Source organism: Nilaparvata lugens, chromosome 4 (assembly GCF_014356525.2).
Source record: "Nilaparvata lugens isolate BPH chromosome 4, ASM1435652v1, whole genome shotgun sequence".
NCBI lineage: Eukaryota > Metazoa > Arthropoda > Insecta > Hemiptera > Delphacidae > Nilaparvata > Nilaparvata lugens.
Window position 1 is genome coordinate 23818008 of NC_052507.1, and position 144179 is coordinate 23962186.

The following is a 144179-nucleotide window of genomic DNA, read 5'->3' on the forward strand; positions in this document are numbered from 1 at the left end:
TAGGAACTAGAGAAGGAATAAAGCTCTCAGTGAATTATTGGAGTCTATTTGTAGTGAAGAAGACAAGATGTGATTACTTATCTTGATGAATGATAGGGGTTTTCTAATACTTCTCTTACTCATTTTTCTAAACGTTTTATGAATATTCGAGATAATGTTCTATTACCAGTCGTTCTCAAGTACTGCCAGTAAACTGATTTCAAGTAATCACATAACATGATTATTTCATATTAGTTCAGTTTACATCGTGTTTCGTTATATTGATGTGATTGAGTGATTGAGATTGAGTATTAGCAGTGAATATTGATGGAGTATCGAGTGTCAAGTGAATTATTGTAAGTGATACAATATGGACAAGTTTGTATTTAAAAAAGCGCGTGTTGATGAGATCGCAAAACCACTCCCAGCACTGGAATCATCTGTAGTGGTACCTGGAACATCTGCCAGTCCCAGTAATAGTGACAGTAGATTTGAACAGCAATAAAAAGGTAATCGGTAAGGGAAGATCCTTTCAGAAGTCATGGGTATCTAAATATTCTTCGTTAGAATATGAAAATGAAACTGACAAAGCATTTTGTAAAGTTTGCAAAGATGCAGAAGCGAAAGGCCTTATTAAGTTTACTCTAAAGAGAGAAGATGCTTTTACTTCTGTCGGCTTTTCAAACTGGAAAAGGGCCTTGGAAAAGTTTCGTACTCATGAAACTACCAATGTTCACAAGGAGAGTATTCTTAAATTGTCAACTGTTTCAAACTCAAGTGTAGCTGCCCAGTTAAATGAGCAAATAGATAATGACATGAAAAAAGCCCGGTTAGCGCTAACTGCTATTTTCACAACTATGAAATTCCAGCAATTCTTTATCTCAGAATTCTGTTATTTAGGCTACAATAATTTCATTCAATACTACTTAAATTATTTTTTAAAGAGGTTGGCTGTGTTTTAAATACAAATACAAAAACACACATACATTTAAAATACAAGAACTTAATTTTTGATTGAAACTTATGTAACCTTTACCTAAAATAAATAGAATATTTTTGATTGAAACTTATGTAACCTTTACCTAAAATAAATAGCTTTTTCGCCACACTTGGATGTAATGAGCTGGTTTACGTGCGTCATATGGTGGCCGAAAGTGATTGTTTTCCGACCAGGCCGGTGTCGTATGCGGAGATCGCCCACTATGTACAGAACGCCCATGAATGACGTCACGCGTAAATGACGTCACACCTATCCTATCGTAACTATGACGTCATTGAGGGGTATTTCTCTCCCCACAACTCCGCTCCCTCCGCTTACTCGATACCCTTTTTCTCTCTCGACACCATGCTCAAACCTCACTCTCACTCATTCTCTCTCATAGAAGACTTTGCTCTGTCAAAGTTTCTTCCTCTCAATCATATACATTCCCTCTTTCTCACACACGTGCTCCCCTCCCACCGCTCGCTCAGTACAATCGTTCTCTCTCGACATTCACTCTCACTCGTTCTCTCTCATAGAACACCATACACAATAGTAATATTATAAGGAAAAAATAATAATTCCGCGCGCGCGTACCTGATGCTCTGTAAATGTAATGTATCAATCCTATACATTCCTTCTTTCTCACACAAGCACACACGTCTATACAGTACTTCTCTCTCACACTCTTGTTCACCTACTCTCCCTTACTATTCACTTGACATAAATAAATCTTTTTTTTTATAGAACAACTTTCATTATAGAACAAGAGCTTATATTTATTATGTATTCCAACGCTGGTGAACAGTGAGTAAATACCGATTATTCAGATATAATCGATTATATCTGGCTAATTAGGAATGTTATTGAATAATGACTATCATGTCGTTATTACATCTGTATTGATATACTGTATTGGAAATTGAAATTTCAGTACCTACATAAATCAAATTCTTTTTATTCTTCTCTCTACAAATCTACGCTTTGCGATTCTTCTAGAATAGTAATTAAACAATATTATTTTTATATATTATTATACTATTTAATAATAATTAAACAATATTATAAGCTACAACAGTTATTTTATTTACTCACTGTTCACCAGCGTTGGAATACATAATAAATATAATCCAAAATAATCTAAAATGATAGAATATAAATTTTTGTTTTCGAATGGATTTCAGTTTTTTTGTGCCATATACAGAAGCCCAGTTTATTATCATCAATAAACCTTGAATAATTATGCTGCTTGAACTAGACTCATAGAATAATTATAATCATAAATATAAATAGTACCAGCAGTTAAACCATACTCCGCAAGGGTATTTTTAAAGCACTGAATAGTGGTTTAGATTGAATTTAGGTTTTGATATTGAACATATTCAATTGTAAATATTGACAATCAATAATAAAACGATTCGATTGGCTCTTTCATCCCACATATACATTGTATCACAGAATAAATAAATTTGTTTTCATTACTCATTAATTAACAAACATGATGTAGGTAGGCATAAAATATAATCTTTCTCAGTAAATCAAGAATCATCGTACAAAATTTCAAGTGAATCAGTTGAGTAGTTCTCACGCGATGATGCCTCATTCGCGAATTTCCATCCCATATGTGTGTAAGCCAATTCTATACTTTATAATATTATAGAATATTACTATTACTATATCTTTCTTAATGAATTAATTTCTACTATATGTTATGATATTTTTTAACTAGAAATAAATTCATTCATTTATTTATCGTCTATTTTCTGTTTATCATTGTTCTATATGCAGTTTTAAACATCATTCTAGAATGATATTATCATGCTTTATATTGAATATATTGATGCTAAAAAATAACACCAAAGGTACAGGCTTCCTAACGCTCTGTGAACTTGTAGTGCACAGGTGTCGAAATATTTTAGAAAAATTGAAAAGAAACTTCAAACTTCACGTTGTCAGAATATGTTGTGAAGCTCTAACTTTGTACAAGCATAGTTTTTTCAATAAAACGCATTCAAAAATGCGTCCAAAATTTGGAAAAATGTTATTATAGACTATGAATTTTGTATAGCACAGTTTTCACGGGATTCTGATTGTATTAACTTTACAAGATCTTCAATTTGAAAAATTTATTTGGTAAAAACTGAGCTTGTAGGAAATTCATTAGAGATCAATACATATTTTCAGTATATTATGAACAAACTATCACCAGGATTCCAATGCATCTGGGTTATGTAAGGGAATTCCCATCAAAATACTTTCTCCCATATTGTAGTTGAAAATGGTTAACTTATTCCTGAAAACTGATCATTCATTAGTGTTCAGTGCTTGTCACTATTTCTACGTTTTCTAAGCTTTTTTCGAAAATCAATAAGCAGAAAATTTTGAAATTTAGTAGTACTGTGTATAGGTTGACTGAGGACTAGACAGTTTTGGGAAACAGATAATCAAACTTTTATTATAATAACCACCATTATGAATAATGGTAATAAGACAGATAAAACGTTTACTACTGTACTCATCACCATTATCTAATATCATGAATAATCCACATTAAGCTCCTTTTTCAATGCACCAGCCATTTTAATTCGTACCCAAAACCACTAACCGTACACACTGGTTTATTATAACTGAATATCTATACTTGGCTGTGAATCAATAATATCAATTATAATATTTTAGTATGCAGTACAAATTATTCAGGGCTCAAATCGCCAGAAAAATCTGATATTAAAAAAAGTCTCCAGAACAGTCGTCCTGTACGATATTATCCACGCCTAAGCTTCTGAGTTTTCAGTCTTTGTAACATAAAAATAAAAATTTTTTTATTGTAAAAATAAAGCAATATAAATTCAAGTTTCTGTGAAATAATTGCAACAGTTGAAAACGATCAAATTCTATTTTTTCTTTATCTTTACTCTTATTGTCAGTTGAGGGTTGAAGACATAGCCAGGATTTATGTATTGCTGTGGGAGGGGCCAGAAGTGAAATATTAAATATTCAATAATTAGGCTAATGATTACCTACATAGGTTTGGTATTCACCAAATACAATTTATATCAAAAACACAGTCACGTAAGAACAATATGGACCTTATTTGTGAATCAGATTTTATAATTCATGGCTATATTATATTAAGGTGAGCTACATCATACATATATCAGTTTATCTCAGGTATGCAGCATAAGTTATTCTTGACAGGGGAACATTCAAGAGTGAGAACTGTTCATTGTGAAGGTGCGTACAGGCTTATGCGCCACGAACACGCGTATTTCTCTTTTCATCAGCTAATATTATGCCTATTATATCTGTATTTTACTGTTTCTGTACAAATGCAGAAGATATAGAGCTGATGAAAAGCGAAATACGCGTGATTGTGGCGCGTAAGTCTGTACGCACCTATAGAAAGAGGGGTTGTAGATTTTTGAAACCTGGTTAAGTTATACACTTATCAATTTATAAACTTTATAAAAACCCAAGATTTGAAACCTAACTTCTAGGCTGGTCACATATTGCGACGACACGCGTCGTGACATGATGTAACCCCAGTCTGCTATATGAGTTAACATCATATTATAAAGTAATGTTCATCATTTTATAATGAAGCTTTGTCTCATATTTGATTTATAATGAACCTCTGTCTCATTGTGAAAATTACAATATTATGATCATAAAAATAATATTATCTCATCTAGCAGACTCGTGTCCCGCCGCGTCGCGTATCAATTGGGACTAGCCCTATTGGTAATTGCAATCCAATATGTTTGGAGAATCCATTAATTTTTCTACAAATACAATTTATTACACTATGCTCACATTATGGCATCATGATATATTTGGAAGTATTGAAAAAATAAATATTGCTTGTTTAAAGAAAGAGGTATGACACACAAAAAGAGTCGGCTCGCTTCACTCGCCTCCATTTACATTCCACATTCTCCCTTCAAATATTTAATAGATTATAGAGACTTTCAAGTCCAACGCAATTAGTAGCTTAGAGTTGCAAATATCTTTGTCTATTCTAATGAAGATTATTAAAAATATTAATTCCCATGTAGAGACATAGTACGTTATACGAAAACGTAACATATACATTATACGATACTTTAAAAGGATTTTTGTATTTCAGTCTAGTACTTTGAAATTTGACATAGAATAAATGATAAGTAGAGAAGTAGTTTCAAAACATTAATTCCATCCAACTTCTTTGAGTTCCAATGTACTTGAAAATCTAGAAAAATGCAATGAAATACTGGGGAAAAAACCCTTCAATACAGCACTTAAGCTGAACCCGTGTATCGATTTTAAACTTTTTCAAGTTCAGTAGTTACTGAAAAACTAGGAAAAGCTCATTCCAAATGCTTAGGAAATAGGCGTATCATCAAGCAGCAGCTAAGGAAACACAGAAGAAGGCTGGAAAACCGCTGAAACCCTTATTTTCGGGCGTAGGCCTATCTCTAATGAAATTTCGAATCCTTTCAAAGACAAAGTTGATCTGCCCTAACTGTACTTTTATATTAATTTTAAACATCTGTATCCTCGAAAACGCTGATAAAACGCAAAATCTGCTTAACATTTTTGAAAGATTCAAAACATCTTTATTTTTTGAAATTTAATGAAAATATGAATTTCGGGAGGTGGGTCCAGACCAAGATCCCCTCGCAACGTCCTTGCGAAGGGGGAGAATGGAGTGTGACAAAGTTGTAGAAGAATTTGAGGATGCATATCACATTTTAATGACTATCTTTATTTTAACGATATTTATAATAAATTGATTACTTTCAACTCGGTTTTCATTATCTCGGATAAGGTTACGCAAAACTTATATTCATTCAACTTTCTAAAGACTGTCGATTCTCTGATCACTTATTATTTTCTAGAGAATCCTAATGCAAGACAACAATAATTGTTTCTGAATAATCAGACAATCGATATTGATCTCGGAAAACACCTGTTACTATATCGGCGTATCTTTGGCGAACAAAATTCTTCAACCTCAGCTAACCTGTGTACTGAATTTTTTTTAATATATTTCTATCAATTATTGAAAAAGGTGAGGAAAAGCAGAAAAGCTGAGAAAACTCTAATTTTAGGCGTATCTTTGGCGTTATTACTTAATACCATCCTGACAAAATTTTTAATTTAGTTACCAGAACAACTGTGTTCGAAGAGGTACTCTCTCTAGATTATAGTTCTGTATTAACATATGGTATGGACATTTCAATTATAATTTTAAGATATTGGAATAACAAGAATATACTTGCTAAAAGACGAACTTTGAACCCTTAAAAACCACCCTTAGAGTTGAAATATCGCCAAAAGATTTCTTAGTGCGCCTCTAAAGGGCCAACTGAATTCATGTACGTCGCCACTATAATTTTCAAGTTCAATGAACATGTTTCATTATGGCCTGATTGACGCAGGGGCGGATCCAGCAGCGGATTCTGGGGGGGGGGGAAATTCCTTAGGTACTTTAAAATACTAAAAATATATGACTATATATAGTCATTTTCCACTATATATTTTACCACATATTTATATTCATATATAATGACTATCTCCGGTATTTCCTGATTTGTGACATGATAACAAACAATAATTAACTAATAATAAATTACAACAGAATTTCACAATTCAATTTCGTTATGGACATTATGTAACAGGAGAAAAGAAGACAAAAATATATGCAAAATTTTATTAATTCAACGGAATCAGTAGGCTACTATAACAAACTCTTCTTTCAAAATCAAAATAAAAAAACATAGTATTCATGATAGGCTAGGACAATTCATTTGTGATATATGTTATTATTTGACAAAACGCAAGCCGATTACCTGAATTAAATTACAAGCTTTGATAGTGAGTCTTCAATCTAGGAACTTAGAAGCGGAAATAGGATTATTATTCAAACAGGAACATTAAGTTTTGCAGACTTGCTTTAGTCAAGCAGCAGATAGTATATGCATCTATTAAATGGGCTATTATTTACAATAGGTATACAGTAATTATAATTTTACAATATATATAATCAGTTCTAGTTCAATGACATTCTATGAACTATTTCGTTTAAAAATCTAGATGCATGTAGGAAATTCAATTCAGGCTTATATTGCGAAGAAATTAATCCAATTTTTCCAGTGAAGGTAGGATTATTAGTACTATTCAATAATGAAGGAACTATTATCCGATACTACCTTGTCAATTCACAATACAATATAAATTATAGCATAACATTCTTATAAAAACAATGCATTTTTATACGCTATTTGAATATTTAGACATAACATATGGCATAGTGATTACTTAATTTCAATATTATTCTTTCATTCAATAAGCATTCTGAAGGTTAAATTTTTTTTACAAAAGTCTATTAAAGAATTATATAAATATTGAAAATTCATAAACACATAAAATTCATTATTGCATAATCATGCTATATGACGACGTTAAACATAATTATTATAATATATTCCTACACTATTATCAATAATAATATAATTAAAGTGAATACTGTTCTCTTGAAGACAATCTCTAGGACTATATACAGTACCATACTTGTGATGCTGCGAAAGGTTTAATACTGCCATCATATTTACAATAATTCTCTTCATTTGAATGAAAATTGATTGTTCTATGTGAATTTCTATTTACAGATTGTAATTTAATAGAAGCAATCATTTCTAATAATAATTATTAGGCCTATAATAGAAAAAAAATCAATAATCAGGACTAAACTGTAGGCTAATGATAACAACTGTTATTATTTATGTAATTGTGATAAGGAAAGCAATCAGTAATATAATAAAATAATTCTTGACTACCGTAGCAAAGTTTCTATTAATTGTTTATTTACAAGGATAGGCAAAATTATAAAATTATTCTATGGGTCCCTGATTTGGCAAACCTCTCAACAATTTTTTCAGGATCTATAACTATATCCGGGTGAATGTAAAGTAGGGCCAATCCTACTAGACGGTTCTCCGACATTGTACTCCTCAACCAAGTTTTTAAGAGTCGCAGAGTTGAGAAAGATCTTTCTGAGCTTGCGTTACTTACAGGTAAAGTACACAAAACTCTCAATAGAAAATGGATCGTTGGGTAGATGTCTTTTTCGCATTCTCTCAAGACATTCAAAGCGTTTGTTGGTAATGGCAACCCTTCCTTATTATATCTCTGCCATTTGTTTCTCCAATGAGCCATTTCTGCATTAAGCTTCAGGGAAGACAGGTCACGATTATCTTTCATTATTGAACGCTTTGATCTCTATATCCAGTAGAAAGATCCAAAAATGATAAAATTTAAGATATTTGAATTTTTCAAAATTCCATGATACTCTACTCACTGTGCTGAGATTGGATCATCTTGATTTTTTCTTCTATCATCGAATTTGAGCTTTCTATGGATTATTTAGTTTCTAATGTAATAGAGCTTTGTTTTTCTGGTTCTAGTTTCAAAGATGTGTGACGATTTCAATGAGATTCTTACTAACTAAAAAAAAGAGCATCACAAGTGTGTGGACAAGAATTGCTGACCTAGCAGCCTGACGTCAGCCTAGACTATTATCATCTTTGATGAATTGTCTTAAAAAAACTATAGAAACAATACTCATGCACTTCAAACAAGAGTTTATTGATGTATTCATAGTCAGAGAGTATTGAATAGGAATATTTATATTTTATATTGAATATATTCAATTCTCTCTACAGGTTGAATATGAAAGAATATGATTTTTCAGTTTTAGTGTACAGATATTTATATTCACTCAAATGGTTGAAAATCAATTCTATATAGTGCTTAAGCAGAAATTTTGGGGGGAAACATTCTCCAACAGCCTTATGACAGTTCCTCATATAATATTTTATTCTAATTCAAATTACTAGAATATTATTGAATTATACGGAATACGAATTGATTTGTACAAGAAGTATTCATCCAGTTAGGTGTATACTCAATGACAAAAATATACAAGAGTATACAAAATGAATGATAATTACTCAAGAACTTTATCATATAAGATTATATCATATAAGATGTAATAATCTTTCATGTATCATATCAGATACCTGATTGTGTTAATAGGTATGAAGAAACTCGTCAAAAATATGAAATATGATCACAAGCTCAGAAAAGCTAAAATATAATTTATAATCTTTTTTTTTAACATAAATGAAATGAGAACTCAAAAATTAGTTAAATGTCCAGGTCGGAAAGTTGGTTATTATTACAATTTTGATTATAAACTAACAACAAATTGGACAAGTTCTTATGACTTTGTTAGTTTTGAAAGATTGATTTGAAACTTCATGGGTGTGTTAATAGTATAAAGGGAATCGTTCATGATTTTTTGTAGAATTTTCCTACGTACCATCCTCACTCCTAAACCGAAAACATTATGGTAGTTCTGATGGTATATGAGAGAGGATTCAAAAGTCGCGCTTCTGAGCAGACCAATAGTGTTGTTCCGCGGGCGATTTAATCCAATCCTGTTCCTTGCCGCGAAGCAAAGAGGAAGCTCAGAATAGCGCGACTTTTGAATTTTCTCGCATGTAGCATCAGAACTACCATGTTTTTTTGGTTTGGGACGAAGGGAACGTAGGGAAATTCTACAAAAAATCATGAACGTTTCCCTTCATACAATTAACACACCCATGGAGTTTCAAATCAATCTATTCAAAACTAACTTAGTTATAAGAATTTCACCAATTTTATGTTAGATCATAATCAGAATTGAATAATATCCAACCTTCTGACCTGGACATTAAACTGATTTTCAAGTTTTCATTCTATTTTTCTTAAAAAATGATTATTCAATGATATTTTAGCTTTTCAGAACTTGGTACTGTATCATATTTTTGAAGAGTTTCTTCATACCTTCATACCTAGTTTTACATTTTTTTGAAAAACACCTTCCCTGAAGGGGCGGCAAGTGACCTGGTTACCTACAACCCTTCCACCCCGCTGACGGCGTGATTATTGAGCCTAAAATTGAAAGTGGTATCACATGATAGCTGAAGTTTTGTTCCATCGATTTCTATTAAATTTTTCTGGAATACCCTTTCCCTGGGGGCGGCAAGTGACCTGGTTACCTACAACCTTCCCCACCGATCTGGTGTTATGCGCAAAAAAGCTCTCAGTTTGGTCGTGCTAGTGGGGGTATGTTACTAGGTATTAATAAAACCTCAGATTTCAGAGATAAGTTGAATTTTAAAAATATTGATAATATATGAAAGCGATTGTTATAAAATTAGATAATTCTGTTTTCCTAAATGTATTGCCTGTATATCAACTGTAATAACTGGGAAAGAGATTTTCAAGAGATGAACAATGTATTGCTGCAAAACTCAGATGAGGGATTTCTAGTGATAGGAGATAAAAACGTTCGAATCGGTAAAGAACAGAAAATGTCTAGTTATGTAGGTCGGACTGTGTATAGTGGGTTAAGTAGTGGAAGAAATTCAAAAGATACTATAGTTAACAGTAGGGGGCGTAGATACTTACTTAGATATGTGTACAGAATTGGGATTTATTATATTAAATGGAAGAATGGAGGGCGATCTAGAAGGAGAAATGACGTTTGTTGGAGCAATGGGCAATTCTGTAAATGATATTGCAGCTATTAATTTAGATTATTTAAATTATGTAGCTGATTTTAAAGTAGTTCCTCAGGCTTTTTCTGACCATTTGCCTATCGAAGTTGTATTGAATGTAGGTAAGAAAACAGTTGATAAGTATCAATGTTTACCGTTACTGCCGAAATTGGCTTGGAATAAAGTTATCGGAGAAAAATATAAAGATAAGATAGCTAGTAGAGTTAATAATGTAGTATTAAGTGATGATGTCGATCAGGCAAGCCAAACTCTCACAGAATGTATTCGAGAAGTGGGTCTTGCTCTAGGAAACGGTCAAAGTTCAATTAGTTTTGAACGAAAGCAAGCTTGGTTTGATAATGAGTGTTGGAAAGCCAGAAGCAAGGTTTTATCTCTTTTAAATTTGTATCACCGTATCGATAATGATTGCACTAGAAAATTGTACTTATATGAGAGAAATAAATTTAAAAAAATATGTTACGAGAAACGTAAAAGCTATGAGAAGACTCTAATAAATTCAATTTCTGCCGCACAAAACTCTAGGGACTTTTGGCAAGCACTGAATAAATTTAAATTAAGGAATAATATTGTAAATAACGCCATAACTCCTCAAGACTGGGTAAACTATTTCCAACACATCTTGAGTCCCGAAATGTTAGCTTTACCTCATTTCTATGCTGATCCTTACATAGTTGACAACAGATTAGATAGAGATTTTAGTAGGGAAGAGCTGAGTAGAGTTTTAAAATTAGTAAAAAATAATAAAGCGCCTGGTGAAGATCAGATCCCATTCGAGTATTATAAAAATGCACCTGATAACTTTCTAAACAATTGCTGAATGTCTACAATTCTATATTTACATCAGGTAGAGTCCCACATAGCTTTAAGTCGTCAATATTTTTTCCCCTTTTCAAGAAGGGTGAGTGCGATGTAGTAGCTAATTTCAGAGGCATTAGTTTTTATCAACATTTTTCAAAATATTTGCAGGGTTAATTCTTAATAGACTCAACTGCTGGGTGGAGGAAGATAAAATCTTGAACGAGTTTCAGGCTGGCTTTCGTAAGGGGTACTCGACCATTGATAATATATTCGCCCTAACATCCATCATTAGTCTGCGGCTGGCTGAAAAAAAGGGGTAGGACTATATTGCTTTTTTGTGGATTACTCTGCCGCGTTCGACTCAATTGATAGGAATGCACTATTTTATAAGCTTAGTCTCTTAGGTCTCTCAACAAGGACATTGAATATTTTGAGGGCATTGAATGAAGGCACAACTTCTAGTGTATGGTGTACTGCCAATGGGGGTCTCTCCCAACGTTTTGAAACGAAGTCAGGCTTGAGGCAAGGTTGTTTGTTGAGCCCGTTGCTTTTTCCCTATTTATGAATGACTTACATGATGAATTAGGGGGAGGATAATAATAGGTGGTAAGAGGATTAGGGTTTTATTGTATGCCGATGACATAGCTTTGATTTCGGACTCGCCAGTGGGACTCCAGTACATGATAAACAATTTAGAGCGTTACTGTGGAAGGTGTAATTTAAGAGCTAATTTAGATAAGTCAAAAGTAATGGTTTTCAGGAACGGGGGAAAAATGGCTAGGAGCGAGAAATGGACATATAAAAATGAGCAGATAGAGTGTGTCAACAGGTATAAATATCTGGGGGTAGTTCTAACTCCAACCTTGAATTTTGAAGCTCAAGTGAGTGATAAATTAGACAAGGCAAAATTAGCATTGAATGTGGCATGGAAAGGTATTTTAAATAGTAGTAGTGTAGATTTTTCAGCCAAATGTAAGTTGTTCAAAGCTTGTGCAAGGGCGATCTTGTGTTACGGAGCACAGGTGTGGGGTTTTAGACAATATGATAGTGTAGAAAAGTTGCAGCGCCTTTTCATCAAGAAGATTTTTGCACTTCCAATAAATACACCGAATTATATGTTGTTTATTGAAACTCAACTAACACCTCTATTCGAATATTGCCTTAGACTCCATTACAATTATATTCTAAGAGTTATGAAAATGAAAGATGAAAGGCTCCCTAAATTCCTGGCTCAACAAGTTATTCAAAAGAAATGTTTCTGGTTCAAAGAGTGGAAGAAATTAAGTAATCAAATTGGTATAAATTGTGAGTACGAAGTTAATTGGGATGACTCATTTAAAAGAATAATCACAGGTTTGAACAAGATGCATAGGGAAATTTTTTTGCGGGATGCTCAAGATGGGCGTTTCCACACATGGTACAAAACTCTCAATTTGGAACTGGGTGACAAAAATTATAATTATGAAATGTGGGTCATGAGGTGGATACTTAAAGCAAGGGGTGAACTGATCCATTTAAACTACAAGCCATGGGTTGCTGATGGGAATTATGTTTGCTCCATGTGTAATCTGAAAGAAATTGAGGATATTTATCATTTCATAGCTCGATGTCCTTGTTTAAGAGAATGGAGAAGAAAATGGTTTGGAATTGGGGAGCTATCAAGGGATGATTTCGTTTCTTTTATGAATGGAAGAGATTGGGTAGGGTTGGCCTCCTAAAAACTGTAGAGATGCCTGGCGTTATAGGCGATTACTTACACAGGAGTTCAACTGGTAACTTAGTATAATAAATTGAAACTTATTTATTGAATCTGAGTTGGGTAGAAGTATCGTGTTATAATATAATACAATATAGGTTATTCGAATATTCTCAGGAGGACATCATAGGAAGACGAAATGAAAGGGAATATTAATTCTATGTTATGATTTCCCAACTGCTGACAGTTATTATCATAATATAAAAAGTATAGCTTTCTTTTTATGAAATTAATGGATTTTGTTTAGAATGTAGGTTACTATTAAAACTAATTTATGGAATATTCACTTTATTGAATTCAACATTACTGATTTATTTTGTTTCTAAGGTTGTTTTTTCTGTTTTTGTTTCACTATTTAAAAGAACATTCTGCATAGCTTTGATTTATGTAATAATAGTATTATTGGGTTTTACCGACTTTCCGGCTGACGATTGTTTAATCAAGCCGTATAAATGTGTGTTTTCTCATTCATTGTATGTTGCAAATTTGAAGATTAAAGCATTATTTCTATTCTATTCTATTATAACTTGTGTGCTGAAAGAAAAAGATCTGGGAGGAATGAGAAAATGAGAATAATAATAATAAAAATTAGTTTTATGAAACGGTGGCTGTTGAGAGGGGAGGGTACATCACAAGATGTTTGTACTCATTTCAACTGGTTTTATTTCAGTAAAAATCAGCTGGAAGTTTCAAGTGAGAATGCTATAGTGAGGTCCACGTTATAATGGCAGTGTAGGAAGATAGGAGAAAAGGGTTGCCAGATCTCAGCCTTGCCACCCAAACAGCTGATACAGGTTTATCTGATGAATTTAACTGTTCATTATTGTTGAAAATAGTTAATCATATTTTATTTGTAATAAAGAGAGTGTTGATAGCAACACCATTGCAAATCACACACTGCCATTAAAACGTGGACCTCACTATAGTGCGTGAATGCTGATTGCATTTGTGAGAATGCGCGCGCAACAGTCTAGAATGAGAGAGATTGATGAGAAGGGAGTCGACTGTGCGTGTGACGTATGACACTCATCGATGGTCCATCTCCGCATAGACTATCTCTCTCTTCACTAGCTGCACTGTGCTAACTCATGCTTTCGCCTATGGTACATCTGTACATAGAGGGCGATCTGCGCATACTACACCGGTAAAACTTTACGGCCCTAGGGCTGTAAAATGACCTTGAATAACAGCTGATTCTGATTTGATATGAACGGGTTTACAAAATAGTTTTTGAAACAGAATCAGTTTATGCTTCTAGAATTGAATAAAGTATTTTGCAATAAGATACTATCATTTCATTTGGATGAATGAAATACAAATAAGATATTATAAACTACTCAAATTCAATTTTCAGAGTATAATAGAATCTAACCTCAAACCTCATAGTACTGCGTTTATCACAAAACCTGGTGGATAGTTTTGGAACTACTTGGGCAATATCCATGGTGCTGAACGTTTTAACAAATAGTTTATGAAACAGAATCAGTTTATGCTTCTAGAATTGAATAAAGTATTCTGCAGTAATATACTATCATTTTATTTGGATGAATGAAATAGAGGTAAGATATCTTCTTCTTCTATATAATAAGAGAGAGTGGGGTTGTGTTTGTTCGCATCAAAACATGTCAACTTGTGGATTGCATACCGGAAAAACGGGAATGATTTAGATCTCCAAATTTTGAACATAGATTCTAAAAATATCAATCTCGTGCACCTGGAAGCCCAATTTCTATTTTCCTTCTAGATTTTTCAGAATATTAATGTTCAAATTCATCTATGCTACCGTAGGCTAATTGAAGTTCCATAGCCCAAAGTGTGTATTTTTATCAGCAGGTTATAAGACTACCATTTACCAACGTCTAAGTAGCGCAGCGGTAAGAAGCTTGCTTACGGAGCGATGGTACCTCGGTTCAAATCCCCCGATGCTTCCCATTTTTTTGTTCTTAATTTTTTCCCTCGAAACGTATTATTATCAATTATTTTTTGAAGGAATTTGTTTTCATTACTATTGAACTTGGATTTTATCAAATAATTATTTTCAATGTAAAATTTTGCCACCAGTACAAATGAATTGGACATAGTCTTCATGCTGTAGGCCTATAATTTATTGAATTTCATAAGAAAAACATGAATAGATCACAATAAAATGAGTAATAATTTTTATTCTTCAGTTATAATGTAGGCTACTATCAGACACGAATTCCCAGTGAAACGAGTATTTTAGGTATTTTTTTTGGAATTGGGAAAACAAGAGGCTGCCTGATTCAAATTGAGGAGGATCCTAATAGAACTAAAATTTATTGATGTATTGGAAAAATCAATATGATTCTGTGAGGTTTCCAAGTATTATGTATTCTTCAGTTTTCTATACTTTAATAACTAGATACTAATAACTATACTAATAGCTAGAGCTATGACCTTCCACTTTTGTTTTCGGAACTGCTTAATAAACAATTATTCTCATATATATTGTTTATTTCTCTGTGTGGCGAAAAATAGCGTTCGCACCACGGGCAAAAATGTTTTTCCGGCTCTCAATCTTTTCTAGTCCTCGGCCTACGGCCTCGGACTTGAAAACCGATTTCGAGCCGGAAAAGTCTCATTTTCGGCCTAGGTGCGAAATATACTATTTCCTACAGTTACGTTGAAAAGTGGCCATTGCTGCACTGATTACAGAACGCAAAGAATCACTTTTCCGCTCTAGTGCGGGAAAAATTTTTCTGCACTCCAGATTTGCAACATGGCAATGCAAAATACTTAGTAGGTTATATGGAGCAACAGTGCAGCAAAATCAAAATGAAGTTGGTAACAGTGACTGCTGTGGCTGCTATAGTGAGCAGAGGTGCAACGAAGCACAACGCGCTATTTATTATTCTTTATATATTATAACCAAGGACAACGAGGACTTTAGGATTTTAGGATTAAGGTTTTTATCAATAATAAAATTACACAGAAAAACATTTGATGCATTTCAGGCAATTTTACCCATAATTATACACTTTTCATATTCAATGGTAACTGTAGGAAAAACTTAATGTGAAATACGTGCGCAAAGTTCCTCTGCTGCACTCAAGAAACCATTCCGCCCTCGCCTACGGCTTGGGCGTAAACGTTTCTTTCGGTGCAGCAAACTGTCACTTTGCGCACTAGTTGCACAAATAACTATTGAACCTCTTAGTAACAGTCAGTTTTGTTACCTATTTTTTCATCCATACTTGATTTTCTAACTTTGAATTCTAAGCAAATTATCCTATTAAAGAGCTAAGTTGAGAACAAAATTTTTCAATAGGCCTAGGTTTCATAACAGGCGATGGACCTATTTATTAAAACTTATACATGAAGTTGATTGGTTTACTGTTAATTACACTTTTAATGTTGTTATAAAAGAACAAAAACAATGAACAATCTTCACTTAAAAAGTTGAAAAAATACTTCAAACAAATTTTATATGCTCAATAAAAAGCATTTTTTATTTTATTTTAGTCAAAACTTGATTGTTACTCATCATCCAAACAAATTGTATTGTGTTTTGAGGTTTTTTTCCCTGGTTTATTATACTTTGTAAGTAAAAAGATAGCCTAAAAATGCTTCTGAGCACCTTAAAATTTCAAAAATTTCCGGGGGAGTACCCCCGGACCCCCCTGTTCCTGGGGGGTATTCCATACCCCCCAGACCCCCGGTGCAATTGAGCCCACCCAAAGTTTTTGATAAGTCGGCGCCCATGGTTACAAACAAGTTTGATATTTTTCATTTATTTACTTCATCCAGGAAGCATCATGTCTTTTTACTGAATCAGCCCTCATGTTTTTCTACGTTTCATTTTCACATTGACAGGATGGAGACTAAATTACAAATTTAGCTTACTGAAGTGGTGTACTATTGTAGGAATGATCCAAAGTTCTCACAACCTAATTGTATCAGCTTTAATAGTTTTAAACATCACTATCCGTACAATAATAGTATTCAAAATTGAATTTCGAACAAGTGTTTTTGTGGCCACATTTTGAATGTAAGCTCGCTCATATCATAAGTGTTGATGAGAAGCAGCGATGGAAAAGATTCTCATATCGAGAGCCAGTTGATAAATATCCCCGTAATCCGTAATCACGAGGTGACTTGAAATTGGTCTTCATTAGAATTCAACTATCCCTCCCTCTACAAATCAAGGCATACACACACGGCTCCTAACATATGAGCTTTTACACACACTGTAACGTGTACCTACTCTTTTCCCACTCTATTATTTGAATACGTATAGTTTTTTATTTGGATATCTCTCTCATCAGTCTTTTCGAGGTCGTCGATCGCATCTCCCAGCCCCGAGGCGCTTCTCTCTCTCTATCTCTCTCTCTCTCCACAACAGCCATACTGCTTGAATTTATAATGACTAAAACTTCAAATAGTGTTTATTGTCCATGACAGAGGTATTCTCACCTTACCAGTTATGAGAGACATTCTCATATAGTGTGAATCATAAATACATTGTACTAGTATTCTATAATTATCCGTGAAAATCTCCATCCTATCCTATCTTCACACTCACATTTCGGAGAAAAATGCAAATTGTTTTCATAAGTTAATGCTCGAAGATCATTGGTTACGGTTGTAGGTTTTGGATAGGCCTAGTGAATGTTAGCATTCCGAAATTAATACATAATTGAGCTTGTACTGGAAAACTTTTCCAACTCTAAAGTCATAATCAGTTTATTGGATGAGTTTTACAAACATTCAAAGTTACACATTGTTTTCACTTTTATATACTTCAATTTATGAATTTTCAATAAAGAAGGGAAGAAATCAGGGAAATTATAGACTAGGAGTAGAGTTTCGACGCGGTCAATATCGATCACAATAATGTTGCGTTATAGAGTTCGTATTGAAATCGGGAAAAATTTCCATCAATATTGAATTGAGCTGCAAGTAGTTATTCACTTAGGGAAGTAGAAGTAGATATTGTGAGTTATTTACTTTTGCTGCCGAAACTTTCATTCTGATATTGAAGGGCCTCAATATTACATTACGACTTGTTTGGACCCTGCGAACGCCCCAAATTGGATGAGACATATTGAGTATATGGAGATGCGATATCATGACATGAAGAATTAGCCTTGTATAAAGTAGGAAACAAAAATAACATTATAAATTGATGTTCATTAGTCCACTAGTAAATGCAAGTTCTCCCTTCCTTCAGTAAGGTCCCATCCAATAAGGCCCTTAATACCATAAACACACAAATCTTCAATGATATTATCGTATAATAAATATTAGAAACAGCCTTATCAGGATCAAGAATTCAGTTAACAATAAAATTAATTCCCTATTTCTCACCTCCAGATAGGAAGGAATAATGAGACGACAGTTCTAAGCTGCCTTCCCAGATGCATCGTCATCGTACAAAAATTGAAGTAGGCTCTGTTCAAAACTATTACTACCTCGGACCAGATTCTTATCAGATTCTCTGTGCAGCGGCATCACGTCGTATGATACGTGAGAAGACAAAACATTGTTACCTGTTGCCGTTGGTTGGAGAGAGATCATCAGTTGTTACACATCCCCAATCTCCTTCTATCTCTTTCTCGTCTTTCACCTCATTCTGCCTTCGCATCATTTACGTTTCCGTTTTTATAACTCAGTCCCTAACAAGCTGCTCTCCTGCTCTCCACTGCTGTTAACAGGGTAGGCCTACACTACCACAATACCTGTTCGCTATCAACAACACATCTTATTGAGCTCACCTTCTCCTAAACAAATGAAAACAAATTGAACAGCTGAGACTCACAAAAATATGTCACGTACCTGCATTCAGTCATACTCACAAATGTGGAGAGTGTTTGGGTAAAACAGCTTTTTCAAGAAATACATTTTTTTCAAATACAGCATCTACTGTAACATAGTAACTCTTACTACTAACAGATTGCTGTAATGCAGTATTCTATGACTTTTTAACGGCCACTGTACAAACAGTACAAATGATTGCACACAATCTGGGTAATGGGTATTAGATAGTTACTTTTCCATGAAGCTTAAGAGCTTTGAAATAATTTCTCAAGAAATAAACCCACATCGCTCGATAAATTGAGGAACCTTTCCCATAATATTCAATTGATATTTTGTGTTTGTATTGAACACACACCTACATCTTAGACAATTCCCGGTCAAAACTAGGTCAAATGTGATGCGTTGTAAGAAAGTTGAGGATGCCACTCTGAAAGGATAAATCTCCTACTTGGATAGGGAAGTTATACAATGTAGAGATTTCTTCAATCAATTAAGTATGTTTATTTTTTAAGTGAAATGACTACATTTCTATTCCACCGTCACAAATATTTGATTTTCTCGGTACGAACTGCAGAATTGATGATTTCGATGTCATAATCATTGTTCATTCAGGATCATAAGTGTGTCTTTCATTCAGCATAACAGGCAGTTGTGTACAATGAACGTGGCTATAAAAACTGCACTTGGAATAATAGATCGTTTACTGGCATGCTGTGTTTTTGCAGGTGGTGGATGGTCCATGGACGTTTGACGACAACGTAAAACCGGGAGCAGAGCAAAGAATTTCCTAACGGAGGTCTTCCTATAACCTCTAACAAGAAATTGCTCTTTGACACGGCAGTTGAGGCTAATTGGCAACAGAGAGAGAATGGACAGCGATTATCTCATCAGGCCAAGTGTACAATGAGTCTCAATAAAGAACTCAGCACTGAACAATGAATGATGCTGGATTGCCGGCGACAGGAATGAAGAGAGAGGATGATTGACTACAGTAAGAGAGTGAGGAAGAGACCACACAAAAGAGAGAGAAAGAGTAACAGTGAGGAAAGAAGTAAGTAAAAGCGGGAGAGCATGAGGAGGAAATTTAAGAACAGTGGAGAAGAGGTTATGGAATGAATGAGAAGAACGAAAGAGGGGCTGCTAAAGGAATGATATAGAGAACATGAATGAGTGAAGAAGTGAATCGTGAATAGCTCACTTGAGACAGCAACAAAGTGACAACTGGGACTATTCTGCTCCATTGAACGACAACATCAACAACTCTACCTTTCGTTTGAGATGAATGTTAACACTAGTGACTGGAAAAGAGAATGTTTAGTGTCCAAACAAACTCAACTTGCATCTTCACGAGCATTATGATCAGAGCATAATATAGTGTAGTGGAGGATGTAAAGTCATCAGTGAATCCACTCTGCAACATTCGTCTTTTATAACTGGAATAGCAGTATAATATAATGTACGGTATTAGGTTCATTAAGTATTGAGTTGTTGATTAAATTCTACTTTTCTTCAGAATTACAAGACACTGTAGTTTTCCAGCTCTAAAGTTTGTGTACTAGAAACCGAGCGGAGAATAAAATGCTCATCAACTCTGATAAATTTGAAGTACGAAGAGTGGATAACCTGTTTTGCTCAACCTCCTTTAGAACTTCAAACGATGGAAATCCTAGTGCTCTTTTAGGTAGAATTTTCTTTTGATATATTTAGCTTTTCGCTCTCTTTCCTCAGAATCTCACAATAGTTTTCTCCCTAACAGAGGAATCAAGGTACCTTGCTCAAATCTTGCCAATCAAATTCATAGATAAATAATCTCTTTGGAATCAATCTGGAGCTGCACTATGATTTTCCATACTTGATGTTCGGCTAGTGTTAAATTGAACTCTGTTCATGCAGTCCAATCCCATCCTTGTCTGAATCCCAAGCTGAGTCTGAGTTTCTCAATCAATACTAAACTTCAAGTTTAAGTTTTCAAACATAAAAAATACTTTTGATTGTCTACAAAAAGCACTCTATAATCTCTATGGATCTAATTTCTGTGAATGTGTTTCTATGTATGTATATATTCATTTAAAAGTGACTTTAGAAGGTAGTGGCAGCTGATAGACTTGGTAATTCATGATGTGATGCGAATTCACTGAAATGAAAGTAGGCTCAAACAACTTTACACCTTATCTTCCTACTGCATCTGTCTATATTGTTGATCCACATAATAATACCAGTAATAATATATAGAACAATCCAAATAGGAGTTGTTGAGGGGGATAGCAAGAAGCTGAGAGGAGGCGGCATCCCACAGGGCTGAAGCCCGAAGCAAACCCACGTCACTCCTCCGCGGCCTGCGTGTCCGTTACGGCCTCCGCGGCGCGGACGACGGCAGTTCAGCTCGCGACAAGAGGATGCACGCACGCGGTCAGTGGCGACTGCTGCGGTCAAAGTGCCTCGAGTTGACAGAGTTGGTGACGTCACACTGTCAAGCACGTGCTCTGTGTGCTCGACAACCTGTTCGTTTGTTTATGTCCTTCAAAAATCACATCGACTCCGTATCACGGACATGAATGGTATCCAGGAGAAGTGTTGTCATCGTTAGTGCATCGTTTGTTTATGTTATACTATAGTGATTTGTGGTGCTTTGTTATCATTAAGAAATTTATCATGAAATATATATATCACAAAAAAGTTCGGTTCTAGTGAAGTTCTCATGGATATATTGCGGTGATAGTATGAAAAGTATATCTTGCTTAATATCGTTATCATAATGAAGTTCGGTTTTAGTGGAAATCTCATGGATATATTGCAGTAATAGTATAATAAGTGTATCATGATTTATATCGTTATCATATAGAAGTTCAGTTTTAATGAAATTTTCATGGATATATTGCAGTGATAGTGAAATGTCTCTCGAGTAAAGCGAAATTTGCATGATTCTCAATTCGGGCATCACAGTTCAAGGTGATATCATTTGATGCTGCTCCAAATCCTCATAACCATATATGATGATGTTGATCACTGTTGCTCTCTAGTTCATTTATTATATGTTTAGGGCTGGAATAGTGTCATTAAGATGAGCGGAGACTTTGTCTGTCAGGCTTAGATTATTCAAGTGATAGTGGTAAGTGGTGTGAAGTGAGAAGTGGTTGAATCATCTAAGTGATTGTTGATTCAGAGGGGAAATATGACTGAGCAAATCGGGAGTCGCACTTGGAATCCTGGTGTGAGTATCAACTTCCAATTTCTCTTTTGTAGAAATTATATATTCTAGAATAATCATGCTTTGGAAATATTCATTTTTTGAATCTTCATAGAAATCCATGCTTGATATTCAAATTAATGAAGACTTCTTGTTCTTGCAATGTCTAGTACACCTCATATAGTAGCATAACTATGTTTTCCTCATAATAATAATGTTGTATGATACATCATAGAAATTGTGTATAAATTTTATCTAAATTTTCGATCTAGATATGAAATATGGAATCAGATCAATATAAATTTACAATGAGAAAATATTTTGAAATCTGTGGAGCTACTGCCTTGATTTCTTTAATTTTTAATTGCCTAATACAATGTACTACATGTACCAAAACAGTACAGGTTCACCGAAAATTAGTGGTTTAGCGTTCAATGAAACATGCCTGTCTTTGATTGATCAATAACAGCTACGAGAGATGAATAGGTCAATACAGATTGACACACATCATAAAGCTACGATAATTAGAGAGCTACGAAAGGGATGCTGGTAATAATATGGACCCATGGAGGTATTTTCACTACTATAATGAGCTTGCTCCGAAGTTTGACTGTATGATGGGAGAGAGAGTTATGTGTCCGAATGGAACGTCTCTATTCGAAGCCAGGCGCCGTTAATGCAATGTCTCTCCCGGCCACAAATTTGATTACTGATATTAATGAGTGGGGCTAATATCGTCAACCACACCCTTCGAAATTGTTCGTTGTTTGAAATGTGCCTGGAATCGTTTTTTAAATCACTATTATCTGTCAAATTACACATCTTGACTGATGTTGCTATTCGTCTTCAACGATTCTTAATGTCTTCATTATACCAAATGCTTCATTGGTCTGTGCTGGGATTAGTGGCGACTTCTCATGCCCTCTGAAGGTAATAATGGTTCTAAAATATTCGATTATCTCTCGAGCAGGTCTAGTGGAATATTCGTGGAGGTCTGGTTTGTCAGACGACTTACAAGGGCCCAAGTTGAACAGAACAATCCTTACTTTGGTGTCCTCACTTCTAAGACTAAAAATGTATAATTCAATTATAGTAAGAATTCTACGTTGTATGAGTATATACTGTTAGTTGATAACATACTTATTACTTATTTGCAAAGAATCAACGGGCTTTGTCGGTACAAAGCTATCGGAGAGCTTTCAAAAAGATCAAGCTCATAGAGGAAGAAGAAAACCAAAACTACAATTGGAAGTATGAATTGAAAGTATCTACAGAAGAGAAGACCATGAACTTTTCAAATATGATAAGAATTGAAGAGATAAGAGAAAAAACTGCTCAAATTATTGAGAGTCATGCAATGATACACTGAAAAAAAATACTGTACAGCATTCATGTTATCTAACGAATGTCATGAAAACATGACAAAACGTATTCTATGGTTGAATGATGAAAACTGATTTCATAATCCCGAAAAAATTATGAATCTCGCACATTTAGGAGGCCAGTGTAATCAGGTGTAAACAACTGGAGCGATTAATGAATGGATTGAATGATCTGAAATCTTCATGACTTCATGACTGATCCTCATTGCATCTTGATCTCATGGAATGTTGTAAAAGAGGTTCACATAAGAAGTAAGAGAAGAAGAGTGTAACATGCATGAAACAACATAATAAATAGAGATCATGATTAAAATAAAAAATAAACTCTGACATCTATTGGACGAAAAAACAGATTTATTTTGTAGTAAGCACATTTCAGTTATATCACGATATTCTATGAGTTACAGATAAGTATGAGTTGTTATGGAGAATTTACAATTCTTGGACGAAATGATAACCAGTCAGGTTGGAGCAAAGATTTTGTCCATCCACGTGAAGTTGATTCTTTTCGATGAAACCTATCAATCCTTCTTTGTCGAACTTCTCCCTATTTGAGTTACTGACTGATCGTTTCTCGAAACAACTCGTAAAATCACAATTCCAACAAAATATTATATACTCGGTCCACTTGGCTCTTGGTATCCATGTTGCATCGATAGATATGAGGGAAAGATTGCTTCAAGATCCCTAGAAATCTGATGTTACAATAATCATGTTCCGATGTATTTTATTGCTATTCAAGCTCTCAACATATTTTGCGCTAGGTTCTGCTCACTACTAACTACTTGGAAATAGCATAAATTATTTTGTAAAACATAGAATTAAGAGAACTGATAAATTTGATCACATGTGGCCTACACCGCTTTTGAATTGCACCACCTACACCGTACATTCAATTAGCCTCCACTTCACTGTGGTAATGCAGAGTACAATTATTGTTTGCCAATAGCAGCAGAGCGAAGGCCTTTGTTTACCCTGAGATATGAATTGTTACCTACTCTGTCTGCCCACCAGCAATTGATCTAATTGATAATAATTTCTTTGTGCCAGCTAAAATAATGCTACTCTCCATTTGCGGTAGCCTACCAGCTAAGGCTAACCAAACAATAATTGGGACATCAAAAACTGTGAAGCAACAATTAAAATCTAGTTGAATGTGCGCTCGCAAGACCTTCTGGATCATCCCACGTGGTATCGCCGTTTACGGAGAGATATAATAGATGACAAGATGGCCGATTCGTGATCTGAGCCCTTTCTCATCCTGTCTTTCTCTGTGTATTATTCTCTCTCATTTTTCGCAAACGCCCTCAAGTGTCGATTCATGTTGTAGTGAATGGATTCAATCCCTTCTACAAATTCTGGCTGGCCAATCAGAAACCAGGTTGACTTTCGTTTCTTTTCTAACGTATTCAAGCATTCATTACGAATTAAGTATATTCTTGCCTGTCAGCTCATGAAGATGTGGAAGTGGGTCGAGGTGTTGTCACGCTGTCTAATATATGTTACTGGCTTCTGTGACACCTTGAGTTTCGATTCTGTGTAACCAATTTTGAAAACATCATTTTTTGGGAATTTACAATTATTTGTCTTGAAAATATTATCGCATCTCTAACAACATGATTTTTCCAATAATTCTCTACCATATATATTTGCACATGTTTTGTCCTGTTGTTCCATTCATCATTCTACTATACATGAATTAATTCTCAAGATGCGAACAGAACAATTAAATCGCGGTGAAGATCGATGCCACTGAACGGCTATGCAATGATTAAAACATTTTGTTGCCATTGATATAGATATAATAGATATAGAAGAACACTAGCGAGGTGAACCCCATTCATCTCTTCCACCTACTAGTCTATGCGTCCCTGTCTTCTTTCCAACCACATTTTTCATCAATTGAAACTTGAAAATTCTATCTCTAGTAGGTTGGAACACTTGGAAAGTGTCCTATTAAGAATCATCTCTATTGAAATAATATTGTGCAATTGTGATTGGAAAAGTATATATTTTTGTGAAATCTCGTGATTTTATCGTGATATTTACGATCATCAAAAAATCACAGTAAAAACTTTCAGCACGAGAAACTGCTCATTGATAGTTTGAAATGAACAATTGTGTAATCATATTACAGCGATTTGCTGTTGAAGTGTTTCAATTCAAATGAATGTCCTCTCAATGAATCACATAATTCCAGTTCATAACTCCCCTTAACAACCGAATTATAATTTCTGTGATTGCCAGTGAATTGCAACCAGAGGAGTTTATTGACAAAACATATGCATAATTATCATATTATACATACAAAAGTTGCTAATACTAAACTTATTCCTAATATTATGATACTCCACTATAATAATATGTGTCGGAGGAATACATAACAACTCGATAGAAATCCCTATAGTCATTGAAATAAATATTTAACACTGTATTCAGGGATGTAAAATTATGTTATGGAAATGAAAATTATTGAACCAAATATACACCTTACGTAATAAATTACTATTAATAACGATTACCAATATAAGTAGGCTGAATATGAGATGAAAACCTATTCTTATCATTCATCCAATAAACAATCAAATTTGCTGAACAGATTCATGAGCTTGCTATGGAGGGAAACTCTTGGCGAGAAAAATATTATAACATATTTCGCTGATTGCTTATGCATCATTGTTGTTGATGTTGTGTAATCCCTGTTATTTAATCACAACAGACCCATATTCGTAGGCAATGGACTGGCGATCATCGTTGAATTGGTATGAATAAGGGTAGAAATTATCCTCTTTCCAGAAGAATCAATTAATATGCTCCAATAACCATGTTATCCAACAGTGGATTTAAGCAGCATTATTATCAGAGTTACAGATTCCAGTTCCATCACCAGACTCGCAGACTGGTCTGTCTACCTATTATCAGATATTCATTCAATTTGCGATACTATTATAACCCTTTCATATTGGGCTCTATACAATGCATCAAAAGTGGAACATAAAGGAGTGGCGCTGCCAATTATAAATTATAGGATATTCTTGTAACTCATTTTAAATTATTTTTGAATTATTGCCAATAATAAATAATTGCGATTTATCGCAATGATGGACCACAATGAAATTACTAAAATCTACAAGTTTGCTTCAGTAGAGTAAATGCAAATTTTGCCACCATCGCTCTCATTCGAAGTTGCTGTTTCACGAAGTACATGCATTATAATTATTGTGTGTTGAAGCTCTTGTATTCTGGAATTGGAATGATAAATAAACCTGTAGCATTGAAGTGTAGCTTGTAGTCAGCAATGAACCGCTGCAAACATGCAAACAAATTCGATCCACTAATGAACGAGCAGCTTTTCCCATGTTCAAGGTCTGGAAACGTTGTGAATTAGGCTATAATGCATTTTTACGAAACTGTGCGTACTGCTGAGGGAGGACGTAGTAACATGAGCTTATTCAATACCAAACTTGGTGCATTGCCTTTTACAGTAGCCTATCACTGTTCTGCTGTAAAGCAGAGCATTACTTATAATGAGCCGTTTAATGTTCAGCCAATGGACAGGCTCGATGTACGATAGCCTGCTTTACTCACGTTGATGCTTTATTCCTACAACCTTCTCCATTTAAGTAGCTGCACAGTATTATCTGACTCTCCTTTAGTATTCTGAGCTTCATTCTCTCAATAACCTATGCTGATTTCTCTCTTTTTCCAATTTATCTTCAATCGAAACCCTTGTGTGCATCAATTCACTTTCTCCCAGTTATTCTTATTAGCTTACCAGAGAAAATCTTGAATCTTGCATTGAAATAAACGAATAAATGAGATGCAGGTCAGAGAACTCGAAAGACGGGTGCGGCAGTTTGAGGAGCAGACTGCAGTGTTTTTCGTGGGTTCTTAGTTCACAAAACATGAATGCGTTGAGGATCTTCGAAAGGAAAATTCTGAGAAGGATACATGGTCCAATATATGAAGAAGGAGAATGGAGAATGAGGAACAATGCAGAAGTCAATACCATTTTGCAAGGGAAAGATATAGTAAGGCATATAAAGACTAGAAGGATTAGTTGGCTGAGTCATGTACTACGAATGGACCAAAACAGAACACAGAAACAGATGCTTGTTGGACGAATGTAAGGAACCAGGATAAGAGGTCGCCACAAAACCCGCTGGCTTCAAGATGTGGAGAAAGATCTGACGTTTTTTTCTTATTGCCCATAAAAACAAAATACAAAATAAAAAATTACAAAAGAAATATTCTAGATTATAATATTATGCTATTTTACAAATGAATTAAAATTACATGGCACCACCCAGCAAGGGCAAAACCCTGACCGCTGAGTGAGAGTATCAGCTGTTTAGACAATATAAAAATTTATTTACTAATAATCAAAGCTACAAAAAATCGAAGTTCAACAATAAATTACTAGTAATTGTAATATCTGACTGATGTCGAAGAAAGATTTTTGTATCACCCACTTACTTATCTGTTCCATCCTCTGTCTACCCCTACTAGAAAGAGATTCCGACAATGCATTTAGCATGATATTTATTATTTTTGAGCTAAGATACCCCAATTGTCTTCGCACTATTGTCAAATCTGAATAGTTAATATTATAAATGTTATGAGATGTAACTCTCAGGTTATACATAGAAACGTTATTATTCACTGTAAATTCATCCTTCCTCATACATGCATAGTAGAGAAGTTTCTTTATATAAATTTGACGTACTGTCATCACTTTAAATTCGGCAAATGTTTCACTACTAGAAAAAGCCCTTGGCTTATTAAGAATTGCTTTTATTAACATTTTTTGAAATGTAAAAATGTTATTCATGAAAACATCATACGCTCCTCCCCATACCACTAACCCATATTGCAGCACCGAATAAAAAAAAATAAAAATAAATAAATACCGATTGAACATAGGCAAAGTAAAGGACCCTAAGTAATGTAATGTCTAATATTTTAAGGACTTTATAAAAGATAAAGGAAATAAATTTTAAGCGTTTACAAATATATTCTATATGAGGCTCCCACTTAAGGTTACAATCAACCATGATGCCCAGATACTTTATAGATTTTTCATTTTTTAGTTGAGGGCATGCACAATCCTTCCATTTCTCAAAATCACAATTTATATGTATTTTCAAATTCATAGCATCATTTGGTTGACCAACTATTGTAGGAGAAAATGTAATATATTTAGTTTTTGATGTATTTATACTCAATGTATTAATAACAAGCCATTGTTCTTTCCTTTTGAACTATTCTATAATTCATTCTAATCTCAAAAATTATAATACAGTGGATTTAAATATCAGTTTTATTCCTTCTAAATTCTTCATTCATCGTTAATTAGAATGAAAGGCTGTAATAAAATTGAGTGTGATCCTTTTTCCAAGATTTCAATGTCTAATATAATTGCGCTTTGGGCTCTCAAATATGAGTGATCTGTTTTGGAACTATTTCAATCCAGCGTATTCCACCTGAAACGTAAAAAAAAACAAAAACAAACACAAACTATCTAAGTCTAGAGAAATTCAAGGAGTATATGTATAGAATGATACTATACTAGTGCTTTATCTGATTTTTCATTTGCCCTCTATTCATTTATACTGTATATGAATTGTGTGTGTGTGTGTGTGTGTGTGTGTGTGTGTGTGTGTGTGTGTGTGTGTGTGTGTGTGTGTGTGTGTGTGTGTGTGTGTGTGTGTGTGTGTATCATGGAAATGTAGTCTTTAAATTCATCGGTTGTTGGTATGAATTTGGGTGCATAAGAGAAGTCCAGAACCAATTTCTTCATGCAAGATTTCCTTGTGCTAGATACAAGATAGCCCAAAAACCTCGTATTTTCGGCTCATTTTCCAGTTTTCAGCTATTTCTGCCAAACCTCTCCCAGATTATATAATTCTGAAAAAAATGAGATCACTCGGAACTCTCTATCTCCAATGAGTACTTTGTTATAATTTTTCAAAAATGGGTAAAATTTGAAGAATAAATCAATTTTGATGAATTTTAGTTTTTAATCAACAATATCTTCCGATTGTTACAATTTGGATGTATATTTCAAAATCCCTCTAGGCGTATTTTTGTGCTATACAATCTGATATCAGGTAGAGCGAGCGATCTATCTCATATTCCAGGTACACCTGACAACAATGCTCCTTGTATTGTGGAAAACACCTAATTTTCAGCTTCAAGCATCATCACCAACTACATTGTCCTCACATTGATATTTCGCACAACGACATAAGTTCTTGAGATTATGTTCTATGAGAATCACCCGTAAGATACACTCCATTTCAGTATTTCCCAGTGGAGAGGCGCGCTTAAGGACACCTCAAGGATCAAAATTTCAAACACTTATAATTTACTTTTGACACAATGCTCAGATTTCATCGTACTTCATTCTTCTCGGCTCGCCAAGGCGGTTCAAAATCATGCATCAACAGTCAAATTCGGTCAAAAATAGAAAATTATTGTTGAGTGTAGGTACTTATTCATATTCAATACATAAGAAATGGCCAATTTCTATATTCAAAGCTATGTATCTCGGTAACCCCTTATTATAAAAATTATTACATGATCTTGAAATTTACAATAGAATTTTTTATTTCATCTGCTATAAACAGTTCATGTAAAAATATGTTCGTAAAGTGAGATTTGATTGTTGAAAAAAATCCGGAAATTGTAGATATTTTTCTCATATTAACGGTTTTGGCAGTTCTATGATAGCGAGAAGTGATTCAAGATGGATTTTAGGCAACTGAGCTCGTAGAGGATGAATTTATCTACAATTTGTAATCAATCGTAAGTTTCTATGATGTATCAGACTCGTTTTAGAAACTCTTGATCAACAGTAAAATTACGAAAAAAATGTAAAAACTGAAATCGCCATTATTAAAATTTTAACTTCCAAATTGTTTTGGAATCGAAAGTATTATTTATTGGATTGGGTAGAGGGGGACAATTTCCACATTCTCACAAGATTTGGAAATTTTATCAGAAGTATTTCACAAGACATGCAACTTTGAATATAGGAATTGGTCATTTCCTGTGTATTGGAATATGGGCTTAAGTACACTCAACAATAAATTTCCCATTTTTCGACCGAATTTGACTTATGATACATGATTTTGAACCGCCGTGACGAACCGAGAAGGATAAAGTGTAGTACGATGAAATCTGAGCATTGTGTCAAAAGTAAATTATAAGTGTTTGAAATTTTGATCCTTGAGTTGTCTTTAAGCGCGCCTCTCCACTAGGAAATACTGAAATGAAGTGTATCTTACGGGTGATTCTCATAGAACATCAAGAACTTATGTCGTTGTGCGAAATATCAATGTGAGGACAATGTAGTTGGTGATGATGCTTGAAGCTGGAAATTAGGTGTTTTTCACAATACAAGGAGCATTGTCGTCAGGTGTACCTGGAATATGAAGATAGATATATGAGATAGATCGCTATACCTGATCTCAGATTGTAGAGCACAAAAAGAGCTTCTAAAGTGACTACAATTTTATCTGGAGCTATTGTTCCAATATTTCAACAGTTACTAACTGGAATCACAGCAATTTTGGACTTGTGGTATTCAAGTAACAGTCTTTCGAATAATTGAAGTCAGGTTGTGACTAGCTAGAAAGATACATCAACTCTAGTTCACAAGATTTGTCATCTTCATGGTTTAGTCTGAAACCTCTCGGGATATCCTTGAGGATTCGGTCTTGAAATTTAACCCTCAGCTAATTTTAGTAATCATTGATGCTCATATCGTATTCATTCAATACCTGATAGATTTTTTAGGAAATTAAAATGGATTAAGTTTTTTTATATGGATATCTTCACTCCTTACAATACGAGGACCTCTTTTTCAGAGCTAGATTAATTAGTGTTAAACACATGTTGGGGAAATAATTGTAGTAAGAAAAAACTCTTTCTTCCTATGAAACGAAGAATCCGACCTCTTATTCAATTCTAAATAACTAACTATCTAACCTTGACACGGGCCACAGAAGTAATGTAAATCTTCAAGAGTATCCAACAGTCTCACATAAAAATACAGAGAGCCTGATTGAAAAATAAAAATAGCAATCTGCAGGAAATCAAAACTTATGCGAGATCTTCCACAAGAGTGATCTATATTCACAAAAAAAACTAAACAGAATACTACACTAAATATGATAGAGATAATGATTGTAATTCTGTTACTATTGCTTATTGCTCTCAAGATAATCCTCTTCAAACAAAAAAATAAAAAAAAAACTTGTATCAAATTAAAAACTTAGAATTGTGTTTACTTTTTAGTTGGGAAAACATCGGATGACCGATGTCTAGGTAAAACCATCGATAAGTGAAAAACATCGAACAGTAAACATCGATGTTTGATGTTGTAACATCGATTTTTTTAAACATCGATGTATCGATACCCATCCCTACTCAAAATTCATGTTGTTTAGAAAACGTTGCTTACAGCTTTCGTCCATAAAGAAGCGGAGAAAGAAACGGCGGACTGGAGTCTGTGGTCCATCTATAAAGAAAGAATCCAGTGGCACGCGCTGCGCTGAGCAAGGGGATCATTGCTGGGCGGGGCACGGCCCTAATTGAAAGGGGCATCTCGGGACCCTCATTGTGTCCAGGCGCGACGTTTCACAGCGACAGGCGGCGAATAAATTCAAATCAAAACCAGTTGTGGCAAACGAACCGGGACAGCCGGCTCCTCTCAAACTCTCTCCCTCTTTTTTCCTTATGCTCTCCATCCCTTTCTGAACGCTACTGGTGGACCACAACACACTGAGAAATAAATCGTCACCGACACTAACCTAAATGACTGCTGGACCCTATTTGTGCGACAGGTCCGACATTTGATAACCTTTGTACGCCTTACCATCTCCACAACCTTTTATATACACTTCCCTAGTATCACAATCTTATATTTATTCATAGAACCAACCACTCCAACTGAACCTGACTTCAAACTCACCGGGAATCACGGTTGTTAATCTTTCCACTTTTGTTCATGGCGAACTGCTGTTAATGTCTATGAGCACCGCTAAATAAAAGCTTCTCCATTAAATATGAATTCCTGGATGGAACAGCATTAATAAAAGCTGCTTTACCACCATGAATACCTGAATAAGCCACATATTACGTTCTAATGTAATAGAGGAAGCTGAACAGCACCTCATTCTTCCAAGATGATATTATTTTTGTAATTTATGTGTGCGGCGGCACCGGCACCATGTTGGGAGTTGGGAAGCTGTTTATTGGTTTATTGCTGTTGTGACATTTATGCAACTAGTAACGCGCTTTCAGCTTCACCAGATTCGGATAGTACGTTGCAGAAGATAGTAAGTGGGGGAATAGGATAGCAAGAGTAGAAGAATGCAACCAAGGAAAAGAATGAGAAATGAATGATTGCAATTGAGAGCAATTATAATATAATACTTCCGAGATTTCTCTATTCTTACTTATCTGTCCGTAAACAGATTACTATAACGTAGTAAACTTTTCAATTCTAGTCATCGAGTTGAATCCACAGTAATTCAACTCTCCTTGAAACTAATCCGTATGGAAAAGTCGTAATTTTGCATACTTGATAGATCCAGTATTTACAGCATGATCTTCGCTTTACCAAGCGCATGACTCTTATACGAGAATTAAACTTGTCTCATATCTATGAATCTCGTATGCAAAGTTCAGTTTTTGTTTCTTCACTGCCGGCAATATTTGGAAAGTATATAAATAAAGTATATGAAGTAGGCCTTTCAAGTAACAGCCTCTTTAACATTCCTCTGAATCTTCGTAAGTCCGCCATGTCTCTAATATCCTGAGGTAATCTATTATATATTTTTGGGCCCATATATTGCGGAGATTTTTCAAACATGGCGGTTCTATGAGCAGCCACTGATACCTATGTACAGGCTGAGTGCCTTGTATTGTAACTGTGGATTTCATTATTGCGGGTGAAGTTTGGTAGGTTTTTGTGAACGTATGAACAGATCTCCAAGATATACAGTGACGGCAGTGTAAGTATCCTGCTACTCAGGAATAGTTCTCGACAGGGATATTGGGGGGCTTACCAAAATAACTCTTAATGCTTTTTCTGAGATCTAAATACTTGGATGAAGAATTTTGATCTTCCCCAAAGGGTTATGCCATACTGAGGAAAGGAAAAAGATAACCGTAATATACAACCATTAGGACTTTGAAGCTCAATGTGTTTTTGAGCACTCGCAGAGAGAAAATAGCCGAGTTAACCCTGGAGCATATTTTTTGAGTATGTACTGACCAGTCCAATCTACTATCTAGTGTTACTCCTAGAAGATCAACAGCAACGCTCTGCTGGGGTACACTCAAATCGGCCAACTCATTAAAGTTTCTGGATGCAAAATGGGGGGGTTGGAAGGTAATGAACTTGGTCTTACTTGAGTTCATAGACAGACCATTTGCAGCAAACCATTTCTTGATATTCAGTAGCTCTTCCTGTGTTTGGGTGACTACAGCTCTCAAACTTGAATTAGTGATAATAGATTATGTGTCATCGGCATACTGAATAAGTGGCTTAGTAGAGCAAGATGACAGATCATTTACATATATAATAAATAATGTGGGACCAAGAATGGAGCCCTGTGGTACACCAGCATTGATTACAGCCATTTTGATTGATAATTTTTATTGTCATGGTTTATTAGGGTGGCCTGCATCCTCTCTTTCAAAAACGAATTGAACCACCACAGCTCCCTTCCCCGAATGCCATATTTTCTCAACTTTTCAACAAGAATATCATGATTTACACAATCGAATGCTTTTGACAGATCGCATAGCACTCCACATACCTGCTGGGAGGCGTCTAAACTTGCCGACACAGTATTGAAAATTTTATTAGAGCTGCTTCTGTATCAAGTCCCCTTAAGAAGCCAAATTGTGTTTTTGAGACTATATTATTCACTCTCATAAAATGAAGAATTTGTTCATTAGCTGCCTTCTCAAAAAGTTTGGAATAGGCTGTGAGGATGGCAATGGGTCTGTAATTGTTCAAGTCCTCTTTGTCATCTTTCTTGAAAATAGGTCTTAGCAGTGCATACTTCATTTTATGAGGGAACTCGCCAACAGTAAAAGACTGGTTGAGGATCCTGGACAAGGGTTCAGACAATATATCAGCAACCATCCTGAAAACTTTCACTGGAATTTCATCCCATCCAGCTGAATTTTTATTTTCAAGCGATTTAATGAGCACCTCCACTTGCTTGGGACTAAGAAGTTTAAATCTCATCCTAGAGCTGCAGTTACCTACCACGTTCTTGTTGAAGCAAGCAGATTGTGAGTACTTCTAACACGGTTTGGAACATCGATGAAAAAACTGTTAAAATCCTCTGCTACTGAACTAGGATTGATTCTTGCTCTGGATGGGATTATACTTGCTTTATTCTTGTGCTTACCTAGCTCAAATTTCACTATGTCCCATGCGGCCTTTACTTTGTTGTTGGCTATCTCTAAGTACTTTTCATGATATTTCCTTTTGGCAAGTTTAATGACACTTTTGAATATTCTATTATACGATCTGTAATAATTTTTAAAGTTTTGATCCTGTGTTTCCATGTACAGTTTATGTAATTCTCTTTTTCAGAGCTAGATTAATTAGTGTTAAACACATGTTGGGGAAATAATTGTAGTAAGAAAAAACTCTTTCTTCCTATGAAACGAAGAATCCGACCTCTTATTCAATTCTAAATAACTAACTATCTAACCTTGACACGGGCCACAGAAGTAATGTAAATCTTCAAGAGTATCCAACAGTCTCACATAAAAATACAGAGAGCCTGATTGAAAAATAAAAATAGCAATCTGCAGGAAATCAAAACTTATGCGAGATCTTCCACAAGAGTGATCTATATTCACAAAAAAAACTAAACAGAATACTACACTAAATATGATAGAGATAATGATTGTAATTCTGTTACTATTGCTTATTGCTCTCAAGATAATCCTCTTCAAACAAAAAAATAAAAAAAAAACTTGTATCAAATTAAAAACTTAGAATTGTGTTTACTTTTTAGTTGGGAAAACATCGGATGACCGATGTCTAGGTAAAACCATCGATAAGTGAAAAACATCGAACAGTAAACATCGATGTTTGATGTTGTAACATCGATTTTTTTAAACATCGATGTATCGATACCCATCCCTACTCAAAATTCATGTTGTTTAGAAAACGTTGCTTACAGCTTTCGTCCATAAAGAAGCGGAGAAAGAAACGGCGGACTGGAGTCTGTGGTCCATCTATAAAGAAAGAATCCAGTGGCACGCGCTGCGCTGAGCAAGGGGATCATTGCTGGGCGGGGCACGGCCCTAATTGAAAGGGGCATCTCGGGACCCTCATTGTGTCCAGGCGCGACGTTTCACAGCGACAGGCGGCGAATAAATTCAAATCAAAACCAGTTGTGGCAAACGAACCGGGACAGCCGGCTCCTCTCAAACTCTCTCCCTCTTTTTTCCTTATGCTCTCCATCCCTTTCTGAACGCTACTGGTGGACCACAACACACTGAGAAAATAAATCGTCACCGACACTAACCTAAATGACTGCTGGACCCTATTTGTGCGACAGGTCCGACATTTGATAACCTTTGTACGCCTTACCATCTCCACAACCTTTTATATACACTTCCCTAGTATCACAATCTTATATTTATTCATAGAACCAACCACTCCAACTGAACCTGACTTCAAACTCACCGGGAATCACGGTTGTTAATCTTTCCACTTTTGTTCATGGCGAACTGCTGTTAATGTCTATGAGCACCGCTAAATAAAAGCTTCTCCATTAAATATGAATTCCTGGATGGAACAGCATTAATAAAAGCTGCTTTACCACCATGAATACCTGAATAAGCCACATATTACGTTCTAATGTTAATAGAGGAAGCTGAACAGCACCTCATTCTTCCAAGATGATATTATTTTTGTAATTTATGTGTGCGGCGGCACCGGCACCATGTTGGGAGTTGGGAAGCTGTTTATTGGTTTATTGCTGTTGTGACATTTATGCAACTAGTGACGCGCTTTCAGCTTCACCAGATTCGGATAGTACGTTGCAGAAGATAGTAAGTGGGGGAATAGGATAGCAAGAGTAGAAGAATGCAACCAAGGAAAAGAATGAGAAATGAATGATTGCAATTGAGAGCAATTATAATATAATACTTCCGAGATTTCTCTATTCTTACTTATCTGTCCGTAAACAGATTACTATAACGTAGTAAACTTTTCAATTCTAATCATCGAGTTGAATCCACAGTAATTCAACTCTTCTTGAAACTAATCCGTATGAAAAAGTCGTAATTTTGCATACTTGATAGATCCAGTATTTTTAGCATGATCTTCGCTTTACCAAGCGCATGACTCTTATACGAGAATTAAACTTGTCTCATATCTATGAATCTCATATGCAAAATTCAGTTTTTGTTACTTCACTGCCTGCAATTGGAAAGTATATAAATGTAACAAAGTGGAATAAGATGCACTGCTAGTCAGCTCTCAACTGTCAGACTTCTGAATCGTTCCCTCAGGAGACTTACACAATTCCAATAACATTTAATCAAAGTGAAACAAATGCTATTGAGCAATATTCAAACAACACTTGAACATTTTTCTGCACAAATATCATTTATGAGCTCAAGTGAGCATCATCCTCAGGAAAAAACAAAAATGGGCTCGAATGTTCACGTAATCATGCTTTTTTTAGCTGTTCACGTAACGCTAGTCTATTGGATACTAGAACATGAAAATAAATTACATTCTCTAGTTTTGCGGATGCATTTCGATCAGTTTTGAATTTGAGACTACACTTTCAGGTTTGTTTTCTCGATTCTCCATTCTCCCAATCAATTTGATAAAGTTGGAGATTTTATTAGTTTAAAATATGAAATTTTGGCAAAACATTGTGATATCAAAAATGAAAATTTGATTCTTGAGTATTCTAGCCTTAGAAACTGATTATCATTTGTTCAATTAAATTCATTTATTTGTCATAGTAAACATACCAGATTGTCATACATAACAAACAATATAAATACAAACCATACTGGATATTAATATGCTACATAGGCTTGCTCGAAATCGAGTACCAAACTCTACCTTCTACACAAGATAATTCTACAAAAGTACTAATCACTTCGAACATTCTTGAAGAATGTTTAGCTTCCTTAGCCCTTTCTCTCTATCAAATATCTAGATTAATCAACCTTCGAACAGGCTTTGATGACTTTAGAGGCATCTCGCTAGCAACCAGTCTTTCAACTCAGTTCTGAATAATTCAAGTGACATCGGACTTTTTTCAGTCTATTTAGGATGAAGCTTACAAAAGTAGTATGTTCTATGCTGTTCAGGTCGAATTACATTTTAGTGCTTTGTGTTTTGCTGGTGGATGTCAGCCGCTGAATCAACCCATTCTCCTCCAATTTATAGGAATGAACAGTCACATGATAAGCGTCAAAACCTGGTTGGTACTGTGAGTAGTCTTTAGGCCTACCGTACAAGACAAGCGTAGAAGCATTTTTGTTGGAAGTTGAGTGATTGAGCATTTGGATTCAACAAGTTAAATTCATTTGGATAATTTTTGAACTCATTGGGCCCCCAATCTGTTGCAAGAATCTCTGCGGTTTCTTCTTATTACGATCAATAACGGTTCATTTAACAAATGATCAATTATTATCAATTTCACATACAGTCAAATTATCATTACTTCATGGAGCTGAAGAACAATCTGTGTTCTCCAAGATACATCAAGTTTATGATATAATACCATGTCAGAGAGCGTTTCAGAATGTAGAGACAAAAGCTGGTGAAAAAAGTGGCGTCCAATGAATTGATGAGGACATCCATTGGATGGTGCGGCTTGACTTCGTGACAAGAAAGCGGAATCCGGTGCTCAGAAGCTGGCGGCATGCCTTTCAACACCATCAACTATATCTATATTTCCTAATATACAGATATAGAACGAAACAAGACATAGCTCACGGAAACGGCGATTGTGTAGACACTCAAGTAGCCGCTAATTGCCTTATAAACTGATGCAACTTCTGGACTTGAAACAAGAGCCATGAAGAAGTGATGGCTCAATTTATTTTATTGGTCAGCTTGGAAAATCGATTATTCTCACCTTAATCATTCACTTCAGTTCTCAGATTATGATTATCGTTGCGATCAATCAGAGGAACTTTACTGTATCAAGAAGTGATATGATTATTTATTAACATGAATATTGGGGAAGGAAGAAGCCATTTTAGCTTGCAATTAAATTTTCATACTATTCTGTACGATGTTTGATGTCGACGAGTTTTAGCCCTAAAGAGAAACACTGGGGTGTTTCACACCCCAGGAATTTTTTTTCAAATGACTTTTATCAAAGATTTCACTTATATTACAAAGATTCACTTGTATTGTCACTACGAATGTGTTATGGGATGATGGATCAGATTGGAATAAATGCTATGATTCCCTACAACTTGAGATTCAAAACAATAAAATGAAGAGACGTGAGTTTTTGATGAAGTTGTCATTGGCAATGATCAAGACATTCGTTCAAACCGTATTAGGAGCTCCAACACTTAGGCGGAACATACGTACTTCTAAAATTAGTATAAAAAATATTGATAAGCAGTGCTTTACTCTTGATTTCTGTATGCACTTGGAACAAAAATGATTAAGAAATAATGAAGTATGGTCTAAGTACTTGTTTTTTTCATATTTTTCAAAGAAAAATGCAAAATTAAATTGGGGTGTTCAACACCCCAGTGTGTCTACTGTGTTAGCATAAAGTAAGTGTGTCTCTGTAGGGTTAAATCAAATGACAGTTGTATCAGCAGGATGGACTGACGTGAACCTATTACTACTACTTGTTTCAATTAGGGTCTCAATCAGACCATTTTTCCGTTAATCAGATTGTTGTTAAACAATAGAAGCTTCCTGACAAATGTATGTTTCCTCTTGCGATAACTTCAAATACATCAAACTTTTAAATATCAGCTTTATTGTAGCTTCGAACTTATATAAATACTAATTTTAGTTCCATATAGGTTGGAGCCATAATAATATGTGAGTACACCAAAAGCTATACATAATTATTCATCATGAACAGACGCTTTTCATTCAAATTATGCTAAATGGAATCACCTTTCTTTTTTTCTGTAATGCTTCCTGGGCGGGGTGCATGTATTTCTGTTTTGTTTCAATGTAAATCCGTCTTTCAATGTACGGGGCATGAGATTATCAATATTATACGGGTCCAATATGAGGATCAGATATGCACATTAACTGATTATTATTCATTATACTTCACTAAATAGGTTTCCATTGTCTTTGAAAGTATTTTCAAGCATTAAAGTGATGGAACAACGCGGTCAAGTATTGTTGAATGAATAAGCACTCACTGTTATTGTTAATTGTTCAAAGTCCCTTCAATAGTCAGAGTAGAGAATGCATAATATAGATCGGATGAATTTCTAAAAATATACTTATCAAAAACCCATTTTGAAATTCTTAATCTTGAGTTCTCTTATTTCTAAATTTGATTATAATCCTGTAAGTTTGAAGTAGTATGGTTTGATTTGTGTATTACATTACATGATTATGCAAATTTTTATAGATCTTTCAACTTTGTACATTACATCAGTATTATTGTATTTTGCACTTGATAAACTTGAGTTTTTCTATAACATAGGTCCAATATTTTCGATTAGTATCAAATATAAGCACAATGTGAGTGAGGGTTTGATTATTGATGAATAATAATTTTCTTGGAGTTTTTAAGGATTGTAATCCTTATTGTAATCCATTATTGAGATATAATTTATCTTCCACCAGTAGCCAACCAAGTTTCTCTAAAAATAAAGTATTTTGAAAAGTGAATGATTCTACCATATTTTACTTGAAACATGGAGACAACAGTGAACTAGAACTATCATGAATCTCATGATCGTAAGCCTACCATTCTTCAAGATTACGAGATTCTCATCAAGGATTCTATTAGAAGTCATCTATGCAGCGCATGATCTAGAATCGCCTGCATTGGAAACTCGTAGAATGTGAAGATAAATTTTTCTCGTATAAAATTGAAAGCAAAGAAAAAACAATAAATTATGAAAAAGTGGAAGTGTACAATTATAGCAGTCGCACTCATATCTGTATAACAAGGCTAGCAATGAGGAAGTGCTAGTCTGTGGTCACCCAAATCGCGCTCATTTCTTCAGTTCAGTCTCCGATTGTTTACACATCAAGTGTTGTGGATTATCGGATGGCTAAGAGTGAGAGCTGTTTATCAATGTTGTGATCACAGACAATTGGATCATCAATATGTTATCGCAACACATTAAGGTTAGTTCATCATTCAAGCTTTTTGTGAGTGTTCCGTTGAAGCAAGTGTTTGACAGTTTCATCCTTTGTATCTTTGTACACTGTTATATTCACACATATTTATACTACTATATTCTATACACTATCAAGGAAAGTAACTATACACTTTTCATACGAGAAGTGCAAATTATTTTGTGCATAATCGAAGGTTTAAAAATAGTATAATTATAATATTTACCCTACTGATATGTGAAAAAAGTGTTATTTCAAGCCTAATCTTTATTGATTCATAGTTCAAAGCGATCTAGCCCTATTGTAAACGAAATAATACTCATAATTGGATTTGAAAATATAGGCATAATTGAATTTTTATATTGATAACTGAGGAGTTAACTTCTTTTTCTATCTTACTTCCGTCATTGTTTTCATAAGACGAAGAACGTTTTTCTTGTATTGACAACTTCTTCGACTCTATAATAATGGTTTTTTCCGAATAAATTCCTGATGAACTATAAAAATAATTAAATAAATTTCATCATCATTTTCCAGTTGTTTTGTTAAGAAATGTAGACGATTTCTAACTGATAATATGGAGTTGTCTTAGCTGTGCATAGCTCAATTACACTGGAGGCAGAACGGAATTCATTCGGGATTTTTTTTAAATTTTCCTTGAAATTCTCAATTCGAGTAGAAAATTGAATTTCGTGTATCTTTATACCAGGAAAATTGAATTCAGTGTGCCTTCATAACAGGCAGGATCTATTCCGGGAAACGGAGAGCTCCCTGTTTGAGGGAATATGTAGCAAAGAATGTCAAGAATGGTGAATTCTTCATTGAAGGATGGTGAGGCAGTTGGATATTATTCTCAGCATACTTCAAGAGAGAGATTTCCTATGCGGAAAAGTGTATTCAAACTTATTTGTATTGGGCAAAAAATGAAAATTGGAATGCGAGGAGTTGCAAATCCTATACCCTTTTCCTTGGATGGTGATATTTTCAATGATGTATTCGAAGCCTATAAATAGATCTGTCTGCTTGAGATCAATGTGCTCGCGGATATGAGCGATACGAGAATACCTTGAAAGAATTCAGAGCATCCTTTGTTGTTAACTCAGAATATTTCACATGATTTGATACAAATATCCATCTCTCTGTCTTCTGGTATTTACGAACACGTCTATCTCTATAAACATTTAATTTTTGTATTCCCAATGAATGAAATTTGTACTATAGAGGCTGTTTGTACAATCAATAATCAAATTTATGAATTCAGATGTAATGAATGAGGCCAACTAAGATATCATATAGGTGAGGAGAACAGATAGTTGTCATTATCTGTTTTTCTTTTATTGGATAGTGACAAAAATATGCTCAATAAAGTCAAGTACACATCTTTTCACATGGGACATTCAACAAAATAACGTAGATAGAATGTGATAATCGATTCGATCATTTGAAAGATTGCCAAGTATCATTAATGATAACACTGTAACAATTTGACCATGCAAGTTACAGTGATTACAAAAATCCATTCACCGCCACTGATCTTATTTTTATACTGAAACTTCATGCATCCCTGTAACAAGCATTTTGTAGATGGTTTGTTTCTTACTCCTCACCAAGCATTTTTGACTGAAACTGAAAGAACAGCATGATGCTTGCAGAGTCTTAGACAGATGTAGAGTTCAAATAAATATTACGGACCCGCAATAACTTGCTGTTGTATCAATGCATGGAACATCAAAAAAATTTTCAACAATACACAAACTGAAATTTTATTTACTTCATTTCACATAATGATTTCTCCATTATCCACTTTACATCAATCTTTCATGCGTATGGTAGTCCTATCCAAGTTTGGGGGGTACCAGAAACACCAGCAGAAGGTGCTGATGAACATTGTGGATACTCCTTGGTATGCCAGGAACAGCGATATTCATAGAGACTTGCTCGTTGACCTGGTGTCCACCGAGATCCAGAGGCATGTGGAGAGACATGAGGGGTGACCACCATCCACCAACACGACAACGTCGAGGCTATCCAGCTGCTAGAGCAGCTGCAATAGAGGGTTGACTTGATGTGCAGGCTAAAAAGGAGGAAACCGTTTCAACTAGTGTAGTGTTTGGTTCAAATAGTGTCCAGTGAAAGAGCAGAGCGGTGATTGAGTGGAATCTAGCTTTTAGTGCAGTAAGTATACAAATCAATATTTAACTAGCAGTTCTGTGAACAGTAGACCTCGCGCTCAGTAAGCTACATTGACCTGTTGTTATGTTTTCTCAAAAATCAATGAATAATTTATCAATTTAAGATGTCTAGAAAAAATCCTAAATAAACATAGAGCTTTCTGTCCTATCGTGCTGTGACGTGACGTCCCGGAATGTGAGTGTTAGCGCTGTTATCAGGTCTGGCTGCAACTGTCTACAACATTGATGGAAAGATACAATTTTCAAGATGTTCGATGTTTTTGAACGGGTAGTATTATATTCAACTGTCTACTAACGTTGATGTTCCATGATTTCAAGATGTTCAATGTTTTTGAACGGGTAGCATTATAGTCCACTAGACAGCTGATTTATGATGAATAATTCTATAGTCTGATTTTTACGGTAATATTGGCGTATGAAGGAGGCTTCTTTTTCCTTTCATATTATCCTTGAAATGCAAAATTTCCAAAAACCTTGCATATACATCGACGCGCAATTCAAAAAGGAGCATACCTGTCAAATTTCATGGAAATCTATTACCGCGTTTCGCCGTAATGGCGCAACATATAAACATATAAACATTTAAACATTAAGAGAAATGCCAAACCGTCGACTTGAATCTTAGACCTCACTTCGCTCGGACAACAATAGCAGTAAGAGTTTCTCATGAGAATTCGCTGTTTCATTTTTCAAGTAGTAGGATGGAAAAAATTAGTTCATTAGTCTAGATATCTACAGTATTGACAAAAAAATCAATCTTTCATATCCATCAACCAACGAGTAATTATTGTCTATCAATATATATTTCAACATCGCGAAGTTCACTCTTCCACTCTTTGAGGTACAAAAAGCGAGTTAAGGATAATCTCTCACAGCTCACCAAACATTGTAAATCAAAGTGAATCGACATGAGCCTGCTCGCTGATGATGGGTTATAAATCGATCGAAACAATTTGATGGGTAACAACTAAGGTGTCGTCGGTGAATACTTTGAGGACTGAAGATTTACGTAGCGGGTGATCGCCCGGGGTGTGCTGAGAGGTGTGAGAATGTTGAAGGGTGAAGGGGTGGTCATCGATGAGCGATGGAGGGGGGGTGACAGGATCGTGACCAGAGTTGGATTCTATTAGCAGGGCCGGCGGCTGAGTTGGGCTCAGCACTAATGACAGACCAAACTCTGATCCTCGCCGCTTCACTTGCAACTTTCAATTTCTCAAATCGGAAATTGAGTGGTGCAGCGTGAAATATGGGAGCGTGCCTCGGGTCTCTCTCTCTTTCTTGCAGTGCTCACCAAGTTCCTGCAAACTAGCCAACAACACAGGTGGCTCAACCATTATTTTCATCCTCATTCATTTTCTCACTCTCTACTTTATCTTCTGTTCAGTTTCTCATCTTTACCTCTTTCTTTCTTTCCCCATATTACCATTTACAATAAATTTCCCGGTTTCTTCGTTTCCACCCTCCCCTTTTTCGCCATTTCATTTTTTCTTCTTTACGTTCTCTATCTTGATCCTTCATCCATTATCTTTCTCTCCCTATTTACTATCTCTTACTCCTTTCATGTTCACTTTGTCTTATCATCATTATCTCACATCTACCCCGGTTTTTCAGCTTCTATCTTCTGATTCATCATTAGTGACTTTCCAGTAATTATTTTGATAGTAATGTATATTTTGCCTATCCATCGCTTTATTTAACTTTGTGTAACTTCCGTCCACTTCTCCTACATTGTGTAAGACTGTGCCCTGTCTTCACTTTTTCTTCGACATTTTAGTTTTTTCTATTATTTCTATAGAAATAATAATTTTCCAATTATTTCTATATAGTTTCCAAGTATTCTATCTACCACTCTCGATAATTATTATTTTTGTCAGCTTCGCCATGCCCACATTTTCTTTTCTTCTTCTCATTTCCTTATCTCTCTTCCCTTTCTCCTTCCCTTGTCTCTTCTTCCCAGATCTGGAAATTTATTATGTGTTCTTCATCTTTTCCATCCTCCTTCTTCATCAAATTCCAGCTATTACATCTTCATTTTGCTTTTAATATCTTATCCATACCTAGCGGAATATGCCTGAAGTGATGAATTCAATAATATTACACACGAGGACTAAATAATTTCCTAACTTGGTTCTACACCGAGCCTACACTAGAATTACTTGACGCAATCTGTCTTGGTATACTGCACAGAACTTGATTTGATTCGTCAAGCAGCAAGTTTCCTTAAAGCAATGCTTGATTATTACATGGAAGCTTCCACATTGAGATAAGTCTATTGTGAATATGGGATATGAAATTGTAGAGATTGAAAGGTTAGATGAAAAGATTAAATCTTGAAATGTATAATTTGGGATTTTAAAGCTTGAATCGATCACTCTGTATTTTATGTATTCTATGTAGACTATTTGAATGTATTTCCAATCCACTATTGATTAGACTAAAGTTTGAAATAGAAGTTCACGTTTATGATGAAATATTATTCAGTTGTGGAATCTACATAACTATCATTGAGACACATTTTGTATGCGGAGTTGTAACTGCAGAACCTAATAGACCAATATACTCTTAAAAAAACAGTAGAAATAGTCCATTATTCGAATTCAAACTGTTTCTGTTTCGAAATATATTTCCATATTCCACTCATCCTTGATTATTATCCTCTTGGTAATGGTAATCATTGCATTCTGCTAGTTTCTGATTGGTTGATCCATTTATTGAACAGCAATCACGTGAATCCAATAATGTAGTTCAAAGTCCATATTATGACAAATTGTTCATGTTCGAGCACATATATTCCAATGCCAACTAGAAGTTCTGTTCCTGAATCAAATTAGTAGGGCAATTTATGTAATCAGTGCATCGTATGTTTTCAATGTGTCACATTACCCTGTTACACCATAAGTTACATGCATAGCTCCATCATTGGAATACGCTTAGAATGGTAACAAGTGTGCAATGTGAGGCCGATGCGTATAATGCATTCAGCAGCAGACAAACCAGAATTGTTCATATTCAGCGGCGATGATGATAGCGCAAGGAATAAAGTGCAACACTGGCCTGATAAAGGAAGGACAGTATGCACCGCGACCCAAAAGTGGCAGCACTGCTGCATAATGAGGGACGAAAGGCCTCCTTACTTCTCGCAGGTGTGTCATGCCCGCAAACAAACAATCGTTGTCGGCTTGATTTAACGCAGTCACCATCAATTTGTTGGCAAATCTGCCTGCGCCTAATTGTCATTATTTATGTCTCCAGTGCCTGCCTGCGTCCATTGTTCCACACTTTGGCCAGACATTTGAAAATATAATTCTTTGCTTGAGTCAGGTGCTAACAAACGCCAATTGAATAATATATATGCTGTTGGGTCTCGCTAAACAAACACAGCACCTGTTTGTGGCTGTGCCCTGCGGCTCAAACACGTTAATCAAATTTAAGGATGCTCGCGCGTTCTTGTAAGTTACTTGTGTGCAAAGCTTGGAACTGACAAAGTCTGCTCACACTGATTCAATACCATGGAAAAGAGTATGGATTACGACTGGTGAATAAAGCTGGCCTGTATCACTTGATCAATGCTACCGGCATTTCAAGCGCTTTTTCACTCATAATTGGAGAATTGGGAATCTTGTTCATGATTAATGAGCCAAAAACAGAATTATCTATCAAGCTATGGACAGTCTGCAATCAATAATAAAAATATTCCTCAGCTGCATATTCTCAAGAGAATAATTTTTAATCGAAAATTTCACAGATTATGCTATATCTCGCATGCAATATATTATAATTTGAAATTGTATTGCATTTCATTGTATCGCTCTCACTGCTGGCAAACAAGTTTCACTTATGTCAGTAGTGCCTCTCTATATGAATTTGATAATGATGTATTAGAAAATATTAAATGATCCTATAAGAAATTATTGCAGGATTTGAGGGAATTCAACTTCACAAAATTGACTGTTCAAGTAACCTAAGAAAGGATGGAAAATATTGAAAATCATCTCAGTGTGATGCTAAATGCTGTCGTACTATTTTGAAAAGTTATCACAAATGTAAATCGTTTCATCCACTATTTTGAAATTTTTGGTTCTACCATGCGATATTTTTCGTATTTTTATTGTCTTTTGCCCATGAGATTATCATTCAAATTTGTAGTGCTGTGAATGGTCGAGGAATTCTTTCTCAGCTAGAAATTGGCTCACTGGATCTTGCTTACTATCACTCACTATTACCTTAATATCGTCTATGATACGGCTCTGATCTTGAAGTTAATACAAAATTGAAAAAAAAATAAGCTCTCTCTTCCATTTGAAATGAATGTCATAGAGGAATAGTACTCAAATGGAATCAGCAATAACAACATTGCAGATTGGAGATGATTCAAGTACCGTAATGTTGCGGGTTTTTACACTAATAAAACACTTAAGGCGATTTATACTGATTTGATTTATTACTTATAACACTATAGCACACGGAGGTAAACTAGAAACAACTATAACCTAATAAATTACACAAAATTATCACAAGCGTATGTTAACTAGTTTAAATAACTGTCACCAAGAATAATAACTGTATAAACAACTACAAAAGTCTATTATCACTTTATCACCAATCTGTCACGATTAGAAGAAGCGAACACTCCACTGTAAACTCAACTGCCGACTGAGATGCGCCGTTAATATAAGGAGGTGTGGTGAAACGTCCGACCAATCACAGTGCATGGAAACGGCCAGAAGGTTCGAGAACGCGCTTGCCATTGGTCGATGGTTCCCTGCACCAAAACTGGAACACACTGGAATGATCAAGAAACCCCCCTGCCTTCCGGAAACCCCTCGCCTCTGTCATCCCTCTAAAGGGCTCATCCATAACACTATCGATCTTAATAGAGTTTTATGGATGATTTTTCTGCTCATATAGCATTGGCAAGAGAAGAAGAGTGTCTGCAATTATTTTGGGATACAAATTTTCAAAAAACTGAGATAGAACAGTTAAACAATCCGTACTTAAAACCACCCACAATTGCGATAAACTGGATTTAAACTTATACTTCATTTTTAGACATTACGCTTGAATCTATTTTCAACTTCATCAGCTTGCCAAGTTCCCAACTTACTTGGCACGGATTACTTTGACGTTTCAATTTCATCGCTTTTGGCAGAAAAGATCACTCGTCATCGTTGAAGTATTTATGGTGCAATTCTCACACCGGCACTACGCAGAAATTGAACTGATGACAATTCTACGAGATGTTCAGGTTTCAACAGATTCACATACAAATGAGAAATGAGAATCACCCAGCGATATCTCTTTCGAATATAAATTCAACTGTTTTGGTTGAACACGTTTTTTCGAGCTATGGAATAAAACATTCAAAATAATAGAAACAAATTGGTCTATAAAGAATTGATTACTGGAAGTCTTTTCACGTCGGTACATCATCTAACAAAATAAGAGAACAAGAAATTTAATGATTGAAAGTCAATAGCAATGCATATAATACTTATACATTTATGCATACACAAGTAGCATAGACACTTTGAAAATTGCATTTGTGCTCGAAACTAGTCCTGTTAATATGAAACAGTATGAGGAGGGTACTAGTAGTTTCTTTAATAATTAATCATATTATAGGCTAAAATATAAAAGAAAGTAATATTCCAGTGATAGTTTACTCTTGAATAAAATATCTCCTCCCACTCCTCTCCTACATGTGTCACAAGCTCACAACCTTGCAATTGCTAATTTACCTTCTTCAAAATAATTCCGATTGATTTTCATGTCATTACTGTTAGAGTCATTACTCCTGAAGTCTTTTATAATATTGTCATATCTCTCAGTAAAAGAGGGACTGTCAGGGGGTCAATAAGTACCTACCGTATGAAAAGTATAGTGTTTGAATTCTTCGTAAAACATCTTCACCAGTAAATTTATGGTAATAGATTAGGTGACTGACAGGGATAAAGTTGTAAATATAGCTAAATCACAAATCTTGTTCATTGATTTGAAGCTTCCATCCCCTGGAGTAACTCTGTAGAAATTGCCCTTGGTGAAAGAGGTTACAAGTGACCCCTTATCACTTCATCATCCAAAGATATTTGAATATGAGAAAAATGAGGAATTCGTCATGTCGTAGAGGCATGGTTTCCAAACTTGGCTCCATGTTATTTTCAATGTGCTATTTCGAATCTATTTTATGTTGATTACTATGAACTTTCTCACCTCAAGAACGACCTCACCTCAAGAGTGCAATGAGCCACCTCACCTCAAGAACCACCTCACCTCAAGAGTGCAATGAGCCACCTCACCTGAAGAACCACCTCACCTCAAGAACGACCTCACCTCAAGAGTGCAATGAGCCACCTCACCTCAAGAACCACCTCACCTCAAGAGTGCAATGAGCCACCTCACCTGAAGAACAATATTTGTGACGTCATAGTTTCACAGTGACATCAACCGATGTCGATTTCTGCATGAAAATCCTGGGGTGTTAAATGCTTGAATTGAAGATAATTGGAAAAATATTTGAAATATTTTTATTTTCATCAGCCTTTCTAATAAAAGTAAGTCTCACTTATTGTTAGTCGGTGTTCACATCTGTTATGAAAACTCTACAATGATTTGTAAGAAATTTAGGGGAATGACAGTAAACAGTGATTCAGTTTTCAATGTTTTCCTCATATGTGTAGTACACTAGTGTTGGTTTCGAAAATGAATGTAGGGCTACAGCACATGACAATTCGTCATTCTAGAGTTAGGTTATTCTTCATACGTATTATATACATAATGAAGTTAACTTCTGCGCTTACTCTTAGGAATACTGTACATCAATATTTCATCCAATTGGTATATTAATGAGAAGATCCAAATTTTGACCAGATGGTATATTTGAATCATGAATCAAACATTGAAAGCCATTTCCTCATAGACATGCATTCATGAATAAGTTAACACGTATGAAAATGTTTTTGGGACTGATCTATTGAGAGTGGAGTGCCTCGGTCTCGGCCAACATCGGACCGACATCCGGAGCTAGGTAGTGCCATAAATCTGGCAAGCCTCCATCATTGCTGCTAGTGCTATTATAATAGAACGCTATTTCCGTATATGTAGAGGAATCGTGGGCAGAATGCGTGGATGACGCCCAGGTCGCTGCTTCTCCCCTTACCTCGTCCATCGACGTCATCCAACTAGGAGGGGATATTCAAACCTCTTTGATTTCCAACTTTTTCTATTTCACTACATCTCTCCTCCACCCGAGATGGCCTGTTAGCAGGAGCTACTTTTAACCAAAATCTCCCCACCCATCCTCTCAAATTCGTAAGAACGATTTTTGGCGTATCAAAATAACAACGACGCTGAAATAGATGTTAGCCGCTTTGTCTTCGATCTAAATTTGAAATTCGACGTCGTCGGCGTATTTTTGTACGAGCAAACGTCACAAACTAACTGCCATTGAACGGTGACGTACGATTGTCTGTGCTTTTTCTGAACATGAAGCATCTTCAAGTTCTAAATTTGCACCCGACAAAGATCACAGTCCTCTACTGTAGTAAACAGTTTGAATGTTGTCGGGAGTATTTTTAGTGTTAGAAGACGGATGATTCATCGACTTTGATAAATTTACCCAAACTATTCGAACGAACAGTTCATAAACAAATAAAAACTATTAGTTTCCCATTATTTCTCGAACCATCAGTAAACACTTTCCTCCAATACCGTATTGCAAACTTCCAAGGAAATTGAGAATAATATTCATATTCTGATCCCATGAATCGTATCCATGATATATTACAACCTTTGATGATAATAATTCTAAACTCTAGCTGTTCTAGCACATTCAGCTGAATACCTTGCGTTGGTTGCTACGTTCACAAGAATAATATTATTGAGTGAATGAATATTTTAGCAGACATAAAAATCCATAGTAATAAACATCTGAAAAGATGCAATACCTACAAAACAGAGATCAATATGCCACTCTTGAACCAGAGCATCCTCTCTTGTTCAGAGACATTTTTGTGTCTTATAAAACGATTACTTATCGGAAATTGGATAATTCAGGGCTCATTATGGGAATCTAATGATGCACGTCTGGAAGTTAGCTAGTGTCTTCTGAAGAGTTTGTCGATGGATGGTAGTATTGAATTGTCAACCTTTGAAGGCGCAGTAGTGTTCTCTCCATCCGAATATGCTTTTATGTGGTAATTGATTCTGTATATAGGAAGCACGTAATCAAACATAATTAAAAGTGAATTAATAAAGTCAAGTAACAATTAATTTACCTCAATGATCTGAATGATCTCTCTCACATTTCTCTTCTATATAATTCAATCAAATTCAAATGTATTATGTTGTTGCGATTATACTATAGTCATTGCAGATTGCAGAAGCAAAAATCCAAAGGAAAATTATGAACATTTCAATTTTTTAATCATTCCGTATAGTCATAATTTAATTTTATTGGCTAATCCATTTACATTTTTAATACACGTGGAACTTTATTTCATTTCCGCTGAAGTAGTTCAATAAATCAATCACCTCATTCAGAACATATGCCTACATAAATCTGTATTCACAATCACAAATCGAAATCACTCCTACATACTCATTCGATAAATTTCATTCTGCTTACTTCATAATAAACAGTTAATCCTTGATTCGCCAATTAATTATTAAATTCGATTCATGATAAAATGAGGGGAAGTATCGACAAGAGGGAACATGAATTAGAATTTCTATTGGTAGATGAGTTGGGGAGGAGAGAGTTAGAGGGATGTGAAGTGCCTGATAAGGTAGGGCACCTGGCTTTCGCTAGAGGTGTGTATCCGCGAGGAAGGAGGGTGTATGGCGAATGGCCTTACATGGAAAGTGTTATCACTGGTAGTCCGTGGGTAGACGAGCGGCGTGGGGTAGATGTGACGTCACGTGACGCCGTCGCTGTGACGTCACGAGACGGGACCACGCATTTTGGCGCCCACCGGCTTTGGCTGCTGTGAGAGAATCTACCGGCGCGGCGCGCTCCATTGAGAAACGAAACACGCGTCGCCCAGCATTTCATTTGATTCGCGACCGGCACTGCGAATTGATGCTGACTATGTTGACGCGAGTGCGGCAAGTGCGTTAGTGGGTGAAGTGAGTGAGTGTGTGTGAAATGGAAATGGTGCGGTTGGAAGGCGGAAGCAATGGTTCGCGCGTTGTGCGTAGCGGTCATGAAACGGGAACAGGATGAGTCGCCGGAGGACGCCCGTCGTAGCCGGGCCGATGACGAGTTCGTCGACATAGTCACCGTGCAGAGTTTGTTGCACGACGAAGCAACCACTGCAAGTGCAAGTGCAAGTGCCACCAGACACCACACCGACGCCACCGCCGCCGCTGATTGGCTCTCACTCTGGACCAGCCACTCGCATCATCACCATCTTCATCATCATCCAGGTAAACAGTGACAGCAGGCAACACCAGCAACACAATATAAACAATTGTCACCTTACAAGAAATGATCTTGTTGTGATGACTTGGAGAGCTAATCTGTTGATAAATTGAAAAAATGTTATTGTTTTCCTGAGTCAAGCCTAACCTAACCTAACCTAACCTCACCATAGCTCTAAGCATAGAGTAAGTAAACAGATCTGTGTTGGATCTGTGCTAAAAGATGAAAGCATGTTTTGATAATGCATGTGTGAGGAGTGATGAGCGTGTGTGGATGCTAGTTGAATGAACTTATCGTTTTCCAATATGAGAGTATGTTGAGAAGTTAGTTTATTTTTCGATAAGGTACCTTCTTCTTTCAATCTGACAACTTTCAAGATACCGAACGTAGATTCATTTAGTGCGACTGAGGCTTGAGACTAGAAATGAAACATGTCCCGAGTTAAATATTGTAAGCCTCAGCTTGTCATTCCTGAAGGAAATGAGAATTGGAAAATGATTGATAGTAGATTGTATCAACTAACTCTAATTACAGCCTGATAGTATAATTGTTCAGTGCTTCACTGATATGAAACCAATCTGAAAATACAATCAAACATGATATGTAATGGATAAATACCTACTATACCTACTATTTCGTCCCTAATCTGATAATTATCTTCCTATATTTAATTTCATCTCCAACCTTGAATTACATTGTATTCTTTTAAATATCAAATCAACTCTGAAATCCATCTGATACCAAACTTTAATAACAAGTTCAGTAGAGTTAAAAGATTTGACATGATGTTATGGTTTAAAATTGATAAATTTGAAAAAGTAGATGAGAGAACTCTGATCATATTTTGTATTCAATTCTTGAAATAGTTGCCAGATTGAAAATGAATGAAACCTAACCTGGAAAATGTTAAACATTTGAGCTTGACCTGTATTATTAGTATATTTACAACTACCATGTGTGATTGTGATTGCCATACCATGTTTTGAGCACATGTTTGACGTGGAAGCTTCCCCTCACATTCATGCCCTTCATAATCAATGTCGATTCTCCCTGGCAGATGATCTGGAATCATAATATGATTATACTTCTATTTATACAGTTTAAACCAAGGTACCTAGAATACATTCTAGGTACATTGGTTTAAACTTTCAAGTGGAATACATAGTGTAACGATTCGATTACCCTGCTTGAGTCTAGGAACTCGATGGAAATATCACTATTCGAATATAGTGATTCACGATAGAGTTTATTTATACGAATTCAAGTTCAAGTCAGACTGTGAGACTAGATGATAGCCCGACAATGACCAGCTCACTCTGCTTGAAATTATAATGTTAGTCTTGAAATATCTGATGCCTGCTTCATCACAAAATCGTTGAAACTTTCTAATTGGTCAGTGAAGACTTTGGCTCGTAGCTGGCGTCCGCTTCACAAGTAGTGTCTGTCTGCGCTGCATGCAACAGGTGCATGCAACCTGGAGCAACAGGCAGATACGTGTCTAGACCTAACTTGCTGGTAGCCTACTCACAGTCGGTCAGGCGCAATTTCCGCATTACTGATGCTCATTTCCAATAATAATAACCAACTTCTCTCAATGCATTTCAAGGAAGTCGTATTCTTCAAAAGCTTTGAAAAATATATTATGATCAATTGAACAGAGAACAGAGCACAAAAATATATCATGACATATTGATATAAATAATAGTCTTCTTTAGTGATAAAAATGTTGTTCTCTTGTAATTTCTAGTCTTGTAAAAGTCTAGTCCCGCTATTTTTATTTGAAGAATAAATGTGATTCAATGAACAATATAAAAAATAATAATTGACATCCCTAATCAATATTTTTAATGGATGAACTAGTCCTGTTATACAATCAAAAAGAATTGTTAATATGTAGGATATTTTAGATTGGAGTTCTTCATTTCTGTATGTTACAGTATTTACCGGCTTATACACCAATTAACATTAAATGTCAGTAATGCTAATTATTCAACGAATTTCACAAAGTATGATAAATTAATTAATTAGAAGAAAGATTGAATGCAATGTTCGAATAACGATAATATAATATTGTGCTCTAACTTTATAAATCGTTGGTGTTTCAACAAATAAATGACGATTCTCTGAAAAGTATATGAAATAATATCCTTCCCATCAACAAACGACCAGCACCAGGATATTTGAGATAAACAATTGATGTATCTCAATTCAATCACAAGCTTAAAGCACTACTCTCTAGAGAAATTTGGGAATAGAATAAAACACGCATTCCATTTTAGCTGACAGTATTCTCCATTCTAGAGAAACAAGTTTTATTTCAGCTTCCAAGAAATGAAACTCGACTGTTATCCATTGTCAAATGTTGAATCAGGGAGAATGTAGTGAGCCATATTGGTGAAATGCTTCTTTATGTCTTCATAAACGTTTATCGACAACACTCCATCCACATCCAAAAATAAGCTGTAGCTTGAAAGGAATGTTGCAACTATTTTTGCTCGTCTGAGGTATACAACATTTTAAAAATAGTCTAGGTTCAACTTTACTTATTGGAAATGAAGAATGCAAAACAAGCGCATTCTTTTAGAAGCGATGAAGACTTGAAAGTTTATTCGGTAGCTTTTATGAGTGTTTCTTCATTGATGACCTCATTTCAACTCTTTTAGCAAGTCAGTTTTAACGTTACGAGTAATTCTGGTTGGTTGATGTTAGGCATTTGATTGGAATGTTTCACATTACCGGTTCCATTGGTTGGGCTGACAAACAATGATTAGAATTTCTATGGATATTTGTATTCACTTAAAATACATTTATGTTCGAAAGTTCATCATGAGATTATCAATTAATTAATCTTGTTGATTATTCCTGTTATCCTGTATAGTAGGCCCACTGAAAGAGCATCATTTTAAAGAAACTCGTATATCTAAGGATTTAATGTAATTGATTTATTCATGAGCTTTTATAAGAGTATGAGGATGAAGCTCTTGCGCTTATGCTCCCAACTTGATTTGAAAATAATCAAATAAAATAATATGGGAGAAATTCCTCAATAAAATAAAAATATTATCACAGTAATACGGAATAATAATGCAAACTGAAATAAGAATTCATAATAATAGACGAACATAGGGGGGAAGCAAACACAGTTATTAATTTAATGGTATCAAGAGCTAGGGGTAGTTTTGTAGTTCGCTTTCATGATTTTCATTGGCAGAGAATCTTTTCCTCAATAAATGGTAAAACATTGAGATGCATATCATGCATATCATACACCTCTAGTATATCATTTACTGCAATCCAGGTAATCAACAGTATATAGGCCAATAGTATTATAGCCAATAGAATTTTTTGACAACGATACAAATTTCAGGAGAATTATTCTCTGAGAATTTCTAGTACTTGCTATGTGAGCTAGATTAGCCTGTCTCAGGCCCGGCTTCTAGCACACTTATTCTATTTAATGGACCATCGAACCCATAGATTTAATATCGATTGAATGATCTATCAGATTCAATAAGTGTATTGGAAACTAGGCCTAAGTCACAATAATATTTATGAATATTGAATATTAAAACCGTGGTAATTTCATCTATTTGACACTTTGCTAGTTGTCACATCTTCGCGAGAAATGATGTACTTCTCATAATGGAGGTTTTCTATGTGGTCTTCTAAGAACACATAATAAAATTAATGAAATGATGATGAAATCATCATAATTATTCGATACGCATCATTGTCGTTCACCATGAAAGTATATCAAGCGCGAAGCGCCGCTTACATTATTCAAATTAGCCACCCATCTCTCAAACGGATTGGGAACTGTATCTCTAATCACTCAAGTTCAAAGTTTGAGATAAAGTTGCGAGATAGCACCACCATTCATTGAACGAGCGTTAGCCAGTTCCTACTTGTTGACTCAATGCCAAGTCGTTGTTCGTCTCTGTGTATGTTCGGCAGTAACTTTTGAAAGATTTGATCACTCAGCTAAGGTTATTTGAGAGCTATCATACAGACAGTAAATCAGTGACAGTCAGATTTGTGCGCTGACACATGTTTTGAGCTGGTAATATACAACTTATTTACAACTTTTACATCTACACACTGAAACGGTTTGAGATATCAATGTGCGGTTTTCGCTATTAATTTTCTCTTGGAACTCTGTATCGAAATCATGTATCACATGACCACCTTCTCATTTCATAAAAATGAATTTGGATTGATATGAGGGACAAAGATGTTGAAGCGACTGGGTAATTTTTCATTTCAAATAGGATCACCAATGGAACCTACTTTCAAATTCTTGTAAAATAAATATTCAGATGTTTCCATAATTTTCACCAACTCTGTTTAATTGAAAGTTGCAGGTTTCAAAGATAACAATACAAAAGTTCATGAGTCTCCAACCCAGGGGGTCACCAGTTATGAATTATTCTATAATTTCGATCCTACAAAGGTAGGTTTTCCGAATACAAAAAGAGGTGCAGGCCTGCACGTTAGGAATGCTAACAACTGTAAACTATCCCAATATTGAGGCTTCACAAGATGTCAGAGGGGGATATGGTATGCAAAAATCTTTCAAAGTTAATATAAGGAATGACAAAATACGATATTTGTATTGGGTAGAGATATACCCCCTGAGTACTTGACTATCAACTTCAATCACACCTACTACTGATCACTGAGCATAAATTTTGTACTAATATTATGATTCAAATTCTGTCACTTGACTTTTAGAAAAACCAACTTTTGAAACCACACCCTTTCAAAACTTAATTTAAACAAATAAATATTAACTGCATCTCTAAAACAGTTGCAAGTAGGTTAAAGACCGGATATCAGCTGCGGCGTATTATTACAAAATGGGGAGATTTGCATCTGAGTTCGTGGATGCGTAGGCAGCCAGTTATCAATGAACGAAAACTGGTTATCAGCATTCATTCATTCATTCGCGCATTCATTCATTCATTGAGAGGACCGTCGCCCGCCCTTCCATTCATTCAATTCTTTGCGGCCTTGATTAGGCCTACGCTAGCTATCTCTCCAGAAGAGATACTACTCATTGTATGGGAGAAAGAGAAAGAGTGAGATAGTTGACTGGGGGAAGGTGTCTCAGTAAACATAATCTCTTGCTCAAGATCGAGAGGAATAAATCGTCTAGCGTCTCTCCTCAATCTCGATGCCCACACAAATTGTCATATGGCAGTCCGCACAGCCAACATTGCACCTGGGTTAGTTATTGAGTGCTCTCAAACATATGTTCCAGGTAAACTATGTCAACGCATTACAATCAATACTATTTACTTTAATTAATAATCCGACAACTTGCAAGTGGATCAATTTTCCAACACGTCCCAAGTGTGGGCGTTTATTAGAAACCCCATTACGCTAATTGGGCTTGGAACCACAAAGGTAGATTTTGGTTCAATTGTACAATAGATACAATTTTTCTAACACTTCGGTGAATTAAAGTCTATTCAAAAAGTTTAAGACAAACGCTTTTCTTGATTGTGAAATCTGAAGTGTATTCGAATTCAGTTTTCTTAGTGAATTGTCACTGGTATTCCATAAAAATTGCTATATAAACTATATGATATAGTTTCTCTATGTTATTGTATATTATATGAATTTCAGTACATTCGTAGATGCTCAATAATCAATAATATTACTCTGTAAAGAGAATTAAAAAGGGGCTTTGAAAAACTTCTTTGATAGTATTAAACACTATCGTAGCCCCTTTGATCAAGAAACACTAAAAGTGTTTTAAATTTCCTGAGCAGCTCAAAATTTCCTGAGCAGCACCCAAATATTCGATGGGTGTTACAATAATTGATTCGACTGTTGCAAAGTATCTTACTCTTTGTCATAGTAGTTCTTTTCTGAAGCTTCCCACTCATTTTGTAACTCTATAGATAGAAATCTAGATGTAGAACAACACAGTTTCCAAAAAGCCTCATTACCTAGTTCTTTGAGGAACTTTGGTGGACTTTTTGGTGCTTTAGGCAATTTATTTGGGTTTTCCAAAGGCCTACGACTTGCCAGGCTATTCTAGCACAACAACCCTATTGCATAACCTACCTGCTTCTTTCGAGGCAAGGTATGAAATGACGAGGCGACAAGCACTGACTGGTCAAGCTCTTCAGGTCAAGGCTGTGTGTAAACTTTCCATTCATTCATAAAGTTTATTTGGCGCCGGAAATCTCATTCATGAATGATGTCAGACCTAGTGATTGAGTAGATTCGTACAGGATTACAATACCGTGAAATTCCAATCCTCACCTGTTATGTGATTCAGAGCTTTAGCCGCTACATAACCAATAAATCACAGTTAATTGAATCAACCTCAACCTCTGAACATTATTTCTACACAAATTTCATGAGTCAACATTGTGAGAATCAACTCTTTCCACTCTAGTCACTAGTAGTTGAGTTCACAACATATTCATCAAACTGGAATATTTTATTGCTTCAAGGTTTCTTCTCAGCAGTTCTCTTTCATTCGCAGCTCCTGTATTTGATTGACAGAGTCTTGACAGAAAAGTAATACGGAATTCAAATTTTCACTAATCCATTCCTCTCATTTTCCAATTCATGAAAAAATTTGGGAGATAAAATCAATATTGATAGATATTCTCATAACCTTGATACCTATTAGAAATAGCATTTCTCATAGATTGATCTTTGTATTCTTAAGTAATCTTTTTGGATGCATAAGTTCATTAGCTTGTTGTGTGTATTGAATCGAATTTTGAGTTTTTCCAGCTCAGTTTTCACTCTTTACCAATTTGCTAATGAATCCTGCAGCAGAGACACTGAATCGGGTGGAGAAGAAGGTTGCGAAATGCCTCGTGTTTCAAGTGCTAATTGCCCAGCATTTCCAAATTGAATGCTCATGTCTCACGAGAATAGCCTCTCTTACAGTCCAATCCCTATATCTCCAATATTCTATCAACAATGCTGGGGAAAACGTGGAAAAATAACAATTTTTCCGAGATTTTGGACAGGTCCAAGAAATTAACTGACCTGTTCGTTACTTGAATCCAATGGGCTGTGAATCCAATCAGTTTGTTTATAAGCCAACTGGAAAAATAACAATCGACTGATTTGTTTTTGTTTGTATTTGTGTCCTTTCCTTCCTTTCCCCAGAGGCTGTTGCCTGAGATACAGATTTCCTTTTAGGCTAGCTGACGATATTGGTGGGGTAGAAACGGTAAGGAGATGTCGGGGGGGGGGAGGGTTTGAACTGAGGACTGGTCTGAACCGTGACGTTGCAGTGTGCGTTGGCTGAGTCTGCAATAGTGTTTGACTATATAAGGCTGGGGATGTACCTTTGTGGGCGACCAACTTTTTCTTCTCCTTATTTTTCTTCTTCTTCTCCATCCTCTGATTCTTCTACTTTGCAACATTATACTTCTTCTCCGGCCATTTTGTTTTTCCAGGGTGCTTCAGTGTGACGAGAAAACCAGTTTAATGGAAACTTCTATTAGATCGTATGATATTCTAACGTATCATTCAAAATATCATCAAGTATCCATTTAACATTTCCATGATGAAGTGGGATTTTGTATTTCTGGTTGACCGAGCGAAGTGAGGTCTAAGATTCAAGTCGACGGTTTGGCATTTCTCTTAATGTTTAAATGTTTATATATTTTTAATTGTTGCGCATTTACGGCGAAACGCGGTAATAGATTTTCATGAAATTTGACAGGTATGTTCCTTTTTAAATTGCGCGTCGACGTATATACAAGTTTTTTGGCATTTCAAGGATAATATAAAAAGAAAAAGGAGGCTCCTTCATACGCCAATATTAGAGTAAAAATCAGACTATAGAATTATTCATCATAAATCAGCTGACAAGTGATTATACAGATGTGTGGAGAAGCCAGTCTATTACTGTATTTGTATAAGGTCTATAGTTTCAATCAAAGACATTAAAGAGGTATGCATCTTTAAGCTATGTTTACACCAAAGTTATTAACAAAATGGTTATAACTTAATCCTTATAGATTCTATTAGATTGAACGGAAGTTGACAAACACATATGTTCATGATGTGTATGATAAGTTATGTTCAATCTAATATAATCTAAAAGGATTGAGTTTATACCATTCAGACCATACATTTATTGAACCAAAATTCACAATGTCGGTACTGTTTCACCACTGTACTGTATCACCTGTACTGATCCTGATATCAATTTTATTCTCGGAAATTGAATGTCGTTGAAACGCTAGTTTCAATAATTGTGATTAGTTCTTCTATTGAATTAAATCTCTCATAAATTCACAGTTCTTCAATCATTGTACACTCTATCACAGCTGAGAAAAGGTGAATGCTATCCTTGTCTTTGAAAAACAAACATTGGTGAGTTATAACAATGTATGATAATGCGATTATGAAAAAATGTTATAGTAATCTTCATTTTCAAATTGAAAAATAAACTTTTGTCATCGTTTGGCAACCAATTATCGATAGAAATTCCCTTCTGATTCTGAATAAACTCAGAGAGTTTGAATAATTAAAGTTTGAAATGAATAATTTTTATCCAATCGAATCTGGGAAATAGAGGTCAAATATTCTATTTCACGAATGGACAACGAGTAACGATAATCTGATCCAAGTAAGCTTTGTTATTCTTCTGAAAATATGATCAATAATAGAACATTTTTGTGTCCCAAATAAATTACAAGAAATACTATGTAAACAGAGCTCTGACATTCCGCTCAACACAGTTTATAATCACATCCTTTTTTTTGTACATAAGCTCTACAATATTATTGGTTGCATTATCATAACGGAAACGTTCTTCCGATAGGTCACGATAAACAGACTTCCTCTGGATTTACTCGTTCAAAACATACTACATAGTTAGAGGCCTGAAAAAATATGAACCATCAAATATTCATTCTGCTCTTAGTGTCCCAATACCAACTCTGCGATTTATGATCGAGTGTTAGTTATTTCAATCTCTTCCTGAAAAATAAAAAAACTTAATTGCAATTTCAAATGATAATTCCAATGCTTATTTTATTCATTTGATCAAATCAAGTTATACATATCTAAGTCAAGATAGGAAGATATCAAGAAAGTTCATTGAAATACAATTCAATTCAACCATTCACCATTCCCATTCAACATACTGTTGTTGATCTTGTTAGAAATAACAGTGATTTCAAGATTATATAAATTCAATTGTATCTCATTTGATGAATTAATTATCCTGTATGAGAACTAAAACGAGTCTTGATGGATTAATTCCATTATCACTGTAGCACACATGGGATGGATTCAAAAACCAATTTGATTTTTTGAATGCTTATGATCCAGGATAAAAACACAGTGCTTCAGCAAGAGGAAAATCCGTATTTTTGTTTCTCATTTAAAGAAGCATACTTTTACTCACAAGTACAACATTTTAAGACCGATTTGCTGGAAAATGTAAATCAAAAAATCTTACAGCTCGATGTGAGCTTCAGTCTCCCAAACAAGAGCCCTCCACAGTCCACACATCACGGTCACATACCTTTGTCTCCATGCTATTATCCCCATCTTCCGGAGATCATACTCCACTTGATCGCTCCATCGGTTGCGTGTTCTCCCCTGTCATCTTCTGCCCTCCATACTGGCCTTATAATCGCTTTTGGCATCCGATGTTCTGCCATTCTCCCAACATGACCAGCCCAGCGCAATCTTTTTGACGGACCACATCCTCACTTCCATAAATTTCATTATCCAATCTTCTTCTCCACACTCCTCTGACTTTGACGCCCTATATATTAGCCTGATATTTTTTTTTAATTCTCAGTTTAGAGGCATCAAAAGCAGTGACATTCCATGTTTCTGAGCTCAAACCTGTAGCCAGAAATAATTTTGGAGTGGGATGCTCCTGAACAAAGTTACCATTAAGACGATAACTGAACCCCTGTTATGAGAGATTAACGGGCGATTTTGAGGTGTAGCGCTTCTCCCGCCCTTCATAAGACGGCTTTGCTCTTGCTCAACTTTCAAGGTGAAATCAGTATCTCAAGTTCATGAGTGGTTTGAATGGCTTTGAAGTGCCTGTTAGTCCAATCTGATTGATTGGACAACTTATCGCTGAGGGATTACTCCTATTGCTAGGGATGAGAAACATCTATTTCTGTTATCTATTGTGTACGATACACATGGTGTGTACACTATACTTTTTTACATGATAATTAGTTTGCAGCTATTTTATTATTCATGTGTCATTTTGAGAGCAAATACTTCGAGCTTGTTCATTCAATTTAGACTTTAAACTTAACCCTTTTACATTTCTCTAGGATAATTTGCAAATGAAAGTGACTAATCTTCAACAGATACAAACATTTCTCTAGTATTTGGGAGGTAGATTAATTTGTGTGTGGTTTTGTGACAACTAATTTCATTTGTCGTTATTGTTTATATGTCAATTAACGTTCAGTGGCACACTCTAGGAAGGGTTGTGGCAACCACCACCTCACCCCACACACCATGATGTCAAGTTCTAGGAAAAGCGGCAGTGCTGATCGATAGTGGCTGGGTGAGAATCATGAATGAACTGTGACGTCACGACTCCTCGGTCAGCTGCTGCTGTTTCTAGTGTCCCGGGCCTACGCTCGCTCCCCCCCCCCCCAACCACGGACCCCTCTACCACCGGCTCCCCGCGACCCCACCCAACAGAACCTATCTGAAACCACTTTTCAACAGACAAAATCTCCAGCTTTCATCTGAGTAGCGCGTGTTCTGCTGCTGCTGCATCTTATAGACCCACGCCGATTTGGATTGTCTTCTTGAGCAAGTCGCTCTCTTCAGATTTCGTCACGAAATGTGTCTTGACCAAACCCACCACTTATGCAACGTTGCCAATTATGTTAATACAAGCGAGTTGCTGTTTATTTCCAGCTCGCTTGATAAGATACAGGTATCCCAAGTATCAAGTATTCTAGTATTTCATACTCAGTTTGTAACAATGTATTTGAATTCTAGGACGAAAGAAAACACAAGAGTCAGTGATTCTCGGAAGAATCAACGTCATTCTATCATCTTGGAATCCAACAAGAAAGTTCATTTCCATCTACGTGAGATCATAATATTATAATAGACAATGTGACGCAAAGATAAATTAACCAATATTATAGATGGGTTCTACAGTCACATAAACCTCTCAAAAATATTGAACAGTAATAATTATTCAAGTTTTGAAAAATTACATCTCAGTCAGGATGTAGAAAAAATGAGATAGTGAGGTGAAACATATGTTCTTATATTTTCCCGATATACGAAGAAGATAAATTTTTGGTTTCTGAAATAGATGATTCGTGGAAAAAATCAAAAGTAGAAATAAATGATTTCAGAGTTAGTGTAGTTCCCATTACTGATTGGGGAAGGAATTCTTGAAGTCTTTCCACTTTTACAGTAGTAACGAATTCAACTCACTCTTCTGAAAGTAGCATAACAAATCACAAATAGACTAAGTAAAGAGAAAACATGGATGAATACATTGTTGAATGATATAATCATGAATACATGCTCGGTTTAGCGATGAGATAGTTAACTAGTTGAATTTGTTCAACTACTTCAAGAGAACAAACTCTCTAGAGGAATTATTATTCGAAATAGTTTTGAGGTAAACTGCGATGAACAACACAGGGTTCAGCGCTCGATGAAAATGAATAGTGTCAGAAAGAGAGAGTGATGTGGGGTGGTGAATGGATGGTAGAGAAGTAGGCTATCAATGATAGAAGGGCCAAAATACACATCACAGCGTAGAGCAGTTGAATCGTGATGTTTACGACGGAGTTTGGAGCGGAGGCGAGTGAACGTGTGACGTCACGGCTTGTGTACCGTTCATTCATAAGCCTGAATTGCCTACGCCCAGCTCCAACTCAACTTAACGATTGCCTTGACACCTCTGACCACAATATTCCCTCTCCTTTTTCTACAATCCACTCATATATTTAACGGCATATCCTATGAAGGTAACACACACACATAAAACAAGGGATTACCACTAATGCCAAGCTTTTGTTGGGTTAGAGTGCCTCACTTCAAATCATAATGCCTGATTTTATTACCTGAATTATAGTCCCACAATGGGAAAATAATAGCATCATGAAACGTTTTAACGAGTACAACGTCGCGGGCTCTCACGATTGATGTGGAAAGGAACACAAATCTGAATGAAATGATTGTTATGGGATGAGGCAACAAGGTCTCTTGTTGTAGCCTCAAAGTATATCTAAGATCATTCTATGAATTACTTTTTCCAGTATTTGTCTGGAGTTAAAGAATGCTCCACATTCAATCTGGAAGACGATAATTTGAATAGTGAGTTATTATTCAAATAATTATGTTTTACAGAACCAATCAAGAATATCTCTATTTGTCCATCAATTTTAATGGAGTATAGAACTGAAATAGGATACTTTCGATTAATATAAGTGAAATATAGGAATGAGAATGCTCATGACGTTTTAAAGAATAACCTTCCAAAACATGTAATTTCAGACAATATAATTCGAAAGTTTTGAGTTTGGAAGTTACCATATTTCGGTCAAGGATGTGGTTCCTCTCCCAATCGTTGTTGTGATATGTGATTTGTGTGCTTATCTCAGAAGAATAAATAATGAATGGGAACATAGCTTTGGTGTCTAGTATGTTTCATTTTCAGAAGTATTGCTTTTCATGTGATTATTGATGAATTATATCTTTGTGGTACGTAATCTTATTTGAAATATAATTATATGAATTTTATGGGTTGTTAGTAGAAGTCTCAACAAGCAGACAATCAGAATCCATCCAATGTCTGCTAATAATTTTCAAGCCAGTCACACACACATCGTACGATATCTGGCTGCCCTTATCACACTAAACGGAACTTGACAAACTTCATCTGTTTAATCTAATAGAATTCATAAGGACGGCAAAATATCGTACGAGCTAAAATCGATGTGTCAACAAAGCGGATAGCGCTATCTCTTCCTCGCTTTGCTCTGTTGCCAGATCGTCTTTCAACAATGTAGAATTAATAATTAACAAAATATTTCATTTAAATTTTGAAAATAATTTATTATGAAATTATTGAAAAATATAATTGATTATTTTGAACGAGAATGAACAGTTGATATTACATCAATGAGCCTGTATCAGCTACCGTTTAGAAGGCATCAACAAGACAGAGGTTCGGCAACGTTGTTCCCTATCTTTCTCCACTGTCATTATAACGTGGACCTTTCTATAGATGTTAAAGGCACTATAGGAAGAGGGGAAGACCTAGGAATAAAACATAAAAGTGTATTACCCAACATCTTGAAGAGAAGGGTCTAACTCTAACACCTAACGAAGCTAGGGACCGAGACTCCTGGGAGCGGCTGGCCCGAAACGCCGACCCCACCTCAGTGGCAAAAGGCTGAGAAAAAGAAGTGGAAGGAGAAAAGGTGATAATAATATAAGGATAATATGGACACAGCTACAAACAATGGATATTGTAGTTCTCCTCAATGTATCAAGTCTGGAGGACTTAGCAATTGAATCAAATAAATCAAAACAGTCGTTGAATCATGTGAGAGGCCATGAATGATCAGGTACGACCTTAGCCAGCCCATACCAGGTCACACGCCATTATTATTATCACAGTAATTAATGATCCACAACCCACAAACTGATAATGAGATTTAAATACTTTTCAATTTTCCATGTGAAATTATTATTAGAAATTCAGACGTCATAGAACTCGAGAAACCACATTATAAAGAATTATTATACTCGTATATATTATGTAATAGGGAATAAAAAGTTATTCAAACTGGATACTTCAACTTCTCCGTTGATCTTCGACCTTGAACTAATCAGAACGTGAAACTACACAGATATTTCCCGAGAGGTAAGCGGCTAAATCCTTTCACAATTATCTGCAAAAATAGAATATTTCCATTTCGTGCTCGAGTCAACACGATTGTATTTTTTTTGCTGAAAAGCTATATGAGCTTCGCCGTTAATATGCATGCTGTGCAATTTGAGGGGTTGGGTGGTTGACGTCATCATAAAGGAGCGTGTGGAGTAGGGCAGCCAATTTCAGGGAAGGTGCCCTAAAGGGTGGGGGGTGCTGTGACGTAAGAGTAGCAGAGCAATCGATCCCCGGCTTCTCAAGGCCATAACCGTGTGCGCTCCTTCCTTTACCCGGTCGATTTCCTCTCGCTTTTCCCTTTCACCCTCTCCAGCACTTTCCTTCTCGCACCCTGTTGTTTTGCTGGAAAGCCTGTTGCGACTGGCTTGCCAGCTGGGAAAACCGGCCGGCCGGCGTTTTCAACAGTCCTTCACGTAACCAGCACACCAACCACGCACTGTCGGCCCCGTTTGTTTACAACAAACAAGGTGTTATGAAATCTGTTCCACTGTACCAAATGCTGCAAACTATCTCTTTTTATTTTCCTGGAGATTTCATGATTGTTTCTGTAGGACTGAAATGGGAACTTTTATAATATAGATAATTTGATAATGCAATGTTTGATGAGGTATTGACCTGGTTGCACATGAGGATTAATTATGAAATGAAATTTGAATTGGACTTTATCATTTAACATCATGCACCTGCCTGGACACTCCAAAATTTCTTGCACCGTAATTTTATTAGAATAGTAGGTTTCGAAAATTGTTCTACACTAGCAATACTAACACCTCTTCATTATCTAGGAAAGATGGAAATAAATTGGAAGTTGCATTTGTTCAAATGCTAATTAATGAATAATTATTATTTAACGAAAATTCCAATCAAATGCTGTAAATCACACCGGAGACTTCTGCTACTGCAAATATTGACAACAGGGTAAACAGCTAGATGGAAATTCGATGAGCGCTACTATACAACATTTTACAGCATTTAATTGAGATTTTCGTTTAATAATAATTAATCTAGAAAAGAGTTGAATCATATTTATTTTGGAAGCGAGTCTAATGTAGAGAGCAATAATTGTAGTGAAGTTGAGGTATTGTAGAGCTTGACTTTATACTCTTAAATATTAATAATTCGAATGTGACATTCGGTTTTTGCTCTAAAGCCCAGATTCAAAAATATTCACATGAATATGGATAAGTCTGATGTGCTGTGGAATAGAATAAAAATCTTTGGAAGTGATTTCGTATGAATTGAATGGAAATAGCTTGAAAAGTAAGAATATCACCCCTGCCTTATGGTTATTGACTTTGTATGTGTACTGAGGTCCGTGGGAATGTGAACTATTCAATAATTTCCAACTATAGTTCAAGAAGAACAATCTTCAATAACATTCAGAAGAAATCTCTCCCTGAGGAGCGAACGAAAAACCATGAAGTCTAGAATATGAATCCCTGACCGCACACATAACAAGAGAATAAAAATCAACTCAACAAACAAAAGAAAAGTGTGGAATTCAGTAGCTAGAAGCTAGCTCTTCCTTTCTTGAACAAACCAGTAGCTGTACTAAGCTTTTAGCACCTAGGCAGCTACCGTACTGCATTGTGTACTTTAGCTCTTTTAATTCCTTTTTTGGATGATCTTTTCTCTCATTTGAGTCAACAACCCAACAGAAAATATCTTGCCACTTGAAAAAAGAAGGAGAATATCACTGAACTTGACACGGCTTTGGTTAGTCGGCAGTCAGGCTATTACACCTGTATCTACAAACATTTCTTCAGAATTTGTTCTTTCTTGTTTACAGTTTGGAAATATGAAGCCGAGTCTCGAGGCAGAGAATATTTAAAAATGTATGGGCTTTTCTCATGAATTAGGAGTACTGCGATATATATCAGTTCCTCATTATTACAGTGGTCAATATTTGATAGAACATATTATTCAACCGCAAGATTTATTCCAATCCCAATAATTGTTTTTTTTTCTAATTGATCTATCAGCTCTAGACAATCTCATCATGTACCAGTTGCTTTTCCTAGAGGTAGTTGAGATTTGTAATAAACTGAATTCTTCAAAAATATTCTAGGACTATGTCATTTTGGAAGCAAGAGTGTCCTACAAGTCCTCTTATGAATTATCATTAGTACTAAAATTGAAATTACTATTATTTGATCATTTCAGTCGTACGTTGAATATTATCATTTTCAGATTCATGTTATTATTTTAAGATCCCTATGATGATCGAAGGCTGTTTCCCTAACTCATTTAGATTATGCAAATTGTAGCGAACAATGTGAAGACTTAAGTAAATGAGTACAGTAGTACTGTTTGTGGTACAGTATGACAGTAAGGTAAGACCTGATACAGCCGAATGTTTCAGCGAAAACATACAGAGATCAGTCCAAATAATTCTCCCATTTCAGTGATCACTAGAATACTTGGAATACAATAGCTTGATTGCAACTTCTATTTGTAATTTAGAAAACATAAATTGAGTTCTGAAGTGATTCCAATGCGAAGTTCGCGAGAATAATTTCTTTCATATTCATTCATTCTCTGCAATCACTTTTCCTTGAAGAATCTTTCATTATTAGAATATCACTACCAATGAAGTTTCACTACTTGGGTAATAATTAGTATTCACTATTGAAGTAATAATTACATGATGGAAATTGATTCTTTGGTGAAGTGTGACTACCTATATAGAGTTGGATGATCGCCTAATAAGCTCAAACCTAACCCTCTGTACAACAAGAAGGTAGAGCCAGAAACAGCATAATACAAATCGACTGTTTGTAAGATGTAATAAGAGTACCTCAGATAGAATTATTGAATTAATAGCTGGTTGAAAAAAAATTACAAATATTTTATATTACCGTCATTGTCTCGTTTTATAACCCAACCGTTCTTTTCAATATCTAATCCCAAGTTAGTATAGTTATTTCCCAAGTATTATAATAGACACAATGATTATCGAAATTGGCGGATTAGTTCAATTAAGCTCAAATGGAACAATGTGGTAAGAGTGAGGGGGGAGGGTGGCAGTCTATAAATAGCAGCACTATTTCCATGCCGCTCATAACATTTGCTGGAAACGCGTCATGTTTTCTACCTTCTGACGTCACTCTTTTCAAAACTGTGCCGCAGAGACTCTATCAAATTGGTGCGATCAATGCTGGGCCATCAAAACACTATTCTTTCATTCCGATGTCATTCCCTGGAGGAACAGCTCCAAAGGATAAGACAATGGACAGAAAGCATTCAATGTTTACTCATGACGTTATGGCAAGCTGAGTGGGGTCTTGGACATCTGCTAATGGACATTGTGATGGAAAATAATTTAGAAACTATTCCCTCTCTCGAGAATATGTTAACTGTAGTTTATACTGTGAATAGGAGTGCTTATCAATATGGTGTTTGAGAATCAATCTTCTACATACATTTGCGTAAATTACAGTGAGGCTCTCTTTGGAAAAATATTTTTTTCTCTGTTAAGTATTCTATTTTCCACGGGTTGCTTGGTAATTGGATTATTCTATTATAATTTTATGCTAATAGAATGCATTTTTTATTGCTGTAATAGATATGACTATTTTACCATTTCAGATAGATGAAAAAAATTCAGTATGGAATTGGGAGGAATGCATCTCCTCGAATTCTATGACTATTTTGCTGAATCTTATTGCAGTTTCATTATCAATCGATTCTGCTATAGATGATTAGCGAATCGTTCTAATTCTTGAGGAAGAATCCTGGTCGCGGCTTCGAATCCCGCCGAATCTCATCGAATAGGGCATGGTTTGATCATCTCATAATTCACTCTCGCACAAGCAAAGAGCTCATGAGATCATCATCTGCAATAAAAAAGAGAAAATTAACATTATGAAATTGAACCATTAATTTGACAGAATAGAAAATCTTTATCAATGAAAATTATTATTGTTCAAAATTTGATCAATACCAGTTATAACTCTCACATTATATTCTAGTCATTGAAATATAGTGATATAATTTGAATTAAAATCAATAGTTTAGGCCTATTTCATGACTGGATATGCACTACTCACGTATGATTTTGTGTAACTGCTAGTAGTGAGATCAGAAGTATAAACTACTCCTGAATTCAATAGCATTTTAAGCTTCATAATAATTATATTACTGTATTATCATTTTACAGTTTGTATTTCAGAACTGTTGTAAATTTATTCTTTTCCTTTATTCTTTTTTTTCCTGTTATATTAACTCATTCCGATTCTAGTGTCTATTCATGATCAAAGATAAGATAAGGGATTACGTTTCTAGGACTGTAATTAAGATTGTTTGAAATAGGAGTATTTTGTGAGCTTTTTATGATGATAATTGATGTAGGTCAGTGGTTCATTTCAGTGTTGTTCCGAGGTTATCGCTGAACTATACTTTCGCATATAGGAATATCAGGGAAGAGAGAAAGAGTAGGAAAAGAGTGTAAATGAGAGAGAATGATTGAGAAGTGAAAGTGATTTCGATGAATAAATTAAAAATGCCAAACATTGTATTTACTTGCGACACTTTAAGCGAAATTGCGCAAAAGTTTACAGTTCATTATTTATTAGTTTATGAAACTAGAATTTAAATTGCCAAGATATTCAAACCTTTCACCGCCTGATTGCTGTACGGAAGTTGCTTTTTTGGATAAAGTTCAACAATTCAGTTGCAATTCTATCGTCATTGTACTTTCTAATCGATGATTTAAACGTGTTTACTTAGTCCAAAATTTTGTTGACTTAACATTTTGAAGTTATTTTTTGTTCTCAAGTTTCATTTGATGAGTGTTCAAATTGTTATTGGAATCGTGTGCTCAATTATAGGAGGATTATTGTGCTACTTCAATGATGTCTCCAGAAAATGTGAGTGATTTGTAGCCATTATTGTGAAACTCTCTATTCATTTATTATCTGTGAGTTTTATTGAAACTTCGTGTCAAAATTATTATGATCATCTTATAATAACCAATTTTCTTCTTCGGCACACACACAATTTAGGTGATACACCTGATCTACCAGATATATCTACTATTGTCAATATTTTTGTGTCTCATTCAGACAAATAATGTGAATTTTTGCTACATTATTTCCATCGAAATCAGAACTAGAATTTGTGCAATGTGAACTCAAGTGAAGGATTATTCATTGGCTAATCACTTGAGACTATGAATTTCAGTACAGCACATATACAAAACAAATAATTCTATGATCCAAGAATTTTTGTCATTTGTGGTGTGATGATTCAACCCTCGCAACTTATCTTTAATTCTTTGACACTCAATTTGTTCTTAATTTGTTTCTTGAATCTTTGTTTTGAAGAGATCGGTTGTTTGATACACCTCATCCAGTCTAGAGATCTGTAGAATTTAAATTTCTTCAATCAGATTTGTATTACAGTCCTGACTCAGTCTATAGACGTGAAAGATTTAGCGATATCGAAGTCAGGTATGCACGATATTTGAGAATCATAATTAATTGAACAGCAAGGATACAGAGATGAGTATTAATGAATAACAGAATATTGAAAAATGGAGACCGAATTTCGTAATTGAATGTAAGTGTTATACTATGATACTCGACTATTCTACAATAATTTACTATGCCACAATACTTCAATATGCTACTGTTTTCGGATTTGCTTCAGTTCTCTACTATGCAACATATATCAATCTTTAATAATATCTTCACTAGGGTACAATACTCTAGCACATGTGTGCAATACTGACGTTCATAGAAAACTAAATCATACACTTACTCCATGATTCTGCTGTATTATACTACAATGTTGAATATCTATCGGATTTTTCACAATTCTATCACTCGTTCATAATACGGTACCTGACTCCTGTCATTTTACCATACTATACTCCTCAATGTACTATACTATACTCCTCATTGGCTAACTACTATCAAAATTCGGAAAGGAAACAGTTTTGAACTAGGCCAATTGGTCCTTTTCTAATCATGTATTTGATTTGTGCATTGGTAAATGAATATAAATACTCCACTGTGCTACACTTATATAGAAGGCCTATAGAACTTACAATTTAATTTTTCCTATTTTCACTTGAAATAGAGTATCAATCGAGTAGACCCATCAGACCTTTGGTACGATTTTTCTCGTACGAAGGAGATAGTATGACAATGACGGTAAGGTGAAGTGGCAGAGAATTGACAAAACACAAACATCGCGTTTGGGTTCCGCGACCCATGCCCCCCCTATCCCTTTCCGCCCCACGGGGCTATATCTAACCGCCCCCACCCTCGGCTTTCGGTAGCGTGTTACTCAGGCGTCTATTTCGGGCCAACAACGGAATGTGGCGCTGCCTCAGTAAGACTGTCAGCATTTTTTGGATCTCAAGCATTGATGATTTCATATAAGAAATGGTGACGGTTGTAGGTGAATCTCAGCATAGATGTTTGGTTGGCCCTCTAAGGCTGCGGCCCACGGAATCCACACTGCGCTCCTATTTCTGGACGACGCCAATCCCGAATTAGCGCCGCGGCGCCGTTACGTAACTCGGCGTCACCACAAGCGGCCAACGGCTGACTCACGGCACGCAAGCAGCTGATCCCTTCGACGAGGAAGCTCCACGATACGACTGTCAACTAGCCCCACAAAAATAACGGTCGAGAACACACATTATTTGGCGTTTTCAAATCAAATATTTCAAAGAGAATGGACAAAATAATATCACACTACTTTAACTATTATGGATACACTCTCTATTGGTGCACTTGATGATCTAATACTGGTTATAAAATAGAATGCATTGCTCAAATGAGTGTTCTTGAAAAAGTGCAAAATAGATTAAGATAAAAGAATGGAATAGGTAATTGAATTAGCCGATGGACTCCAAAATAAAATTCTGACGATTAAGTAGGTGATGCTATAGTTGCAAAACATAGTTCCAGTCAATTCATAACGAACATTTATGAATAAGATGGAAGCCTTTTCCCTGGTATTATTAGATAAATCACAATCAGATGGCATTATTTGTTTCACTGAAAAAATGGAATGATATAGCATGAATTTAGACAACAAATTTCAAAGCAGTCATTGCCCTGAGTCACTTGAATGAACTGAAGCACTCCAAGATAAAAAACTGGGGTTGGAATAGTAGTGCAGTTCACAACTTGGCATACGATTTCTTCAGCCAATCTTTCAAAAAAACTGATCTCTGGTGTCAACTCCACAGTCGGAAATTTAATATTCTTTTGACTGACTAAACCAATCAATCAATTACGTTGAAGATCAATCATATTTATCAAACTTCACTGGAAATAAAATTGTTCACTAATATTAAAATGGGAATTAATGAAAAGATAAGCTGGAAAATGAACTAATGAAGAAGGAACATATTTTAAATTTATCACTCCCGTTGAAAACCCGTTACAATATTGGTTTGGTGCTGGTTGTTTCATGAACTAGGCCTACTGGAACAAGCTACAATGAGAACAATAACTTTATTTATGAATAGAATCATGAATATTTTACTATATTTATGTACCAATCATGAATATAAGTTTTGTTATTTTGCTCCATACACGTCAGTTGTTCCAGTTTAGATGGGAAAATTGGAATTGGCGTAATATAATGTTGATGTAACTTGACTCTTTAATGAAAAACACTTGTAATATTCCATCACATATGAATTGCGAATCTTAAGCGTAGAGAAGCCTTTATTCTCTTATGGATTGTCCATCTCATCCATTATAGAATGAAAACTCATTAAGGACTAAAATAGAGCAAAAATTGTTTGTAATGAATTATGAGCTTATAAGCTCAATAATAATAATAATTATTGTTTTTAATGAACTACTTCGTGAAATACTGTATATTCATCCAGCTGATGAAGAGCTTGGATACTCCTAGATATACGTGCACATAGAACGAAACTTGAGCGGGAAGAGTCAGCTAGAGGGGCATTCAATGTATCAAACTGGTGCTTCCTTCTAGCTGAGGAGGCTCGGGCTAAGAGAGAGAGAGAGGACAAGCGCGTCCACCCGCTCACCAACCGACACCAGTCTCGGTCTAAACTTCGTGGTGCGTGGTTCTTGAAACTTGCCTACAGCCGAAAGTGTTCGCTTCGCTCGCTCTGGTGCGCTATTGTTTCGAGTTCAGTTTGTTTTATCCTCTGCATCGTATATTGGACTCACCCTGATAGATGCCATGCAGTTTGATTTTCAGCTCTGTAAGTTTTGAATTTCTTCTAGTGAGAAGTTTACTGGTGGTAGAATTTTAAAATGATGCTTTTCTGTTGTAAAAATGTAAAATTATGAATTGACAAATAGTAGTTCAGTAGAGGTATCAAATTGACAAGAAAGATTAATTAACATGTGATAGTTAAAAAGATCTATAAAAAAATATGAAATGTCCAAGTCTTGAGATTTTATTTGTTGCTCTTCTAATCTGCTGATGGCTATGATTGATTTTCAAAAATTCACTTGAAAAGAATTCCCACGATTTTAAAATCAACTGGTAGTCAGTATCATAGAAGAAAGAAAGATACCATAGAGTTGAGAATCGTTTCTCCATGGTAGTATCTTAGCACTGCCTTGGCAGATTCGGGTAGCAATTATTATGAACTTGAAAAGTAACCTATTGCCTTCCGCTTCATAGTTCTGTTCTTCAAAGTTAATATTTAACACGATATCAATATCAATAATTCATTAAAATTATTTCATTCTCTAGCTCACATGTTCAATTATTGCAATATTTGTGGCGCAATCTTTCCAAACTCTTTGAAAGAAATGTAGAATTACCCTTCTTGCTGAACTTCCCGGCAAACTTGTGTATACTCTGTGAGGTCTGTGGGCTCCTTACCAGAGATAAGAGCGTCGGAAAACTTATCTGAATATTTGACAATTCCTATACTCTGGGACGCTTTAAAAAACAAAACAAAACAAAATAAACAAATACTTCCCAAACTGGATGAACTTTGAGGTTGACCTTCGTGAATTTTCAGCTATTTAATACGTTTTACTAAATACTCAATACTGTCACCCGTAAACATTTTCTAATATAGGCTAAACTTTATTTATACTTATCCCACTTTTAATATTTCTCCTATTTTCTGATAAACCTTTACTTTCTCTGAATAATATTGAATGATGGGCCTACTTTGAAAACTTATTTAGATGGTGAAATTGATCCACTGTTTGCATAGACACAATAGCGCACTTATGCTATTGTTACTCTATGCTGTTCGGTAGTGATGAGAATGCTTCATAGTTTCAATCTTCTTGAGACGTTTTTCAAAATCGGGTTTTCATTTTATTACTAAATGAGCTCCGATATGCTTGGTTTTTATAGGTATAATATAAGTACAACTGTACACTGTAAAAAGTACCGCTTGTACAAGTAAGAACACAAACTTGTACATTGTTTTCAATTCAGCGACAGCAAGGCAACCTGACCGTATTCCAGTGTAGAATATTTTCACATTGATGATGTGATTTATATAGATTCACATTGATGATTTGTGTTAGTTGCGTATCTTGATGATAATGAATATGGTGCTATCAAATATTGATTTACTTAGTTAGAGGTTATAAGTGAATTTATCCTCTTGGTGGATTTAAGAACATAGTAATAATATCGCCTTCTATTATCGATCATAAACTTTGCGACGAAAATAAAGTCAGTCCAAACTTTATTGAGGGTTCAAGGTCTGTACTTTATTTACTTATTATAAATTTTGGATAATCTTCATCAAAGAATTCCCTCAATTTTCCCAACATACCTATCTAATCCGTCCGGTGCTCTAAGCATGGTATGAGAGAATGATTGAGTGAAAGGGTGATCGTGTGCATAGTAGAATAACGCTTAGTCTCTTACACCTCGTTAATTTTTGTAAGCTGAGCCAAATCGACATTTATTCGGTACATCAATACAGGAAAGTAATTTGGAAGATTCTCCTTAATATTTGATCTAAAACTGTTCAATTTTGAAACGATCATTCTATTCTTTTTGAAGTCTTCAATAATATTCCATGATGGAAAAATGAATCATGATAATAAATATTAAACACAACATGCAGCTGAAGTGAATGTTGCTATATGAGGTTCACGATATGATGACAGTATTTGACATTGATGTTCCTATCCTCGTCTATCATTCGATGAAGCAGATACCTCTGCAATGTTGCCAGATAGTTTTTCAACAATGTAAAAATATAATTAGTCAACAATTGTTCAATCTTAATTATGAAAATTCATTTTTCAAATATATTTTCTTGCCGAATGAAATATAATTTATCATTTTTAACTAGAATGAACAGTTAATATTTTATCATAGTGGTCTCAGCTATATTCTACAGAAGGCAGAGAATCGACAACGCTGTTCACCGATATATCTTCACTGCTAGTATCACGTGCTATAATTATTCAAATGCTCGTCAATTCATTCCATCTACCTCAAATAGATTTTGCACTACATGATAAGGTGCGTATGGACTTATGCTCAACAAACACACGCATCTCGTTTCTCATCAGCCATGCTATGCTTATCATATCTGTTTTTACTGTTCCTATTCGGTAAAATACAGATTATAATAAGCTATAATCAGCTGATGGAAAGTAAAATGCGCGTGTTCGTGGCGCTCAAGTCTGTGTGCAGCTTATAACTTACATGATACAGACTTGAAGATAAATATAGCCTACATTTATTTTATTGACTTGGGAAATTTATTGTTATCTGAAATTTTGTTTTGCATTATGGATGTCTTAATCTCATCTAAGGAATCGAAATGTAATTCTAACTCGCCTGCATGATTCTGTTTGTATTATGTTTTAATATGAACCAATGTTTTAATAACGTTAACAAAATTTCATAACATTGTTCAGTGTCTACAATTCATGAATTGTGTGAATATTTCCACTCTGCTCCGTTTCTCAATGACCGCTGTGAAAATGTACAAGAAGCACCGAACCGTCTCTCCATTTCTGTAGAAAATTGATTTTATCCTGCAAAATATCTAAGTTATTCTTGAATCTCATGATTTTCCCGATTCTCAAGTGACCAATAAATTCAACTCCCGAGTTACATTATTATCTTTTCATATAGTAAAGACAATATGTGAATACTCAGATCCATCTACAGGTCCAACCTGGGACCTACATATTATATTCTATATTCTGGTGAAATTGTTACTGTGTTAATAATGGGCGCCACCAGCATCCTTAGCATACCTCCAGCATACTTCCAAATACTTCGTATGTCATTGATATTAGGATTCATTTGTTGCTACCACAATATACTCATTCTGTTATATCCCGATTTGGATACATCGATTTTGAAATTGAGAAAATGAGAAAAAAGATTATCACAGAGATATATCAATATATTACAATTTGTGAGATAACTTTGAACCTACCTGTATTTATCAGCCACGTTTACCACTCACTCCAGTGAGTGATTCGGTTTGTGTGAAGCTTGTTTGAAACTTCACATTTACATCTGCTTCATATTACTTCTTTTTTTGCTAGTGAGTAGATAATCAAAAAGACTATTCCATAGAAAATAAGCTTGTTCCTAAGATTCAGTTGAACTAAAATATTGATGCTGATCAATTGTTAGTTCTATCGTAGAATTTGTCTCTGATTCAAGTTCATATAAATTTTTAAAACGGTTTTGAATTAGAAAAAACACTCACTGTCAGTAGTGACGATCGTTTCGACCACATAATGGGTTTTTATGAGACTGATGAAACTGACTCTTGTGTCCTTCTCACAAGACCCAATACAAGTCATTTTCTTCAGACTGATGACACCAGGTCGAAACGATCGTCACTACTGAAAGTAAGAACTTTTATACTCCACAGTTTTTTGAAATCAATAGTGGAAAAGAATTACACAACACAATTAGGTTGAATAACTATCAAGAAGTACAATCGATATGAATTATATTCACAAGTGTTCTAAATGATACCTCTATCCATGCTAAAAGTCGAACATGACGATCATTCAATGTAGGAGAATCGATGTTATCTAAAAAGACATTGTACCTGATATTTGGAATATCCTATGAAAATATTGAATTCTAATAATCTTTCACATTATTTCAGTCTATATTATTACCAATAAGCCTAATCTCATCCAAATAGAAATGAGAATTTTCCAATTATCAATGTCCATCATATAAATGAGATATTCATAATTCCAAAGTTCCAATTATCCATATTCCTCTACGTAGAAGGTACACTACACTCATATTACTTTCTAAATTGAGGGCAAGTGAGTCCAAACGTACCTCGAAAATAGTCATAGATTCAGATTTCCTTCTAGAAATTTATCCTACAAAATGTTAATCAGACTAGCCTATCTTGAAAACAAAGCATCATACCTTCTGCATAAAAAATGTGGAGGATTTTCAGCCGTTGTAATCTTCTTAACATTTGCACTAGAGTTCCTCTATGAACCATTGACCTTTGAAAGTCATATTTCTTGGAATAAGACCTATGCTGAAAATCTTATTTTATAATAAAGAGTATAATTCATAAACTTAAGTCGTCAGCAATTCATGTCTTTCGTTATCCTCGGATTAGCGTTTCTTATTTTTTACTTCCTATTGATTATCATATCGATAGAAATCAATACAACTTATAATGATCTCAACTTCCCCTTGTTCAAAATCTGGAATGCTCTTCACAGTTTGGAAGAGAGCGACTTTAATACTAATTGGAATAATCAACAATGTAATTCTATTAAAAGAAATTTAGTTGTCCTAACATTGGAGAACTTGTAACCACGCTCTACTTTCGAAGTACTGTTTTATGGGAAATGCTTACAAGCTATTTCACTTTACCTTCCGAGTAGGCTACATTTACAGTAACTATATAGAAACTGTGATATAGTAACTGTAGCTATAGTCCCATAGTCCTAACAATCGATTCATCATAAATATCGACCTGACCGTACTGTTCTCACCCTAGAGAGTGTAGGCCTATTTTAAATTGCAGATACATTTTTTGACAGTCGAGGGACGTTGACAGATAAATCAAAAATAACATTTTAAAATGTTCAGTCATTACTGGACAACTCAGCTGTCTTATCACTGCTACTTCGAAGTAGGCCTACTTGGACATCGTGATATCAATGTCCGTCTACTTACTAACTAATACTTGTACAAAAATGCTCTCAACTTCATTCTCTATAGATAGGTCTAGTTTTTGAATGGAATGATTTCACATTTTGATTATTGCGCAGTAATGCTATTTCAAGAACTTCGTCAAAGCACGAGTTCAATGTTAAATCAAAACAAACTCTATTCTTGTTTTTAGAAAAAATAATATTTACAATTTCTATGCCAAGTTGATAGATACTTTATCCTCTATCTTGTTGCAATACAGTCAATTGTTCTCTATAAGAATGAAATTTTGACGATCAATAAAAATGAATCGATGAAGCAAACTTGATGGACAAACTCATTTCTTTTCCAATCCGATTGCTGGAGGTTTATTTTCAAGAGATAATATTTTTCTCAGAGACAGAAAGAGGATCATTTCCAAAGACTGAACTAGTTCAATTATTCAATATCGTTATGTCCTACTCATCCTTGATTCCCAGCATCACTTTTGGCCATGAATACAGTTTACATGTATATGAATGAATTTCAGTCAAGACTCTTAGGATAAGATAAGGGATGGTTTGTTATCAGGGTTTGTTGGTGGGTAGTGTTTGTTGTATTTTGCGCGCTGAAGGCGGGAGGATGGGCGGGTTGGGCGGGAGTGAGTTTAGCGTTTCCGGGGTGGCGATCGATGCGCGGCAAAGGTGCGCAGTGGGCCACGTGACGTCAGAGACGCGCGCTGATTGGCTGGCTGGGCCGTTCATTGAGTAGTTATGTTGCATTGAGAGTTGTCGGTTCGGTGCGGCCGCGGCGGTCAGTGTTACGCGAAACGGAGCCGGAGTCAGACGCATCCGACAACGAGGTCGCTAACTCGGTGACTGAATCTTGTGTGTGGTCGCCCCCTGCAGGAGCAGAGCAGTTGCCGCCCCCGGCCCCCACAGCGACGACCATGACGATGGACGCGTTGGATACGCTCAGCCCGCACGTTGGTCACAGCTCCGCAGCCGCCGCCTTCCTGTTGGCCGATCCGGCCGCCTCCGTCCACTTCAACGTCCTTTCCTTCGACGCCTCCTGTCCGTCGCCGCCTCCGGACGCATCTCAGGGGGCCGCCGCCCCCGGCGATCTCAACACCCCCGTCACCACTTCCAGTGACGTGCCCTCCTTCTTCGGACCGTCCACTGTTGTCGAACCGCCTCCCATCACTACTGGTGAGCCACTCATCTAATCTACTTTCATCTAATCTATGTTTTTGTTCTGACCTGGCAGTGGGGAAGTCAGCAATGAATCACATCATTCATGTTTCTAATGTATCCAACACTTTACCCCTACACTCCCAACTTCACTATCCTGTGATTACTTGCAAACTGAATGAGCACGTTTCTACTTCGATGAAAACTTGTTGAAATGCTCTACAAAGTATTGAATACAAGTTTATCATTATTTTCTGTTGCAACCATTACATAAGAATTATTCGAAGAACCGCAGTTCTTTCATTCTAGATGGGATTAAAGAGTTTGTTCCGTAGTATGGCAAAAGTGTTGCTCTTGTCAAAACGATAACTGATTTAAAAGAAATGGTTTAGAATAAAACTGATATCAATTCAGATGATATGAGGTATTCTCAGCAATCATCAGCATTTCAACCACAAATAACTCTATGGTGTGACAAAATACTTCCATCCATACAATTCCATACCGCTTCTGCTTATTCCCTTGTTCATTATTGATACTGATCTTATCAGTCAGCCCCCAAGTTCACATCATCATTTCCACATTTTTTCAGTAATTCGTCTCGCTTTCACCCATTGAAGATATGTGCTTGCAGTAGGCTGTCTGTGTTTGAAACATCAATGAAAGTCGCGTCGTATGCCCTCTCATTCATAAATCGGGTCACGCTCACGCGCATGCTCCGACTTCGATCCCTTCATGAATGAACTCACACCCTTTCCCCCTCCACACTACCCCACACTAACACTATCTAGTACCGTGACCCTTTAACACAGAGCGCGTGCCTCGTGATAACATCATATTAGTGATATCGATATCCCGTCTTATATCTCTTGCATCCGCAACTTAATATCTCGTTAAATCGATCTCCTATCTCATATTTTTTTATTTGGAATACGGATGTGAAATTAAAAAAAAAAACAAATTCGCTTGTACAGTTCAACATCGGTTTGCCTAATTTGATGAAATATTGCGGAAATGTGAGTTTTTAACTTCGACTGCGACAATAATATTGGAACTATTATTATAGTTTGATCAACTCAACATATGTTACGACAAAAATCGATTCTCTGAATGGATTGTAGAAGTTTGAATTGAACTTCGATTTAATAATTAGATACTTCTATGATTAAATAACGGTAGCTCTCTATATCTCCATATCCAACAAATATGAATTCCAGACTGTTCCAAGAACAATGTTGTAAAGTCGGAGCTAGATATCCAAGTATGATTTGAACGTTTTTTAATTACGGTATATATGAAAATTATGTTGAATTCGCGAGAAGGAGCTTTGAATTGAACAAAGCTCTACCTCAAGTTTCTCCAATAAAGTGGGAAAACTAAATTCGCTCACTTTTACTTTGAAAAATTTTACGGATGATCGAACTCCATGTGCTAGCAAAAAAGCAACAATCAACCACGCATCTGTTAAATGAAATTCTGTCACAATAGTAAAGGTTACAGGTCACTCCTACAGTTTCATGAATGAACTTTTCGCCCTCCCTTCACACCATTCATGGGCCACATCCCCGCAACAGTTGTGGGGTGTGGTGGGGAGAGGAGAGGAGAAACAGAAAGTCCCCACCCCTTTACAGGGTCGAAGGGTCAAGGTCAGACAGCCACCCCACACATAACCTACCCTCTCCCTCTTCACTTTCAGTTGTCATCGATTTCATCTTCTCTAATAGGCCTCATCAACCTGATGCTCCGAATGGAATGTGATGAGCTCGCATCGCTCCACCTATGTGATTCATTGAATTAGTTGCAAATGTCATAGATCAATGTAAGTATCAGAATTGAGATAGTGTGATAATGATGATGACCAAAACTAATTATATTAATATTCCTTACAACCAACATGAATTTTATTGAATTGTGACTTTTAGAATTCAAATATCACTCAAGCAATACTTCCTCATATTACACAGTTGAAAATTATTTTCGAACACCAAATGATATGATAATCTAATAAATTTCAAACTTAAATTTCCGTGAAAAGATTCCATAAGAGACTAGAAAATGAATCTGGATGTATCTCTCATATAAATAAGTTTGAAGTAGCTTGATACTGTGGGCCAATCTTTCTATCATTCCTTCAATAAGACAAACTATAACAACCAGAGCCCATGTGGATTTCCTTCCTAGAAAAAACAACTTCGATTGATTAACTTTAAAAAGTCAATAATTAAATAATTCATGGATTCAATTCACAGTAACATTGTGTTCATCTCCTTCAATTCCCTTCCATAGATATGTTCATAAGAAAAAATAATACACTTTATTTACGGATTCTGAGTTGATAATGCTTTCATTTTAAAAATATAGTCATTTGAGAATTGAAATGATGAAGTCTATGTATCAATTTTCCTCTTTTTTAAAATACTTAATTTAAACTTACAATTATCAATCTGCTCCCAAAAAGTCAATATTCCATTTCTCTCAATGATAAAATCAGCTAAGTTGATCAACTGAGTCATTGTTCATTAGAGAGAAACTCCATTATGAATAGTGCTCAGTCAAATAGTGGAAGTCACTGATGAGGAAGTTCTCTATCTCATAATTTCAGGAAATGGGGAACAAAAAGCTGATAGTACAACCACCGACATTATGGACATTGTTGATTATCTGGACAAAAAATTATAAAAATGGTTTTCCTCCTTTAAACAAATGTGAATCTTAAAACTGGTTCGTGAGCATAACTATTCAATATACATTAATTCTTCTTTAGGAGTTATAATCAAATTGAGAAATTAAAATAATTTATTTCAAGATGTAATGCGGGGTTGCCTATTGTTACCCTACATTATAGTAGCTCTGTGTTTCCACGCCTAGCTTCAGGCTTTCTGATCTAGTACTCCGGGTTGCATAACTATCCCCGGATCTAATAAATAATAATATTTCACTAGTTATTTATTGTTGATATGCTGAAAAATGAAAACAGTTTTTTCTCTTTACTTCTTTTATCAAAGATTAATATAATCACTTATACTAAACACCTTATAATGAATTCTAGAATGTCTTGCAGAATCTGTTGAAAATGTTCCTATTCAAACACTCAACATTGTTTGAGAAGAACTATTATTAGGCTTTTACCTTTCTCCCTATACTAAAACCTAATTCTTCCATTGAAATCTCCGTGGTGGAATTTGAATAGTCTGATTGAAAAAATTGTGCTGCATATACTGTAGTGCAACTTAAATTTATAACCTAACAGATAATCCCGGTTTGGAATCTTACATTAATAGTTTATTACGAAAAAACTAGCTTAACATTGTTTGATGATAGTTCATTCACTGCTACCAAGCTTTCTATCGAGACCTAGCTGATTCTGATTAAAGAATAGGTGCCTTTTCAAATTGAATTAAGTAATAATATTCTAGTACAGTTGCCACCCAATTGCACAGAAATCAGTTCATAATAGATAAATAATTATCCGACTCGAATAGAAATTGAAAAATAAAAAGTACCCTTTTTAATTTCGTACTTCAATTTCTCAATTTTTATTCTAATACAAGTAGCCTTTAACAAGAAAGTGAACATTTTCGAACTGCTATATCGTTAAATTCGGAAAAAATACATAAAAACAAATGAATTATCATCAGAAGCCCTCCATTTTAAAAATCAATGCGCAGGTTTTTCACTCAGCAAGCATAACCTCACTTGGAAACTAATTCATTCATTAAAAATCTATTTTATTGAAACTAACATTTCTGTAACTGATAGAAAACCATTCCTTCTCAATTAATTGAGTTTTCTTTTGACGAAACATGGAACGCTTTCGTTGAGAGTGAAAGTGCGCACCATTATTGTTGATTGGACGGGGTGATCGCCCCTGTCAGTGTTGCCGCCTAGCGGAAGCCGGGGGAAGCTCTCTGAGCGATTTTCCCATTGAGCGTCAAGCCCCCCGGTAGGCTGGTCAGTGCTATTTTGAGGTTAGCGCATTTCAAGTCTTCGGCTGACAACGAGCTCTTCGCTTTCAGTTCGGATGTTTGCAGACAAAAATTCCAAATTCTGTTCAAAACAGCCTATCCACATTCTTCACTTCAATACTCATTCAAACATAGTTAAAAAACTTCGCCCGAATATCTAATCTCATTCTACCATCCAAATACAAAACCCTATGGTCAACGGCAACGAGGATATCAGGAAATGTAATAGAACTTCATGGAAATGTTCGGTTTGATTATTATTAAAACGTGTGCATAGATTATAAAGTGTTTAAATGTTTTTGATTCACTGTAATCCTTATAAAGATGTTATAACCCAAGTAAAACAAATCTTGCAATTTTCCTCTTCCCTCAAACACCTGTTAGTTTCTGTGAACCAATGTTTCAGTTGAGGGCTGACTGTTATCCAAAGTTGAATTGACCCCCTTAAGTGATCTAAGAGTATATTATTATTGTACATGTATGTTGTGATTAAGTAAGCTATTATGGTGAATTCCGAATTCACTGTATCATCAGGAAAGATTCTTGATGGAATGAAAATGAGGATACTTGGTCACAAACTCTGCTCACTTTACTCATAGATCTAGAACCGAATTGATAGCCTTAACTTGCTAGTTCAAATAAGAATGAAAGTGAGAAAACTAATTCTATCGTGTTGGAATGAAGTTGATTTTTTAAATTGTATAATAGAGAATTTCTTATGAAGATCATTTAACTTGAAGCACAGTGATACCATTAAATGTGAAAAAGTTATAAAGCTTTATTAAATCTGCGCTAATTCTAAAAATTGTGTCAAGGAGTTGAAAATGTGTGGAAAAATTGTTATAATCGAGCATATTATAAAAATATAACCTAACAACGACGGTGCATGAAAAGTATCGTGAAAAAGTGTATCATTCCATGTTATTTATATGATATCAGTTTCCATTGCATTATTTCAATTCTTTCTTTTAATACAAGGTGTTTATAAAACTGTTCACCTCCCTATTCTTATCATGAAAATCTATCCTGATATTCTTGATCATTCGTTAAATCTGAAGAGACTGACAATCCGAATGCTTCTAGAAAAAATGTCACCAGATCTCCATTCTCTCATTTGACTTTTTCATGTTTCATCGAATCAAGTTGTAAATGTATACAAATGAATGAGGGAGGATAATACGCTGTGAAACAGCTAAATGAAGAAACTATGTAAATGAGAAAAATAATTGACATCTGAAACAGGATCAGAAAAGAGTTTAACAGTGAATGTTTCCATCTCTAACAATCAATACGTTACCATATACTTTACATTAATTGGCTTGGTTCAGCTTGTTTGGATTCTCGAGTTTCGTTTTATTTCTTCTCACCTTTTCCTCACAATCTCGTCACCTCCTTTCAGGCTACTTCGATTCTCTCCCAGTTTTCGGTCCTCTCCCATTCTCTATTATCTATCAATTTCAGCATTTTTTCACCCTTACTTCAACCATACCTCCATCTTGAAATTGTCAATTGCATTACGGACACAAGAGAATGAAACGTGCTTCATTACTTCCTGTCACATACATACGGAAGATGGAAATATTTGTTAGAGACTTATCTAAAATCAATTTCTATGATAAGCTCAATATTATTCATAAAAAAGTTACTGACTAGTTAGAACAACATAAATCATTGTTGAATGAAATCAGTGTTACAATAAATCCTTCACTTATTTTTTTGTTCATAAAAGGTATCTCATATTATAAGTGTGATTACAAACAAACTCAATTGCTGGAGAGACAACATTGGGGAGAAAGAAGTTCATTCCTTCATTTTATGAGATGGTTTGATGGATATATGAAATATCAAGAGCCTTCAATGGAAAAATTCATGTAAAAACATCATAGCAGTGACAAGTAATGTAGGAAAAATAATACTTGCCGGTATTATTTCTCTATAATCATAGCTTCAAAACATACAATGGGAACTCGGACATAAATTCTATTAGTAATAAACTCAGACGTGTTTGTGAAATTCATTGCTAATAACCAACTTGACTAATATAATTTTTCATAGACATCTATAACCAGTGTTGATAATATTGAAAAATTTTTCATTGAAATTACAACTCTCACATGACGTTTATTAATTGTGGCAACTGTTCATTTTCGACCTTCATTCACGTTTGATGTCAGTGATTGGAAATGACAAACAAGTTCCGGCATATGAAAAATGATTGGTGTTGATTAAGAAGCTACTGGTGTACTAGAGAATATCCAGCAATATCCAGGCATCTAATATCCAATAGCAGAATAGAAGGTCGCGATTCAATATTTTATCAATCTTCAATGAGTATAAAATTTACAAAGCATAGGTCTACCTTGAACCGTTGTGGAATTTGTTTTTCAAAATAGAACATGCAGCAACTTATTACGATATTGTATAACTTATTAATAATGGATTCTATATGTTGCGACCTTGTACGAGGTACAGTTGTAGTTACATCAATGTACAGTAAAGAGCTTCGTAAAATACTTTCTGAAAACAAACTATGAAGTTTTGTTACTTTTCAACACTTCCTGCTGTTTTGAATTATAATCCAATCAGTGTCTCAGGAAGAAATATTCCTGAGAATAATAAAGCTGCGTCCTTAATGTATTTTACATTATTTTGATAAATGGAGCATTTCAATCATTATGATCATGAAGAAAGGGACCATTATGCTCTTTCTGAGGAATTTCTTTAGAATCTCGTGATATCAATTCTATATTCAGACACGTGTTTCAAAAATGACAAGGTCATGGTGATGAGGCCATGGCGGCAGTTTGCTCCACCTCCAGTACTCACTTCCTCTCTTCATCTATTGTGATAGAGGGTTCATTTTTATGTGGAATTGGAGTTTCCATTTTTGAAGTTTCCCATAAGACTCAAAAATCGTTCTGCACATACAATATTATGAATAATGAAACTTAGAATGATAACAGTAGAATCATGATCAGTGGAAACTATGGAATAATTATCAGTGAAATAGTGTATCCCCATGAAAAACTGCAAGGAAATATCACAAGTCATTAAAAATTTGGAAGACAAATTGATCCTCTGAGGAATTTCTGTGATCTACATTGTACTCTCTATACTATTTATTTCTTGTTTTGGCAGTTTATCGAACAGCTAATATATTTATATTATATTCCATCTCCTTATCACCCATGTTTTATGTTTAAATGGGACACCATTCAACTGATCCTTCTGATTATAAATTCTCAATGAAATGTAGCAACAATAGTTTCTGAATGATTTTATTATGATAGTGTTTTTGAGTGGATTGGTGTGTTTGTATGTTGTGCAGGGAGCTTGGCGCCAGAATCGGAAGAAGATCCGGAGCGAGAAGAATTGTGTCCTCGACTAAAGACGGAACTGAGCCCGAGTGGGGGCGGCGGAGGAGGTGGAGGCGGCGATCCGGACGAGGAGGCAGCCGAGCTGGCCATGTTCCCGGCGCCCACCGCCGGATCCAAGATCAGCTACCGCGGCGTCTTCACCACCTCGGCTGGCGCCAATGTGTCGCACCTGCCACCCTCCTCACCCACCTGGCTGCAGCTGCCCAGTCCCGACAAGAACCTCTTCCCTCCCATTTTCGGCCTGCTCACGCCCCAGCAACAGCAACAGCAACAACAACAACAGCAGCAGCAACATCACCACCAACAACAGTATGTGGCGGCAGCTGCCAGTCCCCACTACGACGACAGGTCGCATCAGCAGCAGCAGCAGCAGCAGCAGCAGCAGCAGGTGGAGCTGATGGGCCTGAGCATCGAGTGCAACCCCCTCAAGCCGCAGCCCGGCTATACGAGTTGCGCCGCCACCGACCAGGACCTCTATCAGCGGCAACTCATGCAGACCTCACCGGCCAGCACCAAGTATGCCTGGATGGACTCCCCTTCCGTCGACTACGGCGTCGTACCTGGCCCTTCTGGACTCGTTCCCAAGCAAGAGCCACCCACCTTTGCCCAGCCCCCCAACTGTAGCACTGGTGATTCCTCATCAAGTCAACCCCAAGCCTATGCTGTCCAACTGGCAGAGTACAACCCCTCCACCAGCAAGGGACATGAAATACTTTCCCAAGTCTACCAACAGTCACCAGTTCCCTTAAAGCTGGTGCCAGTCAAACCTCGGAAGTACCCGAATCGCCCCAGCAAAACACCAGTGCACGAGCGACCCTATGCCTGTCCAGTTGAGAACTGCGACCGAAGGTTCTCGAGGTCAGACGAGTTGACGCGACACATCAGGATACACACTGGTCAAAAGCCGTTCCAGTGTCGCATTTGTATGCGATCGTTCTCCAGGTCGGATCACCTGACGACGCACATTCGCACACACACCGGCGAAAAGCCGTTCTCGTGCGACGTGTGCGGCAGGAAGTTCGCCCGCAGCGACGAGAAGAAGAGGCATGCCAAAGTACATCTCAAGCAGAGGAGCAAGAAGGAAAGCAAAATGGCCGCTATGATGAACCAGCAGCAGCAGCAACAGCAACAACAGCAACAACAGCAGCAGCACCACCATCAACAGCAGCAACAACAAATGCACCATCAGCAGCAGCAGCAGCACCATCATCAGATGCAGCATGACGACCCGTCATCGTTGTGACCCGACAGCCCCCTCTCCAGTAGCTGCACCTCCATCACCCACTCCCCATTCCCCCCTCCAACCCCCCTCAGCCCTGTCCTGCACGACTTCCATGACGACGAGCACGTCGATGACCCCGACATCACCTCCCTGTGATGTCACTCATGTGAAGGACGTTCTCCTTGTTGATGTTGTACTGTGATTATGTAACCGGTCGTCTATCTTTCTTACTCTTACTATCAATTCTGCCGGTCAGACTTTTTAACTTATATTATAAGTTGCTTCGGCTGAATTCTGTTAATTTAATTTTTATATTGAAAATGAAAAAAATGTGGGAGAATATCTCAACAAAACAAAAATACAACCACGTACACAAACCACACACACTCATTCATTCATTGTAACAACAGATCTTAATTATTAGTTCTAAGATAATAATCAATCGATGAAACTAAAATTTAAAAGAACATGGCTTTAATTAATTGTTAAGTGAGATTTAGTAACATAATTAAGGATAATTAATGAGAAAGAACAAGTGGTGTTATTTACTCTATAAAGTTGTCAATACTGTCAACTATAAAGTACATTCCGTAACATAGTTGATTATATGTAGCTACTTTTTGAAAGCAGACTTTCAAGTTATTTTTATACTAAAACTAATAATATCAATGATGATATTATTGCTATAATTAATGATATTTATATTTATTATCGTGAATAGGATTTAATCTTACAATTTGAGATATTTATTGTTTGTTAAAATGTCGGAATTTTTTAAGTGTCTAATACCAGAAAGGCTAGTATGTGCGGACACTATCGATTGTTGAACCAGATAAATTTATCGATGTTACCAAGAATCAGCCAGAAACCGTGCAATTCAAATTTCAAGTCAGCTTAACTATGATCTTGGAGAATGAAGAAGACTTTGGCATAACCTGGATAAATACCTCGAAATAAAATAGTTGATAATCAGCCTTCATAGGTGTTTGCATTACAGTTTTGATCCAAATGATTGGTTCAATAGTTTTGTCTCTTTAATAATTCAAATGTTACTGGATTCTAAAATTCGAATTCTACTTGTCACATTGCCAGAGAAAATATCGAACTTACAATGTTCTTTCGTTTGTAAGTGCTAATTCGGAGTGGAAACTGAATTTGCAAACCTCCATACGTTAAAATATTTAACATTTAAGATCGAATTTGACTATTCTAAGAATAGAAATATGTGCATGATGTATGTAAAATAGATTGATGTTTATTCTCATCCGATGAATTGATGTAATCTGTCTAAATGTTCAATGTTCTTAAAATAAGAATCACTTAATGGATTGGTGTTTGTATTGAATGTGAAATGTTAGCATAATCTATTGCTGTTCCAAAATTGATTGAATCTCAGCTATTCCATGAATTTCGCAATAAGCAAAATACATTTATTGTTTGTTCTAGTGTTATCAAGAAAGTCGCATTAAATTGACAAATTTGCAATTAAAATTACAATTGCATATTATAATATTTCAAGATTGATAATGAGTAGCATAAAGATCGCCTCTTAAGGGCTCTTCTTGAAGTTCTAATTCAAGCATTGAAATTATAATTTCCAGCCTTCTGGAAATCAGTAAAATTTTACCTTTGATGATCAATAATTGCTGTTTAATGAATCATATGAGAGGCAGATATTGTCGGAGATACCGTTTGTACCAATGAATGCCTTAGTAGGTGAACGATGAAGCAAGAGAATGTTAGGAAATTTTCTTCCTTGGAACAAAACTATAAAATTAACCAGAAAAAATAGTTATTGACTGTAAATGTTATAATCAATTTATTCATAACTAATGACGATAACAAATGAACAGATTTAATGAATGTATTTTTTCTACTCCTGTTCTATTGTATATGTGTAAATTATCATAAATATTGATACATCCACCTTGAAATGTATCAGTCGATGTATAATTTTAAAAAATATTGATCTCCACTGGTATAACGATATTGTATGACATACATTTTATGCATTTTGCGAGTCCCGCTAGGTATAGCTTCTATGCAAAATTGATTGCATTTCATTTGGATTCCTTGTCTTTTTTACCTCTATCACGATTGGAGTGATTATCTTATTTGTCTAGTCCTTGTCTAGCTTGGATACTTTTATGTGCCATGACATAGAGCGGTAAGATTGAAACTTCCTTGTTCATTGAAATTTCGAGATAAAGATTCTACTAATGAATTTCAAGAATTGAAATAATTGCTATAGATGCTGTGAATCATTTCTCAATTCCACGATCGCTCAACAGTCACTGAAGAATTGCCTTGAGTTTTGAAGAGTCTTAACATTTCTCGACTCAGCTATCAAGTTATCTCTCCCATTCAATAAATCGAAACTAAGCTGCAGAATAATATGTAACTATAATTATGTTGGCAAACTAGAAAAGAAGCAGGGTCTCGAGATGTGTTGGCTTGTTGATCTGATGATAAGACATATATACAAACCATTCTAAAAAGTCTCTCTCCAAGCGGAGATTGCTTGTAGAGTGAAATTGTATGATATTTTAGGAAAAAATATGCTCAAATTCCATGATAGAAGTTGAGGGTATGTTGCCTTAAGGAAGAAGTAGTTACAATAGTTACAAACGTTAGAGGCCTAGAAGAATTTTTCTACTTGACAATTCCCTTATTATCTCGAGGTTCTCATTCAAAAATAATTATATAATATATTTTTACACAAAGAATGCGGTAGATAAAAAGTGACAGATTTCTTCTAAAATAATATATTTCCCGAAATATATAAAGATAAAACATGATATTATGAATAATATGATCTCAGTATGGTCAAAATTTGAATGCTCTATGATAAATTGAGTGGTGAACATGAAAAGCTAGTCACTCTTTTCCTTTCACTCTGCTTTTAAATAATCGGAATAAACAAATCGATTTCCATTTCAATAGCCTATAGATTACGAGGAAAACGCACACTTGTCAGTGAAAATTACTAATTAATAGACTATGCATTGATGTGTTCGTTTTAAGAAAAGGTGATCGCCTCTCTTGGAATCATCTCCAATTATCAATAAATACTGTAATTAATAATTTTCAAGCTCATTTATCGCTCAATACTGGAAACTCTGTGATCTCAGATTTGAACGATTTAAAAATTTCATTACATAGTTGATTGTACCGGTCCTAATTTTCCTCCAAATAGAAAAGTCTTCTATTGACTTAATTGATTTAAAATTTTAATTTATTGGAAATTCTCAATTATGTCTGTAACCGAGCTTAGCTTTATTTCTCATCCAGTTATTCAAATTCTGCATGAAAATATGTTCGGTAATCAAAATTTAATTCAACTATGATCAATATATCTATTAAGAAATGTATTTTTGAAAGGGGCGGTGCAATCCTATATCAGAAATACCTTACGTCTGTCAATCAATCATTGTGAAATATCCATAGAAACATTATAGCTTGATGATAGGTATCCAGTCCCAATTGCTAAGTTGAATCTAGATCCTTGTTACTTGTTAAAACTTTCCTTGAATTCTATAAGCTTATGGTTGTACTAATTGATGGAAGCAAAGTGTTCTATTATTGAGTTGAATCCTCTCATTGTATTCAAGTTGAAACTTTGAAGTTATTATAGAATATAATATTTGAAATACTTGTTGATATCTGTAAATATTTATATTTTCATCTCTTATAGCTGTGACTGATGTTATTATATGGCTGTATTATTATTATTATTGTTGAAGAAAAAAAATATGAATAACACTCGAACGTCAAAGACAATTTTTTTTAAATAAATTTTAAAATGTTTTAAATCTGTGTTCTTATTTCAAAAACTTCCAAGGTACAATTTATCAAGTTCTCAAAATGGCAATGCTATCAATTTACTGACTACAAATAATTATCAATGTTGATTTTAATCAATGTTTTATCACAAAATTCCATGAATCATCTCTGGAGACACTTGAAACCATTCATCAATCTCAGGCCCAATTCACACAGAAGTGGCGTATGCTAATTCTATGGACATGGCGCTGACTTTTGCCGCTCAAATATGGAATTATGGTCCAATGCAAACAGATGAAAAGACAGTTCCTTCAGTGTCAATTGTGCCTTTGAGAACTTCGAAGCATCATTATAATTTCTCAGATTTTGCAATAGTTATCCAATGGTTTTTTGCTAGTATCGATAGCAGAATGGCCGTTCGATGGCCGTTTACTTTGATTTAGAAGAGTGAAAGTAAAGTTGGGAATACCATGTACACTCGTATCAGGTTGAAATAGGAAATGATTTCAATAACATATACTCATAGAATCAAGAATTTAATCGTATTTATTGAACACATTTCATAAATTTCTACGTTCAAGTTATATGGAATTGTGTATCATGTACATGTCTATATAAGAATTTATAAAAAAACTCGTATTCAATAAGATATTGATCGGAAACTTTCGACCGATTGCTATTTTGAACTCAGCAAGCAAGGTATTTGAGAATATACTTTACAGTATTTTCAATCACGTAAAGCCTGTAACTTCCCCTTTTCAACATGGGTTCATGCCTTCGCGATCAACGGTTACTAATTTGTTGCAGTTTTCCCAATCTGTTTCCTCTGAGCTAGATGTACAAGGTGGCGTCGATGTAATTTATTTAGATTATAAAAAAGCATTTGATTCAGTAAAAGTTTATGAAGTATAAAGTTTAGTATAAATTTATTATAAAAGTACTTTTGAATAAGACGAGAGGTTTCGGACTGTCTGAAAGTCTTATTACATTTTTTAAAAGTTATCTCTATGATAGGAAATCTTATGTATTATTCAATAATCAGAGGTCTCTTGATTTCACCAACACATCAGGTGTCCCTCAGGGATCAAATCTTGGCCCATTATTGTTTTTATTACTAATAAATGATCTTCCTGATTACGTTGAAAAGTCCGGTATTCTGCTGTTTGCTGATGATGTTAAGCTCTACAAACCTATATCTGATATTCATGATTGTGCCTTCTTGCAGCGGGATGTGGACGGTGTTCAGAGGTGGTGTGAATTGAATAAATTAGAAATCAATATTTCAAAAACCAAGTTCATGATCTTTACCCGGCAAAAAAATCCTAGACAGTACAGTTATAAAATAAATGATACTTTTCTGGACAGAGTAACGAGTATGAGAGACCTGAGAGTCCTGATTGACCCAGCATTTGAATACAGGGGTAATTCGGCTCATGTCATGAATTCGGCCAATAGATCACTAGGGTTTATTTTTCGTAATTGTTAGCCCTTTTCTAGATGTGAGGTTATATTGAATATTTATAATGCAACAGTGAGGAGCAAGCTAGAGTATGCAGCACTTGTTTGGGAGCCCTCACAGAGCACTGATTTGGAGATTATTCAAAATAAATTGTTAAGGTATCTCCATTTAAAAAAACAATACATTTTGTCCAATAGCTTTTTCCACTGAAACCTTAAGGTCAACATTTAAAGTCCAAAAATTGAAAACCAGAAGATCCATTAGAGCATTGATGTTATTATATGAAATTCTAAATAATAATAATATATCTATTCATGCCAGAATTCATCAATTTGTAAAATTTCCATGTACCATGCAATAGACCAAGACTTAATATGCTATTTCAAATACCGTTTGTCAGAACCGCTCACCATTTCAATTCCTACCTAAATAGAACAATGAGATTGTACAATGGATTCAACCCATCCCTTGACCCCTCCATTCTATGACCGCTACAATACATTCAAAAAATCTTGTGAAAAATTATGCTGCTCAATTGATTAATAAAATATTATTTTTGAGCTCTACTAACTCTCTTTTTTCAAATGTCTCTTCTTTCTATATATGTATCTTTCATCCTTTACCCCTTTACTAACTTTCCTGAATCTAACCCAAATGTCGTTCTCTTCTAATCTTATTAGTTATACTGAATCGTGAATATTTTATGAAGTGCAATACTATTTTCTTTTTTGTATGTTAATTGTAATGTTATACTAGTGTGAGCCTTTCTATGTTTTCTTGGAATAAATAAGTAAATATTTCGTGGAAGTTGAGATATTATATTGAGATTATTGATGAAACAATCATAATTATCATACCAGCAATAATCAAGTCGATGGAAAGTTTATCAGCTTTTTTATTTTATTAATATTCACAGCTTCAGATAAATCTCCAGTACTGTTGATATCTACAAGGTGAAGTTCCAATTATACAATACGCGTATTAATATAATACGCAACATGATCAACACAATTATAGGCAATTTTTACAGTGGTAGATTTTCAATAGGGATCCAATTAGTCAACTAGATTAGCTACTCCCAAAATGTTTGCATGGTTATGACCATAAAAAATATGAATATAATCTATATATTTTATCTCATCCTCTTGGTTATGACCAATGTATCTAGAGTACGAATACATTAGTTATCACTGTCTTATGCTGCGTCAAGTATCTCACATCACATTTGGGAACCGCTCTGAAGAGGAATTCTGTTGGATGGATAAAAACAATTTTCACAAAAAAGGGTCCACCCCTGCTCAAACGATCATCTATTTTTCTTCTATAATTTGGGTGGCACGAATTCCATGCGATACGGTGATATGAGCATAAGTAGAGCATAATTCAGATTCGATGAATAAGTGCAGAAGATACTGTACAGAAATAAAGAAATAATGGAGCAGGATGATGGGAGATGGGAGACGCCCAGAGTCCGCAACCTCACCGGCCGTAATCGAGCCATAACTCTGGACCGGCCATCCGGTTCTCAGTTGTCAGTGAAGAAGAAGCAGACCAACAACGAGAACAACATTACAATGAAGAAGTAAAAACGGAACAAAACTATCAAAAGCTCATCGTCTGTACTCTTTCACCTATCCGTGGGCGTTTCCACGCTCTCTAATATTATTATTGTTATTATTACCTCTTACAATATTATTTATTCACTTCCTTCATTACCTCTTCACAACTGCAGTTGTTGTTGTCCAATGTACCTCTCCGCTTCGCTTTCACCTTGTCCTTTGCTTTGTGGAATCAAGAAGAATGCAGTGAAAAAATTACAGAAGCTCTTTTGAATATAAGGTGAATTGAATAATAAATAATCGCATGACTTTTGAATTGAATAGGAAATGAGGAATGAATCTAGAAGGAAGGAAGTATTCTGAAATTGTAACATCTTTCTTCATACCCGAAGTATTTAGTGTATATAGCCAAAGTGACCGCAAGAAAATTCTATGGGTAACTCAATCTGAGATTTCATTCTCTGCCGTTTCCATGAAGTTTTGATAGCAAGTAATATTTACATTTTAATAATAACTCATTTATTTCACTGCAATTCTACAAAGTTTACAAATTTTTTATGAACATTGAGAGGGTTTAGTGCATTGTTGTCCGGTTTTGTATTTCTTTATTATTCAGTATCATAGTATAGTGTCATATTTATCCATGATCTCTCACAAAAGTTCTCATATATTTCCATAAAATTGGTTTAACATGTGAATCAATGATAACTACATGTCAACTGAACCAACCATAATACCTCGAAAGTTTTACTGTCTCAGTTACAACAATACTTTGATATCTACAAGTAAGGATTAAATGCAATAACATATAACATATACAGTATAGCCATTCTGTGGCTTTCTAAACACTACTGGTATTACTAGCTACTTAAGTGCACGAATGATATCATTAGTCAGATGCAAGTTGAACTAATTTAAATAAATGGTCTCTCCTGAATTTATGTTGTATGACTGTCGATTACACAGCAGGCCGAGTGAGTATAGGAAAGGCTTTACATAGTTTCTAATGAGTGCTAACAAGGAAATTGATGATCTGGGTGTAAGGAACAATCCACGGTCAATGTAAAATTATTACAAACAATTGCGGCACATGAACTGCGGTGGAAGAGAGTTAGAAAAGATGAGAAAAAAGAGCCATGTTGGGGCCTGCTTCAGACAATCGAGCTCTCCCAATAGGGCTCCAATCCAATTGCGTAATACGTCGACCCTGTGACCATCCATGACTACAGGGCGTTATTTGAGTTATGCAACATCTCATGTTTGTTTATCAGAGTCAGCAGAATCTGTTCTGGCCAGTGAGAGTGAGTATAGAATTACTCTATACTCACTGGTTCTGGCAGTTTCGTCAAAGATATTTTCCTGTCAGTTCAAGAGGATGAGGTGTTGAGTACTTTCAAAGATCTGCAAGCTTCCATAGTGTAGACTGTAGAGTCATCTACTTCTTTTTAGCTAATGATATTTCTAGTTATTCATGCTCTAGCGAAGTCAATGTACAGCAATTTCAGTTAGGCATTACTTATTCTCTCATGAAATTAATTTCATCTCCTGAGCAATCAGTTACCATTTTCAATAATAATGCTCAAATAATATTCAAGTTGTAGTTGCATTTATTACAATAACTATGAAAAACCCCATAATTTTTTCCCGAGACCATGAGGTACCCGGGAGCTACCAAAAGATAATAAAATAAATTATATTAGCTGATCTCAGAGATTTGAAAGCGTTCCGAACAACTAGAAGATAGTATGAATCACATAACTCTGATCAGATAGGTTGGGAAGAGTTAGCGTATTTGCCCAAATAAAACAGTAATCAACAAACGAGATATACGAGCGTAACACATTAATTTGGAGAATAAGAGCCTCAAAAGTCCAAAGGTTTCAAAAACCTGTGGGCACCTGGGCTGCGAATGGGAGGCGGGTTTTCCTGGATAGAGTAGCATGAGTATAGAGTGATGTTTTCGTAGATTTTTGCATTATGGAATAATAGTGCTCATTATAATTAGAATATATATTGAAATAGTGCTCAATATAGGTTTGTGCTTATTCAAAGAGGATCACAATCCTTTAGACTTATTCAATAAGGCTCATACAAAATGAGGCATATTCAAAGAAACTTATAACAATCATTCATTATCAAATATAAGGCACAATAACGTGCAATAAGGTAAAAAAAAAACAGGTGATAGCTCAATGGTGAGTACAAGAAAAGCTGGCCGCATCTTTAGGGGAGCTTGTCTCACCTAAATTTTTGAAAATACTAACTTGTAACTTTATCAACACTATTGATCCATTATGTTTGAGTGTTGTTGGTTCCATAAATTTCAACATTTTCATGCACAAGCGTGAAATCATTAGATTTAAAGGAACTAAATCAGAAGGGGAAAGGGGAACTAGCAGTGACCCTTCTGGAGCTCTCTTGAGCACATTTTAATATAATTCGAAGGGAAGTGAATGGGAAGGAAGGCGTGTGCTGTTTGACAGATTAAAGCTCGGTACATCTGCCTAGAGAGCGCGTGTAGCGAGTTCGGTACACAAATAAATCTTGCCGACAGCAGAAGACCGACTGAGAAACACATCCCTGGCCGAAAGGTAACCAGTTCTTTGACAAAGTGCCTGTTTTTGTCAACCTTATGTCTTATTTGCATCAGCTGAACGAATCTATCAGGGAGAAATTTCGGAACTGACGAATTGGAGAGATTTATCGATGGAAATTTAACTGGAATGATCGTCTGAAAAGATAAATGACAAACTATGCAATGTGTCTTAATCCAAGGGCTTTTGAAGATTCCAGGAAAATAACGGTACTTTTTTGCTGAGAATGAAGAGAAACTTTGATGTTAAAATTTCAAAGGTATTAACTCAGTGTCAGATATCAATTTCTAGAACTCAATGACCCCTTTCCAGTTCCTTCGTTTCCAATAATTCTTCAATCACTTTCCACAATGTATAATCTAGAGATAATTGTGAAGATATTGCAGTTGTCAAGTGCTTTAATAATTCGCTCCAGAGATTTGAAGCTTATTTTTCAATTCATCACGAAGGGACTGGAGACTTCAAGAAGAAACTCTCGAAATCTGGAAATTCACAAAATCATTAGTTTCGTCAGGATTCCTTGTCAGGATCAATAGATCCTGTACTATACTCTTCTATCCATTGGTTTTGAAAAAATCCTTGAATTTATCTTATATTCATGGAGTCTAAGCGATGATGATAGAATTCATATTCTTCTCATCATAATTCATCATTACAATATAGTAGTGCAAAAATGTATTATTTCATTTAAATAAACACGGAAAACACTGTATTGGATGAGAAAATAAACAATTGAATGAAAAATCCATACTAATTCTCAAACAGAGCAGAATCTCATCCATAATTATCATCAACAAAGATTTTCATTGTCGGTTTCGATTCCATCATGGAAACCGTCAAATTGAAAATCATAATTTCATAGATTATACATCCCTTTTATCAACACTGCAGCAGAAATTTATGGCTTCAAACTAATTTATATCTTGACGAAGACTGACTTATCGAGTCCTGAAAGGTAAGTGAGAAAAACTAATTGTTTGGCCGGTTCGAATTGGTAGGCCAGTGGTGCTCTGGAGAAGATCGATCTAATGATTGAAGTCAGAGTTGCATCATCAGGCTCTCGGCATCAATCTTCTTTCCTGGCTGAACGTTAATTGACTGTTGATGGCTGACCGTCCAACTTGAAGGCGCTACAGAACAAATCAAATTTGATGGATCAAACATTGATAGGCGATCGATGATGGTTTTCCAAGATTCAAACTCAAGCAGGACGATGAAAATCAGTTATATCACATGGCGTGAGCTCGTAGACTATATAATACTGGTTATTTGTTAGTAAACTGGACGAATTTCCAATTTGAATTTAAATCAAGCATTTGCATATTAATTCCGAAAAAAACAATACGCACACCATATGGTCGGTGATTTTTCTCCCTTGATGCCGGCGTCGGTAAATAACAAAACGCACTAAATTAATGGCACGACGTCCAGTCTCCCTTTAAGGCACAATATTCTATATTTACTGCTCTATAAATAAATCATGGGCGATTAAGTAGCGAAGGTCGGCCTGCAGTGAAACTGCCTTCCTGATTCACTCCATCTCCTTCCATTGCCTGTCCGTGGTTCGTTCCTCTCACTCTTTCGTTCTCGGTTCCATTTTTTCATCATCTTTCTCCAAGCTAATTCGTATTCCTAATAGCTTCAATGAGATTCGCTCTGCAATAATAATTCTTTGTACCCAGCCAACTAACATACGATTATTACTCGCAGAAGAAGTTGCACATTAAGGTGAGATGATACATCTGATAACATGCCTCATCTTGTTTTTCCAATGAAAAAAGAATGAAGTTGAAACTAGAGCTTAGTTCTCATCACACAAGTCAGTAGGCCTATGTGAAAATTCTATCAGATTTTAAAATGGTAGTATGCGATAACTGATAGAATGTAGGGAAGAGATTGCTCTTTTTAAACAATCATATCTTTATATCTATATATATAAAAGCGAAATGGCACTCACTCACTGACTGACTGACTGACTGACTGACTCACTCACTCGCAGAACTGAAAATCTACCGGACTAAAAACATTCAAATTTGGTAGGTATGTTCAGTTGGCCCTTTAGAGGCGCACTAAGAAATCTTTTGGCAGTATTTTAACTCTAAGGGTGGTTTTTAAGGGTTTAAAGTTCGTCTTTTAGCATGTATATCCTTCTTATTCCAATCTCTTAATCATAATTGAAAAATGTCCATACCATATGTTAATATAGAACTATAAACTAGAGAGAGTACCTCTTCGAAACAGTTGTTAACTGGTAACTAAATTGATAATTTTGTCAGGTTGGCATTAAGTTGAGTTTATTTTGTTAGGTTGGCACCAAGTTGAAGATTGAAATGCATTTATCGCGGAAAAATTGATTGGGCACTGCTACTTCAATCACAGCTATTCCTGGGAATATTATATTACTAGCCGTCAGGCTCGCTTCGCTCGACATATCCGTTTAGCCAGACGTTTAGTCTGGACCCCCGACTGGATCGTCCTAACATATTATAAAAATGCTCAAATGAAAAATGCTGATCTCATTCTTGGACGATCCAGTCGGGGGTTCAGGCTAGACGGATATGGCGAGCGAAGCGAGCCTGACGGCTAGTTAAATGATATTAGCAATTCCACATTGACTCCATCATTGCCCTGATTTGCTGTGCTTTTTGAGAGTTATCAGCATAGTATACATTTCTATAACTATCAACTCTCTAAAAAAATCTCCTCACAGAAAAAACATTAATCCAAATTCGATTTCGTCTGTCATAAAGTCAATAATAAAATCTCAATGATAATTTTTTTTATTAAGTATTCTTCATTCTTTAATAATGTCCATTTCATTTATATTGTTCACACCACTATCCCAACGCTTACTGGTGTACTAAATCGATTACCAATACTATAGGACTATAGTAGCCTACTATATAGTCTATGATTCACTATAGTACCATTGTTTCTGTTACAAAAATCACACTAGTGGATACTGAAATCAGATAATCACAATTTTTGTTCAATTAATTAAATTATCCCTCAATACATATAATGAGTCTGAGAAATGTACGTGGACAAAAATGTAAGTGATTGTGAGAAATGTATTATGCATTTAAACCGTTGCTATAAAATAAAAAATGTGTAACAAATCTAGATAACTTAAATTATTGACAACCAGCTTCTATCGCAATCGATGCAAGTCTGTTGGGGAACGGCTCTCGGCCAAACGCATTGATTGGTGACTTTGTCTTTGATAAAGGAGAGCAATCGAGTGAGAATGAATTGCTCAGATGGAGACTGTCCAAGTTTGAGAAGAGTGGAAGGAAAGAGAGCAAAGAAACAAAGAGGAGACAAAACAAGGAAAAGAGATATACTAGTCTGCGTATCAGAGCGACGACCTGGAGTTTTAAAGAGTTAGGCGCGGTTACTGATGGACCATATGGTCTGGAAGAGCGTCAGCGATAACGAGGGAGTCTCTGGCCGTTTGTTGTAAACTGGACGTCCTGGAGATGTCGCTGCGACGCACGCACGCACATTCAAGAGAGAAGGAGAGAATAAATGTTTGCTGGAGAAGATGTTGGAGTGGAGAGTGGAGAGGCGCTTGAGGGATTGTTGAAAGTGGCATTGTGTAGTCTGCGGGAGAGCGGTTGGTCCACCAGAGATGACTCTATGGGCTATTTATAGGCCACTGGTTCCATCAGTATCAGCAGCCACTAAATGAATAAGTTATCCGTTCTGAAACAGCTCTAAACTCGACCTGAACATGACTTCGAGAGGAAGGTCACTGGCGTTGATTGTGTCAAAGAAAATACAACTTGAGGAAAATGTTCATTAATCATACGATGCATGTAGGGACAACGGCGTCATGGTCATCTTTTAGGACATCTCACCAAGTTGGAAGAGTATTGTACAACAAAATTTTCTTGAGAAAAACGATAAATACGATGATTCCAATTGAAATTTAGATCATAATTATTATTCATAGAATGTGATTTGAAAAACAGAGCATAGCACTGCTTGAGCTCTGCTCACCTCAATTATTCATCCTATTATTTTTACTATTTTCCATTTTGTTATCGTCCGTCCTCTAAAGCTTTCGTATCATTTCTTTTTATTCGTCTTCCTCGTAGAGATCGCAACATCGATTCATTCTCTGAAACAACAGTACAAAAAAGAGAGATAGAACAACTTAGCCGTAAAAGTCGCCTGACAACGGATTGCATTTGGTGTTTTAACTTTTTTCTCCCTACAGCCGTTCTACCTCTCCTCGTTTCTGATAATTTAATTTGTCGATTACTAAATCACGTTCTCTGTTCTGTCGATTTTACTTTCTACTCGGCCCTTGTAGCAGTAACCTCTCTTCTTTCGATTATTTCTTGTCATTCTAGTAAACCTGACAGATAAGAGTACAGAATTTCTTACTCTCCACAGAGATGTTCCACGCTCATTTCAATACAAATGTCTTGATAGTTTGCTCTCCATAAATGGACCTTCCATCCTAATGGTTTTTGTCCAGAACGAAGCCTGTATTCAAGAAAGATACCAATGAGTTTTATTACTGGCAATCTCCACAAGCCGGACGATTCAGCGATTAATTAATTAATAAACAAAGCGAGACGTCCTCACATCCAATCTAATCGCAAAACATGCGAACTTGAGTTTCAAAGCTGATACTATTGACTCCCTTTTATGACGGCGCATACAAGAATTACTATTTGGATAACCTATAATTTCTCAGGTCAATGTGATCAGAATTTAAATTCTTAAAAGAACAATCCTCAGATGATTTTACATCCAGTAGCCGAATAATAATAGAATCGTCCCCAATTCATCAAGTGTATGAAAGATAATTGATCATTCAAGATTTTTGGAAAGAATATTGTCAGTTTCAGAGTAATGAGCACATAACACAATTTTTAACTCCATTAAACTTTCAATTCCCTAGTAAATCTGCAATTCCTAACAATTTCTCCACAACTTCCTTATTATACAATTCCTCATTGATGTAAGTTTTCTAATATATTACTTTTGATATAAATAAAAGTCTTCAATTCAATATATTCTATAATAGTTCATTTTAATTGATTTTTGTACTCTATGACAGGCAACAGAGAAACTGGTTGAAAATGGTGAATGCATGGTGATAAGAAAACATGATATTATTTATTGGATTAACCTCATTTACAATATGATTCCTTGATTCCTTGATTTTCATTTATTTTTCTACTCCTCTATGAAGAAGATTTATCATCTCTAACCAATCATTCAAATCAACAAGAAAATAGTGTGATATCTTATTGAATGATGATGTAATATTGGTATTGAATGATGCTACCAAATTTCGGTTTTGAATCTGAGAAACTCTTCTGCCATTAACTTGTTTCCCAATAGCAGATTTTGACCAGATTGATTAATGTCATTCGAACACTTCCTTTTTAATCAAAGTATATTTTTTCTGTTATTTTGTGGGTTTCTTACGCCCGAAAACGCATACAATTTTGAGGAAAAATCTGATACAACTGCGTTCCAAATTCATTAATATCCGGATTCCACTCAGAAATCTGCTCTTGAAATTTTCATAGACTCTTCCAATCTTTCCTTATTCTTTCACAAGTTTTGAATGTTACGATAATTCAGCTTCAACGAGATATTTCTAAAAGAATATATTATTGCTGCAATGTTTCCAATGTGCTCTGATCCAACTTCCACTCTCTGGTGACTTCGGGTGAATAATTGAATTGCCTGTCACGGTCAACCACCTGTTGAGCACAATCAATTTTATCTATTCTCGTCAAGCATTGGCTATATTTGAACAACAATCAAAAGACTTTGGGGAAAGTGAACTATTTTTGGAAAATACAGTCTCTTTTGAAGAAAATTATTGTTTTAATTTTGAATCAACTGCTAAATATAGAAGGTTGTCAATCTATTATTGATCAGCTGATGTCACATCGGTTGTTCTCGTCACGAACTTTTGTCGTATCACGTACGAAGTTGAAAGGATAGTTGTCAAGAAATAGATGGTGCACTGGTGACCCTTTGTCAACAGATATTGAATACCTATACCTATACCGGATTCGGGCAATGACGACGAACCGACGAACGCGGCTGATATCATATATCTTGTTGACGTCATTCAAGTGATCACAATGTAAATGGAGACTTTTTCACGAACACAGGTTTCAGAAGTTAGTCTCTCTCCTGTAGTTTATTTGTTTATTTATTTATTGTATAAACCTCTATAATCATAATACAATTATGACATTGGAGGAAAAACTAGGCTGAGCCTGTAGGCCTATTATTTCTCTCCAAAAATTTTGATAAAATGTTGATATTGTCCAAAAGTTGAGGTTATGTAATCATACACTGCTTCGTCACTTGATTTTCGGTCCAGGAATGATGATTTAAAAATTTTGAATTTGAAGGTTGAGTTTATACTTTAAATGAATCACAGAATAAATCACAATAAATTAAATACTCAAGAAGTACTGCACTTATTTAAAAAATTTGAATACAAAATCAAAAACCTACTCACTATGTTTCTAGTTAATATCCACTTTTTCAAGGAACAAGCAGTATTGGCAGTTTCATTCCATTTGCATAGCAGATTGAATGTATAGAAAAATGTCATGACGTGTGGCTTACCGCATATTTTATTAATTATTATTATAAACGAAAATTCAAAGTCAAATGCGGTTAAAATCCCTGAGGACTCCTGCCACTGCAAATATTGACCTAGGAAGAAATTCGATAAGAGCTTCTATTCAAAAAGTATTTACCTGCCCGGGAATCGAAGCCGGTACCTCCTTCAACCAATACACCTTGAAAGGTATGCTTCAAACAATAATTACATCAAACCTCAGAAAAGGAATACATTATTCATTACTCCGTAACCAAACTGAAAATATTTGGATAACATCACTCATTTCAATAAACATATTGAATGGACTGTGTAACCACCCCAGATACCACCATCAGAGAGAAGAGATATTTGAATTCTAAAGGGCAAGACATGAAACTTGATAAACAACAAATGATCTCTCCCTATTCAATTTTATTAAGCGAATTAATTGAAATTTTGAACAGAGCAATTCAACTTTAAAATCATGGAACACATTCACATAAGCAATATAATTCAGTGTTCAGAAAGATTTTGCTAACTGATCCTGAATATTAACTTTTCACGAAGGTAGCGTGGACATCTACCCATTTCCCTACTGCAATGAAAAATCAGGGACTCAGTCAACCTGAGGTTTAAAACAAGAGTTAGAAAGATATGGCACTCACCATCAATGAATAAATTCTGAATCCTTTCATGATTTGAAACTTGCCACTACATTGGGAGCATCACTAATATTTGCAATAAGAATTATTTTTCATATTTATTTTTTCACATTATTCACTCCATACTAGAATCACACGAACGAATCAATCTTTATAATTAGCAAACTTTTTCACTATTACTCTTAACCAAACTCATTAATTTATTAGACAATCCAAGAGGACAAAGTCGCAACCTGTGAGCCCAGAGGCTACCAATGGATTTTGTTGTGATTCGGTTCGTGGCTTAATAGAGACTGCAGTTTTCACGTAAATTGTGTTCCCTCTCCACCAACGAGAGTTGAGAGTTCAACGGGAAGTCAGAGCTTAATTCCGTGGATACAGAGGAATGAAAGTTTGAAATATTTTTTCAACCGAAAATAAATTTCTCACAATAAAGATTGCCTCATTGATAAAATCCTAATTCTACATTGTTTTGAATAAACCCAATCAAAAACTCATTATATATATATTATATATATATTATATATATATATATATTTCCATTCAATATCACAGCTGTTCAAATTGAACAATAATTATTTCAAAATGTTTCTTGAATTCGGGAAATGTCTTCCATTTTTATCATACTGTAGCTGTGATAGAAAATTAATTCTATGTTGAGTAGATACCTTGATAATATCGATGATTTTAATTGTCATAAAGACTATGATAATTTTGACGTATTTTTACTTAAGTCATAATTATAATCTATAATTAACATAATTTCCATAGAGAAATATAAAAATGAGTTTGAATTGAAATTTCCTTCTCAATTTTAACAAGAAAATCCAATTTCAACCAACATAATTAACATTGAAATTCAGAAAAGTAAACTTCATATTACTATATTATTACAGTCATGATGATTAGGGAGAGAAACAGTTTTGGCATTTTGCTTATCCTGTTGATTCTCTTCCAATCATTGATTTCATTTTGTTTTTCTGTGAATGAAAAAAAAACATGTTTTATAATGATTATTCTATTAACAATAGTACAAATTCCATCAATATCAACCAAGCTACAAACACAAATCTCAATTTGACTGATAGTACATTCTTTCCATTCATCTCCAGTCACAGCTTAGTTGATCGTTAGTTGAGACTGTTGTTATCTCATTGATGAGACGAGGCCTGCCTCTCTCCCTTCAAAGAAGATCGAGTGCAATGCTCAGAATGTTGGTTAGGAATGCAGCTAGCTGCCGACTTGGGGCTGCACCCTGCACCTTCGGCCTTGAGAGTCACGTGACAACGGGGGGTGGGGGTCGAGGGGGTCCCATGGGTGAGGGTGAACCCCGGCAAACAATAATGGAAGCTGATGACTGGAGGTTAATTGCGTAGCCTCTGAACTCGGTCAGGTCAATTGGGAACAGTTGCGGTCCAAGCAGCGCCTTATTCCTATCTTTTTCTATGTGGCCACTGGCCACTACACATAACACAGCCCGGGGCACAGAGCAGCTCTAATCCCCCTTATTCGACGCACTAATCAAATACTATTGCGTTTCGTTCTCGTTGGATACTTACATCATTTCAAGTCGTTTTACCTCAAAGTTTTCCGGGAAGACTTATATGGATAGTTTTGTTACTTTACTCTGTTTTTTGTGCATTTCCTCCCAAATTTCCAATAAGGAACAAATACAATAAGTGAATTATTTATCCTCAAATCTGTCATAATCAATGCTTCAATTCATTTTTTCCCAAGGTAGTTTTTATTGTATTAGGCTACCAGAAATATTGATATTAGGCTACACATTTATAGAATTAAGTGAGAAAAACCAATGATAGATCAAGCAAGTAGGCTATCTAAAAATAAATGTTTGCTTCCTGGCTCCAGGTACGTTTCCAATAATATCAAAGCATGCAAAAAGATTCGTTCATAATAGTGATGCTGCTATGTAATGTTTCTCAATTAATATGGTTTTTTAATCCATATCGTCATCTAGCTACATAAAATTTTCAATGAGTACCTGTATTGAAGAGTCGTTTGTCGATTCACTATTTTGATGCTAAGCTGGAAGCAACAAACTGAAGTGAACGGAGAAATATGGGTATTTTTGTAGCCGGGACCACCAAGAGCGATGATGACATTGAATATCGGTTATGGTTCCCCGCGAGCGCTAAAATCAATAGTAATTAGGTGAAGTATAGCCCATAGGAATTGGTACTCCTCTCAATTTCGTCCATATGGTCTCTTAAGTCTAATAAGGAGATCTTCGCTCTGTAATGAGCAGTGCTTTGAATTAATTTCGAATAAAGGTGTTTCTTCCGCTATGCTCTTGGCGTATTACAATCATCCAACTATTCATTGCAAGGCCGAGCCGTTGAATTTGCTCACCTATGATGAACAAATGACATAGTATTTCGTCTGTTTCAGCTGTTATTTTCTCTAAGCGAGGTCAGTACTAATTTGATTTGTCCGTTTTATTGAGTGGAACGAAGACTCTTCAGCGGCGAGGAAAGAATTGTGGTCTGAGTTAATCTGCCAGGCACGATTTTTACAGATTCGGGTAAGTGTGAGTAATTCTTATTCCAAAATTCTGAAAGATAAGAATTCGACTTTTGATAATGTTTATTACAATGATGATTTCTGATAGATTTTTTAGAGACTGAAGTCCATATTTCAAAAAAATATTAAATGGAAAACACAGAATGAAATTACCGCTATGAAGTGGTTGACAATTCTGATTTATGTTTTTCATTATGGAGAAGTACCACATCACACAATTCAACATTAAATTCATTAAGTATTTGTTCACTACACTTGAGTGAATTTTCTTCGTCAAGAATAATATATAGCTGAGTCAATTCAGTATTGTTTATAGGCTCTAGCCTTGAAGTTTTTTTGAAATTTTATCCTCCATTTCTTACATATTCCATATTGAGCATTTAGAATAATTGTTCAATGCACTATTTTTCACTTCTTTTCTCTACAAAAATAGTCCTTGAGATGAGTCTTCTGAAACCAGCCATTGTGAAAAGTTAAGGTATTTCTGATTCAAGAGATATTTGCATTACTGCATTCGAAGATGTAAGTTAATAATGAGTGGTGGATTGCTGATTTATGGGTAGTATTATAGTCAAAATCATTGACCTCTACATGAATAGAAGTAATTTTGAAGGACTTTGGAGGTTGGTGAACCTTTATTAGAACAAGTGTTCACAGTAAAATAATTGCAATATTTTATTTATTTGTATATTTATCTACAGATCGAGTTAGTGGTGTTCAAACACTAAATCATACTTTAAGATGAAGACCAAGTACATTCAGTAAACCTAGAACCTATCAACACATTTCGATCCCTGTTGATCATCCTGCCTGTGATAAGTTCTCTCTATACAGATCTATTGCACAAATGCAGCATCACAGAATACATATTCAGATAGATGATACACGATAAATACACAATATCTGATACAAAATAGATACACATAAGAAAAGGGTTGAGAAAGCATCATATCTAGAAAATAATTTACCAAAACTGTATGAGAGGTGAGTTGAACAACACGCATTTGGCTCTGTATCGAACCAACAGATAATCATTGAATTAATTAGAGTAATTCAATGATTCTCTGTTGGTTCGATACGGACCGAAACTGTTGGTCCACTCACCTCTCATTAACATCTCTTACTTCTTTCTACGTAGAATAATCTTGACCGTTTGAATTTGAAGATTTAGCATCATCATCAAACTTGTCCCAAGACGGCGCCAAGTGGCAGAAAGTGAGCCACGAAATTCATTTCGGATAACACAGTTAGATGCTAATGGGTGCTAAGCGATGGCCGCAAAACAGAAGTTGTAGCCAGCCGAAATTCAGTAGGAGTAATAGAAATGCGGGCCGCGCTTGGGTGGAGAAGGTAATTAATTTGGTCGTGTGCCGCTGGAGTGGGCTGCTGCTGGACTTGGAGGTGCGTGGGCTGTCCAAGGCTTTCATCGACAGCTACTGGACTGGCCGCTCTCTGCAACTGTGCCCATCTCTACCCATCACTACAATAATACCCATCCTGCCGCGAACTCACCATCCGACTTGGGCAAGCTCTGCCTACGATCTGGGAGCACAGCTCTCCTTCCTCAGCTGCTGGCTTTCTAAAGTCGCCGATTCAGGAAAGAAGAAGTTTTCCACTTGAGCAATAACTGATTGGAGTTTTCGATTGCGGAACTGTTTGGAGAGGATCTTATGTAGGCGGATGTGGACAGATTGTGTTAGAAATGTAGCGAACCATTGGAGGAACAGAAAGGAAGGGCTTTTCTTGAACTTGGGCAAGTGGTTGTCCTAGCAGTCGCAGTCGTATCTGATTGCTAGGATCTCCATTGCCGTACACCAAGTATCCCGTTTGATGAAGCATCGCTGACAGATTTGATCTTCGAAATCACTCATTAGAAGCCCACCTGATACCCTAGGCCCACTAATTTCTCATTATTATCATCCATTATTCTCATCATTCCTACTCTCAAACGCTGTGAGTCCACGAAAAGCATCTGACGAACATTAACCTATCTTCAGAAAAAAATATTAAGAATTTCAAACAGAAATTCTATATTTTTTGGATTGTTTTTATGTGATAAATTACAATTTGAAGCAATTTTATGGACATTTGTAATGGTGAAGATGATTTTGAAAATGTTTTTTTGAAAATTGAAAATTGGGTTTCAACTTTCTTTAACCTGAAAATTGTTCCAGCAATCAAATTTTCAACTTGAATATGTGTAACGCTAGTTCACCTCCATGGTGCACATTGGGTAACGCTAAATGGACTAGCAAATAAAGGCGGTCAGACAAGCTAATGTTCTCCTGACCAAAATCTACACAACGGCCCAAATAAATTAAAAATATTCAGTGTATAATATCTAGACATTTGAGACTCATGAGCTTTATATGTGTTGTGTATCTGCCATACGCTAAATAAATAAATAATATTAAGAACAAAATAATATCAATTCCTCTTAGGAGAATTGGAGTTTTTCCTAAAAATCGAAGTTTTGAAGGCAAAAGTGAAAAACTGAAAACTGATGATATAAAATTCTCAGATATGAATGAAGTCTCTAGATTATAATTCAAAAAAGGTGATAGATTGGATCCAAAAAACTATCGCGGAATCACCCTGATCAATAATATTGTTAAAATTTCTACTCGACTACTCGAAATCGACTCTCAGACTGGGCAGATCGCTGCAACGTACTCCCCGAGTGCCAAAGTGGTTTTAGAAGAGGGCGTAGTTGTATCGATAACAATTTTGTACTACAAACTTTGATCTTCAATCAGATCTCAGTAAGAAAACGCAAATTATTTGGTTTGTTCGTTGACTATGAATCGGCGTTCGACTCGGTGCTGCATGAACTTCTATGGCATGAGCTGGGTATGTGCGGAGTAAGAAGCAGAGTGATAAGGACGATGAGAGCGCTGTATGGCTTTGCCACACTCATAGTCGATAAGGGTCGTCAGGATGCAATTTCACAGCCTATAAAGGTGTCAAAAGGCGTTTTACAGGGAGATTCGTTGAGTCCTTTACTTTTTACATGCTATTTAAGGGAAATAGAGCATCATTTTAGAGAGAGAGGTCTACATGGTATCCCTTTAAATAGAAATGTGGATGTCATGATGCTAATGTTCGCGGATGACATTGTTATTCTGGCAGACAGTGACTCAGATCTGAAAAACAAGTTGAAGTGCCTGGCCGAGTATTGTGATAAATTTAAGTTGTCAGTAAACATAGATAAAACAAAGGTAGTTGCATTTCATAAAAAAGGCCTCAGACGTAATGCAGCTTCCTATTACAGAGATAAGAAACTGGATATTGTAAATAGCTATAAGTACCTTGGAGTTGAGTTCCACTCATCGGGAAAATTCAATAAATTCGCGGAGTTTCAAGCTAGTAGATCTAAATACATTGGAGAGACAACCATAAATATTCGAAGAAAAGCGAAGTCGGATGTTTGAGCGAGCAAATGAAGCTCTATGATTCAATTCTCATGCCCACAGTGCTATATGGATCGGAGATATGGGGTCTAAGTTGTATGAATATAGTGGAAAAGGCACAGCTTTATTTCCTAAAGCGTTTACTCCTGTTGAATAGAAGCACTCCCAGCTGGTCATTGAGATTGGAGACTGGAAGACTACGGTTGAGTAGTTTTATATTCGTCAAGTACATTTGTAGAGTTATGTCAATGGCTGACGGGAGATACCCCAGATAATGCATTGATAGATTATACGAGTTGGCGCAGCAAGATCAAAATAACCAAGGTAACTGGGTGTGTTTGTTGAAGAATCAGTTGCATCTGGCGGGTTGCAATCTGGTTGGAGATTGGCAGGACAGAGAAAAGTTTTCTAAAGTCTTACAAGTTGAAAAAGGAAAACTAGTACAAAACTGTTTTGACAGACTCTACGGAGAAAACATAGAAGCAGCTCTGAACTCAACAAGCAGCCCACATTATAAAAGATTGAACCCTCTTTTCATGATTGGGGAACAACTACTTCGCGAAAACGCGCTGCGTCGCTTAACTGCGCTTAGCCACTAGAAACTCTTTCTATTTCTATAATAATAGAGACCTGGGAATATGGATTTACAGCTCATTAGAATGCCCTATTTGTAATATAAAAGAGAAGGAATATGTGGAGCATTTTCTGTTAAGGTGCGCGATGTATGGTGGAATAAGAAGACACTATTTAGAAAGATTCACTACAAATGTAGTTACTGACGATGACAAACTCATGGTATTACTTTCGAGCTTTACGGAGCAGAAAATCAACCGTTTGTATGTGTATACAATGAAAGCAATCGAAATCAGATCTATGATAATAAACACTTGAATAATGTCCGATAATTATAGTCAGGAAACAGAGGCTATCATTGAAAATATTAAAAGTATCCGATGCTCATTTTAGACGGTTAAGTGGGGAATGCAGTGAGCTGAATAAAGTAAGTTTGATGGGGATAGATTGAGCTCTAAAAATAAGATACTTGAAAGAGATTATTGTATGTGTGACGGATTATTATAAAAAAATGTATTATTGGATATATTTGTCTAGAATTTATTATTGTTAAAGTTAATACTGTTATTACTCGTTCCGTTTATAAAATACAAATAGGTAGATATTTAAAACTAGAATGTTATTATTGTTGATTATTATAAATGGTATTTTATTAGTATCTGAGAAATGTAGTGTTTGATAAATTTTACATAAAATTCATTATTCCTTTAGTTGAACTGTTATTGCTCGTTTATAAAATATGTATAGGTAGATATATAACACTGGAATGCTATGATTGATAAATATGGAATTGTTATTACATAAAAATGTACAGATAGATATTTTATTTAAAAATTTCAAATTTTTTGAATGTAATAGATCTATTCTTCTGTATATTAGGAACATGTACTTATTAAAGTACTCTTAATTGTGATATATATTCAAAGCATGATTAATTTAAGACACACCAGTAATGTGATATCATGGAATGTAATGACTGTATTCAACTCAACTCGTTTGTATTAGCATATGTGCTTGAAACAAATGAAATTTATTTATTTATTTATTATTTATTTTATAATTCATATTGTATCCAATCTTTTGAGTTGGAATCACATGGTAATGAAAGGAGTAGAGTAGCTTGATCTTGAAATCATGATAGAAAAAACAATTCGAATGCCTTCATATTATTGTTTCTTCATAATATCACTGATGAGAAATTATTTAAGAAACTTTAACATCGTGTATTGGACAGGAGAATATTGATCGGAAGGTAATTTTTAAATCAACAAAAAATGAGAGACAACAAAAAAGAATAGACCATCAATCGTTGTGACTTCTATTCCACTATTCAATAATAACATTATTATAATTTCAACTCGATGACTACACATATGCCTATCAAAAGATACATTGATAATGTTCCACATAGATTATTATATTAATTATAATCTAAATTTGCTATCAAAATGTTTGTTTTTCGGTTCGTGTTTAGAAATTTCACTAGAAAATAAGTGAATATTCTCTATTTTAAAAATAACTAAGTGTTATAAATTATTATCATTTTTGAATTTGGAACATCCAAATTCAAAAGAATGGTTTGTATAAATATTTTTGGACAGAAAATGTTGTGGAAATCTAGAAGACATAACCTCATTTGTACTTTTAATTTTACCTAAATTTGGGTGAGAAGTAGTACAAGGTATTCTCAGTTTTTCTCTCCCGATCTGTGCTTCATTGTAGAAAAGAATGAATAAATAAAATAAATTCTTGTGAGCCGATGGATTGAAATTGTTGAATAGTGAAATGGGAAACATTTATAATCAGCGGATACACAACAAACTCGTTAAATTTCTGGAAATCTTGTGAAATACCCTTGCAGAAATAAATTGAAGTCGGATATGAAAGATACATGTTTGGCGATTCAAGTTGTGTAAGACAACTGGAGAAAAGACAGCGAGGAGAAACTCTTGTACATGACAGGTGAGATGGTTAAATGAGAGTGCTGAAAAGTGGAAAATTGTCATGAAGAGTTTATTGAACTGTTGACTGGTGAGTCACTGGCCTTGTTTACATGCGAGTGGGCCGAATCCAGGCCCGGGTTCCTCACCTGAACATGGCAACATGGAAAACATATTACCTTCCGCTGTTTTACGCGCCATTAGAGAAAAAGATCTTGCAAACGATATTCGCACTCTCGCCTGGGACCGGCACAATAGGTTAGTTGGCGACAAATGGCAATAGCATAGCACAATCTATATTGCCATATTATACCATGGATAAGCCTACTTGATAGCTAGCTACAGTAGCTGATTTCCCTCCATCGCCTCATCCGGATGTAATAATTTTGTAAGGTAGGTGAGGCTGAATACCAGTAAGTTACTGAATGTGATAGTACATGTTGAGTTGTGTTGTAAAATTGTTTCATATTGCTGGAGACGGCATCAATAAAATCACATCCATCATGACCAATTAAGATTCTTATTGTAAAGGTAATATCCAATTTGAGAATCATCACCTGTAACAACTTATATCTTGACAGTCGCATGCTTGCTCAACTATTTTTTCTAGTTGAAAGAGCTACTACAGATATTCTGAATCGTATTTAAGTGATCCAAATAGCATTTGATCGTTTCACACTATTCAGCTTAAGATTGTTGTATACAGGAGCATTGTATTCTTATTGCATCTTATTCTTATTGATAAACTGAACGTACTTGAAGTTTTTAAAACTTTTGAATTTTTCTTCAAGTATTATTTTACCTTCCAGACTCACGCCTATAGCACGAATTTGAAATTCCACATTCCCTTGTTTCTCTATAGCGAGTTGGCGATCAAGGAATATGAAACGTAACCTACATTGAAATGTTTGTATGGAATGTAAAATAAAACAGATTCAAGCTTCTATATCGGTTGGAGAATGAATGAGTGAATAAATTCTACCCTTTATCCATTGTAAAATCATCACTCCAATCTCCCTCTACAAGTATTCCTCCGTGAATTTGGTGAATAGATCGAGCTCCTATGGTGAGAATGGATGATATATGGTGACATGCCTCATTTTGTTGTGACATTGAATAGAATCGAGAGAGGATTAGATGGACGGTCTAAGAGAAACTCAAATAATTTTTCCAATAAAGCATTTGGCAGCTCTGCTGAAAACAAACAAAACCTCTAATCCTGTAAACACCATTCTGGTGGCTTATGAAAACGACAATCCGGTTGAGCGTCTTTTTAATTCTTGTTCTCGTCTTCAAACTCATTATTCTCGTGTTTCTTGGCCAGCAGTCACACTCACTCTCTCCCACTTCATCTGCTCACTGTCTCGCTCGCTCACTACTTCACCTTCTTCTTTACTCCTGATCATCCACTATCATTCTCTTAAGCAACATCCGCTGTGCGAGTGTGTGCGTGCGTGGCCGTGTGGTGATTGAGAGATTCAAGACTAGCGGAGAGTGTGTTAGTGGATGAAGAGGGGGAAATGAAGAAGAGGCTTGGTCTCGATATTTGCATACTATTATCGTTATTCTTTTTTCTGGAAGCAGGCTTGTGTTGTGTCGAAGCTGAGTTGAGAGAAACGACGTTTGTAAGGTGAGGGGCGAGAGGGATCGGAGTGAATGAGTGAATGAGAGCTCAACAGAGACAGAACGATGATGATGGAGTGAGAGGGTAGTGGCCGAGTGGGGAGAGTTGGTGCATACAATTATAATGGAAGGAACATTTTGACGACGGCGACGGAGGAGAGTGGAGGCCCTTGGGAGAGACAGCTGCCCGGCCACATGACTCTTTGCCCCAAATTTGGCAGCCACCCTTAGCTGGCCGTGCCCTGCTCTTTGCACCACCCTCTCAGTTGCAACAAAAATTACAATTTGTGGCCTCGCGGCATGCCTCTAGCTCATTTTGGACACCTTCAGGCCTCCTAGAAATGTCGGGATTTTAAAAAAGACAAGCCTCCTCCGCTTTTTTCACTTATTCTTCCAGCTCATAACCCTCTCCCCCTCCCTTCAGCTACCACACCACTTCAAGAGACAGTCAACACTACTGAAGTGGTTGGTGAGGGGAGGAGGAAACAAGATCGAACAGGAAAATATAAATATATTATTCAGTTCCTTCTTGCCTTGTTCGTATTTTCCGTGTTGCTCGGTCTACCATCATGTATGAAGCACCTTTAAATCGTAACTTGGCATTTATTGCCACATCTTGTTCGTCCATCCCTGATCCACATCCCATCAAGAGTTGCCCATCATGTCTATGAGTGAAAGTTCAAGCTTACACGCACTCTTTATCGATCATGATTTAATATTATCAGACTGCAAATGGCTGATTTGATTACAGTCGTTTAAAATCATTTGCGCCCAATTTAGACTAGATTGATCAGGCCGTTTTATGATCACAGCGCTTGTTAGAAGGCAATCAAAATCGCCTCTATGGATTATTCACAACACTCCACTTGATTTGATGTACTCAGCCAGCATTCATCGATCCAAGATTTTGAAGCAGCCAAAACTGGAACTATCCCGGTTCAGTTGATGTATCAGTCATCTTCTCTTCGATCATGAACTTTTTATGTGAGAAATCTCTACATCAGACTATTTTATTAATGAAAAAATCGTAGCCAAATATTTCTTATCATCTAATCATAACTAGACCAATATTCCATCAGGACAATCATTTTTCGTCCAATAGTAGACATAAATTTTGCATGATCTATGACTGAGGTCATTGTTTCATTTTTGTATAATAAAGATAATTAATGCTTTAGAATAAGAATGAGTTTTGAAAAGAGCATTTCGTATTATCATCTTCAATAATTTTTATTTACTTTTTTGAAAATTCCTGAAATTTTTCTCCAGTTTCAAGGGCTATATTTCAACTGTTAAAAGGGCATCGAAAGCAGAATAAAAAAGAAATTCTTACAAATCCGCAGTGATAGTTTGATAAGTTCTTACCATTTTGGACGCTGAACTTTCAATCAGTACATCATTATAGAAATCTTCTCAATTTCAACTTTGCTGAACAGAGAACATCCAATATATTTGAAAACGTTGTTATGACGACTTTTACCTCTGCTTTTACTAGTCAGCGACACAATCATACTGAATAGCAAATATTTTCAACTACGCAGCTTTGAGAGTAATTAGATGCTTCAACAGGAAAAAATGATTCAATGTTGAGCGTGGGTCTGATAAGTCCAATTATAGTTTCCCATAGGAATATCGCATTTAAAAAGTATCAATACTTCCCCAATAAACGACCAGTTTGATAATGAACTGCGGATTTCTCTGGAACCTTGAAAATGGATTTAAATCAGAAAAATCTCTCAAAGTTGGTTTCATTTTTTTTCAGTAGGTGAATACCGCATCCACGATGAATACCGTGATAAATTGAACCCCAGAAAAAGTGGGCGGCGTTGGTTGCAGACAACTAATTTGTCGTTTCGATTGTGCTTCGATATTACTGCAACTCTTCCTTCTAATCAAATGTTTTCTATCTCATGAATTGTACAGACGTCCAGAAGTGAGGTGTAGCAGATAATAATAAAAAGAGTCAGACAAATCATTTGCTATCGCAATTGTATCCCAGCGAGTGACTTGGCATAATAAGGGATCTTCAATATACTAACTTTACTATCATTCTTGTCCAAAGTCATTGTTAGTTGCGCTGTCGAACCTGAAGGCGATATTTACTCACATGATTAGTGAATGAGCAACGATTACTCAGCTCTTCTGTTCGTCACATGTCTTTCTGGCATTGACACTTACATATCGATTTGCCATATCACTATGAACAATCTATCATCAGAATGTGTCGAACTACAAGTGTCGAGCCTCTATTCTGCATCTAATACAGCTTCTATCTTCCAATCTCTCTGTATGATTAGAACTCTTCGATTCGCTCACATCTTGGACTGGAACGTTCAGCCGGCTATCGGCTAAATTATTTTCCCAACTCAATTTCTAGAGTCCATGAACCGTGATAGTTCGCTTACTAGTACTTTTACTTTCTTTTCTTTACTTCAATAAATCAAATTTCCTCATCTTTCATGAATTTCTCTTACTGTTACTCTGTCACTAACTAATTTAATACTCTCCACTTCAACAAATTACTCTTTGAAGATTTTGGGGCATTTGGTAGTATTTCATCACCGAACATACAGTACTAGACCACCAACCGCAACTCTTTCAGTCTTCAGTACTTTGCTCTTTATCGGTGGCACCGACCTAGCTGCCTTGGTTCCTGCTTTCGATTTTTCTTTCTCTGGTAAGGAAATTGATGAGGTGGTGATGGTGGGATGCAATGTAACCCTCTCCCTATAATCATCTGTGGGGGGGCAGGTTTAATATTGCATGCATAAACCTCCCCTCCCTAATTTTCTTCCCAGAGAAAAATAATCGAAGATGTCAAATAATGCATTAAAAGAATTACACCATTCCTATGACTTGAAGTTCAAAATCTTCAAGTACAATTTGTACTGAAAGTAAAGGTGAAATGGAAGAGGTTCATAATCCTGTGGAACTGACAACATCTAAACTGACAAAGAGATTGTACATAATTATTTGGAACTTACATCTCTTCCATTCCACCTCTCACCTCAATATGGAGAAAAACCACAACATCTCTGTTAATAGTATTAATTGTGCTGAAGTTACTGAGATCTTCTTACTTGGGAATTTCTGTGCTCAGGAGCTCAGGACCTGTCTAGACTTGATAGGATGTCAAGTTCAAATTCAATTTTTTCATGATATTGGTGAATTTCCCGAAAAAACCAACATTGATTATTGTAAAAATACTGTAGGTATAGAAATTTCAACATCATAGTTTTCAAAACTCTGCTAAAAACTACTTATGCTCTATTATGGTCCAAAATGCAACTCTTTCAGCACTTTTGGAAGATTACAATTTTTTTTTGTTGAATATATTCCATCAAAGATATTACCGGTACTTTTGAAACATTTTTGAAAAGGGATATGAGGATATTGATACTCTTGAAACATTTTTTATGAAGTCTCTCTCCAGTAGGTTCAGCTAGTGAGTGTTCAACCTTGACATTTTCGCCAATATTTTTTATTGAGTATATCTGATAGTATGAGCTTCCATCAAAATCAACGAACTTATATTGTAACAAGAACATCGATTCACCGACTGAACACCATAGGACAGTTTAATTACTGCCACGTTGTATTCAATAACCAAGAGAGCAATCAGTGTGAGCAAGCCAGCCGTGGTTTTAAAATGGGTTTGTAATAGAATGACGTAATTGAGCTCCCAGTAGCATGGTCTATTACTTCAACATATTATGAAGCAGAACTATTTTAGAAATATGTAAATATGTAGTTCATATTCCTATCAGACCAGCAATATTTGGACACAGACAGGTCGTCATGTAGTTTATGAGTTGATATTACTATAATAATACACCACCTTTTTTCAAAAAGGATAGATAATACACCACTCTTGCAGACTAATAGTAGACTTTTTTCATGATGTCTAATGAATGGAGGGGCTTGAACAATGTTGCTCATATATGACTCCGCGATGTAAATGGGAGATTAATGTTCGTGTCACTGCCCAATATTATTATAATCATATAAATAGCTGGCAGGGCACACGTGCTTTGCTATAGGAATCAAAATATAGATCATTTTTTAAAGATATCTATAATCCAAATCCAAAAAAAACGTTTTTTTCGAGATCCATCATACAAACAAAAATTGCTTGCTGGATAGAAGAGGATTAATAAATTGATACAGTAACGTCACTAAAATCATAGAATTTTGCATCCGGAAAGGCGCTCTTCCTAGATAAAAATCTTATCACGTATTTGATACTAGCAGGTAACCCGTGCTTCACAAGGGTCTATTTTAAAACTTGACGTAATGAAATCTAGAAGAATTGAAAATAGGCCTATAAGAATCCTCGATTGATTAAGAATTTATAAGCAGCATTTCAAGTGAATCAGTCCAGTAGTTCAGACGTGATGATGCGTCAAACATAATTTTCCTATTCTCTACACGTGTTTAAGCCAGTTCTTTCCTTTAGTATAGAAGATGATAGATAGATGGATATATAATCTTCTAGAGGAAATGAATGAGAATAAATTTTGAAAGGTTTGAGATATCGATGTGCGGTTCTCACCATACCTTTTCTCTGGAAATCCTGTATCGGAATCATGTATCATATAAACACCTTTCAATTAAAAAAAAAAGTTGGATTCAAAATGGCGGTTCCAAAATGGCGGGAAAAATTTGGGTGCGACGGAAAACCTGTTCTTATCACTCAAAAAGGATCCACAATCATACCTATCTTCTAATTTCCCTTTTAAGAGAAATGTTCTGCAGCTTCCTTACAACAACTGAAAGCATGACAAATAATTGAAAACTTGAAAAACTGAAAACTTGATGTGATCAAATATTGATGAATTCAAAATAGGTTTACAACCATCCTCGGTTAAGCAAGAGTCTATATGCAGAATTTCAAGTTAATCAGTCCAGTAGTTCAGACGTGATGATGCGTCAAACATAATTTTCCTATACTTTACACCTGTATACGTGTATAATCCAGTTCTTTCCTTTATTATAGTATAGACGATAATAGATGGATGAATTATCATTGTTATTTTACTAAAAGATAGAATAAGATGAATAGTTTACCTTCCGGAGGAAGTTTTGACAACCCACAAAACTCATTTTTCATTTGAAGATATAACGAAAAGGTGCATAAGACCTTATTTTTTGCTCAGCTAGCCAAAATACCCCTCATTCCAATAATAAAATTTTCGACTGACTGTACAGTGAGTCACTCATTCTATCAGGACTCGGATAATTTTGAAATTTTAATTAAATAAAAATGAAAGAGAATAATTTCTTGATGTAAATATCAACACCTTTATTCAAAGACATATTAACTGCATGCATTTTCATATTGCCGATACAGTATTGATGAAACTGTAGTCTAGACGTTTATTTAGCACTCTGTCTCAAAAAGCTGTTCTAGCTGGCAAATTAATAATGCATGCCACGTGTAGGCCTAAACATCACATCAGGAAAACGAAGTTTCAAAACTATGGGCCAGTTGCACGTACGTCTGTTATGGACATTAACGCCGATTAAAAAATCAGTGTTAGTTTTACGGATTCATTTCTGTTCCACAAAGATTGGTTAGTTTTTAATTCCGATTAAGTTTTCCGGTTAACTAACTAACCAAGATTTTAACGGTTTCATAATCCGGCAACACTGTAATTTATCCGACAGTGATGTTATTAAAATTATTATTCTAAACAAATGACAAAAAAGTGAGGTTATGTTATTAAAGCGGTGACTATTCCTTACGCATGCGCCATAAAAATGTTCTGTCTGTCGCCAGTGTCGTCACAGAATAGGTAATACAGAATAGGTAATACAGAATAGGTAACATAGAATAGGTAACACAGAATAGGTACAGAATAGAAACTTTTAATCAAACGCCTATCTAACCAATGCTTTTTACATGACGCAAATACTAGACACGTCACGTGACCTTGGAAAGTTCCAATCCTGCTCTTCTGATTGGCTCGTGACAGTGAACGAGATCAATTGATCCGGATCATTAAAGTGATCCGAACCTACTACCATCGATACTATTACAATGTGGCGCTTCCTAGCAAGATGGCGGATTTTTGCATCAGGGTACTAGCCAAGTTTCCATACTGTTTGTATACGGTGTCGTGCTGTCTGCAAACGAACGAGATCGAAAACTAACCTCAAAAATCAGGATCTAATTTTGAATGCTAATAACAGTTAAATACTCTATTTTATTAACGGAAAAATTCATTCATATATTTAGCTCATACTCTGAATTCTGTAGTTTTTTTACCAAAAAGTAATTTTGGAAGACAGCTATCAGTAGGTACCTTATCGGCATTAGTAGGATTTAATTCCCCGTGATTGGCCTGTTAAAATTTTTTCACGTCGATTAGTTTAATTGGCGTTATCGCTTGAAATTTCTTTTTTGTGCAACCAAGATGCATTGGTTATCGCTAATCTCAATATTAAACTATAGCATTTTATCGCGATTTAATGTTAACAGAGGCATGCAACTGGGGGAAAGTTTTTTCTAAACAGATGTTTTTGAGATAATCTTTGATGCAGCTGTTCCACATTCACCATATTGTTATACAGAGTCTGTGAAAATGAAAATATAATTATTATTTAACGAAAATCCTAAATAAATGCTACAAATCACCCCGAAGACCTCTGCTACTGCAGACATTGACAACAGGGCTAACTAATTTTTGGATAGTAGTTCTCATCGAATTTCCATCTAGCTGTTGGTTCCGTTGTCAATGTCTGCAGTAGCAGAGGTCTTCGGGGTGATTTGCAGCATTTATTTAGGATTTTCGTTAAATAATAATTATATATTAATTAGCATTTGAATAAATGCATTCTCTATTTAATTCCATCTGTAAAATGAAAATATTTATTAATTATCAAAACAATACTATTATTATATTTATAATAAAAATATTATTAATAATATTTATCAATTATCAAAACAATATTATTGAGGTTAAGTGGTATCAGGTAGAAAGCAATAATAGAAACAGATGTTCCTTTTTTAATTTCGACCATATGATTTGGTGATACCACCATTGATGGAATTTGAACATTAATTTATTCTGAAAAATCTAGAAGGAAAATTGAAATTTGGGCTTCCAGGTGCACGAGATTGATATTTTTAGAATCTATGTGCAAAATTTGGAGATCTCAATCATTTCCGTTTTTGACATGTTTTGATGCGAACACACGAACAAACGAATACACGAACACACACAACCCTACTCTCTCTTATTATATAGAAGATACCTATCTCAAGCAGATTTATTGGATTAGATTAGATCAGTGTTCTTTATTCATGTATGTTACAATATTTACTGGCTTATACACTAATTTACATAAAATGACGGTAATGCTAGTTGTTATTCAACAAATTTTACAAAGTATAAATAATTAATCAAGGAGAATAAAGATTGAATGCAATTATAATAACCATAATATTGTGATCTATCTTAATTGTGACTTCACAGATCGGTGGTGTTTTAAAAAAATTATTGTCGATTCCCTGAAAATAATATAAAATCATATCCATCCCATCAACACACGACCGGGAAAATGGATGCGAGATGGGAAGAAGAATGGACATGCTACAGAAGCCGAGCTGAACTTACATATATATATATATATATATATATATATATATAGGCATATTCTATATTTTATTCCAATACACTTCAAAAATACGCATAAATATTATCAGTAAGTAACTTAGTGAGTGAGTGGTGAGTGAGTTTTCATAAGTACAGTAGGCTAGTATACAGTTTGAAATTAAATTTAGTTCAAATTGATACTGTGCAAAAGGCACTAAGTGCATTTCATTTTGAACTGGATTGAATCCATATCAAGTATAATATCGGGGGACCGAGCTTTGCTCTGGAGTGTAAAAGCATAGAAAATTTGTAAGAAAAGATTGAATTTATAGTTTATATTTATTTATTCATTTTCTCAGTCATACAATTATTTTTACAGTTATATGAGGAGGCATAACAGGCTTATGCCCAAAACTGTCCCTTTTCAAATTCATACTACAGTCCAGATCAAAATTATATCAAAAGTAGGATTATGATATGAAAATTCAATTGCATCAGTTCTCAACCCTGGGATAATCGCTGAAGGACATTAGAAGGATAAATAATACGTCCTTGGAAAAACAGCTGGAAATTTTGTCGTCTGTCTATACCGTATGGAAGTGAGTGAACGAGTGCATGTGTGGGATCATTCAGCTGATCCCACGAGAAGAAAAATTCAGCAAGAAAAACTTATTTTCGTTTATTTTTTTTTTTAGAAAACATGTTAATTCAGAAAGTCCAAAATAGTAGCTAGATGATGTTAGTATAGAATAAGTACATTATATATTAACAAATATTGTAGCAAACTTACTATATCATTCTAAATCGAATTCATAGTATTTCTATTTGTAATTGATGATGTGTTTGTTTTTTGAAGTGTGAATAAATTGTTATTTTGATGAGTGATAGTAGCTTAGCCTAGATTTTGATTTAAAATGTAGTATAAATTTGAAAAGGTACAGTTTTGGGCATAAGCCTGTGTTGTGCCCCTCATATAACTGTAAAAATAATTGTACGACTGAAAAAATTAATCAAATTGATTAATTTTTTCATATTTATTTTTTTTATATTTAATATAAACTATAAATTCAATCTTTCGTTACAAATTTTCTATGCTTTCACACTCCAGAGAGAAGCTCGGACCCCCGATATTGGTAATAATTTCAGGAGTTTCTCAATATTATTGATGTACAGCTGCTAAAAATAATTACCGTTGTCTTCTTGGGAGTATTCCAGTTGTGGAAGGGAGTACTGATCTGATATCGCCCTAAAAGGAAATCATGAAGAACACACATATAGTAAGTATGATGTATGTATAGCATACAACATGTAGTATGAAGCCCCTTATTATATAGCAGGCAAAGGCTGTCCCTTATAGAGTCATAAGAAGATGCAGAAAGCAATGTTTATATGACATAATAGTTAGTTTTAATGTTATGACTAGTCGCTACTGCGCCTACACAGATCGTTTATCAACTGAACCAGGCTCATTCTGTCGGAAGGAAAGAGATGAAAGATGTATGAGTGAGAATTGATATGGGCACTAGATGCACACTGAATCAAGTCTCACGTCTGATTAATATACTTTTCATGAGTGATAGCAATTGCATTTTGTATATACTGTATTTTATATACCTGATACTATAAGAAGGAATTATCGTTTGCACTAATCAGCACTCTTATAAGATAGCGCGCACAAGTATACATATGAATAATTTAAAATAACCCATTAAATTTTAAGTATTTCACTTAATATTGTTGCTCAGTTATCCAATTCTCGTCGGAAGTTACTGTTCTGGAAAGCTGGCGATATTAAGAAGGGTGGATCTGCTTCGCTTCCCTATTTCCATACCAAGAACTTGTTCAATGCTTGCTCTTTCCTATTATGAATTATTCTCAACCTTTTCGGCGTTCCATCAATACATATTCATTGTGATTTCTAAGGAGATACTTCCTTTGAAGATGAATCCGAAAGTGACTCATTGTTGTCAGTTTGCAGATTAGTAAATCATAGAGCTGGTAAGAGCTAGTAAATCAAATAACTCCATATTTAGACAAAAACTTCATCGGCAATGATTAGAAGAACTGCTTGTTTAATATGAATCATCGCTCGAAACATTCAACATCTAATTGAGAATATGTTTTCATCATTTTTGTTTCTGCATTGGACAACCTGTCCAAGTCCATTGCATATAGAGGTAATCACTGACACGTATTCTGATGGATCAATAGGCGCCATACATGATTATCACACTAAAATGGTTACGATTGAAGGAGAACAGATGTGTTACGATGAGCCTGCCAGTCGAAAATAGCCTGTTACGTGTGTTTTTTACAGATACGTATAATCAATAACTATTCCATAATGTTTATTACCGTTGAGAATCGAGCTGTTCTTTCATTACGTTGCCGATCCGATCACGCCTTCGATTCGAAAGATTATCGGTCGCTTTTTATTATTGATTACTTCTATCTCATCCTCTCTCACTCACCGGCATTAACTCTTTTCCTTCGTAGACATTCTAAGTCCCTGATAGTCTCTTATACTTATAAATTTCTCTCATACATACTCCTAATTCACTTCTCACTCTATATTCAAACTTTCTCACCCCATGCCCATAAGTGTACGGTCAGGTCGATATTTAGATTTCAGCTAGTTAGCGTCATTCTATATCTTATCATATCAATAACTCTAAATGTTTTTAAGATGGCACAAGTGACATCGATCTTCACCGCGACTTACGCATTCTCTTTGCACCTTCAGACTCTTATGTTTGATAGAAATATATGTAAGGTTGATGCTATTTTATCCAATAGGGCCTGAAGTATTTATCCTTTCGCAATGCCCAATCAAGTATTCAGATCAAGAATGAAGTATTCTCACTTTTATTTCATACTTAGACATAATTACATTTAATCCGAACCCATAAACTAATTCTCGACGCTAACAGATCGAAACTTCCTCTTATCTCTTGTCTCATTGAATAATTCCTTGTAGAATTCTCAGACTCGACTTTTTCAAGTTTTATGAAATTCTCTGGGATATCTTTCAAACCGTTTCTCACTCATTGGCTTTCCATAAACTATTATAACTTATCCATTGAGTAAATTTCATGGAAGTTACAACTTTACTTTGAAGTATTGATTCTACAAAGGTTCTGGAACAGGAAAGGTTATGGGCAAACGTCTGTTTTATCTGTGAGAAGTTTGTGATACTTGTAGTTATATATGAGTATGTGTTTCTGAAAGTAGAAAATAGGCCTATCTCTTTCTATGCAGATTTTCTCTGGGAAGTTATTGGGCTTGTGTTTCAACAGCTATATTTGAATTTGTACTTACCTGTTATTCCCTATACTTTTATTTTATTTGAAGTTCAAATATCATAGATCTCATCGATCATAATCTTTTCATCCGTTTATAATTTGATGACAAGAAACTCTTGATGCTGTTGACACGTGATACATTGTAGGCAGATCAAAAAATGGTATAAAACATATATTTTCGAATTTTCAATTTCTTATTCGCAATCACTATTCAGTTTCTAGAGTATATGGCTTGATATTGAACTGAGAAAAGACAGAATGGAAATTGTCTCTGGTTTTCTCCTAGCGGGATATCGTAAGCTTATTCTCACCAGTATTTGAAAATATTGTTTCAAACAGATTCCGTCGGGATGAGGTTTGATATAGCCTAATTATTGAAAAAAACGTTGAATGTATATCATATATGAAATTAATTCATATCATATATGAATTAATATGGTTTGGTTTTGGTTTTGTATATGTTTGGACTTTTTAACATCAAAATGAACTCTATTCCGAAGTGAAAAGTGTAAATTTAAAGTATTGTGCTCACTATAACCTCAGTGTCCGGTTTCCCATTAGGGAATTAATAATATAAATTTAATAATTAATAATATGATGTATTATATCATTATATGAAATTGATCTATGACTAACTTATTTTTTCATTTCCTTCTCTTTTCATGATGTTACCTTTTCTAGAGCAACCTTCATTCTCTCTCTCACTCTCTCCCTCTCACCCTTCTTTCTCCATCTCAAGAACACACAATCAATCTGAAACTACAATCAGAAACCGGCATTCACGAAATTACTATGATCGACAATGACCTGTTCTGATAGTGTGCACCAATTTGCTGCTAGTTAGCCGACGGCACTACTTTATGCAGCTTCAGCCATACAATCATGTCGTAAACGTTTCAATTTGGAAGTTTTGATAGCGCTTCATAGTCAACATTATGGAACTGAGCTTTGATACATAAACTCTAATAAATAATATGACCAACACTATAAATAGTCCACCCACTGTACACTCACACTCACATGGATGTTCAGGTTTCGTAATAACATCAGAGTATACTCCTTCTGAATTTGAACTTTCCAGTCTCACATAAAATAGTTCTTCCATTTCAAAGAAATACGTACTTGTGAATTGTGACAATTATATTCAATTGAAACGACAAAATAGTGTATTTTGAGTGCTGGAGCCTTAATTCTCCAATACTGAATGTGACAAGTGTAAGTGAAGTTGATCAGTGACAGTCAGTGTAGTGCCGATATATTCAATGTTTTTGGGAATGATAATAGAGTTTTGAATCAGGCACACCAGCTATCAAATATGGAATATCTTAATCTTAGCTCAGCCTTCTTATGAATCCACTTGGATGAGTACCGTACGGTTCAACATTTTCCCTCTTTTCTCTTCTTACCAACAGATTTTTCAAATTGAAAAAAGAAGACATATAGTAGTAACAAATTCAATTGCTACTAATCTTGTCAAATTTGATAACCTCTCATTCATCATCCACTTTAATCAGTGATCAAATGATTAGAGTTGGGAGTTATTACACGACTGGAGACATCGCGGTAACATAAACTTCTGAATAACCAGTAGCAGTTAGCAATAAATATTCATTCCAATGATGACATTTGAAAATCGATTAATCGACCGACAAAGGATGGTCCAGCCCCTTAACATGGTAATAAGTTATATCTTGATGAGATTAGACCACTGAAACGGACGGTACAAGAAACTCAGATGCTGTTCTCAGATTGGTAGAAGGAATTCGTCTCTGTTTAGCCTTGGCCATGTAGCACAATGTACATCAATCGCCTAACAAGGTTAGGATGAATATCCACTGATTGACCGAGCGAAGTGAGGTCTAAGATTCAAGTCGACGGTTTGGCATTTCTCTTAATGTTTAATGTTTATATGTTGCGCAGTTAAGGCGAAACGCGGTAATAGATTTTCATGAAATTTTACAGGTATGTTACTTTTTTAATTGCGCGTCGACATATATACAAGGTTTTTGGGAATTTTGTATTTCAAGGATAATATAAAAGGAGAAAGAGCCTCCTTCATACGCCAATATAAGAGTAAAAATCAGACTGTAGAATTATTCATAATAAATCAGCTGACAAGTGATTACACAGATGTGTGGAGAAGCCAGTCTATTGCTGTATTTCCATAAGGTCTATAGCAAGCAAGGTACCTAGAATAGATACATTCTAGGTCAATTGATCTATAGTTTCAATCAGGTACTTGTGGATGAGAATACTGCGTGAGGTCTACTGTTCACTGAACTACTAGTAATTAAGAATAGAGACTGATAGAAAATATTATCAGAAAGAGGCGATGGAAAATAAGGAGAAGAGAAATGTTTATTGTAAAAATGAAATCTTATTACTGAGAAGATTTGATGAAAAAAGCATTATATATTATAGAGAAATATTTCGATGGAAATGAAGATTTGCAACTTGAAGGAAAAGCGAAGGATAAAAGTCTGAGAAAAAGTATAAAAAAAGAAGAAGATAAAGCATGGGATGGGATATAATTATTTTGAAGGGCAGAGGTAAATATGATCAAGGAATTAGGAGTAATACACAGATTGAGTTCTATATTGTCGGGAGAGAAAAAAAGGCTGAGAGAGAATAATAATAATTGAGGGGAAATAGTATTACCAATTCCATTGAGTAGATGAAGACTAGAGAAACTCTCAATGGAGTGAGATGCAGCTTTCTGCAGTAAAGATTTATTATCAGAAGAAAAATATCAAGTTTATTTTAACAGAATCTAAATAGGCATACGTATCAAATATATTATTATTATTAGCGTATGGCTTTGAATGGTGGGGAGACCCAAGGGTAGTTCCACCTCGCCGTATATAGTCCAAAGTTCCCTAATGGCAAACCGGACACTAAGGTTATAGTGAGCACAATACTTTAAATTTACACTTTTCACTGTGGAATAAAGTTCATTTTGATGTTGAAGAGTCCAAACATATACAAAACCGAAACAAAAACAAACCACTAATTTTAGAAAATATTAAATTTAGACGATAAATTTAGAGCAATTTATTATTACAGCAGAAAATCAGGATAGAATTTTCAAGGAAATACTGATAAGAGAAGAAATTATCATGAGAGTGAGATGAGTTATAAAATGAAGAATTCAATGAAATGTTATGAAATTGAAGTTATTCAATTAGAAAGTTCATCGGGATATTTTATTTAAGGAATAAAAAATATATTGCGAAATACTATGGGAGAAATGTTGGAGTTTTTACTAGCTTATGGAAAGAAAAAGAAAAATACATCATAAGAAATTAGATTGATCAGTCATAATGAATATCTTTAATAATTGAACATGATCATCAGGTGAAGAAGGAACCTGGACCGAATAATTAGGAAACGTTCAGTGGTAAAAACTGAGAAAATGTGAAAGAATAAAAAAGAAGAAAGAGCAACAGCTGAAAAAGACGAAAACCAGCAGAAGTTTATGGCAAAGTGTAAAACAATAAGCGTGCGTCGCCAGTAGCTTCCACGAGTTTGTTTCAACTGAGGAGATCGAAATCTGTCGACAAGGAATCGACCCCTCCACCCCTCTCCTCATCACCCAAGACAACAATCGCCTCCTCCTCGCTGGTGTAGGTCTGTAGACTCTCAAATTCCAAATCGGGTGTCGTTATTTACTGGTCGCTGGTGGCATTTGTCTCTCTCACACTTACACCCGACCTCTCCGAAAACACCTGGCCACGATTCTAAATCAATTCGACAAGTAAGGGTGTATGGATGCAATGGTAGGTGCAGTTCATGATGACGCCAAACGATGGGTTTTTATGGGAAGGGTAAGAGGTAAGAGGTTGGTGGAGGAGGACGATGAAGAGGAGTATGAGGAGGAGAAGGGGAAGTGGATGTCAGTGACAGTTCAGGTATTGTCGAGAGAGAATCCCTAAGTTCGCTATCTCTGCCATCTCTGTGCATAAGAAGCAGCTTTGGACACTGTTCAAGTCGCTGGACAAATAGCAGACTATTTATTGAATACGACCTGTATTAACTCTCCCTTCCCTTTTTCATCATTCCTCTCGCACCATTCTTCCTTTCTCCACCAGCTTCCACAGGATTGAAACTCCTCATACACTGTATTTTCGTCCAGAAAATCAATAGTCCTTCAACAATCTACATGTGATTTTCTCGTCTTCTATCTCTTATTCAATTTGCACTCTTAATCTTCTATTCCTTCCAATATTGAGGCCACATATCGACTACATTCACTCTTCACGTACGTTATAGGTGAAAAATTGAAAAATGAATTTTCAAATATTCCAAGTAATGTTTGTCTTCGGTCTTTCTATAAAAAACATTTTTACATCACCCCTCTATTCATTCTCTTTTCCTGTTGCACTTCTTCCAACTCTGTCCCATCATGAACTCTTTCATTTTTCTTGTTCTTTTGTCTCTCCAAGCTACATATCCATTCTCTCAATTCCTATTCTATAATACCTCCTAAAATAGGAGTTGAAAGGGAGGATATGTTTCTTGGATGTGACTTATCAAGATTTTTCCAATAATTATATTTTTGGAATTCGTCTCATCTTACTAAATTAGTATATACTCCGTACATGAATCAACCTTCAACCAATTATGTCCGTTACTTCCGTTCCTTTCTTTATTCTCTCCCATTCATATTCTCCTTCAGTTCCATCCTATTCTCCTCCTCCCCAACTGTACATTACTCTACTACTCTCTTAAATTCCTTTTTTCGTCTTCCCCATTCTTCACTCACAAATTTTCTTCACTCTCTATTACAATCTTCTCTTTTCCATCACCCTCTCTCTAATCCTATTATTCTAACGCTCCCTTCTTTCTCACTATCCTACTCTCTTTCTCCATTATTCTTAACTGCGACCGTCTCTTGTTAACTGTCCTCTTCCCTCTTCTCTAGCTATAAAAACGAGCACTAAAATTGTTTGTTGCTGCTGATGGTGATTTTCGGCGACCGCCGCGCCGGTAGGCGAATCTCGATTGCGGGTGGACGCAATGGCTGTGCTGTGCTGCCTGTGGTGGATGCGCCACACTGAATCCAGTCGCTGATGTGACAGCCAACAGCTCCAAATACAATGCGCCGTCATGATATACGCCCTGCTTCATCCAATCTCCAGCTGTGTGGACTTGCCAGGATACATTTCTAAATCGGCCGTATGTTACCTTCTCTCATCTTTATTACCGCCATTTCCATACAACTTAACCTTGGCACCGGTATTATTCGCACTGGAGGAAACTGTGGACAACTCAAGGCATAAATTATCCCGCTGGACCGAGGCATTCTTAGAAATGAAAGCTAATAGTGTGGAAGGAAAGCACTGTATGAGACAAATTCAGCAGAAATAATTATTCATTCATTCAGTAAAAAAGAGTTCATTTATATCTTATACACTATAACTCTATTTAATAGGTCTGATAGGCCTCATTGCGGTCCACCGGGTCAAATAGGGCTTACAGATCTAATAGATGTTACAGGTCTACTCTCAGATTTTCTGGCTGGGATCAATATCATGACAGAATCAGCATGAAACCAAATAGTAAGCGGAACAGTAATCCAAATAGTAGAAAAATTAGGAAAGGAGATTCACTTTGAACTGACAGTATCGGTTTAATAGGAAGCTTTGATCCAATCTATAAGGAATGAGTAAGATACCCTCAACTAGACGCGTTGAATATATTTCTCTTGTGTAGTTCTCCTCGTAAAGGTGCATTTTCGTTTGTGTTGTGCGTAAACTTCCGCAGTCGACGACCTTAAGCATTCATATTGTCCAAATTGCAAGTGTGCTGAAACAGCTGATCAAATAACTTTTCATTATTTGTCTTTATTATTAAAGAATTAAACATTTCTAATAATATCAACATAATTGCCATTTAAAAGTATAAAAAGTATAAGCTCAACCTGCCCCATTAAAACATAATTGAAAATAATCTTTTAGGTTATGTAGACAAATTAAAATCTACCCAATCTGAGATTCTCTCCCTGTGGTAGTCGACGACGGCATTTAGGCTACGCACAAACGAAAACCCAGCTTTAGGGACAATGTATCCGATCGAAAAGAATGCAGCGCATCCAAGACCTATATTCAGCGTATAGTTGGGGCCTATAGATCGAAGAGAATCTCTACCCTTCAATGAATCTCAACAGTGTAATGTGTATTTCATATAGTTGATTTGACCTTCAGTTAATTGATGGATGTTAATATAATTTTTGTGGTGCCAAAAAATCAAGTTATGTTCATGAAAATCCTTTAATTTGAATGAGGGTCGATAATTGATACAACGAAATATATTACTACGTCATTTTTATTGTTCCTTGGTCATTTAATTGATCAACAATATGTATTGAGAATTGAGAACTCTAGAGCAGTGGGTTAATCGATGTATGTCCAGTGAAAAGTAATTCCAAACTTATTTGTCTATAGGGTAATATATTTCAATCAACCAACAGGATGACAATAAGTGAAAAAAAAAACGTATTTCTGATTGATAGAATTGCTTAAAATTTATTATCATTCTATAGATTTGTATTGAGGTGCTATGTTAAAATTAACTGGGAAGTGACAATTTCAACCTTAAAAATATTGTAGGCTGGATTTTGATGTTCAATGGAACGATTAAATAAAAACTAGTGACTAGTGACTAGTGACTATCTTGTGACTAGCAACTATACTTCTTAGTAATTAGTTATAGTTGCAGTAAAATATATAGACCATATTTACTTGTTATATTATAGTAACTGTAGTTCTAGCTATACAAATAAAATATTATACAGCTGACTCATATCCTACTCATATACTTGGAGAATACTTATTAGTATAAAGCTAGCAATTGCTGGCTTTTATACAATCGACCTAATGGGCCAATATTGACTGAATTTCAAATTTAAGCTCTATATAAGTCCAGTAGTTCTGTGTATCTATGTTAAGACTGTGAGCTATCAACTGTTAAATATTGAGAGAATTTCAAAGGCAACTTAATTGAATAAACTTTTCATTGAAAGAGTACAGTATAAGTATTTTCATCAAGAATCATTGTTTAGCTCATTCTTCTGAATCGTAAAATGACATTACTCAGCAACATGTTAATTCACATGATTTACTCTTTTTTGTGCGTGTGATGAAAAATTTTTTTCATAGAAACTGTCAATATTGATCCAATAGTAGATTCGAAAAGCTATTGGAAGGTTCACTAGAGATCACTTTGGGCCTGCGTATATGACAGCTTGCACAAATAAGTGGCTTCTCCGTTAAGAGATCTGAATTTCAGACATGTTAATTTTATTTAGATTTTTTTGAAGGTTCATTAAACGAGATTCAACTGAGAATACGATTTATAATCATTGTCTTTAAGTATTGATGTCATCCATGATGTATGAGCCCTCAAGAATGACCTGCAAACCGCATTTCAAAAACAGGAGAATTTACTGTTTTTCACAAAATATTCAATAATAATAATAATAATAACAACAAAATAATATAACTTTAGAACTGTATGAGATGCCTGCCCTACAAAATAGATCGAGTCAACCAAAAATCATTTGTTTTATGGAAACAGAAATCGTATTGAATGTCAAGGTGCGTACAGATATACGCGCCGCGAAGCTTGACATCATCTGATTAAAAGTGAATTGCTCATGTTCGCGGCGCGTAAATCTGTACGCACCTTTAGCGAGTAACAACAGTAATGGGATCGTAGGTATAAGAACGGTAAATACTGATTCCCTTTTATTCCTAGTTGTTCAGCTCAGAGGGATCCTTTTTGATAATTTTGGATTCCTGTTGGAAAGGGAATCAGTAAGATATTTGTATTGTTTCAAAGCCAATTTGTCATCGACACCCCTGAAATTAGAAACAGTAGAGGTAACTCAGTTGAAGAAATTCATATATTATTGAAATTGGATACAGTAGAGTTAACTCAGTTGAAACAGATTCCTATATTATTCCAGTCCAATACTAAACCGTTGTAAATCTTTAGGTAGCTTCTCCTTGCAGGGTTACCGGGACACAGTGGACTGTCAGGAGATTCTTGTCGTAAATTAGAAAGGCAAAAAGCTTCGAATTAGATTTGGGTGTCTCTCAGACTATGCCCGCCAACAATGAAGTTAATTATTGCCAAGTTGTAAATTAATCGTCGAGCTGATTTGTGAGCGGTGAGAGAGTTGGCGATAAATTTTAAACGTAATTATCGACGCATGCGCAGATGGCCCGCGGCCACACTCCGACACCCGAGACGCTCCAACGTAATCGACGCTAATAGCTGCACCACTATCACTATATATACGTACATCACGCCTCAGTGTACAGGAAATTACAATACATAACACTGCTGACTACATTGAATACGGGTTGCGCTCAGCTCAGAAGCACGAGTGAGGCTTACTTGGTGCTTTGTTCAAGTTCAATGAGTACCCTAGCATATGAACATCTTAAAACTTTTTTCAAAATGTACTTGGTGATTGTGAACTTTCTTTGATTAGAGTTAAATTTTCAATCATTCTCTCACACTCCAAATTTAAGAGTAAACTTCGTTTGAGTATCCCATCCAAGCTTCCAAAACGTCCTACAATATTATGTACAGGAATACAGTATATAATAGCTATTTGTGGTTTTGATATCAGAATTGAATGTCCCTTTATTGAATAATAGATTCCGATCAATTCTATTAAATCAAGTATTGAGATGTTATCAAACCAAGTTTACTAATTTTCAAGCTCTAATATCATATTATGATGGAATTTTTTTATGTGATGATATTTTGGTAGCCTACTATAATGAATTTCAAGCAAAATTTGCTCTCAAGCACACTTCTAATCACTTGATACCTGACAGTATGCAACGATAGCATTCCTCTCAATATTGAAAGAATGTTCAGTTACCGTAGTCCATTAGTGTTTTACTCAGGAAGTGTTGTAAAGAGAATATTGATGCCAAGATTAGATTGGATACATGACTTATTATTGAAAAACACGCAGTAAATTGGATCTAACCAGATGTTAGTTTTCAAGGGGATAATTTATTCGGGCAATTGGCAAATTGGTGTTGTAGATGATTAGAGTGCGATGGAAATTGTATGAAAAATTGGATTTACACGCAGCAATGTTGGGTGAGTTTGGTGTGCGAGGTATAGGCAAGATAGATGGAACAGGCTATACAGACTTGTTATAGCCCGATGTAATTTCAAAGTCAGCGCTATTAGAGCTTATTATGTGAGTTCTTATAGAGGCTACAAGTCCACCTATATGGTAGAGGACACTTTAAGCAGTAGATTTATTGAATTAGCGAGCAAAGAGGCCTGCACACACACTCGTACGCGTGCACACACTCAGGCCATCGGCTAAACAGCACTAGTTTATTCACCGAAATCCGACGCACAAAAACGACGAGTTTGTAATCTAGTTGTAATTTATTACACTTGCAGCTTTGTCAGAATCGAGTATTTCATTTTGTAGTAACGGTCAGGTTCTCGTAGTGCCTTGTTAGAACAGCTTCAGCCGACATGCTGACTTAATAGCACTTAGATTCCATTAACGAATTCTTTCAGACACAACTTTCATTCTTCCTCATGTACTTCCACCAGCCGGCGGTAAAATATATAGTCGAGTCGCCTGTAGCTCACTGAACGAAGCTTGTTCAGCTTCATTACCATCTCACTTGTGTTCCAATTCCACTAATAAAATGCTTCAAACATCAGCGTCATATTAATATTCATTAACAGTACCATCATGTTCCACTCCACTTCATGAAGGGGTGAAAATGAAATAAAATATATAATATTGTATGAGAACGTACTTTTTGAAAATGATACAGCGAAGTACATGAGTACTTCCAAGTACTAAGTATATAAGAACTATTTTTAAGTTCGAATATGAACTTATGATTGTCTGAATTTATGATTTATTTTTTAAAAAGGGAAAAGGAAAATGCTCTAGATCACCTCGCGTAGCTAATAGGAGAATGTGTAGTAAATTTAGGAGGCTATGATCAGTCAGGTTATCTCTAATCAGGACCTCCTAAATACCTCCTAGTTATTTAGGAGGTCCTGCTCTAATCAATTCTCAATGACCAATCACTAAGGAAGAATAAGAAGTAATGGCAGTTTCGAAAAATTGGCACAATTTGAACAGAAAATTGTAATGAGTTAGTGAAAACAGTTACTATTGCATAACTGAGTTGTTCATTCTACTTTATGTCTGGCTCTAACAGCAATAAAATTGACTTCAATGGTTTGAAACAGCAAAGACTGAAACTTGTGAAGCATGTATGGCATATTAGTTTCTCATCAGTCAATATCAATAATCATTAGCTCAGCTATATGGCAGTTTCATGACGGTAACATAATTATTCATAATGGTTATGACCATTAATTATATGGTGATATCTTCATCAACTAGTACTAAATCACAATACGAATTACGAATCACTAGTTACTGTGATTGACATTACCCATCTTCTCCAATTTTGCATCAACAAGAAAACGCTTGTTGGTAGAAATGAAGCTTATGAGTAATAAATCGCAGTAGTTCTCTATCACACTGGCGCACAAGGAATCTTCCTTTTGCCGGTATTTTTGCCTCACCTACTGTACTTACGCAGCATGTGAGCATAAATTAAATCTTCATTTAATAACTATTATTTATAATATCATGAATAAGGATATCATTTCGTTATTATATCTAATTAAATAAATCAACATTTTCTTTATTTTTATGTATGTATCTTAGTTTAAGTGCAGTAGCATATACTTATATTTATTTTTTGTAAAGCTTTTTTTGTATTATGTTTTTGGCAAATTAAATGCATGCATTCATATCAAGTATAGCTTTAGGAACTTAGGATGTTGGGATGCCGTAGATTATTGCATCTGCAATAACCAACTAGCCTTCAAACATAGCCTTCAAGATAGGCTCCCTGAACACCAAATTGGGAAGACAAATTGCTAAAGATCCATTCTCAGTAGAAGACCATTGAATGCGAAAGCTTTTTCGTGTGCCTCTTTGAAAAGCGTGTTCCTCTTCTGTTGATGTGGGAGGGTTTTGGTTTTGGTGGGTCAGGGAAGCAGCTTCCATCCCTACATATGCAATCGCATATGTGCGCGAAAACTGTGCGCCAAATCTGTAAACATAATTATTTTCCCTAAAAAAAGAGTCTTTGAAATGGAATTTCCTTTATTTGTTCGAAATAGGTACCTAGTTCTCATAGAACCAATATAAAAATATTGTGATGTAATAATAGATTATAATTATCATCGAATGTGGAGAGCTGTGAATCAACAATTAAAGTGATTTTCATCATCAATTTCAGTCGGATTCTTGGAGAATGCAATAATTCTAGTGAAGTGATTACTATTGCAGAGCAATCAATCCTCAGCCTTTCTCGTAAACGTAAATCAATCAGTATAAATTGCTGTTTTCAGATAATTCTTGGATAAAAGTCACAAGCACATTCAGAAACATGCCGAACATAAAATTCAGGAATAATATCTCTTTCGATAACTTTCTCTTATCAGGAACCATATATTGGTTGAGCCCTATCAATTGAAAACTGGTTTCAAACACAGAACTTAGACCAGACAGCAAAGCTGGCGCCACAGTTTCAGATCTAATCGACGCTTAAAAATGCATATCAAATGTATTGGCAGATCTCAGGTTTATTGTTTGTTTCTTTATTTACTTTGGAATTGTATTTTCCAGTGTCTCCAACGGTGGTTCGTCTGCTATAAACTGCTATGTTATTATTACTAAAGACTATGAAGTGAATCGATTATCGCTGTTGAAGTAAATTGAATTAAGCAGATTTTTGGTTGAATAAATGTGCTTGATTTTAATGAGAAAGAAACGAAGTCACTGATGTATCTTTGGTACAAGAATGTTTAATATCTTCCAGTTAGAAGTTTCACATTTCTATTTTATTTCACCAAGTTCAACTCTACTCTTCTTCTTCCAGTTCTACACATATCTCATTCCAAATACAAAAAAGGACAGATCAAAGACTATGAATAATGGGCCTAATTGAATCCACACCCAACATGAAAAATATTCCCTCCGACTATTGGAATGAAAAAGAACTCAATAGATACATCCACACTTCATTTGGGCCGATCGGGGGTCAAACCACGAAGCATGCCTTAGGTCAAGTCCATGTGAATGTTGATAGTCACACAGTCGTCGAGAAGGGATGCCCAGCTTAGGCAAAGTATAGGGTAGAAGAGAGGCGAAAGAGGAGGTGGACCAGGTAAGGTAAGGCTCAGCAACCTCCCGCGAACACAATGAAGAATGCAGCCAGGTCCCGGGTGGACTCCTCCCATCAGAGCTGTGATCCTGTGAAGCTGCGACCGGAAATCACGAGTCACGACCGCCACGAAGGGAGCAGGATTCGATCCTCGACCGTCATCAGTCGACAGTCGACTCCACTCAGTGAGTCGACTCATATGTGAGTATAGAGATTATGAAGACATCAGAGCGTATAAAAGATTTCCTTGCCCATGGATTTCTGTTTCCACGTGGATTTAGTTTAGAATGTTCATCATAGATTGAATAGAAATATTTGAAGTTGAGTCACCAAGTACATAGAGAGACAACAACTATAATCGTATTATATTTGAAGGCTAAAGGTCTCCTGAGAAATGCGAATTGAATGTTGAGGAAAGTTGAGTTCAATAATGCGTTCAGGTGTCATATTAAGTGGAGACTCAATGACCTTCTTTCTAGAAGCCTCCTCTTCATGGACTTTCTAAGATCTTATTTGTTTTCAAATTAAAAATACCTACTGTTATTCAGTGATGATGACATTTTGTCCAGAAGTTGTGTGACAAGAAAAGATTCGTACTAAAGCAATGTTCACATTCTGTGATACTTTCGTGTTCAGTGATACCCAATTATATCGGATTGAATATCGAAAACGAAAATAAATTACATTTTATTCTGTTTTTTTATCGTAATGAGTGAGGTGGGTTGGAAATTCATATCTTGGAATCCAATATTGGCAAAGAGATGTTTTGAAATTTGGATGTTGTGTTATTAGGTTTGTATTGCATATTGATTTGAACTTAAGAAATTTGAAAGCAGCAATTTGTCATTGAATGATTTCACTCCAGATGGACGGCTCTCGTCAACAATGATACTTACCAAATGTTACTATCTGGTAAAGGTTGTTATTGAATGAAAAACAAAAAATGCATAAATGATTTTTTTCATACAGCAGAGACTCACTGACCAGAACCGCCCCGCTGTAAGCGACGGCACTAATGTATTCGTGCGTCTTGCGGCGTGTAATTTTAGCAGACCACTCGCTGCGACTCGCTCTGTCTTTCAACTTGAAACCACCCATGCCTCCTCATCATCATCCTCTTCCACCACCTCCTCCTCATCTTCATCCTTCTCATTCACCACTTCTCCTCCTGCTCACTCTTCACCAATCTTCTCCTCTTGCTCTTTCTTCACCTCCTTCCTCCATCATCCTTCTCCACAGCAGGACAGAATCACTCCTAATTTACTGCGTCGGCTGATCTAGCAGGATTTATTGGTCGGCGTCAAGACGCGCGCCGCCCCAACTCCAATTCAGACTCCTTCGCCGACAACAGACGACTTCATCGATGTTCTCTGCATCCATCCTGAGCAGCTCTGCTACTGGACAACTGGTTCACTTCCAAACAGGCCACACTTATTGTTCAACTGACACTTAAGAGTTGGAATTGAATTTCCTAATATAACATTTTTTGGAATATCTAGACGACTTTACCGCTGTTGCGCCCATCTGGAATCTGCTGGATGAAAAAGAATCTACAAAAATTGGATTTGAACTTGCTTTCAAACAACTTGCTACCTCTTACAAACAATAACTTATAGACTGTGACAAGTACAGTTGTCAAACTATAATGTTCTTCCTGATGTACAATCAAAATAGAACTTATATTTTCTCTAGGTTGATTCCCACATGAGTTCCAGGTTTGTGCCTAAGTAGCTTGATAACTTGATAAGAAAGATAATTCTGCCAGATGGATGGACCACAGTTTTAGTTGGGTTTCAAACCACCGGAAAGTGATTTTTCAACTCATGAATGATATTGAGCAATGTCACCTCCTCAAACGTGGCCTATTTTCTTGTATGAGAGATAGCTTTACAGCCCGACCACATAGCCAACGGCTCCCAACCGGTGCTCATTTCATCCTCCTTTTCACAATTATTTTATCTCTACCAAATAGAAGACAGTACTTGAGATAATTCGAGTAAAATAACTACATTTGAAGTCCAGATGAATCCATCGCTGCATCCATCTGAATCAACCGGCATCCTACCGATCTGCTACTAGACTCTCCTGAAAAAGACACTTTTACATTCATTTCAAAGTTTTAAAGAGAAATTGATGTTGATAAAATAGCTTCCTAGTGTAATTCCAGAGGACTTCATACCATCTGTTCACATGTGAATCAGTCTGCATCCTTGATCTCTACCTCTGGAAAACTAGTTATCTCATGAACAATTCTTGTCCAACTAATAATTTGCAATTGAAGTAATTTATCTGAAACAATCAATTTTGGTAAATTTTCAAGCGAATCTATCATATTTTTGAAGGAAAATTAATGACGAAACCAGCACATCGATATCTCAAACCGTTTCAATGATCTCAACACTCGAAGGTATAAATTATACAAAAATTAAATGAATGGGTACGGTACCTATACATTGAATAATCAAGTGTTACTGAACACAGTAGCTCTTACTCACCTTTTAACACTTTGCAAAAAAAAATTGTCATATCAACTTCTATCACAAGTAGTATTAATTGCGTGAATGTTACAGACAGGCAGACAGACGTAAACGGAAGCGAGTTAATATAGAACTTATGAAATAATGTTGTGTATTATTCAGCTGAAATCATGTGTCGGCGCATAAAGTCTGTCTGTCTGACAGTCTGTGTGACAACTGCCAAATAATGGCATCAGCTCCTTTAAATGAATAGAAAAATTACAGAAATAACATGCAAATAATTCCAGCTGACTGATAAATGATAAATCAAAATCAATTTTTCTTATGCACTTTCAATGTTATTTTTATATCCTGAAAAAGGACGAAGAAGTGAGTCAATTTTGTTGTCCAACGAACTTGACCTGTAGAAAGGTTTGAAAAATTCGTGTTCAAAATTTGAAGCTGATGAATCAATTCTCTCTAAAGTTCTTGTCGAACATACAAACAGACAGAAAACGACTTCGAGCTCTAGTAAGTCAAAAATGAGAATTTCGCTAACGCTTGTTAGAAGAGGTATTATTGCAATGGGACGTATATTTCATTAACAATCCAATAGTCAGTAATGTCAAGTAGTCAGCTTACTGGGGATGAATGAACCCAAGAGAACGTTCAAAAATGTTCACTTTTCTGGCATTCATGATTAAAATAAGTTAGGACTAACTGTTGATAAAAATCATTCATCGAATTTATTCTCCTTCAGTCAAGTGATTTTTTTTTCAAGAATTAATAAATCTCAGGCCATCTGCTGAGTTTCTAAAATATTCCAGTTGAGATCTGTCACAGAGTCACGACTCCCGAAATGGAAATCATGCAGTCAGTGTTCGCTTAAAAGACTACCTATTTTCCAACCAACTGGTCTGTCTACAACTATTTAGTGCAATATAACAACCTAATTCCTCACATGATCACTCTCAGTCAGACAAAATGTCCGTTAACATTTTCGAAGAATTTGCTTCTAGAATTTTGAATGTGAAATTTGTTTCAGAAGAAGTAGAAACATTTTTTTTACCAGACTACTCAGTCGGAAAAAAGTTGATCTGGATATCATGATGAATTAATGATTGACACAATGGAACATCTTCAATCGTGAATCAGTATTCCCTATTGCTGTTAAAATAACTTGCTGGCTAACGGCTAAGCATGGTTCTGGGAATACAACCGAAGAACAAGAGACAAGAGAATTAGAGAATTATGAGCATACTGTCAAATTGAAGCATACTGGCCAACTTGCTAAATTCAATAACCAAGAGACTATTACTTTATCAACAGCAGATACGAGCTATATTGAGAATCTGAAACTACCTAACACGATTTAACTAGGTGCTACTCAACACAAAAGTAATTCATCCACTAAACCTGTGACCTTATTTACTCTGAGCTCCTGCTATATGGCAATCAAATCAAAATCTTAATCTCTATAAACTCGATTGAGAGTTTTTCGTGAACTTCTGTCATGTTTTACATTCAATGCATGTTTTGCATGTGATGCATTATAACATCAAATTCTCCCTACAAATATAGTTATGTGGTGATTAATTGATAGAAGTTTCATTGAATAATGACAGTAAATTTTATGGCTGCAAGTCAGTTCCACGACGAAATCTTTATAGAATCAAAATCACAAAAATTCACAATGGATGAAAAAATTCACATCTCCACAAACTTAATGTACCACTTCTACTAGTACATTATTCTTCCTTGAGATGATTGAAATAAAAATTCCCAGTTATGGAATCTATAATAATTTAAGAACCGCTGAACCGGGTATGAGCTATCATCATCAGAAACCTTGTTCAAAATTGAACCCATATGCCATCATGTACATGTATTATGGGAGTACATCAAGTATCTGCGGTCTGCGAGTGGACAATCTATTTCGTAGCGATCCGCTGCTTGCAAGTTGCAACTGATAATGGGCGATACTGAGCGAAGAGCAATAATAGGTTATGCGATCTGGAGTGGCGCGATTTGCATAAGCTGTTTTATAGGACAGGTACAAGTGGCGCGCACGCGTCCAAATTTATGCCACAAGAGACGACGCTTCTGTCTCTCGCACTCACTCTACCACCGTCTCTCTTTTCTGTCTCCTTATTCTTGCTGTTTCTGTAGTTTTTGCACAGATGCAGCAGCAGCAGCAAGAGTCGCGCGTTTGCCTGTCGCCTGACGCCTCCGGCTGAAATATATTATTGTCACTGCTGGAACGAGTTGAGTTTCCCCCTTCTCCGCAACTCGCCATTATTCTCCCTTCGATGCCTCTCCCTTTTGCTGCACAACTGCACGCGATCTTAAAACACCCTCCGGTCCCCTTTACAGCTCCTCCAATAACCTCATGCATGTCTCTCCAATACGTTGATATTGGGACATCGACGTCCTCAAAACTGGCTGTATCATTCGAGCCTCACACAATGTGCAGTACCGTCTATAATCTTTGCTCACTCCACAAGAATATAGTCCACACCATGACCTCATTGTACTTAATGCATCTTCGTGAACACCTCTCATAGTTTACAAGGATACCTTGTGAATGAACTGTGTATCTCTGGAGGCTGTATTCTTATGAGGGGATTAATTTGTTGGAGAGTCATTATAGTCATATAGTCATCCATATATAAGGTAGACAG

At 35.5% G+C, this 144179-nt stretch overlaps 1 protein-coding gene across 3 annotated transcripts; it reads left to right on the forward strand.

Moving 5' to 3' along the window:
* Positions 1-21310: 21310 nt before the first annotated feature.
* Positions 21311-92025, forward strand: LOC111064045 (early growth response protein 1-like). 3 transcript variants are annotated; one of them, XM_039427158.1, is made up of 3 exons: positions 21311-22106; positions 80313-80612; positions 87888-92025. In XM_039427158.1, exons 2-3 carry the CDS (start codon positions 80354-80356, stop codon positions 89177-89179), a joined length of 1551 nt encoding a protein of 516 aa, XP_039283092.1. In that variant the 5' UTR covers positions 21311-22106; positions 80313-80353; the 3' UTR covers positions 89180-92025. The 3 variants fall into 3 exon arrangements, with proteins under 3 accessions (XP_039283092.1, XP_039283090.1, XP_039283091.1); XM_039427156.1 differs by lacking the exon at positions 21311-22106 and adding an exon at positions 52030-52435; XM_039427157.1 differs by lacking the exon at positions 21311-22106 and adding an exon at positions 74367-74530.
* The last annotated feature ends 52154 nt before the right edge of the window (positions 92026-144179 follow it).

What these genes read in the sequence shown, in the direction of transcription:
- LOC111064045 (XM_039427156.1), top strand. Translation starts at nt 52,186, where the DNA reads ATGGTTCGCGCGTTGTGCGTAGCGGTCATGAAACGGGAACAGGATGAG. An exon ending in CCATCTTCATCATCATCCAG is followed by an intron (nt 52,436 to 80,312) that starts GTAAACAGTGAC and finishes CGCCCCCTGCAG; the next exon opens with GAGCAGAGCAGTTGCCGCCC. An exon ending in ACCGCCTCCCATCACTACTG is followed by an intron (nt 80,613 to 87,887) that starts GTGAGCCACTCA and finishes TATGTTGTGCAG; the next exon opens with GGAGCTTGGCGCCAGAATCG.